Here is a 137,751-nt window from a genome sequence, read left to right on the forward strand (position 1 = left end):
AACTAATAGTTATGAGGACTGCAGGAATGAGGGATTTGGGTGGATTCATGAAGGAAGTTTTTGTTAGAGATCAGGTTCCTAACATCCCATAAGGCCTGTCATGTTCCAGCACCGAGAAAGTGAAAATATCCGTCAGCAGGAGATCAGTGTCCACTTGCTTCAACAGTTTTTCTCCAGCAACACACCCACATTAGCCTTTCTCAGACATTACCGTTTGCTGATTGTCACATTTAAAATATTCTGAAAAGTATTTGGACAAGGACAAATGCTTTCCTTAACTCTTGTTTTTTTCATTTGTAACCTACACTCTGAACTGCAACAAGCACCGACGTTAAAACAACAGAGTAAATCTAGACAATTGAATATCTTTTGACTCATTGGAAGAAAACCTCAAAAATCCAATGGGAGGGGTTTGACATGTGTTTTGAATTAATGGCTGCTTCGTTTCCCTCATGGGGCAACAATAGGACTCTGCTTTGTAAGTACAGTAGGAAACCGACAAGAACAAGTCTGTTAAAAAAAAAAAGCTTTATTGAAGTTCGATGCAAACCAGTCACATTTCACTACAAAACACAGGTTTACAAAAATTTTACATTTCCCTTTTTGTAAGTCGTTTTTGTTTCTGTGATATAAAAGGTTATTTGTATGTGTATCATAAGACCTAATCCCTCTTATAAGTCAATACTCTGTTATCTCAAGTGTTATAAACTGAGGAAAAATGTTTTTTTTATTATATTACTTGTCATGTTTACAACCATTTATTTGTTGTCATTATTAATTTATGTGTTGAATGAGTTTCATTAGCTTCCTAGCCTTCATACCTCTTAAAAGGAATAGTTCAACATTTTGTGAAATATGTATATTCATTTATTTTCTTTCCATGAGTTAGATGAGAGGATTGATACCACGATGGAAAGGGGCCACTAAATATTTACCAGGATGTATCTTGTTTTTGTAATTTGATATGGACAAAAATTTACAATATGTGCTGTTATGAACTCTGATAGATGATTTTAAATTTCTGTTTGTGTATTATACAAACAAAATTTGTGTTAATTAGTAAGCTAGCTGCAATATCGCTGGATCTGACGGAAATTTAGCTGCTGGCCAATATTTCTGGGGTTCCGTTGGAGCCGGTGGATATCTGGATAACAGATATCCGGGAAAGTCTTCCTCTTTCGAGGGCCTGTCATTGGTTGCAGTCAGATTAGTAATTTGAGACGTAAGAATGGAGTTGATAGATGACGTCGAAGATCGGAGTAGATCGAAGTAGTCAGTTTAGAAGCTATTTTTTAACTAATAAAAAGCTAAATTATCAACAGACAATAGCTGGTGAGGTCAGAGATTGCATTTGGCCAATGCATTCCACCTCTTTTGGTCTTCACACAGACTGTTTACCTGCATGCAACCGAAGTCAACCGAAAACAATCTGTTTTTAGAGATTAGGCTAGCTGTTTCCCCCCCGCTTACAGTCTTTATGCTAAGCTAGGCTAATCAACCCCCTGGCTCCAGCTCCAAGCATGAGAGTGGTATCAATCTTCTCATCAAACTCTCAGAGAGAAAGCAAATTAGTTATTTTTCCAAAATGTTTTCACAAACATGTCAACAAGAGTTACAGTACTTTCTTCATTTATACAGCAACAATAATAGCAAATCTTGCATACAATGTATAACAAAGGTCGTCAGAGCACAAATTCAGAGGCCTTGAATTCTGCAAATGTACTTCTTCAAACGCTGATCAAAAAAATGAAAGCTTTGCCCAGAAGAAGAAAGACATGTCTTCAGAGTACCTGCTCTGAAATGCTAAAAGATAAGCAAACTGACTTTAATGTTCACACTTAAAGAACCAATAAAGTGCCAACCATCAGAAAAGGATGTGTCAATGTGTACATGATGTGAAGAAAAAGACATGTTTTTTTCTGTGCCCACATAGAAGTGCATGGGAATGTAGTTTGAGTTTTCTGGATGGGAAAAACACCACTACTTTAGTCCAAATCCGTGGTTAAAAGACCCCCTTTTTATTACGCCCCCTGAGGTTTCGGTGGCTTGACAACAACCTCAAAAATGTCCTTTGCTTCCAGTACATTCAACAAGACTTTAATAATAGATGTCTTTTGTTTGTTTATTCCTGGTATCTCATCATCTAACGCCCATTTTTAATTCTGGTAAAATCTCATGCTATGTCATTTATATATGAACGGAGCTTGTTATCTTTGGGTTTTATTTGGCTATGATGTACAAGGAGAGAGCCATCAACAATAATAATGAGACTATGTTGTATGAGGGCAGTTTTCTCCAACATACCACAATATTCATATTTTGTACAAACATGGGCAATTTCACTTCTCGACAACAGTTCAGTTCTGTTTTCTATTTTCTAGATCTTCCTCTTGGTTCATTTCATGTGGCCATGTCATAAAAGCCCCATCTTGAATTAGAATTGTCACATTTGTTCATGAAGTTCTCAATTGTCTTGCATAATTCCATCAAAGTGGATTATTGCATCTCCAGTCACAATGGGTGACATTCCTTCATCTGTCAATTATTCTTCTTTGTACTGGACAAATCAACTCTTAGTTCACGTCTTCGTCCATCTTTCTACTGTCTCTTGGACCCAGTAGCAGGTGTCACGGTCCGCTGCTGGGTGTTGATTCGTGCATTGGGGTAAGGCAAGCACAGAGGTCCAGGGGTTCCTGGTGATCCAGGTGGCCCTGCTGGCCCTGGTATCCCCCCTGCTCCCGGTGGCCCAGTGAGGCCCGGTAGTCCTGCCACACCCCGGTGCCCTTGAGGCCCTGCAGGTCCTGCGGGGCCTTCTCTACCGGAGAGGCCAATGTCACCTTTCTGGCCCCTCTCACCAAGTGGTCCTAGCGGGCCAAGAGACCCTTTACCACCTTTGATTCCCACTGTCCCTCTATTGCCACTTGGTCCTGATTCACCTGGTCCTCCTTTGGGCCCAAGCGAACCCTTCTCTCCAGAAGTTCCACGGCCTCCTATAGGGCCTCGGTCACCTTTGCTCCCAGTCAGTCCCAAGGGTCCTTTTGAGCCAGTCTCACCACGGTTCCCTTTGGTTCCTGGTGGTCCAGGAGCACCTGTTGAGAGAAGACCGTGAGGTTAAGTTGAAAAATAAAGTGTACATTTCATATATGACAACATCTACTTTACCTTTTAGTATAGTAAAGTTCTTTATGAGATGGATATGGTGAAAATCCACAAGCTTCATCTCCTCCATCACCATGGACAGGTTCCTAATGTCCACATCCAGTTGGAGATTCAACAACATGTTTTGCTGTCTCAGTGTGTCGGTCAAGTGGAGGAGTAACAAGACTGAGTTGTTAAGGTTCTGCACAAAAGAGAGGATGTGAGGATAAATATATGCAGAAAAATGAGACCCGAGAGAGTAGAAGAATGACAAGGGGAGGAGAAATTTGATAAATTTAAGTACAAAAATCTCATCAACATTTATGTGATATGTCATCGCTGTCAATAATATCAAGAAAAACAGTTTTTAACAAACAATTCAAAGATTTAGCTAGCTATAGCTAACTTTTCATTATTTAGTCACGAAATATCAGTGTTCTAGCAGCACATGTGTCATCAGACAAAATAGGTAGGGTTAATTCTTATAAAGGAGGTCTGTTTTTTAAAAAAGGTGCTTTTCAAAGGTGGTATACTACAGAACTTTTGAAAATATAATCTTTCTCTGTGCAGAGCTTCAGCTCTCAATCTGCATTTTTTTGTGTGTGTTCATTGATAGAACCATTAGCAAGAAGACAGAAATCTTCTGTGTTTACTACCAGTAGATCTTCAGTGTGTCTGCCCATGCGACTCTGGCAGGTTGAGCTCTCGATGTTGATGTACTTGTACATGCTCTGGACGTGGCTGACGGTGGCGTTGATGCTGGAGGAGACTGTGTCGATCTCCATGGAGATGGAGTTCAGACGACCATCCAAAGCAGAGAAACGCTCACCTGTCCGGTTCTCATAGTACCTGAAGAGGGATGGTTACAGTGTGAGTTTTTGTTTTTCCTTAATGATAATACTCTTTCTTTCTGTGTCTGCGTGTTGACTGTGTGTGTGTTTGTATTATATATTCCCTGCATTGTGGGGACATATGTTTACAATGTCACATGTGGGGACTCACCTCCCATCTGAGACAAAAGCTGGTCGCCACAAGGTAAATAAACTTTAAAGAGTTGACTTTAGGGTTAAGGTTATAATTTGACTCAGGATAAGGTTTTTTTGTGGCTGTTGGTTTACGGGATTAAACCCTTTTGTGCACATGCCTACTGACTTTGCCAGCCATGGAGTAAAGGTTGAGATCAGGATCAGGAGTAAAGTTTTGGGGCAAAGATAGGGATAAGGCATTAAAGGTAACAGTTCTCCTCCAGGGGATTGATGTATGTCAATACAATGTCCTCTAATGTGTAGTAGTACATGTGTGTTACCTGGAATGGTAGTGAAGGTCATGCATGTTCTCTTCATGTTCATCCATGAAAGACGTCACATTGTCAAGTTGCATATGCAGGTTCATCACCTGGAAGAAATACAGACATGTCGTACTTCTTAACCTGTGAGGACCCTCATTAAAGGTATAATATGTTACATTTGTCGGTTTGTAACACACTGTATTCAAAGTTTGCCACTCAAGCCAGTCAACATGCAAGCGAGGGAGAGAGCGACAATTGTCGAGTGGGCTATAGAGTGAAAACCTTTGACATACCTGAGATTGTCATATACGGGTAAGAAAAATCATTGAGGGGATTGAAATTACCTTTGGCCTACGACAAGTGCAGTTACAACAATTACAACTCTTCTTTTTCTTAAATAAAAGTTTTCTTTAAATGCACATGGGGTGGGTGTTCAATGCAGCAAACACAAACACACACACCTGCTGGGTGAGGTCGTAGTACACCTCAGTGGACATGGCGATTCTCTGGTGATCTGCTACTATGTTGTTTTGGAGGAAGCGCATTGCTTGTGTGGTGCTGCTAGTGTTGGATTTGATGGCGCTCAGAACTCGGCTGTAGTTCTGCCATTCGGTGGTTAACTTCTGGAGGACCAGGGTCTCCTCATTCGCTTTTCTCTGCAGAGCATCGATCCAAATTGTACTGGAGAGCAGAGGAAAACGCAGAAGATATGTGAGATGCAGTGTTCACATTATTTTTCAAACTGTGTCTGCTGTATTTATCTTTTTACTGTACTAACTATAGAAGCAGCCAAAAGTGTATAAGTAGATATTTTTATTAAACCACTATTTTAACTATCTATCTAAATAACTGAATGAAGAAAACATAAGATTCCCTTAATAAATCATGTACACGTTCAAAAATATATCATCACCCTATCAAAATTGATAGTATTTCAATACAATAACAAAAACAATTGATGATTAAAGCACTCCTCTGGTCACGGTGGTCCCGCACGTTGCAGGTTGAGTGTTACTGTATATTTACCTGCAAAGCTTCCAATCACAATAAAGCTGAATAATTAATGTGTCACATAGTGGATATCTGTTTTTCAAGTATAAAATGCATCTTTTCATTTACCTGAGTGCCACTGTAGTGTTAACCTGCTGTGCCATAGCTTTGATGTCGTATTGATCATCCGCCAGCGTCTTCATTTTCTCTTCAGTTTCCTCGATCACCTCCTTCCAGCCTTCAACCCGCTCCAGGTATCTTTCCAGCGACTGGTTTAGAAGTTTGATTGACATGAGGTGGTTTTGCATGTCGCGTGTCAGCCGGTTGCTGGTGGTCTTAAGGGTGGCCTGTGTCTGGGAGGCCTGGTCCAGGACCTGGAGGTGGACAGGGATCAAAGAGGCAGAATTTGTGAATAGAAATTAATGAAGTCATAGGCTGTAAAAGCTCAAATGTGAGGATCTGTTTTATATCTTTACAAATTAAATATTTTTGGGTTTTGGACTATTTTTGAACAAAACAAGTTTGTTTTATGATTCACCACACAGTACCTGCTCCTGTCCCAGTATCATTCTCTGGATGTCTTCAAACTCCCTCTTCAGCCTGCTGATCTCCTCGCTGTACAGAGTCACATCCAGACAGCCTGAACAGTTAGAGGTGGAGCTCAAAGCTGAGAGATAAGAGTCAGAGAACGAAAAGGAGGGAAGATAAGAGACAGTGAGGAAGGATGAAAAGTTCAAGTTGTCTGTATATGACACGCTTCTGGTAACCATGTGTGTAAAAGAGAAAAAGATATTTTGAGCGCCTCTGACATCACACTTAATCATCCGTACAGCTTCACACTTCATGTGACATGTACACATATACAGGTACATATATATATATATATATATATAGGGTTTTTAGTTATTACTCCAAGAAACCTTCAAGACTATGTTTTCCGTGTGCATAAGTCTCTTTCCATTGCTTTTGTTTCCCCATGATTTAGGGTATACGAGGCCATGCAGACCATTTGTAAGTAATTTCAGCTACTTTACCCTCTATTCCTTGTTGAACCCTGTTAATCTTCTTGTGGTAGACGGACTCCTCCTCAGACAGGTTGCCAACCTTCCTGAACACTGGAAAAAAGTAAATAAAAGTAAATATGTTAAAGGGTTGTAAAATTACATTATTCTTTTTCTTGAGTTCTGGATTTACGTTTCAGTGAAAGAACACTGCTTTGTTCTTGTGTAAGTCAGTGTAAGTCAATAATACTTAAACCATTCATTTTAAAAATGCAAATAATCATGGGGGATGGTTCTGAAAGCAGAGGAGTGGATACAGAAATGATTATCATCATTTGTACTTCAGTGTTAACATGACATAGGAAGTATTTAAAGGGGTAAAAACAGGAAGTTGAAATTCAAGCCCAGGCAACAAAACACGTAAAGTTTTCATTAGCGAACAAAGAACCAAAACACTGATGAATGATGGTTTAGCCAGCTGGCCAGGTCCTACTCTCCCAACATATTTCCCAAGAGAGCAACAACAATTTAGTGAGTGTGCGTTTGAGAAGTGTGCAAGAGAGTGCATGAGTAATGTGTGTTTGCAGACCTTTTCAGCATCCTAAGCCCTGAGTCAGGGGGTTAATGAATGTCCGTTCCATGGTGTGTTTGCATATATAAATGCTTCCAGATGCACATATCACCTGCTCTACTGTATTAGCTGCTGTAACAGTGATGCTGAAAATGGCTTATGGATTTGCTAAATTCTAAGCATAAGTATAAATACATAAGGAATATTCTTATAGGCTGTGTATAAATCAACCACTAGATCTCTTCACGTGCATTATCAGCAGTATTTGATTTTTTTTTATGTTTTAGATGTGACGCCTTGGCAAAAACTATTTCATTCAAAACAATCCTCTTTTTCACATTCGTTACTTAAGATATATTTGCTGAATAATTGTTTTAATAAAATGGCTGTTCAGCAGGGAACAGAAAATCAAAAGTTATTGTTTTCTGTTTTTCCATGTGCACATGCACAGTTTGGGAATTGCAGCCAAGTGAAATATCTTTTCTGTTTATACTTCGGTTTCCAGGGCTTTGGTGTTGTACAGCTGTGCTGGAAGTTGACACAAACATAAACTAGAGGCTTTCTTGCGATGGGATCACACCAGCCATGATTAAAAATTGGGCCACGGGCGTACGGCAAACGTAAGCCTTCTTATTTTAACCAAACTATGATATTTTTTCTCCTCAAACAATCATCAAAATGGTCGATAAGTTTAAAATGACTGACATCTACCTGGCTGTCATCCACAGCTCTCCTCTTCTCTTCCCTGCGAAGGTCCCCCCCCCCCCCCCCCCCCATCCAAACAGCATGTCCACATGTTTCCAGCATGTACTAGGTGAATTCATATATATCATTCTTCATACTTCTGTACCTGAATACAAACTTGTTCATGTTATGTGGGATTTTACATCATTCTCACCCAACCCCGTTTCCTCTCTACTCCTGAGATCCCCGAACGGTAGTAAAAGATGAAGATTTACGACTTTCAAACCCAACAAAATGTGATGTTAATGTGAAAAGCATCTGTTGGTGCAGAGCAGGTAAAACATGGCACACGAGGCCCATTCATTTGATCTATGGGAGTTAAATAGGCTGTGTTTTATTAAGACACCCACATACATAGAAAAGTATGATTTTTTTCCCCATGACAAGCCTACTTCTTGCTCTTTTTAATGCATAGTTTAAGCATTAATCAGTAGGATAACCTAATTAATGTGTAAGGCTGTTGACTACTTCTGAACTTGGAGATTTGCGTCTCTGTGTGAGAGTCATAATATAAAGGGTGTTTTGGGATTTGAGACTTTTACCCACCAAGCGACGCCAGCACTGCCACAACAATGATGAGGACTGCAACAAATCCATAGAGGACTTTGATAGCCAGCTGGAGGGAGTGGCTCTGCTGGCACCTCATACAGCCACCTCTGCTCCGACCTGGAGGGACGTTCAAAGAACACACACATATAAATACAAACAAACAAATATGTACACACACATGGCCAATGTGTACACAGTATGTCATTGGTAAAATAAAAAACATCATGCAAATTACATTATTTGTAAGACTTGTGTGTGTGTGTGTGTGTGTGTGTGTGTGTGTGTGTGTGTGTGTGTGTGTGTGTGTGTGTGGCCTTCACCTCTAAATGAAGGCATTTCCTCCTCTCCAGTGAAATCCTCCTCTAAAAAACAAGACAAGAAGAACAAATGCAAACATGACCAGGGCTCAGCACAAACTTTTAAAAGTTGTTGCCAGGCTGGCAATGCTATGCCACGCAGTTATATGTCAGCTTAATGATGAAAATGCGACATGAATACATGTCATATGTATGTTGGATATGATTTGGAGTACAATTGTCTGTCTAGGTCAAACATGGTGGGATACTTTGCTTCCCAAGACTTTACTTTTCTCTAAAACCGATCGAGGTGAATCTTACAAGATCGAGTAAGGGCAGTAACAATTTACAGATTGTGGAAATCTGTACAACATCCCATTCATCATGTGGCTGACGACCACGTATCGTGCACTGGTTGACATTTATGTTTCTTAGACAATAGAAAACTTTGATCATTACCTTTGAAAAGCTGGTTCTCGTATCCATAGTTGTCTGCCAAAACAGAAAGAAAGACAGAAAAAAGGTATTTAATGGGCTGAAACCAATTCTGTTGGGGCCAACAACAGGTTTTATTAATCATGTTATAAATTATACAAACTGCTGCCTCACAATCCCCTGCAGCCTCCTCCTGAAGACTCTGTAATGTACTGAACATGTTAAGTACGATACTGCTTTCTTGGCAGAATAAAAAGAATGGTTTTTGTTCTGCTTGAATGTTTCCTCTGAGCTGAGCAGCTTACTCGGGAGAAAACAGTCCCTCGGTGGTTCAAAGTATGAGAACAGTTGTTGGTTTTGTGTGCTGATTCTGGTGGGAGTATTGTGTGCCTGAGGAAGTTGTCATCACACATTCTTTGGTGGAAAAGACTGAAATAAGGTACATGACGTCCATAGAATTAAACCAGAGGACCTAATAAACCACACAAGGCCTAGACAAATACATTTACTGTCATGTTTTAATAAGTGTATGTAACAGCAATGAACTTACAACACGTCATTAACTGTACACCACCCCAACTGGTACCCAACCTCACACCTTGTTGCAGGGGAGCCTGTTTCTGAATGAAAAGAGCTGGGTAACACATTCATATACACTCATAAACAGGAAAAAAAAAAAAGATTTGGCAGGGTGCTGAGTAGCTGAAGAAAAACAGTTGGACTCCAACTGCCATTGGGCCGTGTTGATACTGCCAAAAGAGCTGGCCTTCAAGCAAAATATTGCTGTATAATGTAATATACATTACACATGCTACTGCGAACTTACTTCAGAACTGCACTTGAAAATGAGCACAGCAAAATGACTTTGCAATGACGTTTCTGATTGTGGAAATGTGGAAAATGTGTGGACGGAGTCTAGACAGATGTGATGCAATTTTAAAGAATATTCCACCAAAGATGTATCTTGTGAGTCCAACTCTAAGCTTTAGGGTGGCCCTGAAAGGTTTTGAGAGTTCTCAAAGTCCTTGTAAATGGGGCTTAGCATTAGCTCAGGCTGAAGTCATGCTTGCAATAGCTGGTTGGCATCAGCTGCTCATTCATGACTAGTGCAATCCAATCATATTCACACAGGTAAACACAGCAGCCTTTATAGTCTTGTATTTCTTTTTAGTGAAAATGTAGCAATGGAACAAATAAGCATTTGATGGTTTGAGAAGAAACTGGGTCCTTAGTTTGGAGTTTATTGTAGTTGTTCCAAATCCAAGCTGAATAAATTAATGTATAAGGATCAAGCTAAAAATGGACTGTTTAGTGCTTGTAACATAGGCAGACGAAAGTTATTTCTTAAATACTACAATACATTTGTCGAGACTAAATCAGAAGTTGCAATACTCAATGTAAGGGATACAAAATGCTAATGAGCAGATCCATGAAGTGTGACTTTGGTTGTCTGTCAGGTGACTGCCCATTGTTCCGACAGACCATTATTCCGAAACCCCTCTATAGTCTGAAAAATGTTCAATTGGACCGAAGCCCATTTGTCCGACAGCCCGTTATTCCAAAAACAAATGCCCATTGCTCTGAAAATACAAACTCTCCATGCATCAAACAAAAGCTCATGGCTAATTATTATGCAGAATGACGTCATCGGATCTTCCCAATTTTTTCACTTACTGGCAAAGGCATGACCCACCACTCTGCCTCTTACTACTCTTTGCCTTCGATGGTTGGTTTAGTTAGGTTTAGGCATGAGGAGTACGATTTGTTAGGTTAAGGATAAGAATGCTAGAGAAGGCCAACCAGAGGCAGAGTAGAAATAAAATAGCAACTGGTGAGGTCCATTGATGTCATTTTGCATAATAATTAGCCATGTGCTTCTGTTTGTTGCAGGAAGAGTTTGTATTTTCAGAGCAATGGGCCTACGGAACAATGGGAGTTTGTTTTCAGGATAACAGGCTGTTGGACGAATGGGCCTCTGGTCCAATGGGACATTTGTCGAACTATTGAGGTTTCGGAACAATGGGCCATCAGAACAATGGCCTGGCACCATCCGTCACTCCACTGTGCAACCTTAACTTCTGTCCCTTTGTGTGTTTTTATGTTAATTAAAAATGGTAACTGTTGGCGTGGCTTTACTAATTTACAGACCATTTTTGGTTGTAAAAAGATCTTCTATTTTTGTGTTTTATTACATTTCTCAAGCCAATAAAGAATGTTGCAAAATCATTTCTGAAACCAAATGTTTGCTGTGGATCAATATCTGTGGTTGAACCCAATCGGCTCATCATGAAGAGAAGGCTGGCTTCTTACAGGGAGAGAACAAGAGAAAATGTCTGGGAGAATAAAACCAGGAGCAATTGCACACAATGTCTGATGAAGCTCTGAAGTGTCAAGTACATCATTTCTCATGAATAAAGTATATTTTAACAAATATACACCTTATTATTTCTTGTGTAATCAGCACTTCTATCCCAGACTGTTTTAGTGCAAATATGTGACCTACAACTGCTAATTCGTAATTAATTCAAAGAGAGAACATCATGCATAGCATTATGGGATAGGTGGTGACACAAACGGGGATTTTATTTGAGAATTCTAATGTTAAGTTTTGCACATATGAAATTATTGTCAAACCAAATAAAGAAAACGCATGACGGTAAAGTTTTGATAGCAAACGTAAACTTGGCCTGCAAACCCCACAATGAGGTGATTGTTTATGTCAATCAGGGGAGGATCAGCTGAGGTCAGGTCTGAGTCACAAAACACTGACGCAGACATAATGATGGAGGGAGAGAGGGAGGGGAAAACAGGAGGAGAGGTATAAAGGATGTTAAACATAGGAAGCGAGAAGGATGAAGAATTGCATGTCCACCCCGGATATTTTTTGGCAGAAAATTCAAACTCAACTGTCGCTCTGCAGTTGCTAAAACATATCATGGTGGTTCACGGGGACAAGAGGAAACTCTTCCAGGGTTACAATGACTGATACATGGGTTTGTTGATATAGTCAGCCAGTACTTGCCTTTTATTAGAAACATGAATGCATGAGCAACATCTATGTGGAGCCAGTTATTCAATTACATCTTTCCGTTATTTACTTTCTGATGAAGCCATGCTATCTGTGGTTACAAAAAGATCACAAAAAAATGGCCTGCAGATGAAGTATTAACAACCTTTTCTTTATGCAAAAAAAGGCAACAAAGTCTCCAAACTGAATGACAAAACAGGTTGTCTCTGATTGTCTGAACATTAAAGCTGCACTATTTTTTTATGTTGTGTGGGGTCAAGGGTGTTGAAGGGTTTGTAGTGACAAACCAAATGGCTACTGAAGGTATACTGAATGTATACACGTGCTGTTTTTGCTTTTTAATGATTGTAACAGTGAATAACGACCTACCCCGCTTTACAGGAATAGTGTTGTCTCTTAATTTCATTGTCCTCTGTCTCGATCACCAGGCGATGTGGTGGTTCACTTTCACCCTGTGATCTGTAGGCTTTTGCTTCTATCCTTATCTTTTTAACCTGTTGTCACTGCTGAATTAGTTTTGACATCTTGGATAAATCCTTCAAACACATATTGTAGACCCTTCTGTCTGCTTCTCCCAGAAAAACGCTTTTTACTTTTTTTTCCAATAATTAAATATTATTTCCGCAGGGAGTGCAGTCAGTGACATTGTGGGCTTCATGGTAGCTCTGGCAGCTTGATGGAGTAGCAGCAGGGGGCGGGACTTAGCAAAGGGTCAATCGGTGGCTGTGGCTAGAGAGCCAAATATTTATCTCAGGAGTTGGTGAAGACCAACACAGAGCGAAAAGAAGAGGGAACGTTGGACTTGAAAAACAACATGAATGATTACGTCTGTGTCTCCTGGATGTGTAAATATGCAACTGTTTGCTTACATGAGCATCAACTTTAATTTAAAGGCAGTAGTAGGAGAAAAAGTAGTTGAAATAGTAACATCACATAACATCATACTTCTGGGGTTCTGACTTTTTATGTCCCATGTGGTCTAAATGTCATTTCAGAGAATTTTCCCACCCTGATTAGAATACATTTTTGAGGGGAAAACTGAATTCCTCTCATTGTTTGGACTTCTGTGGCATAAAAATGGTCAGATTCAAATGTTTGATTGTCAGCACATTATTTCCTATTGGAAGCTAAAATTCCAAAATATGCCTTTCAGTGTCCACCCTCAAATATCTGCCTGCGTCTCGTTTCTCCTTCCTCGCCTCCCTCCCTAACTTTTTCTCTTTCCTCATGTTTTCCTTTCTCTCTGTGGAAAAAACGCTCATGTCTGTCTCGTTAGTGAGGAAGTCAACCTGTCCAACACTCACAGAGCAGAACTGAGCTGACCTGACAGCAGCACAACATGGCCTCTACCAGGTCACACCTACACAGTCAGGCAACGGCAAAACACTGTGAAACTACTGAACAAAACTGTTTGGTTCAGTCTTAATCAGTGGACACACTCTTTCTTTGTCAGATTTACACTTCAATTTGATAATGCTCCAAAGTGTCAAGTGAGTTGTTCTTCATCAATAACTTCATTGGTCAGAAATTTGCTGAAGCAAAGAAACATGGAGCATCTCCATAAACCTTTCATGATGTTTAAAAGATAAGGCACTTTGCTTAACTGTTTAATTTGACCTCCTCAAGAGTTTAACAATTACTCAAATATAGGGATGCATTGAGAAAATTATGAATATTTATTCAAATTTTAAATGTAATCATACAAAGACTTGTAATCGACCAATTGACCATGAAAATACACATCTGTGACAAAATTAAAATATGGAATTTATGGATTATCTGCAGTTAGGTGTTAAGACCAAACGAGACATGTTTTTTGGGCTGTTTATCCAGACGGTGAGGCAGACTCAGGATGGAAACATTTGGCTGCAGTGTGTATACAGTGTGTATACACACTGCAGCAAGTAGGCACTTGTGCTGTGACAAGACGTAAATATACTATTTGAAAGAGAAGCTTGACATGTAAAATGTATTAAACAAAATCTAACAAAACTAAACATTTCAAAGAGGCTTTGTTTCCAAAGGATGTAATGAACAGTGGATAATTCAACATAAGTACAACAAGGTCGGGAAAGACTATATTTCCAAATTTGTAATACTTTTTGTGACTAATTACTGGTGTAGGTTACTGGACTAAAAATAATACTGCTGCCAGCCACATAAATACTACAATACTATTCTATACATTTCTGATTGTTTCTAATCAGTTCCATAAGGTCACATGTACAGGTGAATGTGGGCAAGTACAAGTAGAAGACTAGAAGATTAATAAAGTACAAAAAACTAAAAATGAAAATATCGGATTTGTTCTTTCATCCACATGGAGACACTCGTAATTGAGAGTGCAGTTTAGTTGTATGGGAACATAATTTCGTAGGAGACAGGGTTGCCTCCCTCCATCCTGTTTTATCGGACCTTTGGTGTTTGTGAGCACAGTGCCAGGCCTGAGTCAGCTAACCCTCAGCACCACTTCATGTCTGTGGTGGTTTGTCTTTGGGGCTTTTTGGACTTTCAAAACCCCTTTCCCACCCTGTCCCTCCCTTCATTACCCCTGTGGACAAAACCTTTGCCAGGGGATTGAGCAAAATGTTGTCCTTGGTGGGTAACATGCCCTGAATTTCCTGTAATGTCACATCACTGAATGATACAATTTAACATGGAAATACCCACGAGCAGATGCATATATCAAACATGTCGTGCTGCTCTGTGTTCCTGTCTTTCATTAATTCATTTAAGTTATTTCGACCAGAAAATTCCCCTCAAGAACCTCAGTAAATCCTAGCTTTAAGTGAAACCAGGAGTCACGAGATGGGCCCTGCTCCAGATCAGAGTGGAGGTCTTGACCACAACTCATAAAGCCAAATGAGTCCTTCTCCAAACCTCTGTTGACATCCAAGCCATTTAGGTGCCCTCTGACTGGAATGTGTGGTCTTCTTGCAAAACTATAAACGCCCGGTATGTGTTTCTGAAGACGGCGAAGCTGAAGTTATAGACAAGTCATTACAAGAAAATGTTCTTTTATTGTGGTCAGGCAGTGAAATGGGAGAGTTTCAGAGTCACGATCCCACAAACGTATCATATTTTCTCACAACTAAAACCAATTTGGACAGCCACGCTAAGACAGAGACAAGCCCGGATCAGTTTACAGGGCTTCGAGGCCAAAGGGCGTGTGCAATACTCCCTAAGGCTTTGTTTGCAGGCCTCTCAGTATTTTTTTTTAACTTGCCCTCAAACTTCACATGCTCACCCTCTTGTAGGAACTTTCCAGAGAGACAAAATAATGATAAGAATAAGAAAAGCTTTCCAAAAGCAAGTTATAATCTATGGTTTAAAGTATGTGGACACCTGTCATATTTAGCCTATAGTTATACCATCAGTGTTTACTAAAGAGGATAGTTACACATCTGTAAACAGGTTGTATCACATAAACTAGTAGTAAGTTAGTTGTCATTGATTGTCACTAAAAACATAAACCCAGAAACCGCCAGGTGTAACCGTTAGCTAACAAAACCAACAAAAGTAACGTTAACTAGCTTGTTAATATATTACCTGTTCAGATTGACGAGATAATGGGTCAGAATATTGTCTAATAAAAATTTAATTTGTCTCTGATTTTGAAGATTGTGATGCTACTGTAACTTCCTATTTACATAGTTGTTGTTGTTTTTTTATTTTTCATGGTGCTACCTGAATATCTATGAAACTAGTAGTTGACATTTGGACAGACTTCACACACAGTCAGCCATGGATTTATGAATAACTACCAACCCAATAATTGATTTGTGTGCACGGGCATTGTTATGCTGAAACAGAAAAACTGTTGACCCAAAGTTAGAGGCAGAAAATTGTGTGGAAAATCCCTGTGTTCCAGTATTAACAAACCAAACCAAAATACACAGAAGTATGTGAGTAAAAATAAATGAAAAAGTACACACTGCGTACAGAAAGAACAAGTCAATATGACATCCTCCTTCTTCTCCTTTCAACCCAAATTCAAAATGCTTTGACTGTAAATGTATAACGCTGGCACAGCAAAAGTGGAATTGAAAACAACAAAATCTCTCTGTCTGTACCTCCCTTTCTCTACTCTTCTCCCCTTCCCTCACTCTTTCCTTCTCCTTTGCCAGCCGTACACCTGCCTCAGCTCCTCTGACTCCCACCCCCTCCCCTCCCCTCCAGCCCTGTTAGGAATGTATGAGGCAGCATGTTTAGATCTGGTCGGGCAGGGCTGGAAACCACATTAACAGACCTCCTGTACTGTTCGCTGACAACTGTATGTTCTTGGGAGTTAATTTGCTGTATCGGAAAAAAAAACACGGCAGTGAGCAGTGACAGCCACCGTACGTTTGTTAAGCCCTGCCTCCGTAGTTGCAGTTGCCTTTTTTTCCGTTCTTGTACAACACAAAATGCAGTCTCTGATAATGGTGGCAGATTTACTACACAAAATACATACTTGTTTTTTTTTAAGGTCCTTGATTTCGGACAGAGAAAGCCTCGAGCAATTTCTCATTTCAAACGTCAGTTTGTCCGGCTGGATTGACAAATGTTGCAAGCAGACTTTATCGGCTGTAGATAGCTAATGAAGCGAAGTCCTTGAGTGAAAAACTCTCCAGACTTTTCAATATTTCAAGCTGACTTATTTCAAAATGGGAACCCAGTAAAACAGATCTTAGATATGAACTTGCTGGCCACCTATATGATATCGTGCTAAAAGCTTGAAGCTAAAGCTACGCTCCGCGCTCTAAGTCAGCATTTTCCCAAGTTGAAGATCTATGTAGATCACAAACTAACACCAAACTAAGAAACCGCAGTGTTCTTGCATTGCAGTATCAAGCTAATGTGTTCAAGTGATTATTATGAGGAAAAATGTAATATTCTTTAATTTTAACAGATTCAGATTCATATATACACTCAACGTTGCAAGAGAATTGACTGTTAGGATGATGACTAAACAATCATAACGCTATCTCAACGCTGGCGGGGGTTGCTGGATTGTAGTTACAGTTGCTAAGCTATGATTGGATAATTGCTGTTTAGGTTCAGTGAGTAGTCTATTAGTAGCACCAAAGGGAAACACCATCAAAACAAAATCAGAGGATTACGTTTTTAAAACAGGAAAGAATTTAGTAAGATTTAAGTTAACAACAATAATAAATACAGGAATTAAGCCATCATATATGCCAATTACAGTTGGTAGTGATTATGTCAACACATCTTAACATCTTTTCAAGCTGCTACCTCACGTGTGGGATTTATTCCTGCTTCCTCTGATTCCCCTCTTTCCCACTGTATCCTCCATCTCTGTCAGCCTTTCACTTCTTATTCTATATGTCTGGGAGCCATGAACGAGCACCGGCCCTCTTGAAAGCCGGTGGCAGCTCTCCTTTCATGCCATGTTGTGAGAAAGCTCAAATTCAGATGTTATGTTTTCATTCACTCTCTTTTTTAAAGGGGGGGGATATTAAGTCAATCTTAATAGCCCTAGCCCTGCAGATTGGCAGGGCTAGGGAACATTTTATGTTCTATGAAACGGTGCTGTGGTGTGCACGCACACGCATAGAGATTTAAAGCTGACTGATCAAAGTCTCACATCCAAGAACAACAAACCGGCACTTTCTCATGGACGCACACTGCCAAGATTCACAGCAGATGAGAAGCATATGTGGTCGCTGGTACTCTGTGCAGGTGCCTGCCCGAATGCCACAATGACGGACACTGTTCATGTCTATGTTTTTAAGTATTTTTACCAGTGGAAAATGCACACAGGTATTGGTAAGATTTTATTTTTGCATGACTAGAGAGTAGGAAGATGGAATTTGTAGGTGCTCAGAATTAACACAATATATTAACCCTTAAGAAATCAGAGAAATTACTCTACCTTTCATGATTCTTCACTCAAGAATCCTTTACAAACAAGTTGTGGTCTAGTTTGCTGACGTTCAACTTGATAGCGGTATATGGCAGTCTTCTTCACCTTTTCTTCCACAAAGCAAGTGTCCAGGAACAACAAAGGCAGTCAGCAATGTAGCTTTGAGGTGCCAAAGGTCATCCGTGAAGCATTTTCCAGTTTTGCAAAGAAAGAAGAAAGCCCAAAAGTCCCAAAATGTCTTACTTCCACATATTCAAAATCGGTAAACAAAAAGCAAAGACGTCAGGTTTCAGCCACATTGAATGTTATTCCATATGGGCAAAATGCAAATGCACCTGTGCAACCCAAAAACTGTCTGATTTCTGGATTATTTCAAATATTCTTGCAAGTCTATCAGTGCTGAAGGACAAAGCCCCTCTTGAGTTTTGAACATGTGCTTTCTGGCATCATCCCTCTCCCATCCAGAGCCTGAGGAAACTAAACCTCTTCAGACAGAAACCATGTGCAACTTTTGAGAGGGAGGGAGGAAATGGAGCGAGAGGGGATGAAAACAAAGAAGAAGGTTGGTAAGAAAGAGAGAGAGAGAGAGAGAGAGAGAGAGAGAGAGAGAGAGAGAGAGAGAGAGAGAGAGAGAGAGATATGGGAGGGGAACAAAGAAACTGGAAAATGAGGGAGGGACTGGAAAAGGGACAGGCTGAAAAACAGAAAAGAGAGAGAGAGGGAGGGAGGGAGGGTCCATGTGTTTTCTTGAAAGTCAGTTTTGTGGCCGAGGCTAATTGCTAACAAATGTTTGAACATTGTGGTGCGAGCACCTTGAATATCTATGGCCTTGGCCTGCAAGACAGGAAAATAGTTTCAGTGAACACACACTTACTCTCACACAAAGCTATAGTCCCTGTCTGGCACCAGCTCGCAGTCTTCTCAGCTTGATCCCGCTAACCTCGACTACCAGTGTGTAAGACTAAACAGCAGGTGTAATATTCTCACCAACGCACACATCCGGCCGTCCAGCTGACGAGGCAATAACAGTGGCTGTCTGGCATTGTGGAGTTTCAGCTCCTTTATTTCCTTCTCCTGCACTCACTATGACACTTTAAAATATACATACACACACAGTAATATGAAGATGTGTGTATATTCTAGTTATTATAAAAGGTTTTTTGCAGAGACGCAGTGGTGGTAGAAGTACTCAGGTCATTTACTTAAGTAGCAACAGCACTGTGTAGAAATACTCTGTTACAAGTTAAATTCCTGCATTCAAATTTGAATGTACTTAAAGCTACTATAGGAACTTTAATTTTGTGTTGATTTTGGCGGTCCCTGTGGATAGAAGCGGTAGTGTAGGTGGTCAACAAATGGTCAGCGGATAAAGAAAAACAATTTAGAGAAACACTTTCCAGGCCCAAAAGGACATTGATTGCAATAGATTACTACAGCAGATCTCATCACGACGTTTCAGTGCTGCGAAATCTTTCTGCATTACAACTCAACCTTAATCTGAGTGAATAATGCCCTTTTGATGATTACTTCTACATCCCTGAATGGCTTTGAAGCCTCATCCTTCTCTCTCCCGTCTTCTCCTTTTCAAGTTAATTTGGCTTTGGATGCTACGGTGTGTAAAAATGAGGATCCCATGAGGTAATGTAACGACCAACATCAGTCAGCTGGACTTTATCACGAAGCCACTATAGCCTTTGATCATAACGTGACGTTTCTTAATCATTCGGTTCATGCACATTCCAACACACTCATGCTCAGAAACACGATTTCCCCTAAATCGATCCCAGAATCGTCCAAATGTTTGAAGTTCATCTGTGGCTCGTCAGACACGGGTCATTCAGTTCCACCAATGGGACCAATTAAGCTTGATGATAATCATGTTTTGTGTTTGAAGCCAGAGCAGCTCATTTAAAGCTCCCTGCATCAGTGTGTTTAATTGTTAAAACCCATGCCACTGGCTGAGGATTGGCTGCAGAGCTTCATGGTTTCAAATCACTAGATGGCCAATTAAACACTAAAGCAGCTTGGCACATGATGCCCCCACACACACACACACACACACACACACAGACAAAGTGGAGTAAAAACGTTTGCAAAGGGTCACGTAACGGATAATTAGTTTAGTCACACTGGATCTGCGGCTAGTAAACTGTCCACACAGAGCAACACAAACTGAACGAACCTCGAGGCCAGCAAGTTTTAACTCCACATGTGCACTGTTGGCCTGTGTGGTGTTAAGATCAAGCTTACGTAAGTTACTGGTAACTACGTAAACAAAGGAAGTAAGAGTCGATGGTTGGTTACCCTTTCCTCACTTCAGTAGTGCTGCTTTGGCCAGAGCTGTAGACTTGAAGAGATTTCAAGACTCTGGAATCTTCTTCATAGTGTTCCCGATGCTAAAGGAGATAATGAAGGAAGCATTGAAGCAACAAGAGACATAGTAAAAAAACAATAATAAGTGTTAGTAGGGAAGACAAAGAGGAGGCTTTGTTACACGTTCATCTTAAAAAAACAATCTTTTTTTTTGTTAGCGTCATCATCTAAATTTGTTGGACTAAAAAAAAAATCATCCATGAGTTGTTCAGAACTGTTTATCAGAAACTCTGTAGCTACATTCTGGTATTGCTAGTTGATATCAGTAACTCAGTACCATTGTTTCAAAATGCTAAAAATGCTACATATAGCATCTTTTAGTTTTTATTGTTTTGCATGTACATTATGGGATGAGGAGCATTTTGTAGGAACGCTGGGAGTGTGTGAGTGAGTTCAGTGTGGCTGTAAATCATCGTAAAGGATAAACACTGCAAGATCCCCCAAGAGTCCCATCTCCTGCACAGAAAATTGCTCTTTTACAACAACAAGCATCTTGGTTTGATGAAGCTCCATCCGGAGCACGTCGTGAAGCAAACAAGTCTCCAGAAAAAGAGACAGCGAGGTAGAAAAAGAGAAAAACAAATGACTAACACAAAGTGATAGAACAAATCTAAAATAGTTTGTGTCAGTGCTCACCACATGATCACTGATTTCAGTGTTGCCATTTCCATGTTTTCAATGGATAGAAACTTTGTTTAGTAGACGGAAATCAAATAAAGCTGCTGTCATGTCAACAGCTGAGTCGCTGTTAAATGAGATGGATGCTGTGTCATGGCTGGCTGGAATTTCACACGTGGGGGCCATATTGGACAGAGGACATTTTTTTCACGGGTGTCTCACTCTCATCTGTAAATCCAGTATTCTCTCTGTCCTCATTATCTTAACGCAGATGTTTTGGGTCGCTATTGTTGATTTATTTTGACCCAACGGGTTGCTGTTAACAGGCTCAGAGTGACTCAGTTTGGCGAATGAACAACACTGGATTGTTGTTAACAGCCAGAAATCAGACAGCAGCAAAATATGTATTTATATAATAATCAGAATTGGACTTAATTCTTAAGTACTGGGAAGGAAAATAAATATATCCAACACATAGTAAAGAATTGAAATACTGATTGTATACAGCGATGAGATCTCCAGGGAAAATAGTTTACTGAATAGGAATGGAGCTCCTGCCACCTAGTGTCACATTCGGCTTTTGCACTGAGGGTCAACACAGCTTGATCCCTCGTAAAACACACTGTAACAGACTCAGAACAATTAAAACATTCGTTTTTAGTGAAACTCTTTGATATTTGATGTGGACGTGCTTCAGCTGCAGGCAGCAAAGAACAAGACGGCAGACAAATTCACAGACTTGGTTCCTTTATTCTATTTTTTGTGAAGATATCATCATTAACAATACTTAAAATAGAATAATTTGGATGATCAGTTCCACTTTCATCTTGGAGAGCATATTTGGGATGCAGTATACTGTACGTATGTAAATAAATATTAAGTGTAATGTATAACAATCTAAGGTATATCGTATTTCTTATTTTGCAAGAGCTGAACAGTTTCAAAAGTGGGGAATTTAAATGTATTTATTTAATTAGATACCAGAACCATATGTCAAAACGTGACAAATATCACAGGTTTTGATATGGATGCCGCGCAAACATCTGCAAAACTCTGCACAGAGACCCCTGCTGCTGACACAGAACTAAGGAATCTGTGTATAAGTGTAGAATTGTGTGTCAGGAGAGAGAGAGAGAGAGAGAGAGAGAGAGAGAGAGAGAGAGAGATTTACTGGAACATCCATCCCCTTAGATGACACAGTCCTCACTTGTTGTTTATAAGGATTAAAGGAATACTGATTTCTTTAAACATATTTCAGTATTAATGAATTGAATTCTTAGTTTGACAGGTGCTTGATTCAGTTCTCCTCAATTATAATGAAACCCTGTTGTGTGTTTGTTTGTGCATGCATGTTTTAACCCCTTTTTGCTGTTTTAAAATCCCCAAAACGTCCTCACACTAACAGAAAGTGTCAACTCATGTTGACCCAGGCTGATTTTCATTCAGAACAGTGTCATTAAAAAGACACTGAGTCTAGCTTTGTTGTGTCTTTGTTTTTTATTAGATAGATTTAATATCAGTAATTATCAGTAACGTTTGATTTATAAGACAAGGTTACATATTTTGTGTGAAACTGCACATATAATCTGGTTTGGTTTGGTACAGACAGAGACACGTGAAAGTTAAGTCATTAAATGTTGAGTCACGGTCAGGATGAATCAACTGTTTGTCTCTCTGAGAGCTGCTGCCAATGCATTACAAAACGTGTGGAAAAGTCTTCCAGCTCAGGAGCATCAAGTCCAGTAGAGTTGAACACCATAACTACAGGAAAACGCATTCAGATTTCAAAGTAAATGTAAAAAAAATATTTTTCCTTCGAGTGGAGGAAATGGAGTAACTCTTCAGGATTGGTACACATAAAAAAACAATTAATCAAAGTGAAATTGCTAGTTTTATATATTACATATATAAAGGTACTACAATATATGTATTGACCTTATACATTCTCTGTCTTGAGGAGAAATCTTACATGACTTTCACTGACGCTATATCTTTTACATATAGATACAAACATATATATATATATATATATATACACTCAAGATATGTAACGCTAGCCTCAGTGAAAAGTCCAGAAAACCTAAGGCCAAGACATCGTTGTCGACCTAACCTTACCTATGCAGTAAGGATAATACAATATATCACATTTCCTACCTGTTCTCCTTAGTTTGCTGTTAAACTGCTGAAGTCAGTTGAAGACAAGGACAATTACTTGGCAAACAGCCAATCAAATTGCAGTGAAGCAACAGCCAATCAGGCGTTTTCCCCCACCTCTCTTGACATGTGAGGCAATCCCCTCTAGGGCCAAACACATGTAAAACACCGTTTAAAAGCTATCCACTGACTTTAAATAGAAGAAGTATGATGAATATCAACAACAACCAAGGATTTGTTTGCATTAATTATAACAATTTCTAAATTACTCAGTACCACTAAAACCACAAGTGTTGCTTCGCAGGTGGGCTGGCGTATGGAGGGCTTCTCCTCTTTTATCAAATGTGATCAATTGAACAACAAGTTAATTACAAACTGTCAAACCAGTACAAACTGGTTTCAGCTTCTCAAATGGGAGGATTTACTGCTCCTCCATTTAATTATTTCAATAATTTAATTTGAGGCTCTGATTTATTGTGATGGCAGATTAAAATAATGATTTACTTAAAAATGAGCTCCACATACCTCAACCAACTAAAAATGAAATGTAAGATCCTGCTTTTACATTAATACAATATACATTTGTCTGATACACTACTTAGGCATAACCTACATAACCTACTTTTAACCTACTTTTAGCCTACATAAGCAACATTTTCAGTGCAGGTATTTTATTAGTACTGGAGTATTTTTACCGTGTGGTATTAGTATTTCTAAAAAGATTTAAAGATGTAGGTTACTTCCTCTACAACTGTATTTTCACCTATAGTATGGTCGTTTTTGCCCAAACTTTATCCCTACAAGAAACGTTCATGGTAGAAATTTATTTTGAAGGGTTATACAGGAAATTGTTTTTTGTTTTGGTGTAGCTGCACGAGTCACATGTCTGCACCGTCCCCGTTATCCGCTGGTATAAAAACGAGCAGCAGAGAGACTGGATCAGCTTCAGACGGTTTGGCGTCTCAGGAAACAAACAGAGGTGAGTCAGAGGGCTTTTATTTTGTTGACAGTGTGCAGCTCGGTGATGCTCAGAGGAAAATGCTCTCTTTCTATTCCAGCTGTGGCAATAGTGTTATGATGAATGACAATAGAATAGAGTGCAACGCATTTCCCAGGTTCAGCTTATGAAATGTCTGCATAACTTTAATTTGTGTGTGTGTGTGTGTGTGTGTGTGTGTGTGTGTGTGTGTGTGTGTGTGTGTGTGTGTGTGTGTGTGTGTGTGTGTGTGTGTGTGCGTGTATTTATTTTTTCATTTTAAATCTTTGGTCTCCTCAGTTATTTTTCTTCGTGCAGACATCATGGCTGACAAGGTGACAGCTGTTGTTTTGTATTGCTTACTCATGGGTGTGACCTCCATCTTTGGATCAAAACAACTGGATTAGGATAGATGACATCATACGGTTGGTTCACTTTAATAGACTTTAGTCTAGGCACACCCAGCAGCAATACTAACTTAAAAATAGGAATATTAACTTGCTATTTTACACAGAACTGATGAGTGTTGAGTGCAGTAACAGAGGATTTTAAGAAAATTCTGTCAGTTATAATAATAATAATAGTCCTCCAACTGTATATATTGTAGAACAGCTATTTGCTGTATTAACAGTTCTAAAAATGGAGAATGTTGCACATCAGAACTGACCCTAATTTCTCTGCAACCACATGACAGGTAAATCCTTTGGGTGCAGAAATCTCCAAACATCTGAAATGAGGCCAGAATGAGGTCACATGTGACCGTGTCCCATTTGTAGCAAATAGAGCCCAAATGATCCAGATTAGTTCATTGTTCCATCTTCTGACATTGGGGAAGTCGTGTGTGTGTGTGTGTGTAGCTTTGAGACAGAAACAGAAGGGGAATTAATCGATAGTGAAAACAAGCACCAGCTGCAGTTATCAGCTGATGTATAAACGTTACAGATATTTAACACATGGCAGCTCAAAAAGATAAGATATCATGAAACTTTACTGAATCCATGTGTCACAGCAGCACAGTAAGTAAACACTGAAGTTAGGAATTACGTAAATGATAAATAGATTGAGCAAAATCCTTGCTTTTTAAGCAATTAATCCACAAAACCTTTCAGTTCATATTAAAGTTGTGTTTTATATAACTTCCATTTAATATTAATATAGTATTATTATAAAGTGATATATGTATTGCTATGCAATGTAGGATAAACTAGTTTTAGATATGGACTCTGACAAAGCGTCGGATGTTTTATTGACTTCATGAAGCTGGAACCGAACGTTCTAGACGGCCCCGGAGGCAACATCTGCAAGGTTGGTCAGCTGGCATTCTTTCAGTCGTGGAACCAGGATGTACAACAATCCAGCTAGACATCTGCAATGTCAATTATTTCTCCTTTGTTATTTGTTTCACTTTCTCTCTGTCAACCTTTCTCTGTTTGTTTGACTCTCTCTGGCTCTGTCTGTTGTTGTTTTTTATACGTTGCTCATTCTTTCCTCCATCTGCACCTCAAGTCTGACTCATTCTGTCTTTGAGGGTCTCACTGGTCACAGTCTGCCCCTGTTGTTTACAAACCTTCCAGTAACTGGCATGCTGTAATTAAAGTGAGAGGCTTATTGTCACATGAATAGTGACCTCATTGTGTCAGCGGCTGCAGTTTGCTGCACTGTTTGTGTTAAACTCGTGAACACATGAGCTAAAGAGGAGAAAGTGGGACAGGTTTTTTAGCTCCCAGGTGGGCATTCAGTCCTTTTTTTTCCTGTTTTTCACAGCAGATTAAAAGCACAGAGATTCAGAGAGGTTATACCATCAGCACATTGACTTAATCTTCCTTATAATACTTATAATAGTTGCAGAGAAATGTATCTGAAACGTCAGAAAATACTTTTTTTGAATCCACAATTTTAAAGGATTTTTAAGGGATCCAGACGTTTCCTAATATACCCAAAAGTGTCAGGGGCCCCCTGGCCTTTACCTACAAAATGTTGCTCAAAGAGACACGTGCCAACCAGGTGGAGACTCAAAAGGCCCTAAAAGAAACATAAAATGACTACAAAGAAATGCAAAACAGCTGCAAAGAAGCACAAAGAGAACACAAAGAGACTCAATACAACCAGAAAGTGACGCAAAACAACTATAAGGAGACTCAAAATGGCTGCAAAGAGACACAAAATGACCACAAAGAGATGCAAAATGATTACAGAACAAAACAAACACAGACAAAAGTATCTACAAAAAGACCAATCAATCACAGAGTGACACAAAACCAGAGAGAGATGCATAACGATTACAAAGAGACACGAAATGACCATAAAGAGACACAAACCACAGAGAAATGTGTGACTAAGATAAAGAAATCACTAAAAAAGAAGCTAAACAACTATAAAGTTGGTGTGTCTTGCTCCTATGTTGAAGAGGTCTTTTGCATGACCGTGACCAGAGGCCCATTGTCTCATAATCCGTCCATGTGCGCAGCCATAAAAACGCGTTTTAACATATTAGAGCGTCAATGGAAAGCTAGAAGAAGACGATCCTGAACATACTGTATGTGATACTGTCGGACAGTGTGGAATAAGATGAAAAGAGTGGGGGATATGTATGTCAAGAGGTTTTATTCCATATGGGTCAATATCTCTCTTAGTTTGGATAATATAATGACCTACCACAACTTAGCTTACACCTCAAACGTATGTGGACACTTGTGTCCACGTGTACTTAAAAGCTGCTATAATATATATATATATATTTTTTACATTAACAGCTGATTAACTGACTTACAGTGATGGAACCAAAGAGAATTATCACCTGACTACAGTTCCCCTTCAGCTCTACAGTGTTTTAGCATCGCTCAGCTCATTATTTTTAAGTTTTTTATAGTTTTGCCGTAAGTTTATTGGTTCAGTCTCAAAGCTCTGATAAACCCACTGTACACTATTTGTCCAGCAACAAACGACAGACATAGTTAGCGACTAGCTGGTGAACATAGTGGAGCATTTAGCAGCTAAAGAAACAGAGCTTTCTCTTAAGGGTTGATGGAGACCAAAAACCGAGCTAGAAGACATTCGGCCAGAAACACAACTCCAAATGAATGATAATGTTGCTCTGTGTCTGTCGGGTGTGTAAAGAAGCTACTGTTCACCATAACTTAATCTTGATACAATGACAGTGTTGCATTTAGAGCGTGTTTCTGCTGCGTCCCCAAGTGGCTAAATGAATCAGTTATGGTCACTTTGTGCGCCGCTAGAGAAAGCAAGTAAAGAAATGCTTTTTTGAGAAGACCTTGACTGACCTCAACACCATCTAACTGGAACGCCCGACAGCTCAGCTAACATCAGTGTTGGACCACTGAATGGGAAAACAACCCTTGCAGCCAGGTTTCATAAATATTGTGGAAAACCTGTAACCAGAAGAGTTACAGGTTACAGGTTTGCTGTTACAGCAGCATATTAGTGTTGTCCACAATGTACGCTAATCATTACTTATTCACTTTCCCCATTCTGCTCGTCATAGCTGGCAAACTTCCTCTGGCACTTTAAAATGATGTCATTAGATTGGTGCATTTAGATGGCTGCGCTGTGTATGTAGAGGGGAAAAGGAGGATTATGTTCGGCTGCAGAGATGATCAATAGGATGGAGGCTCACGGAAAGAGATGTATACTGCCTGGGAAAAGCTGCACAGACAGGAGAGAAGGCCAGTTCATCCGTCTGATGACTCTCTCTCTGTTTTGTGTGTGTGTGTGTGTGTGTGTGTGTGTGTGTGTGTGTGTGTGTGTGTGTGTGTGTGTGTGTGTGTGTGTGTGTGTGTGTGTGTATGGGAATTTGGAAAAAATCAGGAGCTACACTCAGTCTCTGTTGAATATACAGGCAGCTGACTGAGCACACGTCATAGAGAAAATGGGTAAACAGAGGAAGGGCCAGATGTTCGCTTTATATAATGCATAGTGAGTCAAAGTCACAGGAAACACTGATCTGAGGTCAGTTAGGTGACTATGTCCTTTTTAATTGTTTAAGCGCATGAAACAGGAGAGGAGGTAAATGAGTCAGCAGGCATGAGTCTGAATTATTAATCGGTATTGATCAGTGCTGTTATTTTTATGTTGTGCTGAGTAGGAGCGGAAAACTGCTGATCAATGACAGTTATTTTCTACTGCGTAGGTCACTGGTTTCTTTGCAGCTTGTGTCTCCCTCTAGAGGAGATGGAGGGACATTACAACAACATTACACCAAAGCCAGATGTTTAACCTGAACCTGGATGTTCATGTTTTATTCCCCAGGTTTTTTTTCTTCTCATCATTGCCTGCTGGCCCCGTGAGAGTCAGAGAGGATGTTAATGATGATGATGATGATGAAGAAGAAGGGATCCAAGTCTCTGGCTGTGGTGGCTCTTCTTCTGGCCTCAGTCAACTGTGTCCTTCCTCCATCAACAGATGATCTTAACCGTAAGTAGACATGATATTGTGGCTGCAGCAGAAATAACAGAAACAAATAACTGAAAGGCTGCACAGCTAAAACTAAAGTCACAGTATACGAATGGCTACATATCACAAGAGAAGGAACATGTATTAAGAAAATACATTTTAATTTCGGTGAACTGGTCTTTTTTAAACAAACTCAACCTTTTGAAAACGACTAAAGATTTTATGAAATGAAATAAAAATATTTATATTTGTGTGAAAATGCCTACAGTGAAAATAAGGGGATGTGGCTGTATTACCGGGTGCAGAAAGAAGAAAAAGGGCATTTTCTTATAAATAATATTACATATAAATAAATAAAATTTAAAAAAAGCATTAAACAAAAATATCCCGTGTATATTTTATCATTACATAATCAGTTTGTTCGTAGAGGGCAGACATTCAGGAGTCTGTGAATCGACACCTGCAGTAAATATGTCGTGTTTGCTTTTTACAGAGATCTCACTCCAGGGAGAAAAGTATCTGGATAAACAGATTGTCACCGCTGTTAACGGAGTGAAGGAGATGAAGAGCGTGATGCAGAAATCTTCAGAGGACCACCAGAAGTTTTTGGACGCTTTGGAGAAAACCAAGGAGCAGAAAGATGTAGAAACATATATATTTCATTATATTACAATCACTTTGTTCTAACTTACCAAACCTCAACTGACACCAGATGCTACGACAACAACTGGCAATGAGTTCTAAAGATCCTACCAAAATAAGAGCTTACCTCTTGAACGTTTTGTTTCTGTTTCACGACAGGAAGCAATACTTACGGCTCAGGAGATGGAGGCCAAGCTGGAGCAGGAGCAGGAGGTTTGTAACGAGACCATGAGGGCTCTGTGGGAGGAGTGTAAGCCCTGTCTGAAGAACACCTGCGTAAAATACTACTCCCGAACATGCAGCAGTGGATCTGGACTGGTGGGACGCCAGGTCAGACAATCGCATGTACACACACACGTGCTCATCCTAGATTATACATACAGGGCTTTGATTATAATCCAGATATTAGCTGGTCAATGCCTCCCTTTATAAGGGATGTAATGCAGTTTCATTGATTAATTAAATTGCTTTGAGAAAACATCAATACTGCTGATTGTTTATAGGAAGCCCTTAAACTAAAGTGACTGTAATGCAACCTTTCTTTTGGATCAAGTGTGCACAAACATGTTGCTTATGAGTGATATCTTTGGATTCAAATAATAATTTCAGTGGCTTTTCTTGTCAAGCAATAGCAAATATTTTGGATATAGATATTTAAGATTTTAGATTCAAAATCAAAAGTTCTCCTTTCCTTTGCAGCTGGAGGAGGTGCTAAACAGGACGTCTCCCTTCTCCATCTGGATCAACGGGGAGAACATCGACGTCCTGGAGCAGGAGGGGCAGCGTCAGAGCAAAGAGCTCAAGAACCTGGAAGAGAAATACACAGAGATGGCCGATGGTGTGGACAGCATATTCTCAGACAGTATGAAGGTACCGTTTACTTGTTAGACCGATGGATGTAAACACTGGACACGGATACATATGCAGGATTTAGCGTAATCTATTGGCAGAAATGGAATAAAGTACTCGTTACTATATTTCCTTTAGTGTATAATTACCTGAAACTAAGAATCAGGGCAAGTCCTCTTCACTGAGTCCGCCATGTTTCTACAGCAGCCGAGAACGAACCAAACACTGGCTCTAGAGAGGGATACCTGAAGGCCAACGCAGTTCTCCGTCACACTTGGTGAAGGAGGGGCGAGCAGAGGGGTATTCAGTTGGTTGCAATCTGCAACCTCACCCTCACAACTAGATGTCACTAAATCCTCCACGCTGGCCCTTTAAATGGAGACAACCAGCACATAATAAACGATGGCAGCAGTAAAAGAAATTCGGAAAGAATTAGTCATCTGATAATAAAACCAAACTTCATAGTTTATAGTAAAGGGAATTTTGTGTTCACAGCTCGTTCTGCTGCCTCCTGATTATGGATCTTGAATCATGCATCAACAAAAGTGATATGGATACAACAGCACACTAACGGCAGAACAAAGAGAGTTAACAGGCTTCTGTGTTGTTCTTGTGTCTCAGGTGGCTGATCATGTGCACTACAACCCTCCGGTCTTCTTTTTTCCCAATTTCCTGGGACCGAGAAGAAGCATCCGCTCTCTCTTCCAAGATCGGTTCCACGGCTTCCAGAATTTGTTCTCCCCCATGATGGGCATGGGCAGGAACTTCTTCAGCTCTATGGGCTCCATGATGGACATGGACTCAGACACAGCTCCTAACGAAGGTACATTTTCTGACATATTCTGACGCCCCGTTTACTGATTCAGAAAGCTTTCGTAGGATTTGAAGGTTTTATTTGTCTTTTGACACTCTGTGATACAACTGCACATTTTGAAAAACCAAACACACGTGTGTTCGGTCGCAGACGGCAGCGTGAACGAGGACGTGGTCGTCACCAAACCTTTTGGCAACGGCAGGATGACCTGCAGAGAGATTCGCCGCAACTCAGCCGGCTGCCTCAAGTTCCGCGACGAGTGTCAGAAATGCAAAGAGATCCAGCATATTGGTAACGCAACACTCCGATGAAGTGTTTTATTCTTTCTTCTATGTTCTATGATCAATATTAGTCCGACACCTTAACATTGATACAAGATCTGTAACATATGGGCTGCCAAACGAAACAAATAACGCGCAATACTGAGGACAAACATGTTGAATTAAAATAAGATATGAATAACATCCTCGATGAATGAACGAGTAGTGCAAAATGTATTAAAACTAATAATAACTAATAAAAGTGGGGGCAGTGAGGTCCAGCTGTGTCCTTTCATGCAGACTCCTCCTTCAGACCTGAATAATGATACAGAGATGCTTTTATTAGAGCAACACAATCAGGATTTATGATAATTTTTGGAAACAGGAAGGGCTTCAAAGGATTTTTAAAAATGTTTAAACAACAATAACCTTTTTGGCCACTGTTGTTTAAATATTTAAATACACCACAGTGAAAGTCCTTGGTCAGACGTGATTTAATCTGGGATCAAAATGCTAAACAATATAAAAAAATTACGCTATGAAACAAACGTGTCCTCTTCTAATTAATGTAATCCCAGTGTCGTAAGTAAAGTGATTTTTCTTGCTTTACTCGAGCTCATAATGATGATGTTTCATTCACAGACTGCTCCGGGACGAAACCTCTGGAGGGCCCTCTGAAGGAGGACCTGGAGGAGGCGTTGGCCATGGCCGAGCGCTTCACTCAGCAGTACAACAGCCTCCTGAAGACGTTCAAGGAGCAGATGTTCAACACCTCCTCAATCCTGGATCAACTCAACAGGGAGTTCGGCTGGGTGTCGTCTCTGGCGAAAAACACCAAGGACGACGTCTTCCGGGTTCAGATGGTATTGTCACATGTTAATTCATGTTAGTTGTGTAGTCACTGATGGCGCTTTTCCTAAATCAGAAAAGAACACTAATTCCTAACAATTTACATGTTTTTATGAATTATTTGGATATTTTAATTGTTTGAAAGTGTGTCATTTTGTGACACGCCTGTTTTTTTTTTGTCAGCAATACCTTTAATGCATGACAATTGTTTCTTTTGTGGGACAGTAAACCCTTACACTTACATACTCTTAGCATGACGACCACCTTGCAAGTTGGATTTAATACTATTAATAATGTACTTATTTATTGTTGTCGGCGTTACAACAATAATGCAACTTTAAAAAATACCAAATAAACAAAGTTGCAGCAGTAAAAGCCACTATATCAGCATACGAACAGTTTGCAGTATATCAGTATTGGAAATGCACGTCTGTTGAGGCTGTTTAAGATGTGCAGTGACACTAACAGATGAACTGAAACCGTCCCTGTACTGCAGGTGAACAGCACAGACACTGATGAGAAAAATCAGTCCGGAGAAACAGATGTGTTTGTGCAGCTCTTCGACTCTCCACCCGTGAAATTCAGCGTGCCGAGAGACATCCCCTGGACCGACCCCAAGTTCTCTGAGGTGGTGGCCCAGCAGGCTCTGGACCGCTACAAGGAAGCCAGCGTGTGAGTGTCGAGGAACAGCTAACCTGTGTTTATTTTTCCAAAAGCTCAAACTATTTCTCAAAGCATTCGTATCTTTTCTTGTTACTTGATTATGTTTCTCCGTATTGAACTGCCACATGTCCTCAAGTTCACCTACGATTGAGCTTCAGAGCTGCTAGAATTTCTCAATTTCTAGAGAACAGTAATGGCAGTGGACCAAAGTAACAGAGTAGAGCTGCTGTCATGTGGTTATTTAGTAACGCAACCTACAAATCCTACTCGAAGTCCTCTGTGACTTCAGTTTGTCTGAAAATCAACTTCCTAAAGGCGATAGGATATTAAGTAATCACGGACGATCTCTTTCTCTCTTTTTCCAGTTTGGTCAAATAAAGTCCCAACCTGTGCTGTGTGCTGACAAGTGAATGTTCTGGACTCATCAAAACACACTGGAGGCCCCCCCGACGATAAACACACCTGAGAAGACATAAAACCTGAAGACAACCCACTGGATCTGTTGTAAATCCTCTTCAAGTCCCGCTTTTGCAAACAACTCAGTTTAACCTCAAAGATTTGCATTGTTACATTAGAGCTCTTTGTCCTGCTGTAAGAGAAGATATCCAGTAGATGTAGATAGCATGCCTACTCATGTCTATAGTACCTTCAACATGAAGGCCTTAAAACCTTTGCAAAAAAAGGGGGCCATAGAACTTCAATGATTTCTGCTTGTTTCTGTATAAATTCAAAACGTATGTAATTGAGTGTGGAAGGTTGTTTTTCTCTGCATTCAGCCTTTCTAAAGCATAACAATTAAACTGAGATTTCCTTCACCACAGTTCAAAAAACAATTAATATTTGGTTTGTTGCAAAGATTTATAGAAAACTAAAGTTTAGAGTAAGAGAATTTAATCTGTTTCCGTGACTATAAAGACCTGATCTACCCTTCTATAGATCTCTATGTAGCTGTTATCTGAGTTGGGGGAAGTACTTGGTTTCCTGGAGTTAAATTCATTGATTGGAGAGATTTAAGTTGGGGAACAGGAGTTGATTATGTTTAGGATTGCTTTTTGCCCCTCTGTACAACAGTCTATAATGAAGGAATGGAAATCTAATAAAACCTGCTCAACCAGCTTCTTTTTGTTTCTATTTAAACTTGTTTTTTCGTCGCAACGTTGATTTATGCATTTAGGAATCAAAAGCTTTTCTCATGTATGGAACCAAAATATGTTAATACAGAGAGTGCATGGTGGCCAGGGACTTCAAAGTTCTTATGACTTAGAAAAACTTTCAAGATTAAGGGAGCCCAGGAGGTCTCTTAAGATGCTAAATGCAAAAATAAGAGCATGTCTATTGCCTCAGGGCTCTCATAGCGAACAGTGCTGACAGAGCTAACAGTGCTAACCTGTTAACCTGAGGGGGAACTGGACGGTGGGCGCTACGCTAGCGACGCCATTAGCTATAACTAACCACCTGAGAGCAGTGCAGAGATCTTTTTAAATATCCACGATGCACCACCCATGAGCCAGTGGGGCACGTTCACATGCACCAACATGCACCGAGCACGGTAAACAAAGCAGAGAGAAGCTCCATTAGAACACAGAGGGAGAGCGACTTCATTCTCTGCTCAGGTAGACATTACTCCACTCTATAGCAAAACATATTCTGTTTGCAAAGATGGCAAAAACTCATAAAACTGCACTCTCTTACCTCTCAGCTCAGCTGCTTCCTGTTTGGTTTGATTGTCCTTGAGATTTCTCTTGAAGATTAATTAGATAATGATTTGCAGGTGCTGCAGTGTTTTCACTTTCCTTGCATCTTCATTGTCTGCTCAATCCTTCCAGTACTAAATTATTCTCTTATACGGTGTTTAAATTTGAGCTATTTCACAATTATTTATTCTGTAATTATGTATTTTTATGTCCTATTAATTGCTACTGGAGCTATTAAAAGATTTCACATAAACCCAACTAAAAAAAGATTTAAACCACACAGATTTAAACTCAGCTCTGCTTCATCAGGACTGTGCAGCCGTCAGAAAATAACCAACTGTTGATTAAAATAGTTTGTTTTTTTACTTAGCCTGGTCCACTTTAAAAAAAACGCGAACAGCACACAAATAAATCTCATGTAAAATATCCCAAAGTGCTCTAACCGTGGCAGAAAGTTGTGTTGTCATGTGGTACCTTACTGCTCATAAAAGAAGCAGAGTTAAAAAAAAGACGGCAAAGAGAGCAGCGTTTAAAATATTGTGCCGTTTTTTATTTTTGTGTAAAAATCACACAGCTGCTAGTTGACTCTGCAGAGATACAGTACATCCATGCAGTTAAACATCTAGGATCCCACAGCCAAGAGAGAAGAAATTAAATAGAATATTCTTTCGCTGTTAGTCAGCAATTAATGCAAATGTACATATGAGTCCAAAAGTGTGTATCATATACAATATACAACACAGATCTGGGAGCATATAGCATTCAAAATCCCATCAAAGACTTTGTGATTGCTCCTGCCTGCCTGGATTACCGTTTGGGTTTAAGGTGAATGGGGAGCTATTGTGCTAGCAAACATAAAAGGGTTTTAAATGGTATTAAGTTCCAGGTCTGGAAACAACAGAACACACACACACACACACACACACACACACACACACACACACACACACACACACACACACACACACACACACACACACACACACACACACACACACACACACACACACACACACACACACACACACCAAGTAAATCATCATCCTCAACAGCAGAAAAAAAGAAAAAAAAAAGAAGGCGACCCTTGATACAACAAGGAAGAGAGGTCAGTCAGCCACCGTGGACACCTGAACACCAGTGGGGAAGTAAGGCTTTAGTAGAAGACAGATCCTTCACGAACACACAGGAAGCTCTGGGGCCAAAACTCAAATAATAACTAACCAACCAAACAAGACCGGATCTTTTACTTCTAAGGATGTACTGACGAAAACCAAACTTGAGTGGTTAATTATTATCTTTTTCTTCTTAAAGCTTTTAAAAAAAAAAAATACATGTGAAAGACAAGACCAACATGCAAACGGGGGGGTTCAAAGTGCAGTTGGGTCATTCAGGTCTCCCCATTCTGCTGACTGGTCTCCGACTGTAAACCTGTTAAGCTTCATCTACAACCAGCAAGAGTCACATCCTGCAGACTTGTCCTGATAAGACACTGATCTGGATTTCCCTCTTGGGCCGGGGGGGGGGGGGGGGGGACACTCCAGAATTAGAAAAGGGCTAAATGAATCACAAACATACAGTAGATGGTGTTCTGGAAGATCTGAGATACAGAGTACACTGTTCACACAGCTGCTACTATCAGAGTACAAACATAAGTATAGTTGGTGTGTGAGGACGCATCGCCCGTGCTTGCATAGTGCCGACTGCCCGATTTGGGAAAACAGATGAATCTTTAAACCAATATTAACTCTTATCTGCCCCTTCAGTTTTGGATCCGTGCACGCGTGTTTGCTGATCGGAAAATCACAAAGAAAGAAAAAAAAAAGAAGAAAAAAAACATCTCCCCGATCAGCAACACAATTCTTCATAAATGCCGCCTCCTGCAGTCGAGCAGCTGGAATATCTTTGAAACCCTTCAAGTGAATGTCTGTTTAACTAAATGGCTTCCCAGCCAGGTGAAGGTAAAGGACAGGAACTGACCGCAGCAACCACGTATAAGACGTTTAACAGAAAGCCGGGACGTTGATGCACCGTTATGTTTGAAAAATAAATCAAGTGAAACCTGGAGGAAGGGAAAAGAGGTTTAAACAGAGCCAACATAGAGGTGAGAGAGCAGAGGGATAGTTCAGTCATTTGGCATAAAGTTAAACCATTCAGTCACATCAAACCCCAGACACAGTTTAACATACAGAAAAATACATTCTTTCACCACATCATGCCATCAACACACACACACACACACACACACACACACACACACACATATATGTGGACTTCAAGGGGCAGTAACAAGTGAGAAGTGGGCTGAATTCATCACAGAAGAAAAAACAAACAAACAAAAAAGCCTTCACCATGATGATTTAGCCGTTTAAAGGCCTCACAAAAACACACGCATAAAATCCTGTCCAGAAGTAGCCCGTTATGTTTAGTGGAGAGACCGGCCACACCAAACCCCAGTCAAAAACAAAAGGTACGTTTTAGGTTCCTTGCTGACTGGCAGACTGCTTTCAAAGCCTCTAAAGTGTCTCTGTGATCTATTTGTTAGCAGATTATTTGACGATGGTGACGTTCGGGAGGCAAATGTTCAGAAGATAGACCATCTTTGAGGATATTTAAAATCACAAATGATTTTAGAGTTTTCCACAATTGTTGTCCAGTTTTGAAGGAAGTAGAATAAATGAGAAGACATTTAAAGGAATAGTTCTACTTTTTGAGAAATACAAATACGGTTTCCTCTCTAGAGTTAGTCGATGAAGCAAAAACAAACATGTTGAGTGAATTTTAGAGGTGCTGGAGGTTTGAACTCATGATGGAGCCAGGCCAGCCGTTTCCCCGCTTCCAGTCTTTATGCTAAGCTAAGCTGAGCTAATCACATACGTAACAAACATGAGATCGATATGGATCTTCCCATCAAACTCTATGAAAAAAAGCAAAGTGTATTTCACAAAAAGTACTAAACTGCTTCTTTAAATCTGCCTGATTTTAACAGGAGTTTGGTGCTGCAGAGTCTTCACCCCGAGAGAGAACAGTGGTGCTACATTCAAGCAAGTCAATAAACAGGAACACAAATACACACGATAAACACTCTCCGACTTTCTTCTTCAGTCATTCAGAGAGTACAGTAGTCAGACACCAGCAGTTCGAGCCTCTTCTCCGCTGCTCCTGACCTTTCATCAGTCCGATGTCGTCCCCACGTTCACCTCTCTTTAGAGAAAATCAAAAAAGTGCCAGTTTGTATAGTCTCCTCCCCCCCGCGCTCCCGTCCCCTCCTCCTCGTGGTGCGACTGTGCTCTCAGGTCCTTACGTTTTTTTTGATTAATTAAGGGTGTGATTGAGCCTAAGAGTTTTAACGGAGCACCCTGCAGCGTGATGGTGGAAGGAGGAGGGAGGGGAGGGGGGGGGGGGGGGGGGGGGGAGGGGGAGTCACACCGAGGGCGCACGGCCTTGCTTCACTACAGCAGAGTTTTACTCCTCCACGTTGGTTAAAGATGAGAGAAAGGTCTGAGCTGCTCCAGCTGGACTTCCAGGGATATCCTCTCTTCAAGCAGGTCCTGGAAAATGATAAGTTATCAGTGATCTTTTTTTTTTCCACCAGAGGGGGGGGAAAAAGAGTCAGAAAGGAAACTTCTTAATCCTACGTACCTTCAGCTGTTGCTGCAGTTCACTGTTAAGTCGCGCCAACACTGTGTTTGTCTCCTTGTTTCTTCTGATTGAAGCTTGAATGGCCTTTTTGTCTTTTCCTACCGACCTGAAAACACACACACACACGTTTGTTATTTTATTAAAATACATACAAAAACTAAATTAAACAATAACTTGCAAAGTCTTTTTACCTGGGGATGGAAGGCTGAGTGGCCAGGACGGCAGCTATGACGTTTGATTTCTGCGGACCATGTTGCTCGTCCTCCGGTCGAAGCTCGTCTTCAGATTTCAACCTTCGCCGCACAGGCTTTGGAGGAGGCGCTAGCGGACCAGACCCAGACCCAGAACCAGAACCAGAACTTTTGGCCTGATTTGGGGGGGGGGGGGGGGGCATGAGAAAGAAACAAAAAAAAGTTCTGTCTTTGTGTAGTTCTGTTTGCAAGGAGGGAGCTTTTCACTGTTAAGTAATTCATGTATTTGCAAATAAAACGATAAATTGATTCATTGATTAGTCTCAAAAGGAGAAATTTCTTAGAAACATTACGATGTGGGAAACTATGATCGGCATTTATATACGAAACAAATCAATTAGTTCATCAAGTAAATGATCGGCAGCTACATTTTCACTGAATATAATGTTTAGCTGCAGCCTCTACTTCTCTTAACCCTTCTCACATTAATACAAATGTTTCTATTCTGCAAATGTATTCACAATAATTACCTAAGACCAGACAAGACTTCATTATATTTTGTGAATACTGTTCAGTTGTTTAGTGAACTGTTGGAAGTATCAGATCGTGTATTTATGTTCATGTTGACTCACAGAGTTGACAGTAGCCGAGGCTCTCTCGTCTGCTTGCCCGTCACTCTTGACTGTTCTTAAAGGGCCGGCTCCCTCCGAGGACTTCTCCACCTGTCGACACAAAAAAAAACATGACAGCTTATCTTTAAAATGATGGCGCAATTTTTATTATTTTTTTACCATGCACAATAGATGCATACATCACATACATCCATCAAATTTACTGTATTATGATCAGAACTTTCATTTTCTTATTATAATGTTATTTTTGTTATGATAATGGAAAAGCGCTGACTCTCATGGCCATTATTCTTATTGGAAATAAGAAATATTCATCATGCGTGGATGTTGCTCAACGATAAATGGCAGAGCCCTCGCAATTTTATCGATATTGTTTTGGTAAATATAAAGTTAAAATTAAGTTATTTCAGTTAACAGCTGATTGTTTGCATCGCGACTCATTGCTGTGAAAGCTTTGAACACTGAATGGCATCGTCAATAAAAAGGATGGCAGACGCCTTCAGAGTGGAACGGTGTTCCTCACAGCATGGTCAGGTAACAAGAGTTAACTGTGAAGTGTTTTAAATTAACAGCTACCTCGTGATAGAGACACACAAACTCCAGGTAACGACATACCTGTCCCGGCTCACTGTGTACATCGACCTCCGGCAGGCTGGAAGGCTGCTCAGATGCAGCGAAGGCCTTAAACTGACTGAAGTCAGCGAAATTGGGCTGCTGGGGAATCTGTTGAGGAGAGGTGGTGGTAAGCGCTGCACCGCCTCCTGGTGCACCTTCAGCCTCCACACGATGCCCGGTGTGTGGTGCTGACGTCTAGAGAGAGAGAGAGAGTAGGGTGAAGGCCTTCATATTGTCGAGATAACCCTTGATGCAGGATTTAAGGCGAGGAGATGTCCGTCTTACCTGTGTGGGTAGCGGTCGAGGAGGCACAGCGGGCGGGTAAGCTATCGTGGAGGATTGCGGTTGTCCTGCAACGACCGCGGCAGCGAAGGTGCGGTTCATGTCGAGAGACGAGGAACGGGAGTGAGACGGGTGGGGGCGGGGCGGAGGTGGAGGCGGGGCTACCACCTTCAGAGCCTCTGGAGACGCTCCCGACTGAGACCTGAAGACAAACAGTTGTGTTTCTGGAGGTTAGAAAAATTCACTCGAACAGTACATCAAGGCTGCTCGGAGATCTGTCTCCGAGTCTCTGATATTTATACTGAGTAAACAACACGCAGTGGGCTGGCACAGGGTCATTTACGTCACAAAGGATAACACATGAATCGCATTTCACACGGGCGTCTACGTAGAGCATCTGGAACATCAAATTCGTTCAGAGTACAAAGGTCACTTTATCGTAATCAGGAAGTCATGGTTGCAAATCAGCCCTGCGTAAGTATTGACGTCTTCTACAAGTTTATTATCATTCTTATTTAGGACAAACAGCTGAAGCGTTCTTTCGGCAGTCAACCGCTTCCTAATAGACTAAACAGCTGTGACGCTTAGTGTCGGTGAAAGTTCACACAAAACCATTTGAGGACACAGCTTTAAACACTAACGGAGGACATGAGCTTATGTTAAATGTATAACATTCACTAATTATTAAATGCATAATAATTAGTCATTTAGATTTTCCCCCCCAACACTGGAGTTATGGAGAGGATATACATTTTTACTTTATCTATTTCCAATGCGGTGGAAAGATGGTCAAAAAACCAGACAAACAGATACAAAACTCAAAGACATGAACACAGTGATTGTCCAACAAAAGTAAGAAAACATAAACCTCAACAATAAAGAACATAAGCAAACTCAAATCACGTGATAGCCACTGACCTTTGTCTTGTGGTTGGCTCCTGGTCTGAGGTGAAGGAGTCTGAACTGCTGTAACCATCACCTTCAGCGCAGACGCACACAAAAAAAAACATCCCATAAACATCTGATCAACCGACTGATTATCATGTGTTTACAAGAGATACAAAAGAGATTTTATGCCACGGTTAGTTCCAACCTCACAGTGAGCGCCAGGTTTGGACAGGGAGGAAGAATGTGTGGATTAAATCTCTTCTGAATCCATTTTGATCCTTTTTTTTTTCCTTCGTAAATTCACAACAGTGAGTCTGTCAGTGCGTTTGGTGGAGTTCTGTTTCTCTGGCACGGCAGCCCATCCTTTACTCACCTACAGTGTTGGCAGCTACGAACATGGAGGCAGGTAAATTGGCTTCTTCGGACAGTTCCGGAGGTTTAGCCAGCAGCGGACTGGTCGGGTGGTTGTGGTCTGAAGGATTGAGCAATAACAGGGAGGCCACAAGTGTTCAGTCAACTGTTAGAGAATAACTTCAAACAGTTCACACAGTCACAGTCAGTAGCAGCTTTAGAAAGTAAACTAAAACAGATGTTTAATGACGTTAGTATACAACACTGATTTATGAAGTTGTAATCTCTGCTGTGGAGAGTCAGCCTTGAGGCCAGATGTTGTCTCACCACTGCCGGTCCTCTTCAGCTCCATCTCCTGCATGTGGATCTTACTGGGGGTCATCCGGATGGGGACTGGGTGGACGATGGCCGTGTCCTGAGGGACGGATATGTCGGGACAAGAGGTGAGAAAGACAGATTTATGACGTTTCACTGGAGATACGTTTGTAGTCCACATCACTGTATTATCCGTTTACTTTGTCAGGCTTTGCCTCCATCTATCAATCCACTTGGTTTGATACACAACAGCCTATCAAATGACAGAGTAAAGACCCTAACTAAGTAGCCTTACTCTGTACAAGTACTGTACTGGGTTAAAGCAATGTTTAGGTTCTGCTCAGTGATTTTACCCAAAAAACAATTAAAAGAAAGATGCACTCTCTTGCAATAAGGCAAATTGTTGTCGTCAATACTGCACTTTCCACCAGATTTATAGTGCAGAGCTATTCGTGAGCATATTAATGCTGTAAGAAAAATAAATTCCGCCACAGGAGCCAAAAAAAAAAAAAAAGGACTTGGACACTGCAAAGTTAAAAGACAAAGCACCGCAACATTTTAAGTACTTACAACATTTGACAATAAATGGAAAGTGTATCTGTCACAATCAGCAAACGCACAAGTGATTGGTGGATGTCACTGTAGGAAAAAAAAGGTGATGTCCAGTAGAGGCTAAGCCAGCCAAATCACAACACATACTGGCTGCAGACTGCACTTTGAAAGAACATCATGCACAGAGAGCGAGAGACAGAGAGAGACAGAGAGAGACAGAGAGAGACAGAGAGAGAGAGAGACAGAGAGAGAGAGAGACAGAGACAGAGAGAGAGAGAGACAGAGAGAGACAGAGAGAGAGAGAGACAGAGAGAGAGAGAGACAGAGACAGAGAGAGACAGAGAGAGAGAGCTCAGGGAGATCCAGAGAGGGTTAATGTCTGTGCATTAATGGTGAAACCATGCATACTAAGTGATTGACTTACAGGGTCAGCTGGTGCAATGTTAGAGTCAAATTGGGTCAGAGTTTGTGAGCTGGAGGAGCGCTCGCTAAACGTCTCCCACTGCTGCAGGAGACAGACAGACAGTGAGAAAAAACACGTCAGTCAGCCAGTGCAGTGACATCACACATTTACATCATCAGCCGGCGCCGCCACCGTCATGTGACATCATCGGCCGCCGCCCGGACGACGTGGCGATGAGACCTCGTCGGTGGGCGTGGAAAGGAAACAGACTTTCATACAGAACAGCAGGCTGAACGCCTCAGTCCAGGAGGTGAGAGAAGAGGTGCTGGATTATCAGTAATTATGTTTGATGATGAAGAGGATGAAGAGGCAGTCAAATCATGATCGATGGATAAAAGAAAAAGCACCTAATTTAACCCTGCGCAATTAATTATGATGAATCAAATGCAAACACAGCAAAAGCAAACAAACATGGAGCTCACAGTATGTGTGAAGATACAATAAGTAATCGTATGTGTGTGTGCGTGTGTGTGTGTGTGCTGTGTGCGTGTTGTGAACCTCGTTGCTCTGGTTCATCTCTGGCCAGGCCTGGTTGAGTGAAGGCATGGAGGGGGACTTGCTGGGGGTGACTTCCACTGGGGAGCCCGGGGAGCCCGAGTATCCGACGTCAGCAGTCTGCTCCGAGCCCTCTGAATCCCCCAAAAACACACACAGGTTAGCCAGGGTTCCCACCACACAACCAACGACACAACACAGTTTTCCCCTTTTAAAAATCTGAATTTGAATCAATAATAAATAAAAACACACCCTTGTTCAACTTAATTTACTCCCAATCCCTGGCTAAAAAGATTTACATGGAACTTGACACCAAAAAGAGATACATAACCGTCTAATGTGTTGCTATTCTCTTCAAATACAGAAAACAATGATCTCCATTGCAAAAAAAGTGTCAGTTTTTCTTTGCAAGGTAAATTGTTCTGGCAAGCTAATGAGAGGACGTGACGTTAAGAGGGCAGCAGAAACGTACAGTAGCTCCAGCATAGAAAGTTAATCTATAGATGAGATACCGCGATTCAGGTGGAGCACACTGCAGTGCTGTCACCTCTCAGGTTTTATGAGGCCTGAGCTTGGGGAATTAGGGGAGGCAGCAAAACAGAGAAAGAGCCAGAGAGAGAGAGAGAGACACGGTGTACCTGCTGAGTCATCCAGGTCAATCAGCTTTGGCATCAGGCTCTCGGGCAGCTTCTCGGGGAGGTCGTAGCCATTCTTTCTGGCCACAACCAGGTGGAAGGCAGCGCAGAACTCGTCCAGTGTCAGAGCTCCGTCTTTATCAAAGTCTGACAGCTCCCTTCAAAACACACGTTAGACATTACTGAGTCTGCCAGTATTTTTTTTTACCGTCATCCTGCCAGTATTAGCTGCCCTGGAGACATCTACACGGGACACTAAACATCTTCAGGACAGACAAACACAGCAGAGATGGCGATTTGCGGAAGAGTGAAGACTCACCAAATATGTGACAACTCTAAAATCGGTAGTTTTGATTTGGTGAAGAATTCTTTTGCGGCTGAACCTGAAACACACCGGAACAGATGATTAAAACAATCCTCTTGGTGTGTGTGTGTGTGTGTGTGTGTGTGTGTGTGTGTGTGTTCCTGCTATTCTCCTACCAGGTATGAAGCCGGTGAGGTCTGGCTGAATGGTTTTGAACTGGTTGATATAATACTGTCTTTGCTCGTCTGTGATCTTCCACGGGTCGTCGTAGCCGCTGGACTGTCGCTGGATCTCATTGGTCGTTGCCGCCGAGGCCACCGTTCGTATTGTTGTGCTGTCCTGCATGAAGCACATGGGACATTTCCACAAACATTTAAGAGAGTAACACTGGTTTAAAGGAATGTATAATCGTAATAACGTAAAATGTTTTTTTTTCTTTCTGCGTTTGTTTACTGTAGTGAAGTGAAAACCTCACTGGCAATAAACATTTGTCTAATTTAGATTGCGATTAAGCACATAATTAAGTAACGCGTGTTATGTATTCAACTGCAGTTTCTTCAGTGGCTGCATGTACTGTAGTCGACTCTCTGACCAGTTTTTGACTGTACAAACTGTTGAAAAGTCTAATAAATGTAGTCTGAATGTGGCACAGCAAAAGGAATGTGGACAGACAAGAGACCAAATATCAGATCACATCAATGACAATTTGACAAATTTAATTCCATCATCTAAGACGCTAAAAATCAGCATGTCGCCCGTCTAAAGTCAGGCACTGAGCAGAGAGGCTTCTACAGCTTTTCACTTTGCCTGAGCAATGTCACACAAGTTGCTTGCTGAGTTTTAGGCGACTAGCTCAGCAGATAAGGCACTGATATTAAAATGTTGGCTCATGTTGCCAACTGTGGTTAGTGAGATTACGTTCTATGTTTGCGATGTCTGACGGACATTTTCCATCTGATGAAAGAGGTTGATGGTGTTTGCCCTCCTGATGAAGTCACTCATAATATATACTGATGTCTTATTGTATTATCCTCTGCCTTGACTATGTGTACGCTTATTTTTCTGACTATTTTGTCACCACAAACCCCATTTCCACTGTGGGATCAGCTGATGGTGTTGCATGACCAGCAGTCTGTAGTTCAAGTTATTCCCAAACAGTTTTTTTAGCATCAGGGCCAGAATGAAAGAGTAGGGGTTTGCTTGTCAGCTGAAGAATTTAAAACTGAATTGCTTCAGCAACAAGTATGTCTGACCAGCGCTAGTACTGAGGGACAGACACGTGACACTGCCCTACCTGGGCTGACGAGGGATGCATTCCTGGGATGGATGGCGGGGTGTCTGCTGTGAAACTGACCCAACTTTCCTGACCTGGAGGCGGGGGCGAGTGGGACGGCCACATTCCATCAACGGGCACTGGACCTGGAGGGGAAGAGAGGAAAGCACACATTTACATCCCACGATACACAAATAAATACACAAATAAATACACTGCAAGAGTTATTAGGAAAAGAGAAGGGCTGCAACTATCGACTCTTCAGCTCCTGAGAGGATTATTTTCATGTTCTTTGTAATATCTCAATCACACTTTGTGCTGATGAAAGCATGGCACGGGTCATGTGATGTCTCCTTTGTTCCTCTAATGACTAACTGCCACTCTCAGCAAACACCAGGAAGTAACACAAACACAACCAGTATGTGCTCTGTGCCACAGCTGGCATCGCCTTTTCTGCCAAATCTGTCGTACTTTCATTGTTATCGACACTTCGGAAAACACACAACTCTCCAAAAAATATATATATATTAGCATTCACCTTGTGGCGTCTTCCCATTGACTTTAATTTAGTGCTGCAACTAACGATTATTTTCAGTATTAGTTAAACTGTTAAATAGAGAAAACCCAAAGATATTTAGTTCAACATGACAGAAACAAATATCGGAGAAAAGCAGGAAACACTCGAGGTATTTCTTTATCAATTCACTTTCTAATTCTTCATCACCATCTTCTCTCGAGCAGCAGTGGGTCGGTGGATGTTACCTGCTTGCGGTTCTCTGAAATGCGTCCACACAGCTCCAGCTGGAGCCACCGCCGTCTGTCTGTCTGCGTTTCCTCCGCTGGGCTGCCGCTTGTGTTTCCTCCACGAGTGAGGGGAGGTGGGGGGAGACTGGTGAGGGGAGACCACGGGGGACGTCGGTTCGGGCTGGTAACGCACGTAAAAACACAATCAATCTCGTGAAATATGTAAACAGATGAAGACGGTATTCAGTAAACACCTGAACAACTGCAGATTAAACGAGAATAAACATCTCTAAACATGTAATCTTCTTAAAATCTTAATTAGAAGCTCAGCGTGCAGAAGTGCAGCCACAACTGTCTTATCGTGGTTGCACGTGTTATGAGTATTAACTTTCAGATCCCATCTCATTATAATACAAGATTTACATCCGGAACATGCCACATCCATGCTAACAAATGCTGCTTGAAGGTTTTCTCCCTGCTCATCACAGATATGGATGTTCAAGCAGCCAGCGAGCGAAACAGATGCATAGCGATATGAGGTCTGTGTAACCGACCAGCAACACACTGTGGGTTTCAGCAAAGAAAATGTCAGCAGCGGAAAAAACTTCAGAGCGTAATTTGAACTAGAAATACTTAAAACATGCACAGGAAACAGTAGTCCAGTATAGATAGTGGGGTATCTGTAGTAACTGCTGGTTCATCCGGAGGAAAGAAAATGTGTTCCCCAAAATATAGATAAAAGTAAAAGTCCATTTTCTAATGCAGCTATTGCAGGACTACTTGTAGGGAAACAAAGTATACGTGTCTCTTAGCGTGACCCAATACCTTCATTTGTTGTGTGTGCACAAGAGTGTATTTCTATAAGAAAACCATAGGTAATTATAAGGAAAAGGGCGAATGCACATGGTGATCTAAAACATAAAAAAGTACAAAATGACAGTATTTAAGTGCTCCATGTACACGATAGGAGTGCAATGACTAACCTGTGGTTCTATGCTGGGTGCCAGGGGCTGGATGACCTCGTGGACAGGAAGTGAAGTGGACGACGGGGGTCCTTTCTTGCTCTGGAACCCCCTGCCTGGCGGTCTGGGCATCACTGCAGCGGCGGAGGCCGGGTACAACCCCTGACTGTCGGAGTCCTGGTACAGAGCCGCGTGCCTCGCCTCCGCCTCATTCTTCCCCACCACGAACCGGGGCAGCGGCAGGTCTTTGACTGGTGGGACAGGAATCCATGCACAGGATTAGAGGAAACGTTCAGATTGATTGGTTTTTTTTTTTTTTAGGTGCTTTGATGCACTAAACAGGAGGACTGAAATCTCTCTGCACGGGACTAAATTTGTCAGGTGTCATCAGCCTGTTACTCCTCGCTGATGACTTTTCTTTTTCTGGTGAAGCCGCTTTCCTTCATCCTGCCTCGTGTGCTTCTACTTCAGTTATTGACTCCAGAGATTACCCAGAATGCCTAGAGAAGGAGCATGACCTTTTTCCAATCGGCTGTGGTTTATATGTGTTTTTGAAGGGTACAACAGTATAGTAATGAAAACGACAGCGTGAAAACAGAAGTAAACAGACTTCTTCCTGCTTCCTCATAATAAAGCATGGACTGAGTGCTGGTCTATTGATGCTACTGTCGCTGCAGTAAACGGTGTGTTTGTCTCCACTTCAGTGGATTTGCGTGACATTGTGGGGGGGAAAAAGTCCTCGCTATTGGTTCGCCACACGAATGACGACAAAACTTGATATTTGCAACCATTGAAAAATAACTTGATAAACAACTATATACTGATGATATAGAATAACTTTCTATTCAATATGTCAGCATGACCAGGGTGACTTTTGGCTTTCTTTTTTAGCACAAAGCAAGTCAACATTTTAAACCATTGAATTCCCTGTAATGACTTCTGAGACAGCCCCATCTTTAAGAGCAAAAGGTTTCTTAAGTCCAAAAAACATCCCCAAACCCAATACGCATCACATTGTACATCACGACCATTTTTGCTTTGAGGAAGTGGCCACCCCCTGTGTTTCCTTATATTTATTCAAATTATGAAATCATTTCAGCAACTCCATGTTGCAATATTTCAGGTTAAAATGAGTAACTCAGAGGGTGACTGTGACATCTTCCCTTGTGTAGTTTTTGAGAGCGGTCAAAGACAAACAGAAAAATGCAATTTTGCAGTTAGACCCTCGAGCGCTTTGACTACAGACTGTTTAGTACAAAGATAAATAGAAAGCTCTTATTATCAAGCAGCTGATAACACAAATATTGGGCTACTACCAACTTATGTGCAGACTGGCTAAATGGCTCAAATCATTTCTGATTACATTTTTGTCTAAGTAAACAATATTTTTCCCCATATACACACACACACAAGCTTTTGTGTAATTGTTTTTTTTTACATGTTATTGATATTAAGCATATCATTTACAGTTAGTTAACACAGACTGCATTCTTTAAGACTTTTAATTTGAAGATTTCTATCCTGCCCCTTGCTCCCTGTCCCATGACCTCCTCAAATTCATTAAGCTAGCATTTCTGAAACAGGATTTTGACTGCCCTAGAGTAGACACACAAAACCCTTTTGAGTCCAGAGTCACTGGTATGTTTTACATGATGGTACTTTTAGTGGGAATCTGCCCCGGCTTGTGCGAGCAGGTTCTGAAGTAAAGATAAATGGTTCAATTCATCGCTGGACTCACCCGAGTTGAGGCTTTCCACCCTCAGGGGCAGACCGGACTGGGCGATGGCAATAAGCTTCAGAGCGATGTAGAACTGGCTCCGCCCGAAGTGACCCAGCCGAGTGGCTCCACAGAGCTCTGTGATCTAAACCCACACACACACGCAAAGGAACAAGGAGGAACAGTTAACAACACTGTATTCATCTGAAACTCTGATATTAACCATTACTGAGAGAAGAGCAGACACAGACTATTCATAACCTACAGAATTTTACATGGAAGAGTTAAACAAGCAAATAAACAATATATAACCATCATTCAGAGTTTGCTTTAACAAGATGCTGATTTTTTTTGCAAGACTTTCTGAGTTAATGTGATGTGGTTTACCTGCTTCAAGTCACAAAGAAACGACACAAGCAACAGGCTCATTTACTCAGCTTATTGGCAGCTGATCAGCGGAATAATAAGCCTTATTATCACATATTTGGCTGTACTTGACGTTATGCTGAGCAGGCTTTTTTTTATCCAGAATGGTAGACTGACACTACAAAGTGTGTAAAATGTGCACAGAAAGAAACACATAGGAGATAATGTAATTTGGGTGGGGCGGGGGGGTCCACATGATAAATACGTGGGCACCAGGAACCTGTGGACGATTGACTACCAGGGAGTCAAAAACTCATCACATTAAGATGAGTCCTTCAGTGCTGAGAGGCACAACATCGACTACTGCACAGCTGACTGATCCCGTTCTTGCTGACAAAGGATTTATTCTGGAGTACGTCCGGATACAAAGCACCAGTCACTTTTCTCCGCCTGTTACAACGCGACACTGTAGCTGTACGTGTCCGATTGGCCACCACAGTGTACATTTTGAAAGTAGATGATTACAACACTGCCCGATTCTTCCACCACACAGCTCCCCCCTTGTTGACCTTGAAACAGGGTTCTGACTCACAAACTGCAAATACCGGCCTGCTGCGAAAACCTGGAGTCACAACACACACAAGAAGAAGAAAAAAAAAATGGAGCTACTGCATTTGAGATGGCTGCTCATAACTCTTAGTTAACAGACGGAGCAGTGGCCGTGTGGATGGCATCAAGGTTGATGTGAACGTAACATGAATTTAATACGACGAGTATCAGTGGGTTAAGATCCGTGTATAGGCAGGTTGAATGAAAACACCATTCCTAAATCAGGTATTTTTGATCAGCTGGTGGTATGTTAGGCAACAGCTATTATAAATCACAGACATGTAGACACTGACATTGGGTCTGCTTTTCCATCAGGTCAGCTCAAGCCAGTGGCGAGCAACAATAACAGATTGTAATAGAGTGAGAAGACAGGAAAGAGTGGGCAGTAGTCTGAAGCAAAGGTCTGATGAGGAGATAATTTACTCTAACGTTATGTACATTGGACGCTGTTCAACACATGCCCATAAAGAGATGCATGGAGAGCAGACATACGAGCGTCTGGTATATGAATAAGATGTCAATTTGAGACTAAAATGTTCAGCTAAAGTTAATGATGTGACTTGGCTGCCCCACTCTCTTTGGCTAAGGCTAACATTAGCCAGAAGAAGGTGTGTCTCTTCTGCTGCGCAGCATTGCTAACCACCATGGCACAGCCATAGCTTAACCTGGAGGACAGGTCAGCTCTGACAGCCAGACAAGTTTGTAAAAATGTCCATTAACAGCCTCACAGTCTTGAGGATAACACTTTCAAAACTGGCACTGGCTAACGCTAGCTTACCTGCAGGACAACTTCGCTGGGTAGCTGGGCCGCCCGGAAAAGGTCAAGAACTCTCCCATTGGAAGCCACTTTTTTGGTGTTGTCCGTGTCGCAGTACGCGAACAAATCCGAGTAATATTTCTGCTCGACATCAGTAAGCGTTAGACTTTCCATTGTAGTGCCAACTGACCCTGAAAAACCAGACTACTTGGCCGTTGATTAACCCTTAGCCAATGGCTAGGGCAGGATCCAAAAAATGGGCGAGACTTCAGGATCCCAACTTAGCTAGCGTTGCTGCACTAGCTAGGTTAGCAGTAATAATGTTCTCAGCGCGCTGTGTCGACTTGTTGTCGCCTGGTCCTACTCTCTGTAAAAAAAAAAAACGCCAATACTATCTGTTGATAAAGGCAGCGGATCAACACTCAAGTATTCAAACAAGGAATGTTTTCATACAGTTAATTACTTAGTTAACTTGTTGGGCTCAGCCAAGCCAAGTAGCCAACAGCTGGCTAGCAGTACAGCGAGCTAACGGCTACCTTGAATCAAAGTCAGTGGCACTAACGTTAAGCTAACTAGCAAGTCGCAAAGTGCGTCCACTTCCTCAGCCTGGACGTCTACTGCGTTAATCTCACGTTATGGCACTTCTTCTCCCTCTGATCCGTTGTGGGCCGGCTTTACTGCGTTTCGCTGGAAACAAATTCCTCAGCGGGGCCGTTAGAAGTAAAGTTTCATGGTCTTTGGGTTCCTTCCTGTAGTAATCTTAGCCGCCATTCCTACCACCAGTGTCAAGCCTGGTAAAGTAACACTTCCGGTAGTATTTTTCAAAATAAAACACCGGTTGACGCGCATTTAACCCAGAGCCCTTTAAAGGGCTCTTATTTAACCCATTTAATCCCGAATTTCCCAGACATGAAAATCATGTGTCATTAGTAACTCTTTGAAATAAACAATCATTATTTTTTTAAATTTCCACGGAAAACTAGGTGGAAAAGACTGTTGGTGGGATATTGACACTTATTGACTGAATTAATTAACATATTTCTCCTTGTATCAACATTCTTATAAACCCCAGCCAGCAATCTTTGGGATGCGGTGCAAAGGTATACGCACTACATCCCAAAGGTGTGCTATTGGATTGAGCTCTGGTGACTGTGGAGGCCATTTGAGAACAGTGAAGTCATTGTCATGTTTCAGGAAAACAGTTTGAGATGATTTGAGTGTTGTGACATGGCGCGGGGCCAGCTCGCAGGGGCAACAGGCTCAGCAGGGTATTCCTGATGTCCCCTCAGCAACATTTTACAGCCCTTGATGGGGGCCCAGCGAGGGGCCAGATGAGATGTATAATCTCTCGTGTTCTGGGTCTTATGATCTAGTTACATTGATATGAGTATAGGTTTTTACTCATCCCTTGTCCTTCTTCATTGACATTCTCTTACAGACCACCACCGTCAACAAACACCAACACAGAGCCAAATAGGTGAGCTCGAACCATTCCCGAAATACTACAGGCACAAATGCAATCTAGATTTATTTATTTATTTTACCTTTATATAACCAGATAAGTCAATTGAGAACCAGTTCTCATTTTAAATGACGACTTGGCCAAAAAGGCAGCAACAGGAGGCAAGTCCTTACAAACAAATAAAACGTAGAAACATCTCAATCAATCTCGTACAAAAATGACAACATCATAATATGTACAATATATAAAAAAACAAACAGTGTTCCTGGAGAAGCAAACTCAGAAACGTTTGCAGTGATCACAGACTATTGTTTTTAATGAGTTATTGAAGGAGGGTAACGGAATGAGGGTGTGGAGTTTTAGCTTCTTTTGCAACTCGTTCCAGTCGCTTGGAGCAGCAAACTGGAACGAGAAACGGCCGAAGGCGGTGCAGACTCATGGAATGACTATGTTGATGAAGCGCAAATTGCGGTTACTGTTGAAGATGATGAGTAGAGAGCAGAGATATGTGGAGGTACCAATGACAGTTTTATAGATAAACTGTTAAAAAGTGGATTAATCTGCATGTATATAGAACAATCACGGCCACACATTGTTCTTTCCTGTCAATGGCACATATGATGTAATTTAATACTTTAAGTGTGGCAGAGATACACCCATGGCCGGCTCTAAAGCCAGACTGCATGGAGGTGAGAATACTGTGGTGGTCGGTGAGCTGTTTGTTGACCAGTTTCTTAAAAACTTTGGACAGGCAAGACAAGATGGAAATAGGTCTGTAACAGTTTAGGTCTAATATATCATCCGCCCCTTGAATAGAGGGGTGACAGCAGCCGATTTCAGATTATGCCATTTAGATAAGGTCCAAGTATTGGTACATCCTATTCCTTCCGGTTGCCACTAAAACACATAATTGCTTCTCCCTCATATCAGGTCCATGATGATTTGTTCACTGATAAAGCTGGAAGACCATCCCCAGCCAGACGTGGAAAGGTATGACTATACAATTGCACCACACAACAAGACATTACTAGTTCTTCAAGCTTGCCAATGTCTAAAATGTTCCTTAACGTCTAAGGATAAGCACGTTTGCAAATGTTTTTGATGCTATCCTAAATTGTCTTCATTTTTAATGAAGCTGCCAGGGCATCTCATAGAGGGGCTATCACTGCAGTCACCTATTAAAGGTATGAGGAGACAAACATCCTTTTCTCCAGTCTCCTGTAGGCCAACAACAGAAAACCAAGGCTTCAATTAGCACAAGATCTCCAATATTGGACAATAGAAGTTTGGAAAAACGTTGCCTGGTCTAATGAGTCTCGATTTCTGCTGTGACATTACGATGGTAGGGTCAGAATTTGTCAGAAGGATTCTGACCCTGAAATCGAGACTAAACAGATCAGGAAACATTTTTCCATCCATCCATTATCTTTCGCTCATCTGGGGGCCGGGTCGCAGGGACAACAAGCTCAGCAGGGTCAGCAAGTTATTCCAGACGTCAGTCTCCCCAGCAAACTTGTTCCAGCCCTTGATGGGGGCGAATGGCCAGACGACATATAATCTCTTGGTTCTGGGTCTACCTTGGGTCTCTTACCAGTTGGACGTATCCTGAACTCCCTCGCTTGTGGCAGTCGTCCATCATCTTATTAGAATCAAGACGAAATAAAAGGTAAATACATATATGTTAATGTTATATTCAAACTGGTTTTGTGTTTGCTGTGTTGACATCGTTTTCCCACCACTTATTACATTAGTTTAGCTGTCTGAAACTTCTTCGTCCTTTTCGCATATGTGATGAAAATTATGCAAAAAGCAATAGTCAATGTAGAGAGATGGGCTTATGATTGGGGGTTAAAAATGTCAGAAGAAAAATCTCGCTATATGCTGATTACCAAAAAGAAAATAGGTAATGGACAAGGGATAACACAAGGCAGTAGGCCCATGGATATCGTCAGCGTATTTAAATATATTGGTTTATTGTTTGATGAAAAATATACATGGAAAAATCATTGAGACCAACTGTACAAAGGTGTTAAATTGAATGAGGTGTGCGGTCGGATTTGAATAGAGAGCTGACAAAGAAGCATTATTATATTTATACAGGTCTGTGATGAGAATAGAGGGAAATGAGGTTGCAGATAAACTTGCCAAAAGCGCATTAAACAAAAATGATATTAACATTTTAGAAATTTGTTTTGGGAGCTCAGAAACAAAATCAGTAATATAGCACAGAATAATGACATTTTGGCAAGAAATTTGGAATAATGACACTGAGGGTAGAAATTATAACAGAATTCAGACGTCAGTCAGAGTGAGAAGTGATATGTAAATATGTAATGTAAATGTGGAAAAGAAGATGTGTACTTTTTGTAGATTAAGGTCAAGACATACAGAACTCAATGTAAATGTAAAGAAACTGTTGAACATGTGCTTATTGTGGAGCATCAAAAGACTGTTAGAGATAGGCGACAAACAAGTTCAGGTTAAAATGGCTTTAGGCGAGTTTAATATCCAGAGTAGAACTTTTTTATGAAGTCAGAATTCCTTTTTGTTTTTACTATTATTATTTTTAAAAACTGTCATAAAGTCATGGAGTTACACACTCCGGTACAGTCGGTTGCGTCATGCACCTTAAAGGTTGGTTTGTAGTCCGCCATTAAATTAAAGAAGAAGAAGCTGGATAAATCTCGGATTTTGTGCAGAGTGAGTGAGTGTAGTGGAAGTTTCCGCGCAGACACTGAACGCAGCAGCATTATCCACCCGGCAAGCAGATTCATCAGAAAGCAGTCCGTCATCTTATTAGATTCAAGACGAATTTAAAGGTAAACATATACATGTCAATGCAACAATTAGACAGGTTCAGTGTTTACTTTCATGGCATCGTTTTGCCACCACGTATTATCCGTTTAGCTGTCTGAAACTCCACCGTGCTCCCTCACTAGATCATTTGTTAGAAGCTAACATTACCGGCGAGCTCGTATCTGCTGCTTATTTCAATACTTTCTACTGCACCTGAAGTTATGCATGCCATGTTTGAATTGTGAACATTAACCCGCACTTAAGAGTGACTGCACATCACCACAGATGAATGAATTACACTGAGGATTCGTGCTCCGGGGTAGCTAGCTGTGAGTGCTAATTCACCCATTTCCGCATTCATGATCTTCCGCCCTGTTCACGTTGAGGCTCGTTCCGTTTGATCTCAATGCTGCTGTTACTTCTCTTATTAAAGGGTTGGCTCGTGCTAGTGTGTTGGGTATATTCGAGGACTATAAATGCTTTTGCATTGATTTTTAATGGTCATAACAACCGTTTTCCTGTAAGAAGATTCGTTTAGTTCCAAAGTCCTTTCACTAATCTGGCAAAAGTGGAATTGCCTTGAGGGGTAATAAAATATAACTAAGGGGGTAATAAAAATCAAAGATTTTTTTTTTCTTCTTCTCTCTTGTTGAAAACTCAGCTTACCAAGCAAAACATAATTTCAATTAAATTATTTTTAAAATCATTCACTTTATCAAGGTTAATTGCTCTCATCCTACACAGAGTATTTGATGCTTTTAAGAAAAATAAGCAGATTTGTCGAGTTGATATATTTGTCTCTTGATGTTGTTTTCCCTTTTTTTAGCAACAATGGATGTCGCTCATGAAGTGAAACTGCTGGTGCAGGAGATCCAGCGACTCGGCAGTAAAGGTGAGTCCGTGCTCTGATTCTGCGTTTCATCTTGAAGGACTCTGGCATAGCTGAACAGTTTTGAAGCGGTTCATGCCGTGAATTCGAATGAACCATAAACATGCAATCATGTGATGTTTGATCAGCGTAGTTCCAGCTCACTGCTCCTAATGCTGGAAACACAAACAGACCGGAGGACCAGCTCACCAGCCCTCAGTCTTCACTTGTTGTATTTAGTCTAAAAATAACTCTTCAATAATGTTTTCATGAGCTATCTTTTGGTGCTAATGCTGCGTTCTCTGTTTTTTTTTAAGTTTTAGATTAAATATTTAAGCGTGCAGCTGGTTCCAGCATCTCAAATGTCAAGATGTGCTGCTTTTCTGTTGTTTTTAATCGTAAATAAAATCTTTGGGTTCTGGACAGTTGGTCGTACAAAACTATACATTTGAAGAGATCCTCATGGGCTATTGGAGATTGTTCTGAGCCTTTTCAGCAGTTTTTGTGACATTTTGTTAATATATAATAATCAGCATATTATATATCAATAAGAAAAAGCCCTCAAACTAGGGGTTAAATCAAAATAAGATACAAGAATAACACTTATTCAATCTCTTAAACCAATTTAAAAAGAAGCCGTACACTTCATGCATTTGCTTTCACCTGTTAATGAATCAAATAGGTGACTTAAGTCCAATTTATCTGGTGTGACTGAGCGGCTTACCTGCGAAAACATTCTAGAATAATACACGAACGCTCAGGTCGTTACTACCTTTTTAGATTACGATCCGTCCCATTTGGAATTAACTTTATCAGTCTGTCTCTCATTTCAGATGCTGATGGTCAAACCAGAGTGAAGTTCGGGGTGTTGTTCAATGACGACCGGTGTGCCAACATCTTCGAGGCGTTGGTGGGCACCCTGCGGGCAGCCAAGAGGAAAAAGGTGGTCAGTTTCGAGGGCGAGTTGCTCCTGCAGGGCGTCCATGATAACGTCGATATCGTCCTGCTCGAGGAGTGAGGCCAAAGTTGGTATCGGACGGTCTTCTAGCAACTTACCGAATCCTCTCAAATGCCGAGCTTCTGCCGTCTCTCGGCTTGTCACTGAGCTTCTGTTTTCAGTTTTCTTGCTTCATGTGCAGGGCTCAGTATTTTGAATTTAAACATATTGGATCAAACGGTACGGACCCAGCTGGCATGTCTGCATTTGATTTTACTTTGCCAAACTATCACAAAAAGTAATTTGAGAATATTTTCGGTTTTCGGGGACTGAAAAACAGCCACATTCATGGTTTCAGATGACAAGGAAAATACGCGTTTCTCTCCTTCTCAGGCGCTGCTGTTATCAACCACGGGTCTGACATGTGATTTTGGTCCACTTTTAAGACTATAAACGCACAAATCAGGAATGTAATAATCCGTGTAACACATTCATTTTAGTTATTTTTTTGGAGAATTTACAGTTTAAGGTGGCTTTCACAACCAAATGCCTCTCTTGATGGTGTCAGGGTGAAGGACACAGAGCAAGATACTTTGACAGACTTCTTCACTTTTTTTAATTAGAGCACTCTGATCTTCACAAATTGTTTGTACAAATACTTAATTAATACTTTTTTTTTTTTTTAAAAGCTGCACTTTAATTGTTCCCTTTAACAGCCTCAAGTGGCAACGGGAGTTAAGACATCATTACCTGCAAATCATATAATGTGTTTTTTCACATTTAGTTCAGTGTATTATGTCTGTCAGCTTTAAGACAACGAGATGTATGTTTCCACCAACAGTGTCACCAAAACATTTATTGTTTACATGAGCCATCTCTACTACCTCTTGTGGACTTTGTAAAAAGACCTTATGAGACCAGTGCTTTTGGAAATACACGAACAATTCCTTCATAGAAGCTACAAAGACAAGTGCATTTCAAGAAAACTTTTCCACCTTTTTGTACTCGATGCGATCTACTAGAGTCGTTTTTATTCCATCATTTTACGGTCAAAGGTGAATTTTCTCTGCTACAAAAAACTCTAAAACTTGCCTTTTGTGAGAAACAGTTGATGAGCAAATGGCGAATGTATTTCTTGTGTAATTTGTATTAGTGTATAATAATTACAGGGTGATTGGTGCCGGATGCAAAAGATGAATTTGTGATGTTTCTCAGGACTGAATTGAAAGAACCAAAATATGTTTAGTTAATGTCCTGTAGCTGAAATTAGGTGTCTTACTTGTGACACAAGATGTGCATTTATAGTTTTATTAGTTTGTTTTTTTTAATTTAATTTTACCATTCTCTGTTCTGTACTGTAGGTCAAATGATACTTGCAGATCAGGCGTGATCACTTTGCTTCGTTTCGACAAGCTTTCCAAGCTTTGTATGGAGGCCTAAAGTGATCAAATTTAAATAAATATACCACATGAATAGATATAGATACAGACCAAATGTTATAAAACATGAATTTGTGAAATAATCCAATAGATATATATTTTTTTAACTCAGATCGTTATAATGAAATTCTGGCAATTGTAATTTATATATTTTTTTTAACTTCAAAATTAAATTGTTTCCAAGTAACCATTGTATTTCACCATGCCACTGTTAATCAGTGAGGATTATGCAGCTACGTGATTGGCTGTTTCTGTGGTCTGAATGAGTGAACAGCCAATCACATACCTGGCTCTGCCCCATCGTCTTGGATAACCACCTGAAGGACCAACAATCTCCAAATATGTTTGCCTGAATGTAACATGTCATACATATCACAACAACTCTGCCCTGTGAGACCAACGCCTCATCTGCAAGTTTTATCAGAACCAATTCACACTCACTGCTGTTGTGTCAACCTAGCACATTATTTTATGCTCAGGTGTTTGCTGTTTTGTTTCAGCTTGACTTGAATTATGTCTCTTTTTTTTTTTTTTTCTTCCTGAACCCAATGGGAGATTGTGCTCTAAACAGCGCTGGTGGATCAAAAATGTGTTTAAATCATGAAAACTGAATGAGCTTAATCTTAAAATGATTATGAATGAAGCTGAAATATAGCCTTAAATACAAAATGTAATCATCAGAATACAAAACGATATATATAGGCTAAGTAGAAGTCTGAAAAGTTATGGAAATATTGGAGAAAAAGCAAGAGTTGGGAAGAAACAAGCTGCTTGCATCACTGTCATTTTTAATTATCCTGCTGTGTGTTGCTCTGGATCGTAAATGCAGATTACAGCACAAGTTAGCACTTACCAAGTGGAGAAAGTTATGATCAGAGCAGGGCCAATACCTCAAGCCATTTCTGTGAACTTGTGGGCTGCCTGCATGATGTGTTCACGTGCGTCATTACTGTCTTTTTGTATCGGCAATAACGCATTCCTGAATGAATAAAGGTTTCTGTTACTGCGGAATAAACGCAGAGGAATAAAATCTTTACACTTGAAGCCTTGAACCTGCTTTGTGGTGTGTTTTGTGAGAAGACTCTTAGTCTAAAACTTGATACACTGTATTTTTATTTTAATGTGCCACTGACACTGGGGCACGCTACATTGTTTGTGCATTTTTGGTTGAAAACTTCTGCTATGAATGGGAGTGTACTTTTGGTCATCAACGTACTGTTGCTAGTACTCGGCTGCTGTGGAATCACACTTCATGTAAGTGATTTATTTACTTGTTTTTTAAGGGCTACTATGGTGTGTTTTGGTGCAAGAAGATCATGCATGGGTGGATTATGAGACAATGGACCCCTGGGCGCACACACACCTTACCACATATCTTACATAAGAGGAAGACACACACACACACACACTTTATTACCGTTTTGCCTCTTTTTGTGGTCGTTTTGTGTCTCTTTGTAGTTGCTTGGTGTCTCTCTTGTCATTTTGTGTGTCTTTGTGGTTATGTGTCAATTTGTAGCTTTTTTTTGTCGTTATTTTTTTTCTGTGGTTGTTTTGCCCCTTTTTGTAGTCGTTTTATGTCTCTTTGTGGTCGTTTTGTGTCTCTTTGTTGTCGTTTTGTGTTTTCTTGAGGTTGTTTTGGCCCTTTTCATAGTCATCAGTCTTGTAAGATTCATGAATGGTGTTTTCTTTTGTCTTGTCATACTTTCCATTCACTCTGGTGTTCAAACATTTGGTTACATTGAAATGCCATTGATTGTTACACAGGTACTTTGATGTACATACTCCATGTTTTAAGTACTGTTCTGCTGTAAAGCTCCTGTTACCTTGCAAGGTTTTTTTTGAGATAAGATGATGCCTCCCCACAGTTATGTGATGCATGCTACTTCTTCTCATCAACCTCTAGTCTCAAGGCTGAGTCTGCTGCTGCATTCAAGTACAGTGAGAATATCTTACTCATATATTATGGTAGGTCATTTGCATTGTTATAAGTGATGGAAAAGAGATGAAAAAGTACTGTGGTTAAATACAATTTTGGGGTACTTGTACTTGAGTATTTCCATGTAATACCACCTTACACATGTTCTCCACTGCATTAAAGGTTTGTTGCACCTTTTACTCCACTATATTGATCTGACAGCTGGAGTGATTGTTGCTAATTAATATTTCACATACAATATCTGAGATGACCTTTATAGAATATTAAGCACTGTTGAAGACGTACAAGGGTGCATATAAAGCAGCTTTAATTATCTCCACTTCACAATAGTAAACTGGTACTTACTTAACCATCCAATAATACAATGTTTCATAATAAAAGCGTACAGGGGCAATATTTCTACATAATGCCATTTTTTCAGCATGAAGCAGTCATTCTCAGCACTCAGGCTACCTCCAGCAATACTCATACAATATGTATGAAACGTAAATCACGCAAGTACAAATGTAAATGATAATCAAAGATGTAAACATAGACATACAATAGTGCAGGAGTTACAATATAGGAATATAATATAGTATATCTATGGAATTTAGGTTATAGGTTGTGCAGTAATGTTGTAATGAGAACCAGTTAGGGACTGGTAACAACAGGATGTAGATGTAGGTAATGCAGCAAATATATATACACATTTATATAATATATATATATATTTGTGATGTTTAACAGCTTGTTAGGTAGTAAAACATGTTTACTGTGATGTGTGCAGCTTTAAACAGGAAAAGGAAGGACATACCCTCGTGTCAATAAGAGATTATCTCGTCTTATTTACTTCCTTCCACCACTGGTTGTCATGTATACAAACAAAATAAAATGATTAATGGTTTGAGTTGTTAAGAATTAAGTTGTATTTTGAAACTATAAATTCAGAGCTTTCTAACAGGCCGTGAATGCATCATAAACCGTTGACGGCCAGCGAGGGGGGCGGGGTCCCGTGACGTCAGGGGTGGAAGAAAACAGCAGAGCAGGAATCAAAACAAGAGACGGACACGCCTTCGCTCTTTAAGGTTATAGCAGCTTATATTTTGTAACTGCTGCAGTCATAGCTGCATCAAACCCTGCCTGTCATCCACGAGGACACCAAAAACAACAACAACAGCACAAAGACAAAGCACTGCAACAACAACAACAACAACAAAAAAGCACCACTGCAGAAATGGAGTCCACAGAAATGTCAGACGTTGACAGCAGCCGTTGATAGAGGTCGAAAATAACACTGACATCCGAATCCTGCACAATGCCCAACCAGAAGAACAACAACAAGGGAAAGAAAAGCAAACGCACTAACAGTAGCGGAGATGAGCAGGAAAATGGAGCCTGTGCGGCCGCAACAGGAGGCGCGGCCGCGGCGGCGGCGGCTGCTGCTACTGCACCCAGGCACGAGCGCTCAAGTGGTAAGAGAGGAAACGGACACAGATGTAGAAGTTTAGTGATGCTGCCTTCCTGCCAAGTGGGGAAGCTCTGCCCTGTCTGTGCGACTCTGACATGCATGCACTGCGACGTTGCAAATGGCTCCACTCCTTTTCCAATCCGGAGAGAACACTGTGCCAAACTTCGGTTGAAAAATGTCTTAGTTTAATGGTGACTTGATTGTCTGCACGTATAGGCTATAATGGTCGATCACGACGTTAGGCCTTGTGTGCATTGAGTGGATCTGGTTTGTATGTGAACCAGCAAGTAGTTAGTATTCTCCTCTGCTGCATTGGCATCTCGGTTTGTGTGACTGAGTTACACTGATTGTTTGTTTTTGTCGCAAAACAACAAGAGCAGGGAAATAAGTTGAAATGTGACTGAAACAGGTGTTGCTTGATAGCAGAATTGGAGAGCAGTAGTTGTGTTTTTGTAGTCGTTAGTCTTGTTTTTACGAGTTTGAATAGCACCCGAAATGCAAGACATCTTAAAGTGTCAGATGTCAGATATCAGAATGGAATTTGGCGCCTCGAGCTCTCCCGGGAAATAAACAATTGCCACCTATGAAATGAGTACTCCTTGGTGATAAATATAGACTCGGTGAGTCTTAATGACACAATGCAGCGCTTCTTTGAATGACACTACTTCCACGTTAGTAAAAGCTGTTACAGTTGGTGTTAATCAGCAGGCCTCCGCTCTCTCTTCCTGAAGTGCACCTTGTCCACACAGTTTTCGGTCGTGGCCTTCCTCGAGGGTAATACTGACAACTCACCGCTTGTCTGCGCACTCAGTTCAACTTCCCAGAGACACTTAAAACAGCTTTAAAGACAAACTGACCGTGCGCTGCTTGTCTCCTCCAACTTTTCATTCAGATTTGGTTTAAAACAGACCTCAGGACATAAGCTGGTTCTTGCACTTTAGATATTAGTGGTCTTCAGAGTCACTTTATGCTGTTATTATTACACTTTCAATGTAGAATTGTTGCTGTAGAAAAACGTAAATGCACCACAGTTGTATGTATATTTGTTTTTCAGAGGAGTTAATTAGTTGTATAATTCTGAATTGTCTTTGGGTGTGGACTGGACAAAATAAGCAATTTTAATATCACACCTTGCATTTTTGTACTATTTTCTTATTCACTTAAGAACAAATGAATTGATTAACCAAGAACATAATGATCAGATAAGTCTGTATCTGCAGCCCAAAATATATAATTAGGGCAGTAAAGTAAGTAAAGTTTTGAAAACATCTTTAACCGCTCACAGGCTTGGATGGCCGAGTTGAAATTCATAAATCGATGGCGATGAGGCAGCAAGGACACTGACATCTAAAATTGAACGCGTTCACCTCATGTGGTGTTGTTGATATGCAACTCGTGATGGAGAGACTGCTTGAATGGTTCCGTTGTCTCGGACGAAACAAAAACACGCTTGAAAAACATTTAATGCTTCTTTGATGTAAGAATTTCTTTGTCTTATTTTATTGGACATTGATTATCTTTGGGTTTTGGATATTTGAAGAAGTCACCAGAGACATAAAAAAAAATCTATTTTCTGATGTTTACTAGACTAGAACAAATCCAGATTTTGTGGGAAATTGTGATGAGAACACAACTAACTAATCCCCTTCCTGTCTTTACTCATCCAGAGGGCCAGTGTGCGACCCCTCTCGGCTGCAGCTTTGCCCGTCCCATCGACCTGGAGAAGGACGACTACCAGCGGGTGGTCTGCAACAACGAGATCTGCCCTTACGGCAACTGGATGCACCTGCAGTGTTTCTACGAGTGGGAGAGCTCCATCCTCGTCCAGTTCAACTGCATCGGCCGCGCGCGGTCCTGGAACGAGAAGCAGTGCAGGCAGAACATGTGGACCAAGAAGGGCTACGACCTGGCGTTCAGGTTCTGCTCTTGCCGCTGCGGCCAGGGCCACCTGAAGAAAGACACCGACTGGTATCAGGTGAAACGTATGCCCGACGAGCGCAAGAAGAAGCCAACTGAGAGGAGCAGGAACGGGTCCAGTGGAGGGGCCGCAGGGCCCGGGGACGGGCTTTTTGATGAGCCCAAGAGAAGCAAGCCGCCAGGAGCAGCAGGTATAGGAGGAGGTAAACTACTCCACAGAGCTTCTAGTCAGGACTTACCTCGGAGACAATCAATGGACCGTCAGAACTCTTCAGAGAGAGGAGCAGTAGGAGGGCTCCCGACAGGGGGACCCTTTTCTCTGGGGCCTCCTCAGAAGTCACCATGTGACTCCCCGGGACAGTCTCCCCCAACTGGTTTCCCTTTCTCCCCCACTGCTGTCCTAGGAGCAGCAGCTGGAGGGGCAGGATTGCGAGGTTCCCGTCAGCTGGGAGAATTCTTCAAATCAGCCATCCACATGGACCCGCAGAGGAAACACCTGCTGGTCGCGGGAGCTCTCGGCCGGGGAGGCGGCTGCTCGATGGGAGCCTCCGGCGGCGGAGCCCACCTCGACTCCGGGTCTGTAATTCCCCTGCCGCTGTCCTTCGCCCTCCCGCTCCACCACCGGCTCTCCTCCGGCAGTGTGGGTGACGGCACGCACTCTCACCCAGTGCAGTTCCTGAGGAGGCTGGACCTCTCGGAGCTCCTCACCCACATCCCTCGACATAAACTCAACACCTACCACGTCCGCATGGAGGACGACGCCCAGGCAGGCCAGGGAGAAGAGCTGCGCAGGTACGCCGATAAAACATGTTTCCCTTCTGCCTTAAAATGTGAGTTAACCGAGCTTATGTTGAGTGGTTAGTTCAACGTTTGAAAATATGTAACTGGCTGAGTTAGGTTCACTGGATATGAAAAAACAAGTTTGACCAATTTAAGATATTAAGCCAACATTATTAAGCCATATTAAGCCATATTGAGCCAACAAGTGTTTCGTCAAACTGAAATAGTTACAATCAGACGTTACATTACATTTCTCAGTTTCTAAGTCAGTTATGATGGACAAGATCTACTGTTATGGCTGCTTCTGGACTTACTGCACTTACTGCAACTTTCAAAAGCTAAAAGAATGAGAAAGTGTAAGTGGGGAAACGTCTGAAATTGATACTGACCTTCATCACAGTTCAAATTGTTTTCATTATTATGAAAAGAAACAACCGTGACTAAACTCAACATGTAATAAAGACACACAGCAGGTTCCCCTCATATATCTTTTCTTCAAACTACACAACAATGGACTCTCTGGAGAGTTTTTAACACTCACAGCAGTGCATGCTGGGAGGTCTGCTAAAATGCTGATCACAATTTTCCACAACACAAGGTGTCATATTTAAAGGGCCTGTTTTGTCCAACCAACAGTCCAAAACGACTCATGATTATTTGTTTAAATCTAATTAACCTGAAAAGTAAAAGACGAAAGATGATGTTTTACACTGTAGAATAAGACACGGTTTGTAACGTTGCGTTTGTTAAGTGGTCTAACTGTAGCTTATAGTTTGTGTGTTATTATAAAACCAGTTTTGCTCAGTCAAATTAATTGTTAAATATCTGATAAACATACCTCGTAACATGCATTTTAATATTAGTGATTCAGTATATTACCTTATTGCAGGAAATGAATCTCAATCGTTGTTCAGATATTGTTTTAATACCATACCATGACACCGAGTAAAGTAGATAAAACAGCCAGAGTGCATTGCAAATTATAAATGATTAAATGCAGCTGTCTGATCTACTTATTAAAGAGATCTGTGAAGACACCATGATAATTGCTTCTTTAATTATTACCGCTTGAAACACAAATATTCATTAAAGAATACTTCATTTTATTCTGCTGTCTGTTGGGCTGTTACAGAATCTTAATCGCCTCTTATCGCGTTAGACGTGCCCACGTTATTACTCTAACCGTTACAATATCACTAGTTTCAGCCTGAAACGTTGGCACGCAAAACAAAACCTCTCACGGGATTGATTCTTTGTTTATAAAGACAACTCTGATAAAACCAGAAGGAATGTCACGGGAACCTGCCAGAGGCCCCATCCAGTGTGGAGGTCCTAATGTTTCTGTCCATGTTGTCCTGTAGGTTTATCCTCTCGGCCCTCAGTGCGAGCCAGAGAAACGTGGTCAACTGTGCGCTGTGCCACAGAGCGCTGCCTGTGTTTGAACAGTTTCCTTTGGTGGACGGGACTCTGTTTCTCAGCCCTTCACGCCACGACGAGATTGAGTATGACGTCCCCTGCCACCTTCAAGGTAAGGGCTGGTTTATGGCGTGAGATACAAATACTTCCAGCTACGGATCATGAAAAATAGCTTTTTTTCATATTTGCTCAAACTGTCACTGTATCCTGACGTTCATGGTGCCCAGAGGATGAATCCTACCGACTCTAGTGATCCTCTGACTTTTCCTCTTGCGCAACCATGAGGTTGACGTTAGTGTTTTTTTAGTTAAATTTCTCAAATGCTATTTGTATGGATTGCCTGAAAATTAGGTGCAGACATTTTTGGTTCCCAGAAGATGAAACTTTGATGATCCTTTAACCTTTTATCCAGCACCACCAACATTTAAATGTGTCCTATACGTTTCCATCAGCCTCATCTCTACCTTGTGTTCAGAACTAATCAGCAAATATAACATGCTAAACTAAGAAGATGAACACGGTAAATATTAGCGTGTTAGCATTGCCGTTGTGAGCATGTTAGGACGCTGACGTAAGCATGTATCCTGTATAATCTCACAGAAAACTAAAATTACCATCTGTGAATTATATAAAACATGTTAAAACTATTTACGCTATGTTCAGTTTCTATTGTAGGTACAGTGTTTAATCTGAAAACGAACAGAAACGCATTGATCAAGTGTTGTTATTAAGCTCTGGATTGGCTGAACATCAGCTTTCAGGATTGTTCTAATATGACAAAAACCAAACATTTAATGTCTACATGAATTGCAACCATTATTATGTTATGTTTGCTCAATTATAAATTCACATTCTATTTAAAATGTCAAGCTTTCTTTTCTACAAATAGAAACTACAACTGGTTAATCCATCAATAAGCTCAGTCCATGCTGTGAATATAGACACAGAAGGTTTTGTTGCTGGCACAGTCCGACATGAATGGGAATAAGCAGAGCGAAGCTCCTTTGATGTTTTGGCCCACAAGCGTTGATATGTATGGTGCTTGATATGCATCAGCATGAAAGGAATATTTATTCAGATTTTCATGCTTTTGTGTCAGGCAGAATATAAAAGTTGGCCAAAGAGAAATGAATCATGCTGCACAGTTAAACAGTGAGGTGTTTGTTTATTCAACGGTAGCCAACAGCTGAAGAGCTTGACTTTGTCCTGAGAAAATGTAAATGCACGTTTGTTTGTTTTATTAGCGAGCAAGTTTGCAGGGACGGATTTTTACAACACATCTTCATCAAAAACGTCATGACTCTCTATGTGAGTGGCTCTGAATGCATTCATGTTCATAATGGGATTTGAATGGTAAGCTGCATTGTATTTGCTCCATGTAGCTTCAGTTTGACGAGGTTTCAAAGCTCTTGTTGGGTAGCATAGATTTAAAAATAACACGCTAAATAAAAGGACTTGCAACTATATTCCAAGAATGGCTTGTTTGGCATCCACACAGAATTTGTACAGAGCTGGGAATGTTTCATTTTGGTACTTGCCAGGCTGATCTTTTAGGATGTGATCACTCCGGTAGCTTAGTCTCTGGTCTGTATACAACATGATAGGACATAGAAACTGTTATTTATCCTGCATGCACTGCAGAAGCATGATAATGAGCCATGGGCGCAATCAGGAGTTTGTTATTTTTAATTTTCCTGGCTGACTATCTGAGTGTCTTGTTATTCTGTAAACGTAATACTTAACTATGCTTCTTTATTTCTAACAGGCAGGTTAATGCACCTCTACGCCATCTGTGTGGACTGTCTAGAAGGCGTCCACAAGATTGTCTGCATCAAGTGCAAGTCACGCTGGGACGGGAGCTGGCACCAACTGGGCACAATGTACACCTACGATATACTGGCTGCTTCCCCGTGTTGCCAGGTAGAAACTGATTTTTCAGACTACTATCACACGTGTCCTCGAGGTAAATGGGCAGAGAAACAGTGGTACTCTCCAATGCTGCCGTCATCCGGTTGCTCACTGGAATTAAAGTTGTACTAATCTGTGTTTTTAGCTGCGACTCTGTTGCCGGTCAGTCGGTCCACAAACATTTCCTAACCCTTTGGCGGCCACAGCTTTTGCCCTAGGAGGCTGAAATTTGGCATGGAGATCGAGTGTTCTAACCTCCTATTGTGAATTTGAACCTGTATAACAACAATGGATTCAATTACTATGTGAAATGTGAGGCGTCATTCGTAGTGGCTGAACCATGAGAATTATCATCCAACTCAGTCCCCCTCAGATTTATGGAACATTTTAGTGTCTTTCGGCTCATTGTTTTTGGTCATCACCCCACAGCAGGCAGCCATTTTCAGCAAAAAGCTGTCCACTACCTGTCCAGCACCAAACAGCAGACAAACTCAGTTTACGACTGACTGGTGAACATAGTGGAGCATTGAGAGACCAACAAAAGAGCCAGAAGAGAGCAACTATTGGACCAGAAACAACTTCATAATGTTATTGTTGCTCTTTTGCTAAAAAGCCGTATGCCATATGAACTTAATGTTATGAATGCTAAAATAGTTGAGGAGGTGCTCAAATGTTACTATCCAGTACACGAGATACCAATTTAGCTTTGTGTTAAAGAATCGTAAAAGCTCTTGAAACATAGATCCAACTGAAACAGAAGAGAGTCGGATACAATTCTGTCTTGCTTTTAGTTTAGTTAGTTTTAGTAAGTGGAGCCTTGGGTTGAGATTTTTTCGACACACGTCCTGAGCTTCCTGGTCAAATCTTGTACAGCATTAATTCAACGTCCTCCCTGTGTGTCCTCAGGCTCGTCTCAACTGTAAGCACTGCGGGAAGCCGGTGGTGGACGTTCGAGTCGGGATGCAGTATTTCTCCGAGTACAGCAACGTCCAGCAGTGCCCTCACTGCGGCAACCTGGACTATCACTTTGTGAAACCTTTCTCCTCCTACAAAGTACTCGAGGCTTATTGACAAATGCTGTCCATGCAGGCTAGTTGAGCTGCTTTTGTTCTCAATTTTTTTTTTTAAACACAATCTAGGAAAGATTTTATTTTTGGGGCCTTAAGGTGATTTTATGTTTTTATGTTCACTCTCTTTTGTTGTTGTTTTATGTATAGGAAAAAGTATCACTCTAGTTTTAAAAAAAAAAAAGAAAAAAGAAAGAAAAAAAAAAAAAAAAAGTTCCAAGACAGTATATCTGCACAGTTACAGAAAGGTGTTGATAAGGTGAAGAACTGACACACCAGTCAAGCAAACACACTCATCTGTGAGAAATGAATGTATCAGTATGCCAAACTTTGCTTTTATTTAACTTTTTTCTTTTCTTTTTTTACCAAAAACATAAAGATGAATCTCAAATAAAGAAGAGAAAGATAAGCGTTTGTGTCGGTTTGATATCTTCATCCCATATTTTAAAAAACAATTTCACTTCCAAATGCTTCAACTTTTATTAGCGGATCATCATCATCCTCCTTTAGCTCGTCTGAATTGTCACAAGTAGGTGAACAAAAATCAATGGATTCCACTTATCCTGTGGTGTCAACCTGTTCATCGGTGTATGTTTGTGGGTAAAAAGCTAAAACATGTATTCATCACATTTTGGGTACAAAAGTCTGTTCTCAATGTCACATGTGAAGACTCAAGCCCCATCTAATAACAAACATCTGGTCCATTCAGGTTACATTTACAGACAGGACGAGTTAAAGGGCCAGTGTGTAGCATTTAGGGGGCTCTATTGGCAGAAATGAGAATATAATATTAAGTATGTTTCCTTTAGTGTATAATAACCTGAAATACAGAATCGTTACCTTAGAATGAACCGGCTGCCGTGTTTCTACAGTAGCCCAGAACGGACAAACCAAACACTGGCTCTAGACAGGGCTTCCGCAGGATTCGTGCTTTTGTGTCAGCCTCTGTCCTACACGCTCGGCACATGGGACGAGTTTCAGTTGGTTGCAATCTGCAACCTCACTGCTAGATGCCGCCAAATCCTACACGCTGCACCTTCAAAAAGGAAAAAGCTGAATGATTTGAGAAACCTACTGCTTCATCTTTTAGTGGAGAGGACCAACCCAGGAGTATGTTTTTAAGAATGAAACCTGCACTTATCAAATAAAGTTCAGTGTTTAGGTCACTATAGCCTGTAATGCAGTATTCAAACATGGGGCGCTATACATTAAAAACTTCACTCTGCTGTTGCACAACATGTTGGTACCATCGTAGCTCTGCCACCTGTGACACTTTCAGAGGGCCGATGGTTATTCCATTTCGCTGGATGCGTCATTATTACACACCAGGCTTTATTCAATTCTTAACACGATACACAACGAAATGAAGGAATTGGATTAGTTTTTATGAGAATGTTTTATTTCCATGTGTAGACCCCTCTGTTGTGTCTGTGTTGCTAACAGGAGGGACGGGTGTTTCGCTCTCAGTGGCTCTTGAAGTCGAGTCGTCAGACTGCGAAGCTGCGTCCTTATTCTTCTGCGACAGTTCCTTTGCTGAAGGTGGCCGGAGGATGCACATGGCTGCTTGACCGTCACGTACGGCTTTCGGCTTGGAAACGAATCCGACCATCACCTCCATTTGCTGCACTATCTGCTCCAGAGTTGTGTCCTGTGGAAAATAAAACAATGGGGTTTTTTGGGGAATAGATTTTTAACACAAACAAGTATTTTTAATCCCTTTGACTTGTTTTTTTAAGAATAGTGAAAAATAAACTTCTCAGTAATGTCTGGTGGACAAACTATTCACTGTGAACACATTTCCGTACTGTCATTTTTTGGCAGACATGTACGCAGATAACAGTTAAATCTGTGACTATTTCTGCCATGCAGATGTTTCATTTGGGAACGCACATCTCTAACGCACACAGCTGCGCTATTCTGAACCTGTCTCAGTTGCAGAGGACGGAGTAGACAACAGAAAGCGTTTCCCCTCACCAGGTCGACTGCCGATCCCCCGCGTCCTGATCGCAGAGTGAGTCTGACATGGTTCTTCTTCTCCAGCCAATTCTCCACTTGTTTCATCTTGGTGGACAGGTCGTGCGCTGCGATGCCGGATGAAAAGGTGAGCTCTTTCACCTGCACGGGGGCTGTGGAGAAGAGAACACGTGTGTTTCATCACGTTTGACTTTCGTACTGTGTGAACTACATCTTTTACTTCCTGTAGAGATCTGTTGAATACTGAGGGTACCTGCCGGGACACCACATACCTGCTTTTGCTTTCTGTTTCTCCCGCAGTTTCAGCTGCTCTTCGTGGATCTGTTTGCCGCTCATCAGCCGGTAGACGGGGGGATCTTTGCGTTCGTTGAGCAGCACCAATTTGAGACCCTGCTCGTCCAGGATTCGGATCACATCTGAACGGTGCATGGTGCCCAGGTTCTCGCCCGTCTCACTTATCACCTGTATCTCACGGTGTGGGATCTTACGGCCGACGGCGCCGATTGTGGCATGAGCTTTGGGATCGTGCTTGTTTTTCTTCTTCGGTGCGGGAGTCTGTTCTGTGTCGTCTGCAGCCGTGGAGAATGGAGACCATCTCCAGGAGGAAGCAACGAGGTCAGATCTTTCACCGGGTGGCGCGAATCTCGACGCTGGCGTCCAGTAGCCTCGGCTGCTACCGCACACAGCTCTCACTGTACGGCTCAGCATCCACCTCACACAACCTGCAGACATATCCTAGATACAAAAAAAAAAAAAAGAAAGAAAGAGAGGGAATTATGTGAAACAGCATACGTCATGAAAAGGCCATGACTGGGGGGAAAAGCATCTCTTTTACCACAAAGTTAGAGTTAAGCTTTTCCTGAAAATGACTGGCGGACATGACAGATTACAAGTACATATTTACATAGCTCATATTTTGCTAAATGCGTACTACGTGGGTTTTCAATTTATTAGGATTATGAAACAATGTGTTTGACACATATACTACCATTATTCGCTTGCTATCTCAGGGTTTTCTCTTGCCTCTGAAGGTATTTTAAGTAATGTCTTGTCGGTACATTTCACTTGAATTAAAAAATATAATTTCGTCATTTATTTCCTAAAGTACTCCACGGGTTAGTTAGCTCTGATATCACAAACATATCTAATGGGTGTTGAGTTCAATTTCGTCTCTGCATCATTAGCTGCACGTCGTTTGTATCAACAGCCAGTTCATACAGTTGTGACATCATTTCCTGTTGCACCCCGCCAGGCCCGCCCCCATTTACACATCGGCCAATTACAGTTTGCCCTTCTTAAATGTCACTGCACACGCCCCCCAAATAAGATGTGTATACAAACCCTCAGGGTCCGCTGTGATATTCGTGATATCCCACATTTACTTATTTTTACTTTAGGAAGTTTAACACTTATTTTCCCTTCTCTTTATATCGTTCACCTGGCATTCTGACAAGCGTGCGCGTGCAGGTAAAACACTCTGGCCGCAGTGACCACTGCAAACAAATTGTAAAAAGCTAACATTTAATTCAAAAGTTCATCAGCAAACGTTATGCCGAACTGGCCAGCAAGCCTTTTCAATTCATAAAAACGCCTTGCAGTAAATGCCTTGTGGTGCACTTGGTGTGGAATTAACATGTCAACATTAAACTACGGTTTAAAAACGGAGTCTGGAGTTGACCGAGAGAGCCGTTTACAGTCCTCTTGGCAGCGTTTAGCTTGGGCCTAAAAGTCGGTGTAATTGCCCCTTAAACAGTTGTAAAGTATTACCCTTTTCTCCAATTATCTCCTGTTGTTGTGCTGTTTACTCACTGTAGATCAATGTCGTGTATTCATATTGCAGGGTGACTGTTGCAGTCTTCTTCCGCCATGTGCTTCTTCGTGTCATTTGAGCGAGAACAGATGCAGCCAAACCCCGATGCTGCCCTCTTCTGCACAGAGCGGGACACGTCGTTACTCCGTTAAAAGGGTCAGTTCACCCAAAATACAAAAGGGCATACCATAAATTCTTATTTGAGCTTAGTCATCTTACCATCCAGGTGGTTCTAGTTGTATTTTGCCCAGGTTTTGAAATGTCTGTCTATCCATCCTGATGCAATGGAGGTGAAAAGAATGTAACTAATTGATTGATTAGTAGGCTACATGGAGCTACCACAGTAGGAAACACATGAGCGGTTTCAATTCGCCATCAATTTTACACAGTTGATTTCTTGCCTATAAAATTCTCAAAAATTAATTAAAAATAAAACTTGTTTTTTCCTTACAAACCCTTTCATTGTTATTTCATTTTTGTTGATCATTTGGCACAGTTTTTTCATGTTGAACATCTTGTTTCAGAGCCATGAAATCATTTGGATGTATTTGATTACTTAGGCTAATTACTTATTAATTGAATTACTTTTTGTGACCCAATTAGTACTTTAGTGTTTAGTTAATTCGTTCAATAACTTTAAGAACAATAAACAAAGAGTTCCTTTTTATGGATTGAAGATTTTTTTGAAAATCAATTTCAAAATGCAATTAAAACTGAAATATTCTCCATTGATTATACTTTGCCCTGGAATATTTACCATTTACTTTTCATAAAAAAAAACATTATAAAAGAGAAGGCCAAACATAACATTACATAACCCAAAGATGGCTGACACAAACCAACAAAGTCCTCCTCCTCCCCAGCTAGGACTTCTGTTTAATGTTATATGAGCAGACTCAATTCTTGAGGATGTTTTTAAAAGGACACGGTAAAGAGTTAATTGGTAGGCCTACTTATATATTTTTACTTCATGCTAACAATAACGATGTTCATACAAGCTACTGTGCGTCACAGCCACCATTCATTCCTTGAATTTGGTTACATTGTAACTGGACATTCATCCAAGCAAAATTATGTTTTGGTTATTTTGCAAAGGAGAGAGGCGCACGGACATTTCTTGGAACTGTGTATTTGCAAAACAAAATGCTTTCAGCGGGCAGCTATGCAAAGTCAGTTAGACAACATATTCATGAGTCCAAAAGGTTCAGTGTTTCTGTCTTCAGTGCTGCTCTTCAGTGCTACTCTTCAGTGCTTTGATGGTATTCAACCACAGAAAGGTAAGAAGTAAAATACTTTTGGCTGATAATCTGTATTGAAAAAGAACTTTGGAATTATACTTGTTATTCATCTTCTGTAGCCGGGAATCGATCGCACGTCCTGACAGAGAGTTAACGCCATCAAAACAACATGAGCTGGATGACCTGGGTTTTGTTCGTGGGGCTTCTGTGGATTTATTCTGTTTGTACGTAATCAAAATCTCCAAATGATAACGCCTAGTGGCCTCTACATATCATATTGCATTATTCTCACAAGGGACGATTATTATGGTTATAAGGTGACAACACCTTGTGTGAATATTTTTTTGTTTAACTTGTTGTCTCATTAGCTATAACAGGTGGAAACAAGAAGAACAAGATAAAAAACACCTGGGAGAAACTCAAAGGTTGTTTGGACCAGAACCCGACAGTACCTTATTTTGTGGTTCCTGATCACTTCAGTGCCTTCATCACTGCACATAAATATTGCAATCTGAGTGAGTTGAAACTATAATAAACATTTTAATTACAGTAGCTGTTGATTGATGTTTGGGGAACAAAACGAAGTCTGGGAGGAAAGGTGCACTTTTACAGCTGGTAGCTGTATTCATGTTTTTAAAACGATAAAATACAGTGACATATCTTAAGCATCTAATGTAGGGTCCATCTGCCGGGTGAAAACAACACATGTAGATCGATGACTTAGCTGTTGTTAAAGTACATACACATTAGACTGAGCCTTTTTGCTCTTACTTTGTCACTCTTACTACGTGACATAAAAAGACTGCATTCTGTACCTCTCTGCAGCTAACGCTTGCATACTATTTGTGGACAGAAACGTGACTAGACAAGGTTAGTACAACCAACTTATTACACTAAGAATATTGAATTAATTTTTGCATTTACATAAGCATTTCAACTAAATAAAGATCTAACTGTGTTTCTGTTTTTAATTAACAGGAAAGTTTGAGAAGAAATATCCTCAATTGGAAGGAGATAACGGTTCTTATGTCCTACGCTTCGAAAGATTGTACACCGCAAAGAAATGGCACCTGTATATCGTGGACGGGAGGGAGTGCAACACCACATTATCTGGCCTCACAGGTGATATTACATAACTGTTTTTACATTCTCCGATGTCAGTATCAAATGTTGTGAGCAACATTAAATGACATTCTATTCACCTTTACTGTATTTATTATTCAGTGCACAGGGCAGATGAGAAGAGAGGAAAGTTGGACATACGTCTGTTTGCTTGTGTGTGTGTGTGTGTGTGTGTGCGTGTGTGTGTGTGTGCTTGGCCCTTTAAAACTGTAAAACAATGGTTTTAATTTGCTGATTTGCTTTTGTCAATATAAATTTCTCTTATTATTCAGATTCACCGCCCATCATTAATGACACTCTCACAAGTAAACAACTTTGTTTTACAATTAAAACTGTAAAACAACGGTTCTAATTTGCTGATTTGCTTTTGTCAATATAAATTTCTCTTATTATTCAGATTCAACGCCCATCATTAATGACATTGTCACAGGTAAACAACTTTGTTTTACAATTCTGTCTGGAAAAAATACTAATAAAAACAGTCTCTATAAAGGTATTATTACGTTTACGCTCAATGTAAAAATTGGAATGATGACACAAGTCTCTTTTAATTAAGTCTTTAATTCAATTTAGAAGTTCTTTTTTTTACCATCCCTCATAGTGTTAGCTACAAATTTAATAAAATTAAAAATAGTAATTTCAAAGAGATTGTTAAATATTTTTATCAATGCACTTTCTGTAGCATTGTCCCACTTTTTTCTTTACTGTGTATGTGAAGATTCTGACAGTGTTTCTCTTTGTAGGACCTTGCTGGATTAGAGGTTTGGATACAATGACAGTATGTGATGGAGCTAGTTATGATGTAAACAAATGCAAAGCAGGTGAGTTCCTCTCAGAGAAGCAATGATTGCGTAACTATTTGTTAATTTCTTGCCTTTTGTGCTCTATAATGCACATCATGCTTGTAATGCTGCGGACACTGGCTATAAATGGCACCAACTGTGTATCTTACTTTACAGATTCAGGTTCACTGATCAAAAACAAGTTCATCATCAACATAACAACAACAACAAACAACAAATGTGTAAGGTGTGATAATCCAGAGAAATTGCCGGAGTGTAACTATGAGGTGCCTGTGAATTATACACCTGAAGAAGGAAAACCCTTCGACGCTGCCGAAGCTGCGTAAGACATTTTGGGAAACATGCTTTAATTTGCTTTCTTGCCGAGAGTGAGATGAGAAGATTATTACAACTGTACAGCCAGAACACAGGTTGTTGAGATTTGAAACAGCTAGACCGGTTCTTTTCAAAGCAGACGGACTTTTCACACTATGGAGCACTACTGAAAATTTCAGGAGCATCAGCGGAACAATTTAGGAGCACCACTAAATCGACATGCAACGCAACACATTCATATTTACCTTGTCTGTATTGCTGATAATGCTTTGATAATAGATAGACAATTTACAGAAATAAACAATGTGCTGTTTTATTTAGAAGGAAAATTCCCAAAGTGAATTAGTGCTTTAAGAGAGAAATTCATTCAGCGACATTGTCCTATTTTTTTAATGCACCAAATAACGAATCTAACGGTGGAGTCTTATGGGCCACTGCTAACTCCAAAACCACTACTGCTGACTGATTAACATGTCGTGTCGTGTTTGTTTGTTTGTTCGCAAATAGAAATGTGTCGACAAGACTCCGGGAAGTCACTGCTCCCAGAAATAGTTACAGCAGGAGGTTCCCTGTAATACCACAAAGCTTTACATTTCTCTTTCTGTAGGACTTAAGCTGATACAATATCTTAATTATTGAACTTTAGAGTTGCGATTAGGTGGATGCTTTTTAAACTTTGGACAGTGCCAGGCTATCTGTTTCCCCCTGCCTCCAGTCTTTGAGCTAAGCTAAGCTAACCTCCTGTACAACTCCTAACTAACTATTCCTTATAACATTGAAATTCAAAGGGAGAAAACATTTTTGGGCTGTTCATATATATTTACCACAATGTAATGTAATATATGTAAAAATGTATATGTATATGAAAGAATTGTCAATATATTGAATATTCTTCCTTCTGTCAACAGCGGAGTCATGAGCAAAATGGCCGACCTTGCCAGCTCCATCAACGTGTCTTCGGCTGCACTGACTGTGGCAGAAGGAGTTACGGGTATCTTAGTGAGAGAAACAGACCCTGCGGATGTAAGCGAGGTCTTCTTTGGTTATTCGGCCTCAAATGACAGCATAAGGGTGGGTGTATTATTTTGAATTTGACCTTCATATGCATGCTATGTGGTAAAATTCTTAGTACAGACTTCAATAACTGTATGGATTGGGTAACCAGTTCTCACTCCCAACTTAGCGTCTGTGTGAGACACACCAGGTATTAGACCGTCAACTGACTTGGTATAAAGAGTGAGGAAGATGACGAAGGGCAGGTCGGATGGCAGGATGGAAATAAACAAAGGACTTTCACCCAGGAGACCGCTGCTTGTGTCCTGTGTGAAACCAAGTCAACGTTGACTTATTCCATTGTCCGGGTGAATACTTGATTCTGATTGGCCGCAGGGTGTCCATTAATTCTTGATAATGGAGACATACCAAGTAGTTCCAGTTAAAGTGTCTGTTCATCGTTCGAAATTACTGCGTTGGCAACATTCAATTAAAAAAAAAATCATCTGAATTTCTTATTTAGCACACTGAGCCTCATCCTCTGAACAACACAGGGTGGCGACAGTAAGACACAAGCTGCAAGAAGTAAGTCAACTTATTGATACTTTGTATCACAGAAGAAGTACACGGCCCCTTCATGGAGGCCAGAACTGTAAGACACACCGCGTTAATTCCTAATAATGGACACTTCCTCAGGCAATACTTACCATTACTTATTTACCACTTCAGAGTCATGAAATAAGTAGTCCGTCTAAACTTTGAGGATATGCCATCCTGTCTCTCAATTAGAAATAATTTACTTTTGTTCAACATTTTTCTCTTTCTGACATTGAGGTGAAAGGATCAAAACGAATGCAGCAGAGCAGGCAGACTGCTGAGTCATTTCCTAGATACTAAGTCATTGCCTGGATTATAATTGGATTGACTTCAAACAAACTTAAATGTTTCTTTAATGTTTAAAACAGCACTGTACACGCTTTTGACAACACACTTGTGTTCTTCCCTGCAGATTGTAGACGGCAGTGATATTCTGGATCAATACTCAAGATCTGTCTCAGTGCCAAAAGAAGCGTTTGAGAAATCCCTGAGTTTGAACGTTAGCGTGCCATTTGTAGTCGTTTTACGATTCACCAATCTGGCTTTGGTAAGAAACAATATCAAAATGTCGCCTTCAATGATAAAGGAAATATAATCATGTTACTATTTTGCAGTTGTTTCATTTTTTTTCAGGATATGAACAACAGCACTATTTTAGGTGATGAGGTTTTAGCAGTTGAAATGGGAGCCACGATCAACAATCTCACAGATAAAATATGGATCAATTTCAAGAACATTATAGACGTAAGTTAAAAAAATATATATATTGTGCATTATCGAATGTGTATTATCTGTATTTGTTTGAGTTTGTTTACCATCCAAGAGCACGTTTTAATGCAGTTCTGTTGTTGTTTTTACAGGAAAGAATTCCATCTTGTCGTTCATGGAATGGTGATGGTAATTGCAAGATTTTCTTTAGGTCTACATTACCCACGAAAGAATAGAGCTTTTCCCACAGCACACATTTTGACACATCAAGTGTAATCAACAACATTAACGATGTTTTTTTATCTCTGCCATAATGTAGATTAGAAAAGGACATGAAATAACAGAGACTACAATAGTGAGCTGATGTAATAGGCGATGCAATTCTATTCCACTGGGACACTTCAATAGAACGGATACAGTGTCAAATTGATTGAGTGTCTCACACATTTTGATTTTGGTTGACCTTAATTTACATCTGGGTTTACTATTCCCGTATTTTCCATGCTTGAAATCTACTATTGGCATGGAGCGTTGATTCTTACTTGCTGTTTCTCACTCACTCAATGTGCTCGTGAACCCTCCAGCTTCAGCTCTGCGTTGTCTGCATGCTCTGATCCTGTCTTTTAGGAAGCCGACCAAACTGGACTGATGACGGATGTCGGACGATAAAAAACGGGACCAGCATTACGTGCGAGTATTCGCATTTGACCTTTTTTGCTATCTTATTGGTACGTCTTACGTCTTTTGTAATATTCTCATGGCATTCTAAGCTTCGTCCTTTCAATCGGCATTCCCAGTGGAATACACATATATGGGCATTCCTCTGTATGACCGTCTGTAGCTACTGATTTTTTTCATCCTCTGTAATGAAATTCATCATAAACCATCCTCATTAATGCCAGTCCATGTGATAAAGTGTTTAATTGTTGCTCTTCGCAGGCTCCTCTTAATGAAACCATACCTAGTGCTGACCTGAAAAACCTCACCATCATCACCCAAGTTGGCTGTGGCTTGTCCATGTTCTTCCTCGGCGTAGTCCTCTTCATGCACTTCCTTATGAGGTAATGATAACATGTCTCCATAATTAGTTTCAGATTAAATAGTTTCAGTATCAGGAAATTATGACCATGTAAAATAAAGTGTTGCCTTTATTTCAATATAGGGTTGTCACGGTCCGATTTCCACGAGCTAAATTCTGTTTTAAAGCCGTCTCAATGCAAATTACTAAATGATTACGTCATTTATTTTTGTTTAAATATGTCTAAAAATACTGGGCTTGGCCTGAGTAATAACAACTACTTTAAAGCTTTTAACTGCAGAATGAAACCCATCTTTTGTCCAGGTTTGTTGAGCCATGGCTGAATACTCCAATCTCATTATGTAGCCATACACCTCTTTTTAAATACAAAATTAAATAAAGTGTCATTATCATTAATGTCAGCCTTTTAGAAACAAAAGTCATAAAGATACTGGATTGATTTTAAAATAGTTCCGATTATTTAAAAAAAAGGCATTAATCGGAAAAAGTCATCGGCCGACCAATTGATCAGTTTTTCTTTGGTCTTTAGTCTTTATACAAGTAAACAAACACATCTCTTGTCAATAGCTGTGTTGTCCCACAGCCAGCTGATTTAGTGATAATTCATGGAAATAAGCATGCTCTTCAGAACAGCAGAACACTGTCATACATTTGCAATAGGGAAATGAGACCGCTGAATAGTAGTTTTGTTGTAGGAGTGCGATGGAAACAACCGTGTTATGTACCAAATGAATACTTCATGAAAATAAGCTAACATCCCATCTGTCCCTTTCCTCACACATTAATTTTTTCAAGCCACTATTGCACTTACCTTTGCATTTAAACACTGTTTATAGATAAATAAATATACATAGAATTATGGAATTTGGGATTAAATTAAAATACTTGTATAACTCAAGTTCACTTTCGGACTTATTAAATAACGAGACAACAATAAATGATAATGACAAATTTACAGAGGCGGAGGAAGAATTCTGTTTCTATATTCATACCACGCTGTAAAAAAGATCTCCTACAAATAAAAATGCTGTATTGGAAAGGTAGTATCAGGAAATGTACTTCAAAGTATCAAAAGTTAAAGTTCTCAATGGAAAGAAATAGCCCATGTGAGGGTTTATGATATCTAATGACATACTATGACACAGAATATGATTACATTATTATTACTCATGCATTAATGTGTATAAGCAACGTTATACTCTTGTGAGGTGGAGCTAAGTTTTAACCATTTAATATAAGGCTGCAACTAATGATTATTTTCTTTATTGATTGATCTGCTGTTTGTTTTATTGATTAATCCATTCATCATTTGCTTTGTAAAGTGTATGAAAATAGTGAGAAATACTGTCACAATTACCCAGAACTCAAAGAAACTCTTTCAAATGTCTTGTTTTGTCCGAACAACAATCCAAACCTCAAAGTTATTATTACCAGGACTGAGCGTGGCTGATTGTCAGACCCTGCTGCGGTAAAATAAGAAGTTTTCTAAAGGGACTCTGGTTCTCGGAAACACTACTGCTTTATAAACACAAAATAAAGTTCCTCATAGCATAGCATAGCCTCCTTCACCAGACGGGGTAATCATAAAAAAAACAATGATTTGTCTATGAGCAATATGTGTCTCTCTTACAGGAAGACCAAGGCCAGTATATCAACAAAGATTCTCATCCACATGGTGTCGGCCATATTCCTGCTTAACCTCACTTTCCTGCTCAACGACTTCGTGACAAAAATGAACAGCTCAGTGGGTTGTAAGATCTTGGCGGCTCTCATGCACTACTTTATGTTGGCCACTTTTACTTGGTTTGCTGTGCAGGCCTTCCACCTCGGCCTGCAGCTGTACGTGGTGGGCACAATTGTAATCCGTCACTACATACTCAAAGTCTCCGTTACCAGTTGGGGTGAGTACACATCAGGTATTTTCTGTTGTTTGATCTGAACATGGACATGACATTTGCAAGTCAGTAGTTATTTGGTAAATCTTCTTTGTCCATTTCCAGTCCTACCGAGTGTAGTTGTGATCGTCCTGCTCATCTTAGGAAAATATGACAAACAATTCGTCTATACTAGTGACACTGAAGAGAGCGCGGCCATGTGAGTGTGTGGAATATATATTTAATATACAGAATTCACACATTTGTTCACACGCTTCCCTTCCTTTACTGACATGTCTCTCTGTTCCAAGGTGCTGGATAACGGACAATGACGTGCAGTACATTGTCAACATAGGTTACTATGTGTTGGTCTTCCTCTTCACCTTCACTACCTTCATCACCATTCTGTCCAAGCTCTTTTGTCTCAAGAGAATGGGAAGTGGAGTAATAAGCACAAACAGAAAAAGCATCGCAATCATCCTGGGACTGTGTTGCATGATGGGTATCACTTGGGGTTTTGCCTTCTTCGCCTACGGTGTCCTCCGGATCCCCGCCTACTACATTTTCACAGTCTTGAATTCTTTCCAAGGTCCGTGTGATAATAATAAGCTTTCAATGTATTGATCTGTTGCATTTTAAATAATCCAATTGAATCCTAATTTAAACTCACTGCTCATATAGCTTGGTTTTTATTACTTAACTCACAGGATTAAGTAATAAAATGTTTTACTTTGTGTCAGTGATTATTACAATATTATTGTATTATTATAAAAGTAAGCTGTAAAAGGATAGATGACTGAAAGTAAAACCCACCTGCATGAGCAATGAGTGTAAAGTAGCAATAAACTAAAAATACGTTACATTTCAAAAGGCTCAACTTGTCCGTATGAGTGACCATCTTTCTTTGTCTGTGGCAGGTTTCTTCCTGTTCATCTACTACTATAACACCAGCCACTCAGAAGAGATAATCGATGGTCAGGAAGTCGAAGTGAGCACCGACACTATTCAAACTAGCGTGCAAAGCTGCGAGAACCCCTACGCCAACTTCAATAAAGAAATGCCCTGGTAGACAAATGGACTAAAGGGTGAAGATGGACAGCTTGAAGTAAGAGACTACAAGCAAGTGTAAAAAAGTTTACTGGTGTGTAACATTGTATAGGGCATCTTCTGACATTTATTGAAGGTTATTGGTGTATGGGAAAATTATTTTAATACTACATTGTTTATTTTCTTAGGGCCAGAATTTGGTTTGTACAATTTCATTCAATGGGGATCAGAAAAGGCTGTATGTTTTGTGGAGTTAATTAGTAATAGTATTTATTTTTTTTTTACAGATTTTTCTATAGAAAAACTGCCAAATATGAATTAGTATTTTATTAAAATTACATTTTCAAGACTCTTTGATCTTCAACCAATAAAATATCTTTAGTTGTGGATATTACAGTAAAAATAATGTTTCCTAAAGCATGTTTTGACTGTTTGGAATATGAAAATGAGATCAGGAGCACGAGGATAAAGAATATTTTATTCAGTTTAAGTTACACTAACATTAAAACATACATTATGCACATTTTTTATTTTAAACTCATTTTTAGTTGGGAAATTATTATAACTTTTACAGCAAGAGGGCTTCTGCTTCCTTGAGAGCTTTTTCAATTTCAGCCACCTCCAGGGAGAAGTTCTCCCGTTCCTGCATACACTCCCGCGCTTCCGTGAGTTCTGACATCATTGTGGCGATTTCCTATAAGTGTGTAAAATGAGGATCATTTAAAATACACTGCGATCATCACTTAAAAGCAATTACAACAAACAGCAAAGTGTGAGTTTAACTCACCTCTAACCGGGCACGTTGCTGTGATGCAGTGTCTCCAAACGCTTTTAATTCAGTCAGCAGGTCTGTGGACACACTCTGAAATGGAGACAATGAAAGTTGTGTTCAATAGATGGCACTGCCTATGATAGCAAACAGACTGTTACCCTTTATGTGTAGGATACAACTATATTGTAAATGTACTTTTTTTTTTCACTTTAATTGTGTGGAATACAACTAGTGCATGTTTGTAGTTATTTGTGTGAGTGTGATTAAAACATGACAGAACTTATAACATCAAGTGAACTGAAATAAAATATACATACCATAACCTCTTTTCTTTCATCTTCATTTTGTTGCGCAGCTGATCCAACCCTTTCTCCCAAAACTAAGAATCAAACGAGATATTACGTTATTTTCTATCAAGCAACAACTGAAATCAAGCAAAGAAAAACACATTTTGAAAAAAAGGGGATACGTATTCACCTGGGTCTATATTGGCTGCGACTAGGAGCATGTGACAGTCCTTCAGGTTTTTCCGAACCTCTACATTCTCCTTTTCAAGTTCACTGAACTGCAGCTGCAACTCGGACACTCTTTGCTGCAAAGTGACAAGGAAAGAAATGCTGGTCAATTGCAGCGGACAACAGACAAGTGAAATCTATAAATGCAAGTAGTTAGATATGTTACAATCATACAAGTACTTCATTAAAACTACTTCCTGCACCTGTGTCTCCGAGAGGTTTTTCTGCAGCTCCCCATTGGTAGCCATCAGATGCTGATTTTGCCCCTTAAGCTCTGCCTGTTGTCCATACCTGGTGGGCACCCTACAGACAGGTGCAATATAAAGTTGTGAGAAGAAGAAAAAAAAGGCTGATGCTCACGTAATCACGCGAGCATGAATCACGTGAATCACGTAATCACGTTCAGAATATGCAACGTAATGCAAGACTCACCCTTTGAGTGCTTTGGGAGCAACAGTTTTCCTGCAAGACAAAAGCGAAAAAAAAATGAATTCAATAGCTGTGAAGCAACATACATAGTATAGTGTTGATTAGCACATGTCTTACTTTGGCACGTTTTCTTTTTGATGTTTGAGGATACCATCTGACTTTTGGGCAGCGTTTTCTGTTGCAGACACAGGTGCCCTGTCTTTGGATTCAAACTTATCAACCGCTTTCTTCATTTCTGCAGGTAAATGCACACCTGGAAAACATAAGATTGTTAATCAGACATCGGCTTTGTTTGTCTTGAAATACAATTTAAATATACATAAATAGAATCACCAACACAGTCCAAAAACACCAAATTCTGCTCACCTCTTGGAATTTTGGATGCCATTCGCTTCATCTGTTGTGCAATGAATACAACGCCAGCAATGAAAAAGGCACCTGTAAGAAGAAACCATCTGATTAAGTAACTTACAATTTAGTAATTCCTGGAAATGTTTACTGAACCAGCTGTTGAACTGACATATTCAAACACGTTGTTTCTGCGTAATGTTTAACTCTAAAGCGTCGACAACGTAATCATATAATACTAGGACCTTTATATTCACTTTTACCAGTAAGATTAATACAAAAATACTGATTTTGAATAGAGTTTGGTGCGAGTTTCCAAATTCAACATTCGCTAGACGACTTCAAAAAAGTAACATATCAAGGGTCTAGTTAGCTTAGCTTAGCTTAGGTGCTAGTTAAACGTTCGCCATAACTGAAACATACCAATATGTGTGACAGGGTTCAGTAACGCAACATCAACGCCTACCTTTGTGGATGCGTTAAGTACAAGACTTGTCAACAGTCAATTCCCCAAAAACGAGCCGCACGAATTTAAAAACGTCCCGCCCTCTGTGATCATATCCGGTTTGAGTCCTTTACTTCCTGTATGTCGAAAACTACTTTTCTCTATTTCTTGTCGTCAGAAGGTTTGTATGTCTTGATTAATTCGAGCTAAGCGGCATGTGTATTATTCTGTTATTGTTGTTGAGTTAACAATACTGCACTTACCGAAATAAGCAGCGAAAGACTAGACAAAAACCCACTGAAATAGGTCACTGCGCATGCGTGGAGGCGGTTTAATTCAAAACTGAAGACGTTAGCATCAAGGCTCGTTGCTGTTAGCTGCAGCTCACAGCTTCGCACGTCGACCCAGCTAAAAATAAGCGACATGAAAGCTATTTCACGTTAGTTAAGAAGTAATAACACAACATTATCCGTTGTAAAACCGAGGAATTATCTCACAACAACTACAAGGTATGCGCTGTAATGTTTATTTTGGGTTCAGTTATTGTTCTTGTTTTGTTAATGCCAGACCAACACGAACGTTAGCGTAGGTACAATGTATGCTCGCTACCGAGGTCAGTAATCATTAAGCAACTTATTTAACCTGAAACACTGCACCGGGTCTACCTTTTTATCCCACAAAAAACTATATATCTGGTTGTTGATTTAACCCTTTAGCTAAAGATGAAGAAAGGTCAGGTAAATGTGACATAATGTCATGTTTTACCAACTTAAATGTAACAATGGACTGCAGAATCTGTGATTTCCTCATCGAGCTCTGTTTTCATTTGTTCACAGTTGAAAATGGAGCCTCTGGATCCTGCCAAGAATGAGTGAGTAGAAACTATGTTGAGAGAAAGCAACAGACTACACATAAACCTAAAGGCCATCTTTGTAGCTGGCATTACCATTGATTTGTGATATGACTGTATTCACATTTTATATAAGAACAAACACCCACCATAGCTGAATACTGTGTTTCATGTGCTGTTACAGTGAAGGCAGTGGATTCTCCAAGCGACGCATTTCCTCGGTCAGTGCTACAAATCATTCATGGACAAAGTACATGTAGTTTACATTTAACGTTAAATCATAAGCCTGAATCATAACCTGTGCAATTTCTCATTTTTAGATTTTAAAAGCACCACGGAGATCAGTCAGGTTCCCTGAACCACAGCAGCAGGAAAATGTGGTAACTGAATAGCTAGATTTAAAAATGTTAAGTGTTTATATGTAAAAATGGGGATATTTCTCGTAATGAAAGATGACCTCCAATCGTAATATTTTTTTATATAGTATCAATTGTCAACCTAACAAGGATAAATTTGAGAGGTAAAAACTTTATGGCTTTATATTTTACTTTATATGTTTTTATTTTCACTCAGGTGGAGTGTGCCAAACCGGTGGAAAAGAGAACTTCAAGAAGAGTCAGTTTTGCTGCGGCCAACGACGTCCTTTTGTTCTCAAAGTGAGACACTACAAAAAAAAGTCAGGCTCAGATTTACCGCAAGGACATTTCAACCTAATCTGTATTCTTTTCTTTACAGGGATGTAAAAAATGCCTCTCCTGCCCGAAGTCCTTTACAAGAGTTAATAACAGCAAGTATGTAATGTTAGTATGTATAAGTATCTGAGTCCTTATTAGTTTTTTTGGAGCAGCCTTGTAATATTTGTCCTTTTTTTGTTTTTCCACAGCAGCGACAGCCACACAAAATAGGTACGGTGATCTTCTCAAGCTGCACATATTAAGCTGCTGACCTGTTGAAAATGTTGGATTTTAATATGCTAATCTTTGACTTGCAGTCAAAACGTTGTGTAGTAGCAAAATTAATATTGTGTGTTTGCTTTCATAAGGGTCCAGGTGGCGGTCACTGAAGATGGGATTCAACAAATAATGGGTAGGGATATTCATTACAGCTATTACCACATACTCACATTATTTGTTACAGTGTAAGATGACTCTTACTAAATTCAAATCTCTCAAATTCAGGAATGGAAACCCTGTTGAATGCTCCTCTGCATGCCTCTCAACAAAGGGACAAGGTGAGCTTGAAGTCACTTTTGCTATTTTTGTCCGAGTTGTGTGTTCTTATAACTGTCGCAGCCACCAATGGTTAAATGTCTTTGTTGTGATCATATGTATTGTATTAATACAATGCTTCATTATAATGGTCATGAGAAGTTTTTATGTAGAACTTGATATTTAGTGACCATTCATTGACATAAAGCCACTTTTCTTCACCAGGCCGACGTTGATACTGGGCGGGGCTTCGGGGAGAAGACAGTGATGTTTCCTACTGACGATGCATTCCTGGACATGACCCACAGTCACACAATAAACATTGCAAATGAAGCAGGATTGGTTGCAGACATTTCCCTCCAAAACTATGACTCCTTACCTGTCAGAGGAGAGAACAGAGTGAAGCTCACTGCCAGTGATGGAGCCATGGATATGAGCCTGAGTCACAATCTGAGCACTGGGTCAGTATCAGTGCCCACCAGCAGAAATATGGATTTAAGAGTAGAGAAGAGAAACAAATCGTCTCCAGCACCTACTTTGGATGCTGGATTTGAAAACTTCCTCGCAAGTCTCTCCAAACCGAGTGACCCCGGCGTTAATCCTGTGATCACCACGTTGGCGCCTGCTGCATCGTCTGAAAGAGCAAACTGCTCCACGGCCCAGATTCAAACACAAAGGGCTGATGTGGATAAAGAAAATCAGGCTCCAACGTCTGTTTCAGCTGTGATGGAGAAGTCACTGAGTTCATCCAGGAAGGTCGCTGAATTCTCTTTTGGAAGGTCCCTCTGTCCTGAAGAGGATTTAAGCATGGATAGGACTGAAGCTCCGACCGGTCGCATTCTGGGACTCACTGATGACGATGATCCCTTCCAGTGTCTCTTCCCCACACAAGAAATGTACTCCCACCATGACAGCAGAGTGTCGCAGACAAAAGAGAAGACCAAGAAGGAGCAGATCAGTAAACCACAGGCACACACAGGCAACCCGAAAGGTATTTCATTTTCTATCAACCAGCTGACTGATTAATGGCCTAAATGTTCCTTGCTGATATTGTTTCACAACTTATGATACGATGACTAATTTACAGTTTAATAAGCATTTTCGTTCTATTTCCAAATTCAGATATGACGTCCTTGAAGAATCCATCTCAACATGATTTCAATCAAAGACACAAGGTAAGTTTTAAAATACGTTTACTTAAGTATCACGTAAGTTTTAAGTCTGAAAACAATCCGTCATGCCGTACTGACATTCAGTGAAGCTAAATTGCCAATTATGCACCTTATGTCTTTAATTATGTATACCTAACACATCTGCCTCGACTGGAGAGCACTTACAAACAAATGTTGTTTTTAAATGTGCTCTATCTATCTATCTATCTATATATATATATATATATATATATATAGATAGATATATCTCAATGATAAATATAGATGGTCATTGTATAGTTTTCTGAATGTTGTTTTAATGTTCTCCCGTGTCTTTCCTCTTCCAGGACAATCTTGATGCAGCAGACGAATGCAGAGAGAAAACCATAATGTTCACTGCAGGTGATGACTTTATGGATATGACTCAGAGTCACACGGTGAACACTGCCAGTAGTTCATTCACTCCTTCAAACCAAAACGTGGACATTTTCCTCACTCTTGAAAAAATGGACAGTGCCTCATCTCCGGAGGAGAGAAGACGTGAGACTTGTGGTACTGCTGGCTTGTCAGCTTTGGATCTAGGATTTAAAAACGTCCTTTCAAGTCCCTCTGAACCCAGTGCCTCCAGTGGTAGTCCCGTGATGGCAAGAATGGTACCTTCTACTGCAGCATCTTCTTGGGAAACTGTTGACACAAACAGCTCCCTGTCCCAGCTGAAACGTAGTGTTGGTAAAGAAAAGCAGTCACTAAATACAAGCAGGGCTTCTGGAGAATCATTTGATGGAGGTACAGTCAGTCCTGAAGAGGATGTGAGCATGGACATGACTGGAGCTCAGACGGGTCACATTAGAGGACTCACTGGCTCAGACGATCCTTTACAGTTTCTTTTCCCCACGCAAGACATGTACACCTCCTGTGGAAGTGTGAAGAAACAAGAAATGACTTCAGGACAGAAGAACAATGAAGTGCTGGGATCATCTAACCGCAAAGGTACGGAACTCAAATAATCAAGTGAGAGAAACCAAAAAGAGACGATGAGAGGACAAAAATTGTAACATCTGAACAAACATTTAATTTCATCTTCAGCACAAAGAACAACTTTACAGTGCCTTTTAATTTCATTTATTACTATTTTAAATGGGTCTGATTGCTTTTTCTCATTTGCATTTACTTTGATTCCCTTTCTCCTCTCGTCAGGTATGGAAACCTCTCTGAAGACAAGGGTGCAAAGAAATCCGGTGAGCTTAAACACTCACTTGCTATCATTTTTGAAGTGTGTAATTATTTTGCAGAATTAATTAATATACATCACCTGTGCTATTAAAACTAAGTTGTGTTTTAAGAGCTGTTTGTGGTCCGTGCAGCATTGCTACATATTGATTCAAGTTGTGCAGAATCTCAGTGATTACATTTATCTATTTCTTTGAGAAAATGGCAGCATACTTAATATTTATTGTCTCCAATATATAAAAAAATAATTAATTAACTAGTAATGCTAATTTGAATTGTCATTGATGTTTTCTAGGACTGTACTCTTACAGTGATTATTTTTTCTCTTCCAAAGGTCAAGTTTGCTACTGAAGGCGACTGTGGAGAGAAAACCGTGAGGTTCACTGCAGAGGATGCAGCGATGGATATGACCCAGGGCCTCAGTGTACATATTGCAAGTAATTTACTATCAGATGCATTTCTCCCTGTAAAGAAACAAGATGGTCAGCCTAGAAAGAGATCAGCACACAGTTTGAATCCAAGTTTTACTACAAGCCTCTCAAAAACCAGTGGCCCCAGTGGTGATCCTGTGATCACAAGAATGACGCCTACAGCTGCACAGTCCTCTGACATCGGAGACTCATCGACTGGAGGTACAGTCTGTCCAGAAGAAGATGTGAACATGGACATGACTGGAGCTCAGACGGGTCACATTAGAGGACTCACTGGCTCAGACGATCCTTCCCAGTTTCTTTTCCCCACGCAAGACATGTACACCTCCTGTGGAAGTGTGAAGAAACAAGAGATGACGTCAGGACAGCAGCACAATGAAGTGCTGGGATCATCTAACAGCAAAGGTACGGAACTCAAATAATCAAGTGAGAGAAACCAAAAAGAGACGATGAGAGGACAAAAATTGTAACATCTGAACAAACATTTAATTTCATCTTCAGCACAAAGAACAACTTTACAGTGCCTTTAATTTCATTTATTACTATTTTAAATGGGTCTGATTGCTTTTTCTCATTTGCATTTACTTTGATTCCCTTTCTCCTCTCGTCAGGTATGGAAACCTCTCTGAAGACAAGGGTGCAAAGAAATCCGGTGAGCTTAAACACTCACTTGCTATCATTTTTGAAGTGTGTAATTATTTTGCAGAATTAATTAATATACATCACCTGTGCTATTAAAACTAAATTGTGTTTTAAGAGCTGTTTGTGGTCCGTGCAGCATTGCTACCTATTGATTCAAGTTGTGCAGAATCTCAGTGATTACATTTATCTATTTCTTTTAGAAAATGGCAGCATACTTAATATTTATTGTCTCCAATATATAAAAAAATAATTAATTAACTAGTTATGCTAATTTGAATTGTCATTGATGTTTTCTAGGACTGTACTCTTACAGCGTTTATTTTTTCCCTTCCAAAGGTCAAGTTTGCTACTGAAGGCGACTGCGGAGAGAAAACCGTGAGGTTCACTGCAGATGATGCCTTTATGGACTTAACACGCAGTCACAATGTGAACATTGCCACTGATTTCAAACTGAAATCGTTCCAACATTCTGCCTTTGTACCCGCATGCGGAGAGAAAACCGTGAGGTTCACTGCAGAGGATGCAGCGATGGATATGACCCAGGGCCTCAGTGTACATATTGCAAGTAATTTACTATCAGATGCACTTCTCCCTGTAAAGAAACAAGATGGTCAGCCTAGAAAGAGATCAGCACACAGTTTGAATCCAAGTTTTACTACAAGCCTCTCAAAAACCAGTGGCGATCCTGTGATCACAAGAGTGACGCCTACAGCTGCACAGTTCTCTGACATCGGAGACTCATCGAATGGAGGGACAGTCTGTCCAGAAGAGGATGTGAACATGGACATGACTGGAGCTCAGACGGGTCACATTAGAGGACTCACTGGCTCAGACGATCCTTTCCAGTTTCTTTCCCCCACACAAGACATGTACCCCCAAAGTGGTAGTGTGAAGAAACAAGAGATGACTTCAGGACAGCAGCACTATGAAGTGCTGGGATCATCCAATCACACAGGTATGGAAAGTACAAACCCTCCAATGTTTTTGACAGTGACGAGGCAACAAGACCAGAGAAATTGTAATGATCCAAATAAGAAACTGTTTTTTCTTTCTTTGAATTGTTTCTGACTTATTTCCCATCTCCACATTTAGGTTTGGATACCTCATTGACTGCTTCTTTAAAGATGAAGGTGCAAAAACATCAGGTGAGCCTTAAACCGTCCCTTAATCTGATCTTTTACACAAATGTGTTTACCGAAGGAATCACTATGCTGCGCACTTGACCCAATACTGCATCTTTAAACTTCCATTAAAGCTGCACTAATCCATTCTTTTCATGTTTTAATTATGAAATGATAATGTTAACTTGCTGTCCTATAAAAGTTGACCCAGTTTCTATGACTTTCTCCTTCAGGTCAAGTTCGACGCTGAAGACGACTGCAGAGAGAAGACAGTGAGGTTTACTGCTGAAGAGGCCTGTATGGATGTGACGAGAAATCACATTGTAAACATTGCCACCAATTTGGCACCCCAGTCTCACCAACATGTGGACTCATGCATAGCTGCAACCGATGCAGCTATGGATGAGTCCCAGTGCCTCACTGTCAATATTGCCGACAAATCGGCATCGAATTCACATCTTCGGCGGAGTAACAGATCTTTACCAGCACACGCTTTGGATCCAGGATTTAGAAACTCCCTATCTAAGACAAGTGGCCCCTGGGCTGTGATCGCCGGAGCAGTGGCTCCTGCTGAAGTGTCCCCTCAAAAAGATGTAGACACAAATGGCTTCCTGGACCAAGTGAAGACACGGAAGCCTGATGTGGGTCCTGAAAAGGAAGCTCCAGCTGCCGTGAAGAAGCCAATGAATGAAACCACGATGGGGGACGATGTAAGTACGGATATGAGGGAAGTTCAAACGGGCTGTATTTTGGGACAGACGGATGAGCCACCTCAGTGCCCTTCGTCCACACAGGACGTGTGCCCCAATTCTGACCAGTCGAAGAAAACCGAAGTCACTTCACAGTCAGGCAGTGAAGCACTGGGATCACCCGACCCTGAAATCACAAACCTTCCCGATTCTCTTCCCTCGAATGAAACGGTCACCGGGTGCGAGCCGAGAAATCAGACTTTGCCGCAGAAGATGGAGAGCTCACCCACTGCTGTCGACCATGACGTTGATGCAGCGCCTTCACGGAAGTCCAGGCGAATGAGTTTGGCCGATCTTCAATCAAAAGTAAGACGTTTCAGCCACGTAACAACTACAGCACCTGTTGCTGTTGCCATGGATGCCTGCACAGCAGCTGTGCCTCGACTGGACCACGACACGGACAGAAACTCGCAAGACAAAACCGAATGCACACCTGTAACGGAGCCTGAACTTGAAGTGGGTTTGGTAAACACAGAGGAAAATACACAAGCCCAAAGTCTTGCGCAAGAAGAAGAAGAACCCTTTACGACTGCAACTCCTTTCAACCTGAAGACTAAGCAACTTATGTCGAGACTCTCAATGGGAAGCTTTAAGGCAAAACTCCCCCAAAGGGGCAAACCCAAAGACGCAAAGAAGCCGAATCCTGTGGGAGAACAAACGAGGACAGTCGCTGTCGATGTCACGAGTAAACTGAGCAACTTTGATATTTACGACGAAGAGCTTGTAAGCTACGAAGATATGTCTGAAACGCTGGACATGAGTCCTCAGAGAGCCACTGGAGAAGTGAGTGCTTCCCGCGGGTTCCACGCGCACGAGCTGTTAGAGGAAGACGTGTTTGAACCGGACTTTGTTAGTTCTATCCACGGGAAAAAGAGACCTCTGCCAGGAGACGAAAACACAGAGGATGAAAAGAGAATGAAAACCTCCACTGAGGCGACCACTGACGTTGAAACGGTAGGTCAAATAATGGATGATATCTTTTGTTTACTTTATTTACCTTGACGTGCTTTAAATTCTTCATTTGTTTCCCGATGTTCAGTCTTATGTTGTGGAGTGCGACGGTAACATTGCTAGAGCTCCAAGCACGACGTCACAGACCACAGATTACTCCAACAGCTCTCACACCGCCAGCACCAGATCTGAAGCTACATTTGAATCAAGTAAGTTGTTTTGGATTCACATCGAGTATCATCAAATTCCTATTGGAGGATGTTTTCCTGACATAATTGTGCTTTTTTTTCAGCTTTCAAACAAAGCCTGTTTGAATCCCAGCTTGAAGACTACACCAATGATGTGCAGGTATATTGTTGACATATGTTATGAATACATCTTTAAAAAGTCATTTTTTTTAAATTCATTTGTTTATTGCCCTCAATGTTTTGATTCCAGAAACTCAACGATGGCACCATTACAGTGTTGGAGTTCTTTAACCTCTTCAACATAGACTTCGTCATCCATAATCCTCGGCAAAGCATCCTTCCCGGCAGAGTACGTTCATCTTCATTAATATTAAAAAATATATATATATGGAAGAACAGCCAAATGTAGTAAAATTACTTTTTATTTTTTTGCAGCTTTTGTCAGACACAGACCGCACACCGATGGACTTATGGAGAGACAGACACATCTACCGTCCTAAACAGATGGTGTATGAGACCGACGTCCTCAGCCTCACAGAACGGGTGGAGGGGTATGCACGCTTACGTTTAACACATTTACGACTTTAGTTTGTCACATTACGCTGTTTAACCGGGTGGTTTTTTCTTCCTTGAAGGGGGTTCATGTCTCATTTTAGGTCAGCATGGCCCCTTAAAAAGGTGCAATGTGTGGTACTCGGCCATCTGCTGCCATCAGTTATTGTAAAATAGCAAGAATACACATAAACCAACCAAACAGCTGAAGCTCTGAGGCCAAAATACCACCGTTATCTCTGAATCGTCACGTGTGGCTTCAGCCTATAGCCCGTGTATGTTTTGATATTTAGTGGCAGAACGTGTAAACGACGCGCACCCTCGTATCGCCCCACCAGCCGCTCCGCTTTGCCAGGAGGAGAGCGCGTGGCCTGCTCCGGGAGACAGACGAACCAGTCAGCGGCACAAACCTCAGCGCTGGGAGTCACCGCTGTATGCGCAGCTGGGTCTAAACCTGTGTGTCGGCAGCAACAGGAAGTTTGCTGATCTGCCGGGATGTCGGGGCAAAACAAATTTTCTTGTTTCTGCCACATGTATCAAAACATACACGGACCCTGTACCTTTTAAGGCGATTGACAAGCCTTCGGGGCAGCGCTACGTCTCCGTCCTCTCATGTTGTACTGAGGGCAGAATGGACACTACAGTGACTCACTATCGCCCCTGGAAGAAACAAGTGGTATTACAAGACAGGACGGACCGGGGTTAGCTGCTTACCAAACTCCTAATAGGCACCATATCTTGTTTGACTGTGTCAGAAATTACAGAATCCAATTTGGAAAAGCCAAAGAAAGGAACTGTTTTAAGAGGTTAAAATAACACACAGGCCTGTTCTGTCCTCTTCCCAGGTTGAAGGAGCGAATGCAGGACCGAGACAAACCACTGAAGATTGTTAACAGACCTTTGTGGGAAGAAGTGAGACATTTTACAGAGAAAGAGGTATGAAAGGACAACCCAGTGTATTTCTATTTAACTGCAATTTACTTTCCTCTTTGTTGCCACGATGACTATGTCATGTGACATGTTTACAGTGTATGTAGCTGTTCATGTAGATGTAGCAGTAGAAAGAGTATCGGTTAGCTGTATGATTCCACTCCTGACCCTCACTGTGTTTCTTTGAATTCACAGCTCAAATCTTTTGGTGCAAAACTAAAAGAGAGAAATAACGTCTTCAGGAAGTTGAGCAAAGTTCAGTCCCATGAAATGAAGGAGGTGTTGTACTCCAACCTGGTGCAGGCTAATCTGGTAAGAGTCCTCCACACACAGAACCAAACTGAATTACAACCTCCTGGGTCTTTTGGGGGACGTGGAAGGTTCAAAGATATTCTCATCTTTTCAGGAGGAGCAGCAGAGGTTGAGAGGAAAGATTGAGGAAGCAGATGAGATGCTGAAAAGTTTGGACGATTGTATTCGGGAAACAGAAACCGGTATGCTACTGTGGGAAACTGACTCCTGGCTGTTCAGTTCACTGTGCCACCTTCTCTGTGTGACTGGTTAATGATTCTCACCCACAGAAACGGGCTGTGTTGGTGTGGATGTGATGATAAAGTGACTCTGTTTTTCCCGTCCTCTAGAACTTACTGCAGTTGAAGAAAAGGGCTTTGAAGGCAAACCAAGTCTGAACTCGCGTCAGGAAGGTAACTTGTAATACCTTTTCATTGTTATTATTATTTATTTTTATCTGCGTGAATTGAATGTTGAATTTTCTTTACAGAAATGCAGACAGTCGCTGAGGCTTTGGCGGATAATGACCGGTGAGTTGAGGATATTAATGAATATCTTTTTTAAATGTTTAGACACTTTAGATATTCATTCTTTTCTTTGCTTTTGCCACAAGACAAATATCCGAACTGGAGATGCAGAAGAAGCAGAACTCCAATAAACTGAACCGGCTGAAAGCTGAGACGAGGAACCTCGAGAGCCCCGTCAACGTGCTGCACATGTCAGTTTCTCATTTGAATGAACTTTCACATCTTAAGTGTCAAAACACGGAGGACCTAAAAAAAAAAGCTGCTCATGCTGCACCGTGAACCACTTTCATGTTACACAACGATGTTAAAGTTAAAAGCCTTTTTGTACATTTCTTACCTCAGGCTGAATGAATGGAGGTTTGCAGAGAAGACCGACGACTGCACCACCTACACGTTCCTCCATGAGACCTTGCAGCTAGAGCTGCTGTATGAACAGTCCAGCGGTGAGTCGTCAACAGACGGACGCTACAGAGGGAGTGAGCAGGGAGTTGATTTTTAAACTTTAGATAAGCTGGTACGGCTTATACACGGTGGACAGCGTTCCTACTGTTTCCACAAGAATTTGTGTTTTTAATTTAACATGTGCGTCCATAAATAAGTCGCTAAAGGCTGAACATTTTAACCATATTGCCCGTTTTAGTCATATTAATCCACTCTAACTTCAGGACCTGCTTTGCAGTTAAAGCTACTGTTTACCAGCCAAACTACACACAGACATGTAGTGTGTGTACTAGGCAGACATTGAGTGAAAGTATATTTGAAGACTTGTTTCTCAAAAGACTGATATGTGTTTACATTTACAGTCAAGCTTTTTTTTATATATATAAATGTTTTTTCCAATTAATACTATTGTCTTTTTTTATTGTTTTTGAAGGGACGGATGCTGGTGATCAGTCTGAGAGGAAAATATCACACGTCGCATTCAAACTTCAACTTGATGGTGAGAAAAAATGATACAAAAAGTCGTGTCATGTCAGAATATGTGTGATGAATATTATACGATATATATATATATACTGTATATGTTCGGATTTACATGAGCTCAAATCTTGATTCGTGTCTCTTTCTCATCTACTCACCCGTCTAAATACCTTCCATGTCAAATGATCTAATGCTTCTTAGAGTAGTCTGTGTGGGCTTTATAATGAGGATACATTTTGAGGATTGAGGACATTCTTGTAACCGGTAATTTGTTTATTATAAGAAAAAAAGCCGACTACTGTACATTTTGTTTTCTAACTAGATGAGAAGTCACAGGGCCACGCCTGCCTCGTTCACAAGCTGCTCTCCGAGTACGTGGAGGGAGAACGTGACTGGGTGGAGAAGTATCCAACGAGCAGACATGTTCCAAAGGTAGGTGTCAATGGAGGTGTGTTCCGTTTACTGCAAGAGGGCCACATGTGCAGCTGCAGGTTGTGGACCCGGAGTATTCTGTCTCATACTTGTGTTCTACCTTTCGTGGAAATAGGGCTTTACACAGTCAATGTGAAACTTTATTGTGTCTCCTGCTGTGCGTAGCTGCTCCATGATGTTGGCCTGGTGGTGAGTCGCTGTCGTCTGCTGGGAGAGGAGTTGCGTCTGCTGAAAATGTGGGGGGGTCTGAGGCTTGATATTCTCCACATCAGCTGTGTGGACACTCGGTAAGAACTCTTCCCGACCAAAATCTGAATATTAGAATATAATGGTTAATAACAAACTAATTCAACTAGTGTTAATAAACAGAAATGGAATAAAAGCCCACATTACATTGTTTAATATCCTTTCTTTTCTTCTTCTTCGTCTAGAGTGCACATTGTCTTCAGCTGTCTCAAGACAGTTTCCAAGTTTGAAGTGATGTTCTCTGTCGGTGTGATCGACCACCACTGTGTCCTTCAAGTGCAGAGCTTCAGAAACATGATCGGAAACACGACGTAAGTTTGACTCAAATATGAATTCAGTAGAAATAGATGATTTTATGGTTTCCTGCCTTCTGGTAAGCGCAGCGCTGACTTGGCGCTGTTTAGTTTGATATATATTTGATGTTTTCATTTATTTGCAGGATCCAGCAGATCGAGGAGATTGTGGCGTCGATCAGTCCAGCCAAGAACCTCCTGACCAAGATTGTCAAAACCATTCATGATAATCTGCTCTGTTGAGACCCATCATTTCTATTCAAACTCTTTTGTATAGTATGGATGTTGGAAAATGTAAACTTTAAAATGTGTTGTCTGGCTTTTTTTATATATGAAAAATGATTCAAAAAAAATATATATAAATGTTTTGCAAAAAGTAACATTTCAGTGCATTTTGTTCAAATTGACAGAATACAGGAAATCCGATCAGTTTCAGCCTCGGTCTTGTTCGTCACATATCTTTTAGGTTATTCAAGTAATTCGAAGTTCTGTTATGTCATCTTGCTAGATTTTGGTTCAATTTACATTTGTTTCGTGATTATGTGAACCTTGAACAGATTAAACACGGTTGTCGTTCTCTGGTCTGGTGTGCAGAGTCTCCTCCAGGTGGTGAACATGAACCCAGCTTACAGTACTTTGTGTTGCTTATAAATACGTCACATCCAGCTGTAGCTTTGTACAGTTCTGAACATATGTAAATATATTTCACTATATTTTGTCACGACAGTTCCTCTTTTCATTTTTCAAAGATGTGTTGTACTTTAGTCATTAGAGACCAAAACTTATTAAATAAATGTAAGTGCATTAAAAAAAATGATGTTCCAATTGATTTGTCTGTGCTATTGTTTGCTGAACTGTTTTATTCCCAGGATGCATCGTCTGTATGAAGATTAATTCACAGGTTACATTCTTTAGTCTCTTCTTAATCTGCTACATGTAGGTTGAACCGTTTCAGTAATGTATCATCAATAATATAAATCACTTTGCAGAATGTGAAATATATATCTTACAAACAGACAGACAATGTGTCATTGTTGAGACTAATGCGCTTTAAGACCGGTATTTACCCATTTGATAGACTTTGTGTTTGAACAGCTGAGGTGTCAACCATCAACATCTGTCACTGCACTTATTCTCTACTCCAAAATGTCTTTTTAACTCTTCTGTATGCTCTGTGTGCTGCTCTGTTCTACTTCATGACATTAACCGAGTTGACATTATTCCCTTAAAACGCGCCTTCAGTGTTAAACGCTATACTGTGGTTATGCTTTAGAGGGCGCCATGGCTCTGTAAAACATGTAACCTGTTCAACACACACTTTGGTTTGTGACCTCAGCAATGTCTACTGACGGGGTCACAGAAAATGGCCTTAGTGGGGATATCTGTGAGCAGTTGAACCAGTGGTGTTTTTTTCCTGCTCAGATTGTTTGTTTTGAAGGATTTTTTTTAAAAGACCAGAGATAGCCGGACGAAAATGTAAAACTTTTGAGTAGCACAGATATCGATGTTCTTTCCTAATTTGTTTAACCATCTTGTGACCCCTGAGATTTATCTTGGTACCATTTTGGGATCTTGACCTTGAGGTTAAGAACCGCTGGATAATCATAGAGCGAATGTAAGATATGTACGTTATGTATATAAACTGCAATTGACAAATACTTTTGTGCAGCACAACATCGTGCTGCTTTTCATCTATGAAATGTAAACAACTTAGTAACACAAAATTAGACTTGGTTTTATTTCCGTGTGTGTTTAACCATGTTTCACAGATCTTAGGGCTACTAGACACCTTGTAATCCTTCAGCAATGACCAGAGAGCAGCTGCACGTTGGCATCAAACAAAGACGACTCATCTGTGTAGGCTCTCTGTCTTTTATTGAACGAACATAAACATGGTAGTATCTAGCTGCAGATCTTGCTAATGCTCAAAGCTCATTGGCAACAGCCAAAACATGAGTGACATGGACAGTGTCCAGAGTTCATTTGATAGGTCAAACAGCCAGATACAAGCCTCTGAGAGGGAGCGGGGGGGGCGGACTGTCCATTCCTCAAGCCCCGACGTCAAAGGTCAAAGAGGACTTTCCAAACCGTCACCCTCTAGTGAGCCGTCAGGGGACACGAGTTCCTCCGTCCCTCCCCCAGAAACAACGGCTGCTGTCAAACCAGATCGAAGACACACAGGGTGTCCAGGCGGCCGTTAAGTTTGGCTGAACTAGCATTTGGGCCTCCTGACCTCAGCCTGGGGGTCAACTCAAATTCGTTTCAATCGATCCGCTGAAGGATTTGTCCTTATTTACAATAGGAAACTGAATCATTCATTAGACCAGAACACAATACAAATAGGTATTAGTTGGCTTTTACTCCAGTTAAGTAAATTCAAAATGATGGCAGGGTTGCAAATATAGACGGTGCAGACAGAGCGGTTGCACTGGAGCCTGGGTGGTGTGTGTGTGTGTGTGTGTGTGTGTGTGTGTGTGTGTGTGTGTGATTTGGGGGGATTGAATAGCGGGTAGTAATATATTGGGTTTGTGTAAGTTGCAGGGCACTCATAGTAAAAGGCACAAAAAATAACTTTTCGTAAGTGTTCAGTTTTATCACATTAGCATGCTAACATAATTAGCACTAAACACAAAGTACAGATGAGCCAGATGGGATCGGAATAAATTATATTTTATGACCAAATAGTTTAAAGTCAGTCAGTTATGACAAGAATAAATTTTGTGGCAATCTGCAATAGTTCACAAGAAATTTCACTCAAAACCACAAATGTCAATGTTATGTTGGCACTAGAGGAAAGTCAGGGGATCAGTCAGCAGGATTTATCCACTGGGAACCCCGAATGTATTTCAAAGGAATTAATAGACATGTTGCCATGCTTAAAGCCATGCTGCTACTGTAAACATCTGTAATTCATTATCTTTTAACGTAAAAGTGAAACCTGTAAAACAGCTATGATCTCAACCCAGTCACCATTGCATGGCGCTAAACAATTGAATCAGATAAACTGTAAAGGTGGATCCAAAATGGGATGAAACAAGAAATCAAATTGATCTAAGTTGATTAAATATACACTGCTGTGTTGCCCAATAATGTAAAGATCGTTTCCACTTGACATTAAATGCATCACCACATATGAGAGGTGCAATGAAACTCCTTTATGACCGACAAATGTAACAGTTTATTGGGATTTAGATGAAAAAAGATGACGACAGTCCAAATGTCTAATTCTGTAAAGTGGGAACATTTGGCCTCAAGCAACCTGGTCCCAATCTGTTTACCCACAGATCCAGGAGCAGTATTTCACCAGGGAGGGAGAGCTTTGAGGTGGCAGAATTGGTTTTGGAAGATGGAAACTGGTGCTTCACGCAATAAAGAAAAGAAAGGGAAATGGAGAATGCGCTTAAATCTAGTGAAGGACTGTTTTTCATTTTTATCTCTAGAAATAAGATTAGAAACAAAAGCAGCTGTCGCGGCAACCTTCAGCTCCAAGTCCTGCTTGGATAATGATTTAATATTTAGAGACATAAATAATGGTTTGGACGTTATACTTCCATGCAAATATAACTTGGAGTCACCCAAAGCTACCTTCTGGGATCAGTGTTGTTTGGCTTTACTGTGTCTGCAATGCTTAGCCAGACCTCTATCAGTATATATATATCTGTTTTTATTTTATAAAAATGACCATTTGGTAGAATGAGGTGCGATAGCCTCCCACTACAGAAAGAAACAAAAGACTATAGGCACCAATGCTCCATAGTCCAGTTAGTCAAGAATATTATATGGTTTTCAGTCGGGTTCATTTGCAGCAGATATTTGGGCTAGATATTAAGCATGTGGATGTGCAGAAGCTCATTAGCACGGTTTAATTCACGTGGATTTTTAAAGGTCAGAGTTCAAGCATACCAACAACCATTGCTTTAACTGTAAGGACAGCCTGCCAACACCTCCAGTCTGAAGTAATTCGCCTCCATTGTCCCTCCCTTCCTCTGGCCTTGGTGGCCATGTTTGTTCATAGAACAACTCCATGTCTTGTAATCATCTCACAGTGCTGCTGGAGTCCAGCTGTGACAGCTTCACTCATACAGTTAGGAAAAAAAGATAAAGCCAGCTCAATTTAAACAAAGTGTTGTGTTTCACAGCAGCACCCGAGCAAAGGGCCGTATCCAAGCCAAGACACGATGGATTCATTCTTAAGGCATCGGGTACATCCACAACTCATAACACGTTCACTACGAGGTCAGAGAATAGGAATGAAACTGTCAGGTCCCATTGTACACCGGAGTTAGTGGAGGCCTGTTGTTTATTTAAATCAGCCACTGCAGAATATAAAAAGTATGCTGTGATTGCTGTTACTGTTGATTTTGATTGAAAAGTAGTTTTTGATCAGATTTCTTGGCATTATTAAGCAGATAATGTTGCGACCCAACAGACCTTCAGTCATCTGTCACGAGAGAAAATAGTGTCATCCTGTTCAGCCTAAATATCACAGGTTGATAAATTGCTTGGTGTCAAAAACAATGAGGATATCTCCCACCTTTAAGTAACTGTATAGAATGATCTATTAGGCTATGTCTGAAGTAGACACTGTAGTATCCATAAAAACAATAGATGTATGCCGTATGGAACGTCTTCGTATCCAATTAAAAGCAAAGATGCAGTTTTTTTCCAGAGACAAGTGGTTTTAAACTCGCAGCTAATCTGTAATGGTTGCTCGCAAAATCCTTTAAAAAAAAAAAACAGTTTTAGATGACAGGAAACATGTTGTGTAAAGAAGACAAGGCAAAGTTAAGAATGTCTCCCTATGTCTCCTGAAACAGAGACATACGGAGCCGTGTCTCCACACACTTTACTTCAAATGCCACTTTTCATGCCTCTGTCCTGTTCATCTTTTTGGGGGCATTAGAGGGTGTCTTAATTGGTCCTTCCAGGCAGGTAATTAGCTCTGATGGCATGTGCTCCCATAGTGATGCGAATGAAAGCAACACAGCGACGTCCCACCACTCACCCCAATGACCAACGCACGCACACACACACACACACTCACACACACGCGCGCTAGTAAACACTGTGTGACCCGGGGAGTTGCCACATTCTCTGGTCATTCTTAGAAAAAGACAATAGGCCTGCCTTGTTAAAATGGGCTCCCTCTCAGCAGGGGGACACAGCAGCTGTCCCATAGTATCGAGCTTCAATGGTCCCAACAGCCTCACAAACCATGCAGTCCAGAGGTTGTTTTTAAACTTTTGTGAGGACATATTACATCTCATTAGAAGGGAAAATACAAAGAAGTATTCATTTAAATAATCCCTTAATATCTGTGCTGTTCTACGTGGAGAGAGAATGTTTCCCGGCATTCAAAACCTGTTGAAAATAATTTAAAAGATGAAGTATTCTTAACTAAAACGTATGTTAAGTGTCTAAAAAATATGAACATGTATTGACTGCAACCCATTAAATTACTGCAAAACAATACTTTTGCAAACCTGAATGTGCAGGTGTGTCAGAAGGCGGCACAGCTTGAATACATCTTAAGTAAACTCACTATCAATGAGGACATGCAGCCCACCAAGTAGGATACTGATGGCTGTGTGTTAATTCAAGTTACATCACAAAAGACTTTGAGTCCATAATAGTGTGATATGATGTTTTATGTTGTGTTTGCGATTGAAAAATGTGGTCTTTTCTCAGAAATCCGCCCAAGATGTGCAATTTGTCACTTATCGTCCATATAAAACTGCTGTGTCTAAAACCTACAGGCATCTAAATTATCACTAATTGTATTTTTAATTATGACGCATCATTGGGCCTTAAGAGACTGGAAGGGGAATTCCTTTTTTAAGGACTTTCTTTTTGTCCACTGGTCCATCAATAGCAAATGACTTCAGGGTAACTTCCAGCTGAGTTAAATTGATTCCAAACTATTCTCTGCCACAATAGCTTCACTTAGCTTCGGCCAAATTCCATTTCGGGTCTATTTGTATCCATGGAAGACAAACAAGTACCAGGAACCCCGACGAACAGAAAGCATTGTGGGCGTGTTGACTATTCTCTGGTAGAATAATGATGACAAAACAGGAATTCTGACCTTGTTCGCGGAAATGCATCCCAGGGCACGAAATACAAGGGAACAGAACAATAATAGCTTTTTCTAAAAATATAAGGGCCTGGCAGAGGAGGGCTTCCACTACAATGGCCTTGAGAGTTGGATCTTGCAGAGGAGGAGGAAGAGTCTTCACTTATTAAAAAATACTGATAAAGCTGACTAGTCCAGCCATGTGCCTCACACCTGACTGTGCTGTTTAACTGTATACACTATATGTTATGCAGCTCTCTTATTCCGAATTGTTGCAATGGTCCTTGCTAATAAACGTTTTCATGAAGTTAATATGCAGCACAGCAAGTAAAACCGCAGGCAGGGCTATTTAAAAACAATTGGGGCATTTCTTCACAAGCAAATTGTAAGTCTTTCAGGTTTCTGCATGCTGACCATTAAATGACTTGACATTGGCAAAGCAATAATATTGTTTTCACATAGCTGATATCAAGTAATTCAAATGCATTTAGCAGTTAGCACTGTCGGCTCACAGCAAGAGGGTTCTGGGTTTGAACTCCCTGGCCGGCTTGGGCCCTTCTGTTCTCCCTGTGTTTCTCCGGGGTCTCCCGCAGTCCAAAGACATGCAGGTTAGGTTAATAGTTGAGTGTAATATTGCCCATGTGAATGTGAATGGTGGTTTGTCTCTACGTGTCAGCCCTGTGATTGACCGGTGACATGTGTACCCACCTCTCAACCAAGCAGCTGGGATCGGATCCCGCCCCCCCGCGCTCCTGTAAAGGATAAGCGGTCACCAATAATGGATGGATGTATGGCTATTTAAGGTCAGCCAAAACTTGGGACATGAATGGTTTATCTTTCTAGGGAAGTTAATTCTTCAGGTCTCAGTTAGGTCAATGCAAAAGATAACTCAAGTCCTCGTTTTTTTTTTACTTAAGCTTGCATTAATAGATTTTTTTGTCCACTTGGGGAACAGTGCAACAAGCTTTAAACACAACATTCACATATCGTCACTTTATAAAGTTTACACATCAAGCAGACACGGGGAAACATTAGCATTCATTTGAAGTGGTGCCTTGGGTCATCTGATAAATGTAAGTCCAATATTAAACCAAAACCAAAACACTAAAGCCGAGGGCCATAAAACCAAAACAATGAGTTTAAAGTATCCAAAACACTACACATGTATATAGTGTAAAAATATTCATTCGTGCAGCTTTAAGTATGACTCGATTCCAAGTCTACAACTCTGAATATGTGTATAAAAACATTTATTGAATATGTTTTGATCCTTTTTAAAAAGTCGTATTCATACATATTTTTTAGATGTGCAACGATGTGAACACCAGTCCTGTCACCTTCATGTTTCACTGTCCTCACCTCGGATCCACCATCAACTCCTCGCACACCTACACCGAACAACAGCTGTCTGAGCTGCGTTGTCGAGTGCCCTTTTGACACAAGGCCCTATTTTGAAATCCAAGCTCACATGGGAGGATATAGGAGCGTCTCCTGGACAAGGCGAGTGGCGGCTGAACGTCCAGACTGCTGGACGGGTGGATACCGGCCATCTTGACCCACACCCTGAGCCCGCTAACAGAGGTACAGCAGCCACCTTGGTTAAGTGCATTCCCCAAGCCTCTGGCCCAAATCCCTGCTTGACCCTGGCTGATAAACTATGCTATGGATAGACCAGTGGAGAGCTTTTCCCTTTAAAATAAGGGTTAGTCCAAAGTTTCAGCAACTACTATGGTCCATGTTGTGGGCCATAAAATCCACATCCATATATGTTTTTTCCTCCAAGAGCATTATCTTATTTGATAAAAAGACAACATTCACACAGAGTAAGTATATTTCCACAACACAAAAAACACCAAACTTCACTGAAGTCAAGTTCCAAAATTAGAATAATCATCATCAAGCTGTTGAAGTAGAGTTTATCGACATCGATAATTTGATTTGCTTCATAAATAAGTATCAAACGGCTTCTCATTATTCAAGAGAACAGACTAAGTTTGATATTACTAAAAATCAAGAGTGTCACATATGATAACTAATAAATGAAAGTTGCTAAAGTAAAGGGAGTAAACAGTGTGTGACTGATTTTATACCAACAATTTGAAAGTATTGAACTGTGGGAAAATAACTGTAAAAAATTATTATTTAATGAAACAAAACAGACGAAAAATGAAAGTGAGATAGACACAGTAAGACATTAAGAGACAGAGCCGGCCAGACAGGAAGAGAAGGTTCGGTGGCTTCAGGAGGCTCCAGGTTTGGCGTTGAGCTAAGCTAGGAGAAGTCTGGCGTGCATCAGACGCATGCAAGCTGTAATTGGTCGCGACTGCAAGGAGTCCGCACCCGCATGTTCTCGGAAGGATGGGGTTAACACGTTATGGGTGCCTCCGGACCTGATAAGATTTTCGGAGGCCTTTTTGTGGGTGATGCTCAAATGAGGCCCAAGACAGGAATCAGTGTCAGGACGGTCCACTATGTAGGAATGAAGTCGAGTGTTTCTGCTGCTGACTCCGCTGAAAGAACTTTCCACGTATTTCCAAGTTCACAAAGAAGTGACCCGTAAAGTGTTGTTTTTACATTAAAGCATGTAAACTAGTAGAAACCCAAAATACAACGATGAACATGAAAAAAAGCATGATATGTCCCCTTTAACTCAAGTATTGTACTTAAGTACGATTTTAAGGTCCTTATGCCACTTTATACAACTACTACATTTTACTAACAGCTATAGTTACTGTCTGTTCAATTAAGATTGAACATAAAACGTGGATTAAGATTATTAAATTTAGTGTATTGTTAAAGTTCAAAGCAGTGACTCTCAAACATTTTTGTCTTCCGACTCCTTTCACAAAAATATCCCCCTAATATTTCCCGAAAATCAAAGAACAAAGTTGTTTATAAGAACTTTGTTTCGCTTCTTTCCTTTCCCAGTAATCATCTCAAGACCCCTCTGATTCATCTGGAGACCCTTTGAAGTTGGTTAAAACTACTTCGGTGCTACCAGTCATTGCTTTGTCAAGGTGACAGGGAAAAAGTCGGGATTCGATAGCCATTGTCCAAAAAGAACTTTCCCAAACCCTGAACACTAATAATGGTGTGAAATACTTGTTTTGACAACAGGGAATATTATTTTACTTCTTTATGCTTTAGTACATTTCAACCCCTCATTCTTCTGCCATAGTTTCTTTGTGTTCAGCAAACCAGAGCAGGTTGACTCCAGTACAATACTTCAACTCTGCAGTACCCCCCTCCACCCCTCCGTCTTATCGTGTCCTGCAGCTTGGCTTGATCGGGCAGTATAAATTGGACGTGCCCAGAGGAGAGACGCCGGTTCCTCTGTTGGGTCCGCACATTGTTTCGTCTAGGCATGTATTTATTTAGATGTAAATCAGCTCTCAAAAAGTGTTACGTCCTGTCCTTGTGTAGAGGGTGGTGGACGGGGCTCATTTGTTGGAGGAAGTCAGCCCCATGGAGATTGGAGCTCTGCAGATTGTTTCCCATTATAAGGCTGTTATTGATGTGAGGGGGGTGACATCATGCAGCCTCACCCTTCAAGGCAGGGTTGGTGAGAAAGAGCTCCCACACCCATCTCTTATTCATTGCTCAGCACAGTGAGGGTGCTGGACCTCGCATCATGTTTAATATGCAGCTGTATCGGGCATTACAAGGGGCTCTACAAACTCAACAAACATTGGATTGGAACAAGCTGTCAATCCAAACATATATTCATAATCAATAACAACCATAACAATCAATGTTAACTGATGATGTCTGAGTTGTTAAAGGAATAGAGCAATACAGTTGGCAGCCAGTTAGCTTAGCTTAGCATAAAGACTGGAAGCAGGGGGAAACAGCTAGCCTGGCTTTGTCCAAAAGTAAGAAAATCCACCTCCCAGGATCCCTAAAGTTTATTAATTTACACATTATATCTCGTTTGTTTAATATGTGCAAAAATCTAAGTCGAAAAATGACACATTGTGGTTTTACAGTGGGCTAAGTGCTGGACTATTTTGGTCAGAAACAGTAACTTCCTGGAGTCTTCACTGTCTGGGCCAGTAAAAAGTCTGGCACACGACTCCTTGTGAAACGACAAATATTCATCACATCTTTATATTTACTTTACAAATATGTGTGGTGTCAATCTTCTCTTATCTAAATATTGGAAAGGAAGTAAGTAAGCGGATTTCCCTAAATGTTGAACTATTCCTTTAATGTTTTCCGAACTTGATGACATTTTGAGGAAGATATTTCTGTCATGTAGTTTGACAAAACATCTGGATCTTTTTCTGGAGCTTTGAACACCATCGTACTTTTCTTAAATCTGCTGATGAAGACTGTATAGACCAGTTAAAAGCAAACACAAAAAGCTAGTAAGTGGACCTAAAGTTTTTTTTTCTGGCAACTAGAAACATAAATTATATTTGTAAAGCAGTATAGTAAATAAGGTTATATTTTAGTTATCAGTTGAGAAACGCAAACAATGCAGATTTTCCATCTGCAAAAAAGGCTTTTATCATATACAATGTGTGAAAATAGAGTTTAGATGGTCAAAAAACGTACACATTGAGTCTTTTAAGAAAATCTTGCATTGTTGCATTGACTAAAACGGTGTTGAGTAAACTAATGAAAGCATTTTTATGAAACAGAATAACACAAAAAAACACTAAACATGCTGCCCTTAATATAAAATGCTCTCCTCCTTTGGGCCAATTGGTAACTGTCACGTAACCTTCCCCTGAGCCAATCAATGTAATGTTTAAAACACCAAAACACAACGATGAGATGCATCCTTATTTCAGATTGTATTCCAGTAGTCTACCCTAAATTATTGTATGATGACACATTGTTAGCGAAATGTATGAAGAATATATATCCGCATCAAAATATACTTTAAGTACCAAATTTTAAAGTATTCATTATGCAGAATTGCCCATCTCAGAATAATATTTATAATGTTACTTGAAAATAATTGGTGATGCATTATTGTACATCTGTACATCAATTTAATATTGCAGCTAATGAAGGTGGGGCTGATACTGCTGGTTTGCTTAACTTATAAATATAAAACAGTGAATTTGTTGATTTTTTTGTATTAATAATCTAAATCTGCAGCTGTCAAATACATTCAATGGAGTAAAAGATACATTATTTGCCCCCAAAATGTAGAAGAGTAGAAGTATAAAGCAGGATGAAATTACGTTACTTAAGTAAAGTACAATACTTATAATAATAAAGGTAGCCCACTTAGTTACATGGTTGATTTGATTACACCACTGATACAATTGGTATAAACTGTACCAGTAAAAACTGGTGCAATTAAAAGTTTGTAGTATAATTCTTATTTGCAATAATACAAATACTTCTTCTAAGCAACACTTAGAGTCGTTATTCGAGCTATTGTTCCCTATAAAGTTTGAATCAGTATTTACTATTATCAGCTACAGTGCCTTCCATTCCTAATATCCTTTCACCTCTCGTGCCACCCTCGCGGTGCAGTCTCATGTCCTCTCCCGGCTTCCGTAGACATTCCTTTACTGTCAGTGAGTGTGCGGTGACAGATACCCATCGGTGAGCCAACAATCCAGCTCCAAGTGTAAACTATGGAAGAAATTAATAACGTTGAAGTCACTCCGTGCACAGAGTCCGATTATCTGAAACCGTTCAGGGTGCACTACAACCAGGTGAGTTATTTCTGTCTGATAGCGGTTAACAGAGGCTGCTGGATGCTGTAGGCTAGCCCAACCCCCCATTCATTTAGCTGCTAGCATGCTAGCATAACATGAAGGCTAAACTGACCTTAAACAGAGACGTTTACTACAATATTTGGCGTCACTTTAACCGCAATCACTAAACAACCGTATTCGCTTTGTTTTCACGTGCGGTGTGTTTCTGTGTTTGACCTGAGCCGAGGCAGCTAACAGACAGCTACAAGCTAGCAAGCTAACGGTAGCTTATAGCTGAAGAGGTTTTTTAGATGGAGCATCACGTTAACGTTAGCACATGCTTTACATTAGTACATTAAAGGAGGAGGGGGGGTAAGTTAACACTGTTTAGCGGTGTTACGTGACACGTGAACTTGTTTACTTGTTGATCCCAGCTGTCAAAACTGACTCCTGTGTGAATGCAGTCTGTGAGGGGTTTGGTGTCTGCAGGTCAGAGGTCTTCACAGTTCAGGTTTGCCTTGAGATAAATTCCCCATTTATACGTGGGACATTGTTGAGACTTGCCTGTTGAAATGCTGTGGGGTTTTATCGAGGTAAAACTACTCTAAACGTCTGTTTCGCCACATGGCAGTGAATGTACAGGTCAATGATATAACATGGAACATTCAGAGGCACATGGATGCAGCTAAGGTCAGCTGCAGTCTTTTACATTATTGTCCAAGTATTTTTATAGGTGTTTTCTGTGCCATAGTTCCCAATCAAACCTGCTTTTTTTTTTTTTTTTTTTACAGACTGCATCCTTTTGTTGTTCTTATTGATCACTTATGCTGTGTTTGGTCTTTCCACACCATTATACTGATGAAAGTGTGAATCTGTAAAAAGTGAGTTGCTTAAGTCATGGTATCAGATAGTTAGAAATATGAGTGGACAATAAGGATCATTACCCAACATACTGCATTTACCTGGCATTGAACCTGACCAGAAACGTTGATCGGTTCCTACATGATTTGTTGATCTCTTTACGATGGTATTATGTAGGGATGCAGATTGGCACGTGTTCAGCAGATAGGGTATTATTGACCATGAACCACAGTAAAAACGGTTTCTTTGTCATAATAAAATGTAGTATTTTTGCTATTAATTCACTTTTTACCTTACGTAATTAGAAATCAATCTGTGTTTCTTGTGTAGATTTAGAAGTTGTTACATTTATCCCAGCAAAAGCTGCATTCTGAAGGGCCTGTGGGTGGAAGTATAGTCGCTACCCATCCATCCATCCGTCTATCCATCCTTTCAACTATCCATTTTTAGCTGCCTATCCAGGTCATGGTGGCAATCAGGGCGGGCAGAGGGAATCGTCTGTGACCGAAATCTCGTTAACTGTACGTTTTTATCTCAGGAGATCAAAAGCTGTCAAATTTCATATTAGCCGCCTCAGTGGTTTGCAGTAAATGCTCAATATTTTTAACCGCATAATGGAAATTGAAAGGCATGATATTGTGATCCTGGAACATGACTCTGGATCAGTATTTCTATGCTTTATTTACATGTGTTTTATAGGTTTATGATAAAGTAAATATATATATCTATATATCTATATATCTATATAGATATATAGATATATCTATATATATATATAAGAAGTGCTAATGCTAAAATAAAAGTGATGACTGTGTCCTGACGGTCTCCAGCAAAGTGAGAAACGCTTCGTCACCCAAACATAGGCTGCAGTCCAGGAAGAATTTATTTTTAGGTTTCAAAATATTTGTGCAGTATCTGTGTTCCTGGGTTATAGACTTGGCTTCTGTTGTGTAAAACCAGGATATTGACGGTGGTGCAGAAGATGAATCATGGTAACACTCACTCTAAAGACACATGCCTTACCATGTAGGCGAAGTACAGTTAATGTGATATATATATACATGCAAGATAAAGGTTATTTTCTTCATTCAGGGCTGGAAAGTACCTTTTTAAACATAAAGAAACTGCATCTTTAACTGGAAAAGTGCTCTTTTGTAGTGTTCCTTTCAATTTAATCAGAAAAACTCAAGTTGCAAGGCACTCATGTTGAGGGGAGCTCATTGAGGAGTTTTTTTTTTGTTATTTGGGGTTTACACCTGTGACAGCAGTGGGGTGGGGGTTAAGCTTGTCAAGAGAATGGCGGAACGGCTAAGACAGCAGATGGACAACAAAAGAGATGACTCCCTCTCTCTCGTCCTGTCCTCTCTTTCATCCTCGTCATCTCTCCTCTGCAGCTCGGGAGGAGCTGTTCAGGGACTCCCCACAAAGGCCTTTCAGTCCTACCGAGGGAGCATCTCTTCCTCAAACCTTTTATGTCCGTGGGTACATCTGCAGCTTAGCCACTGGTCACACACACACACACACACACACAGAAACGTACTCTAAAAGTAGATAATATCATGCGTGAGAGGCTCTCTCCTTCATTAGTGTTTACTGGTGTTTTGTCTTCTCTCTCTACAAGGCAGGTGATTGGCCCTCGTTGACTCCGGGAAACCCCTCTTATCTCCGTCGCCTCGTGCTTACGTTGTATCACGGGCTGCTACTTGGAGCAGGATAATTACCTTCCATTTATTCATTCTAATGATTTGAATTATTCATCTGCAATTATTTAACCCCCCCACCCCCCACACTACTCCATCAGTGAGTAGGAGATCTATCATGATCTTAAAAACACTCTCGTGAATAGTTATTTATAGGCTCGAGCTGGATTCATGGCAGTGAAACGAGCCCAACACGTACGAGTGTGTCTGTAGGTGGAGAGATAATTGTCTGCTTGTTTTAAAACTTTCATTTAGGGCAGGTGTTTTAGTGTCACTTATCACCTGTGAGAGGAACTCTAACAAAAAAGGTTATTGAAGTTCTTGTTTTACCCGCTGACCAATTTTTGTCATTAAAATTCACGCTGTAAAACATCTTACGCTGGTTCAACTTCAAAACGTACATTTCCCTGCTGTCTCAAAAACATCAGTTACCTGAACTAAAGTTAAAAAGTTGGTTCAAAGTTGGTCGCATAAGTCGAAATATACATAACAAACTAAGTTAAGTTCACAGAGAAAAGGGATTTTAAACCTAATTAAGTTGAATAAGAAGCTATTTTTTAATACCATATTTCAGACACACATATATGTTTTCTTCAAACTACACAACACTCAAAAAAATGCATGCTGGGAAGTCTGCTAATATCATAATCATGTTTCTTTTAAACTTTTAAGTTGGTGAGTTGAGTGATCTCCCAGCAGTACATTCATTGAACTCATCATTTCAACTCAAAATTAAATCTAGAAAATTTAAGTTGACTTAACTTGAAATTCTGTATTTCCAATGATTCAATGACAACATATTAGTTGAATCCACTGAAGTCCTGTCTGATGTTTTACATATCAGTACAATCATCAGGTACATTCTTTTATTTTGTCCAATACTTTGATTTATGACCAAAATACCTGTAAAATAAGAACATTCCAATCAGCCTCAGCTGTACTTTGTGTTTATTGCTATTTAGAAAATGTTAGCATGCCTGAGCTAACACGGTGATCATACATTATACCTGCCGTACATCAGCGTGTTAGCACAAAGTATCGCTCTGTCTATAAACAGCCTGACCACGCTGCTAACGGTGCTGTAGACTCTCGGTCTTTGTTAAAACAGAAATATTCTGCGGTCAATTCCTCCCAAGTAGTCACTTTGCATTGCGTGCATTGCGTGTCAGCTGACTTGATGCGATTTGAGGTCTGCATGCTTTCTGTGGGTTGTACTCGAGGACACGGTCACATGGGCGTGAGCTCGAGGAGCGCGTCCTTGACACTAGATTCGGTGGATAGGAAACCATTAGCCAGGTTGTTTTAATGCTGCAGATCTGTAATATCGTCACGGCCGGTCGATCAGTTTTGTGCAGGTGCAGATGCTTTCGGTCATTGTCGTTTTCAAACTCTGTCGGTCATTAGTTCACTGGTCGTAATGTGTGTGTGATAGCCTTGCTGCCTTTTGTTCAGGCTGGTGAGAGGACAGAGACTGAAGCTAAAACCAGGAAGAAAAAAAAACTGGAGAGCACATGTTGAGATTCAAAGTGCTATTGTATTTGAGGACGGTAGTTGATTTTTTTTTTCTTTCTTTCTGCTGCAGCAGCTGCCTGCTTTATAGTGTATGGAGGTGTGTGTGTGTGATGGCTATTAGACTTTAAGCACCTAAAAGACCATACATCTCACCCTACAATAGCCATTCACACAGGAGTCTGTCATTTCTGATGCCCAAAGCCAGAGGGACCACATTCATTTCAAGGTCCTGTGTAGCAGCTCTCTCTCTCTCTCTCTCTCTCTCTCTCTCTCTCTCTCTCTCTCTCCCCCCCCCCCCCCCCCCCGGGCTAATCTCTCTGTAGTAATCCATGTCGGCCATGATTCTCTGCCTCCCCTGGGCCATTCAAGCCTTCCCCGCCCCCCTTCTCTCAGCAAGTGGCCCCAGTAATGAGGGGAACCCCGCCATCTGTGAGTTGTGACAGGATACAAGAGAGGTAGTATATGTGTGTGTGCGCGTGTTAGTGAGTAGTTTTAACTCGTACAGTATGTTGTTGTTGGGAAAAGAACTCCATCTTTTTAATGTTTGATCCTGAAAATGAATCATTGCTTAGTTTATTGTGATTTATTGATATGATTACTGTAAACAAACTAGACTATAATCAAGATGGTGGTTAGTCTGTCTCTTAGTCTCTAACTGACACGACTGGTATTGTTTGCTGCCGGTGTTTTTCAACTTTAATTTCGGCAACTTCCTGTTGGTAAAATACCGTTCTGACCTGTTTCCACTCTCTTGATGAGTTACTTTTCTCTTCTGCTTTTCTGAATGGACAGACCTTATTGGCATATATATATATTTTTTTATCATCATCTTTTTACACCTTCCATCATCCGCTGTTAGTAGAAATCTGTGAAAGCTGTAGCTCCCATTTACACGGGAAGGACAGCAATCTCACACGTCTACTTCGGGGTGGAAGTTTTGGCCTTCCACCCCGAATAAGCTTTGTTTTGCTTTTTCACTCTTAACAAATGGAGCTTTATGAAAAAAGTGGATGAATCCAAAAGCCCCCAATCTCATGTCATGTGTTGCTGGATCTTTTGACCACAGACTGTGTGGAAGTAAAAAGTCAAAACAACTTTTAGTGTTCAGCTGATTCAAGCTGAACACTCACTTTGACATGTCAACAAACAAAAATCACGTAGCAGGTTTTGTTCAGAGTAGCTTTGTTGTGACGGCCTCCGCCCACCAGAGCTAAACTAGCTTTCGATGACCAGTAAATACCCCCAAAACCACAGGCCGTCTGCGTCATTTACTGTGGTCAAGCAACGCTCAATGGGCTGTTGGATGACTTATGGGGATTGTCACCGGGTGCCTACCAATTTTCTGCAGTTGATTGCCTCTCGATGGCTCAGATTGTTTCAGAGCCACAAACCATATATTTCATTTCTAAATATTGGTGTTGTCTCGCGTGTGCTGTATCCTCCAGGACGTGCATTTTATTTATGAAAAACATTACTTAAAGAATGTCAACAAAATAGGAACGGAATGTCCCATTTAGTCACATGGCTGTATTATTATTATTAGTATATGATGCCACTTGTCATGGTTGCAAAGTATCCTAGTTATTCTAGCTTCGATGCAAAGTATAATGCAATATAGTAAGTGTGCGGTGTGCAGCGATATAATGTTGGTCCGCTTGACATCCCTAGTGTAGTGTACATGAAAGTACCCCACAATGTACCTGTAAGAGGTTCATAGACAGGATTTGTCTCGTACATCATACAATAATTACGCTTAACAAAGCAACAAGCCATGAAAAGAACATCCATCGCCTCAGTCACGACAAGTAATCCATCACCCCCACACACACACACACACACACACACACACACGCGCCTTCACACTAGTTTTGCTTTTACCGAGGGAAAGCGAGAGGGGTGCGGCTGGCTTGGCCTCAAGCAGGAATGATGCCGTGTAAAGACACTCGGCACACTTTGTTGACTTGAGAGGGATTTTTGTGAGAGTAATTACACCGCTAGACTGACCGCAGGGCACGCAGAACACTTTTTATGACACGGCACAAGCGAGGAGTTTTGATGACGTCGACGCCTTACTGTTGGCTGACAGCCAGAGAAGATCTATGCCTTCCATTACCCACACTACCATACCAGTTAGTACGCCACGAAACCATTTCAGTGCGTCCCAGTACATGGCGTGTCAAATGCAACCTAAATGTAAACCTGCAGCATGAGCCTGCAGTGTTGGTTTGTAGAAAATTCAAAGAAAATATAGACTAAATGCATCATTTATCTCTTATACATCATACTGTACAATTTATATATAAAATAAAAGACAAGTGATGACAATGATGACAAACTTTATTTTAGATTAAAGTCAGGAGTATCTGCTCAGTATTCAAACGTGCATACAGTAAGCATTTATCATAGGACTGACATAATTGCTATTACAGTAAATAGAGGCGATATACCATAACTTAGCCCACACAAACTTTTGGCTTCATGCTCTCGTTTCACGCCACAACATGACAGTTAATGATGCATGAACGGCGTTATAATAGCTTGGCTTCACTTTGAGGCCCCGTGGACGTGAGCCGTCAGGTCCTGCACCGGTCGTTTGAAAGTATGATTTATAACAGTTTTTAATGTCCGATGTATCGGAGGTTAACACAAGGCCTGAAGTAAACACTACATTTAGAAAGTTACACTCTGTGTGCTTATGTTCTCTCACTTTTTGTTTAGTCGTTTTAAGAGAGGAGTTCAGTCAAGTGTGTGTGTGTGTGTGTTTGAGAGAGTTTATTTCCTTTCAGATAGAAATCGTATAGTTGCTCTTTGGCACAGTGGCACTTTCAACTCAAACCCCGTGTTGCAACAACAGTAACTTTATTATTTCTGATTCTATCAGCGCAATTAGCGTGCCATTCCGCCTCCTCCCATTAGTTGGGTGGTACTGAAACTGCACCGGCACACATGGCGGCACATCTATTGTAGCTGAATACAAGCCTGTCCTAGTAAAGCTGTCATCTCTTCATCTGAAGGAGCTGGTGGGTGGAGAGGAGGTGTAGCCTAGATTTTGAATTAAGGCCATATTTCCTCCAGGCATCGGAAATGTAGGCCGACTTTACCGTATTTATCCAGCATGCAATCTGTGGATGAAGGAATATACGCTATGTTTTCAGTTTAATTCACATGTCTTTGATTTTATGTGAATGATAGAATGATTTCAAGGTTTACGGTCTTACTTACCTTGATGACTTTGCGTGTGACCTGCAGCCCTTCATCTGAGACTTCTGCTTGATTTACCGGTTTACAAAACTGAACCAACATCGGACGCAATAATATTTCTACGCGAATGATTTAAACAAAGTCTGTCCTTTGTGCCGACTGAAGCACAGCTGCAGGCACTTATACGTCAGTGGAGGAAAACAATTTGTTGACTTCACACTAACAGCAAAGTGCAATGAAGTGATGAATTCCGCATCATTTGGATCTTTTCCTTCACACAGTTTTGCACCCTGAACTGTAAACACCTTTCCTCTCTTCAGCTAGCATGAATGAAAATAACCTCAAAGTGAACTGGACGATCAGGATTGTTATCGCGTCGTCCCTTTACGCTTACTGCGAAGTGATGAGCCAACAATCCGACAGAGTGTGTGTGTGTGTGTGTGTGTGTGTGTGTGTGTGTGTGTGTGTCTGTCACTGGCCACATATTTAAGATCTTTGTGCTGATTGCGATTGCATCCCTTTCGTGCTGGTCACACACACTCACTCACACACACCTGCCTCGGTGGATTGGTTGTAATTGCGCTGCTGGAAATTTACTGGAGGAGTGTTCAGCTGCACGTCCTGCTGTTGTGGTGATGTGACCGCTGGGCTTTTAAACACTCGGACACAACAACTTCTCTCGCGTGCAGTTTGTAACTACAGGACATGTTTTAGTGTGTAGCGATCAGGAAGTCCAGCAGTGTGGACCGTGGATTCTTTTTTGACTGTGGATGCAAAAATCGTGATATACTCCCAAAAATCGCCCATTAACGAGGCATTTACGAGACAAGAAAATGCACAATAAGACACTTTTCAGAGTTGTAATGCACAGGATGTTCCTGACATTTAAGCTAGGGCTGCACAGTTAATCAAAATCTTCTCAAAATCCAGACATGGCCTTCTGCAATTTACAAATGTCTGGAGGCGCAATATTTGTTAAAGACACAATATGTGTCAAAATACTATTTATTTTATTATCTTTACTATTTACTGTCCCAGACATCATATTCTACAGTTAAGAAAACAACTTTGGTACAGATCAACAAAAATCACACCATAATCATTATGTTTTTCAATACGAATTATTATGAAAAAAAGGAGCAACAGACATTGCTGTGACTTAAGTTCAGAGTTTTGGCTCCTGTTTAAACTATGAATTATTACCACCATTAACGTTTGCATTTGTCTTAGTTGTTTGGTGCCGGCATTGTGCAATCTGCAGATGTTTTTGTTGGGTGTGGTTTGTGATATTACTCCAACGTGCCCATGCAGGCGTCAGTTGTTGGGCAGCTGATTGCTTCTGCAGTAATCATATTAAATAAATCAGCGCTGTTTTGACTTCCTACCACACGAGTCAAATAAAACGGTGGTAGTGAGGAGGTGTGCTACACTGAATACACACTGTGTTCACACTTTCTGTGTACTCTGTTGTCAAACCACAGTGCTGGACGATTAACATAATGCTCCGTTTGTTGTATTAATTTATGTTGTTTCTTTTTCTCTTATTTCTTCACAGAATGGCACAAAGAAATCCTGGGACTTCATGCGAACCCATGATAGGTAAAAACACTGTTTCTTCTCAACTGTTGGATGGAAGCAGTCCCCGTCTTATAGTGTGTGTGTGTGTGTGTGTGTGTGTGTGTGTGTGTGTGTGTGTGTGTGCATGAATAAACACACACGCTGTTAAAACCGTTGCCAATGAAATCGCTTTGAAATGTAAAGAAAAGGCTGCGTGTCCGTGTCAGGAGACATTTTGCGATCTGAAGAGCTAAAGTATCTGAATCTGATCGAGGATGAATTTGATGGTCTGAGTGACAAAGGGCCTCGATTTGCACCAATTACGCTATCTCTGTACCTCTAAATATTACATAAAATACGGCAAATACTGGAATGGCAGTCAAACCAAAACAGACCTTGTTTTTTCGGGGAACTGGTGCCCTGTTATTCTACTTGGCAATGGCTGTAAATGTCTTGGGCTTCACAGGCGGCACTTTAAGAGAAATATCACACATTTGTGTCAAAACCCCGGTCCCTACTCCCTGTTCTGCCCCCGGATACCTTAATGCCCTGCAGTAAGTCTCAGGTCATTTAAGCCCTCTTTCCTCCACTCCTGACCCCGGAGAGAGGTCCCTGTGAAAGACAGTTCCACCGAGGCCAAAAGCAGTAAACCTCAGACCTGTACTTCCTAAAGAAAATAGCCCATGGGAACATCCAGCTTCCCCCCCAGGTGGAACTTCTGCAAAGTGTTATCCCCCCTTTCGCCTGTATTGAAAGGATCCACGGTTGTTTTGCATTTGTGTGTAAGTGCGCGTAACATTTTCTTCTCGGCTGGACCCTTTTTGTGACATTTCAGCAGACTGTGAAATATCTGATTTAGTGATTGAAGCTTCCTGGCTTCACCACAGACGGTACAGTAATCCGCCCATTGATCTAATACCACATCTCGCCCTGAGATAGTGTTAACTCAAGAGGACTGGAAGTGGCTAAATCCATTGTTTTCAATCACACGTTCCAGGGTCTCCAACTTGGGAGTTGCTCTACATGTCCCACTGAAGTTCACAGCCTGATGAAGCCGACAGAATTGCATCACTGGCAAAAAAGCAGATATACAATGTTGATGTCCAAAGTCTCACCAACACCAACACCTTCCTTTACTAACTGCCACGAATGCAGAGCCTCCAAGACGTCTAGTGGGACGCAGTCATAAGCATAAAAAAACACATGCGGGCTGGACGGGCGAACTCCCGTCGCTTTGGTATTTCGACACCTATGTGTTAATGGGAGTATTTGCGTACAGTTGCTTGTTTATTACTGGAAATAACATTTAATGACGGACAGTATTTTCAGCCAGTGCAAGACATTTTAAAGAGACCATGGTACCTTGCATATGTAGATCTCTGGCTGTAGTCCTGCTCATGTATCTTTATTCGCTTCTATGCCTTTCACTCTCCAGAGTTTGATTATGTCTGATGTATCCCCAGCCAGCTGATACATGTATCATTTATAAACACAGTAACACAATCAGTTTAACCCCTACTGCTTTCAGAAAGTGTTCAGTTCATTGAGATTCACTGAAGATGGGTATCTACACTCAATTAAGTGTGTTTAGCAAGAGATGTTCTATAAAAAATATATATTCTACGACTATGTATCACTAAATTAAAAAAACACATTAAAACTAGTCAATAAAAACGAGGTGGAACCACTTTTGTATGTGGTGCATACAAATATATCTCAATTAGCAAAAGAAAATGTGTCTCCGGAGTTGTTGGTCTTGCGCAATGCCATCGCCTCAGTTCCGGGATGAGAAGATGGATTATTTAGCACGTAACCCATTTCTTTCCTGTGCAACAAAGACCTGATCATTGTGTCTTGACACCAGAAGCTTTGCAGTGCGACCCAGTCCTCAACTCAGTCCCGCTCCTCGCATGTCTGTCATAACCCAGTTATCCCGCCGTCCAGCCTGCAGAAGCCCCGCGGAGAAAGCTTAACGGTGCGTGAAAAGTCCTGAGCGTCCGTTTAGCCGGCTTCTCGGTTTAACCATTAGAGCATTTCTCTTCAGTGGGAGGATGTGGAACAGCTGTAATGGTGTGGAACAGCACTACAAGACCCAGGCCCGCCTCAGTGGACAGCCTCCATGCCTCAGGCCTGTGTTTCCCCACTTTAAGTCCAAATGTACCACTACACCATTATCCAATCCGTACTTATTCTCTACATTGATGAGTGCAAAGGAGGAAGTGATGGAGGAATGGAAGTGGCTGAGCCCAGATATGAAGCTTTTTTTTATTATTTTTTCCTGCTGATATTCATATATATTGTTGAAAATGGACATTAGACTTTATCTTGAAATATCTGTATTGCAGACGCATATGAAATCGGTATCGGGCCGGGTACTGTAGCAAAGTCCAATAATGTCCTCTCACCCTGGGAAAGACAGGGCAGGGCTTCCTGCTGCCTCAGACACATCCGCTTTCCCAACACCGACCCCAGGCCTCAAGTCTCCACTGGCAGCGACAGTCACGCTCACACACACACACACACACACACAGAGCAGTGAACCACCTGCGTGTGTACAATTCACTGAACCTCCACCTCTCGCTGAAAAACGACAGTCATGGGTGTTTTTGACACGTTTTGATTTCAGTTAGTTTACTCAAACTTTAACCACATTTTTAAGCCTAATTTTTCAGAACAAATCATCCGTCCATGAGGGTTTGTGTGGACGTCCACATTCAGCCCAAAATGTATGACCCTGCAGTCAGTTTACTTACTTTGTCAGGTTTTCAGACTCGCATACTTGTGGACCCACCATACCGAACTGCTGGTTTTAATCCAGTAAACCCTGCAATTTGGGGTTCAGCATCTTGCCAAATATATCATGTATGCATCGAGATTTACTGTTTTCGAAAAAGTTGTCTGATTTTATTTAAACTTGACCCTTTTTGTCTCTTTTTCTTTAGTGTGTCAGTGCTGATCTTCAACACCAGCTCACACTGTTTTGTCCTCGTCAAGCAGTTCCGCCCAGGTAAGTTTTCATCTCACAAAACAGGAGACTAACTTTAATCTGCATCCTAGTTCATTCATTTTCTTCTTGTCACCCAGAAAGATCTAGATTGTCGTACATCCTGTGGGCACTTTGACTAAGAAAAAAAGGCAGCACATTACAATCCCTGTTTATTCTACTGGATCTTAGTAACAATGCAGACTCATAAATACAGCGCACGAGGCCCCGTTACAAAGCAGCCTAACCTCCTTTGTTAGATGTCGCCAGGGACTGTTTCACAGCGCAGTGTGCTGGAAGTCAAGGAAGTCTGGGCATTGATATGTTTCTTTCCTCTCCTCTCTCTCTTTGTTGAAAAAATACCGTCCTTTATCTGAAATGAATCAATTTGTCTACAACCTAGAATGGCATTTGTTTTGTTTTTTAAAGGGAGTGGTCAATATGTTTTAAGAAAGCTTTCAAAGGTTAGCATGCATCCTGTCAATATCGATTCATTTGTCACTTATTTTTCCATTTAATCGCTGAATCATAGTCTGTAAAAGAAGAGACAAGTACGCAAACGTGTAACGGGAATGACGTCTTACTTCCACCCAGGCATAACAGTATTTTCTGTCTTCTCTGCCAACCAGCTGTATACATGTGCGAGTGGGAAAGGGCCAAGACGCAGCCGCCTCAGTCGGCGGAAAAAACTGAGGAGGGCGCCTCCGAAACCGCCGCCGCCGCCCCTGTCCCCGAGTCTCCGGAGGGCCAGTCGGCCTCAGAGGGGGAGAGCTCTTCTCAGTGGCCCCCGGCCTCAGCGGGGGTCACCTACGAGCTCTGCGCCGGGCTGGTGGACAAACCCGACCTATCTCTGGAGGAGATCGCCCGGCAGGAGGTGCTGGAGGAGTGTGGCTACGATGTGCCTGCCTCTAAACTGAAGAGGATTACTTCTTACAGGTAAGCTGATGGCACGTGTGTGTGTGTGTGTGTGTGTTCTGAAGCGGTAGGAAAATACCGGTGAAGTTTAAGTCTCTGTAAGTTTTGGGACAAGGCATTTCACTGTCTTTTTAAATATCTACTTTCGTGTCTCCCACTGGATTTCTTGTCCCTTAACAATTAATATCCTGTTGTCCTATTTAGTATAACTTTCTTTTATAATTTCTGAACCTCCTTGAGCTATGTTCACTCAGAAATAACCCACATTTGCAGCTTTTTGTTTCTTTAGTTGGACTGATTCCAGGTACCATTAAAGGGTAACTTCAGTATTTTTTTAACGGGAACCGCTCGGGGACTGCATCGACAACCTGGCATCGTCCATTTACCTCCACTAAAAGTGATAGTTTTTGCCGTCACCCTGCCATGCGTTGTGTGTGTGTACTGATGCCAGGTCAACACAATCATTGTAGCTTATCACGTTATTTCCACCTCGTCTGCAGCAGGTCATTTAAAAGAGTGATCGCTCGTTCAAAATCTCAACACTCACCCCTGTAGACTTTAAACGAAGTAGAAAAGCCCTTCATGGATGAGTACTGAACATTACCAGTTATTATGACTTTTTTTTTTTTTATGTCTACATAAACATATTCAGCCATTTCTGCAGCATAATCCACTTCTCCACTGTCAATAATTTGAGTTATTCAAATTCTGGGTTGAGTATCCTTTTAAATCTCGAAGCTTTCTTAAAGCCCACTTAATACGATGCACCCAAGAGGAGCGCATGCATTTTCATGAATACAGTTTGACTTTGGTGGAACTATATCTAGATAAAAAAAAAAAAATGCAACCTTAAGAGATGGGACTAAAAGTGCTGAGGTTATGTAAGTGAGCTGTAGAGATGCATCAGGGAAAGCAGCAGTCTTTGTCAACACATTATGAGCTCACACTGTGTCTTGACGCAGCAGTTTAAAGAGCCGCACCTGGACAGCTTTGACTGACAGCTCTCATAGCTGTGCTTTTGATTTGACTAGAACTCCTCCTCCAGCTTTGTTGGTGTCGTCTATGAGCGTTGTTATGTGTGGGCTTCTTCCATTAAACAGATGGGTATCGTTTTAACCCTCAGGACCCCTATGGGGGGGGGGGGTTTGACAGCAGTGCATGGTGTGGTGACGTTCTGTGCTAATAGTAGGCAACCCGAGGTCAGTTTGGCTGAAAATGGCATTGAAAATACTGGTGTGTCGCTTATTACCAGCATTCAAAGACGGAGTTTTACAGATTTCACGTGTAGTTGGAGACTGCAGATTTATAAGAGAATAAACTGGGGGCAAGGCATTAGAAAAACATGGGTGTTAAGCAGACAGCAACTAAAGAAAGACTCGATCAAGTCGGATTAATAATAGGGAATAAAAGTCCCCTTCTTTATGGAAGTGACAGCTTGAAACACTGATGCATTTGCGTTTTGTTAAATAATGAAAAAACAAGATTTTGCACCCTCAAACGATATCCAGCCCTGTGTCAAAACGTGAGTAATTGCAAACATACGTACACATCAATCATTTTTTTTTCTCTCTCCCTCCTCCTCCCCTACAGGTCAGGCGTAGGTGTAACAGGTGCCAAGCAGACTATGTTTTATGCCGAGGTGTCTGACGACAACTGCGTGAGTGCAGGTGGAGGTGAGCCCCAGGAGGGAGAGCTCATCGAGGTGGTCAAAGTCCCGCTGCACGAGGCCATGACGTTTGCCTATGACGAGCGTATACCCAAAACCATGGGCGTAGTTTTTAGTTTCATCTGGTTCCATAATAACATGTCTCCCAAGTACAAGATCTCCACCAACGTGTAACTAGTATTAACCAACCATTCTTTATACCGTTTATTCCAAATTAAATCAAACACTGGCCCAGCACATCCACTCTTCCCCTTCATGGCTCTTCATCCTGTATTGCCTTTTTGCTTATTGGTACATGACAGGTGGGCCCCTTGTCTTGTTGCCAACAGGTATCTTTAAGTTTTGTCCCGTTAACCTTTTTAAGTTTCATGTGGTCTTAATATTTTCCCTTAAAAACAAAATTTGCCATAGCTGGTTGTCACTGGCACATTTTTCTCTTCTTGATGATTTTTTGTTAATCGTTTCGTTTACTGTGCCATCTGTTCTAAATGGCTGCATATCACTGAATTCATTTGCCTGCCCTTGATTAAAGGAACACTCCACTGCTTTTAGTGTAGGTTTCTTGAATGTTACCTGCATTTATAACAGCAACAAAACAAAAAAAAAAGCATTTAAATACACCGGATATTGGCTAAGAAAAAAAAAAGCCATTTGCCATTCTGCTCACAGTCAAATAAACAAACTTGTCAAAACACGTTTCAAGCATTCCTACAACTCCCAGCATTCATTGCAAACTCTGTGATGCTAACCAGCCACGGTTTGCTAACATTTTAGCGTGCTACTGTTTTTATTGGGAGTTCATGCAAACGGTTCCACTGGCCTGACAAAGTGTGCAGGAGGAACTTTGCATATTAATATGAAAATACACATCATATGAACAACAGCTACTTGATGTGCTGGTCATCACATGAACCATTAAAGATTCAGATAAGGTAACACAGCTAAACCAAGCAGTGGAGTACTCCTTTAATCCATGATCCAGTAATGCAAAAACTATGCTAGTCGATGGTGGGGCCTTGTAACGGACTGAGGTGTGAGGTGCGTTTTAACCACCACTTGTTCAAGCATGCCTCAATAGTGTTCTCTGATCCACAGCCTTTAAGCAATACTTCTGATAGTACCCTGGGCTCAACAATCACTCGGTGTCACTGCAATCAACTCTGTTAGGAAATCTTCACTAAGTCAAACCAGTGGACATATTGGCAGACTTTTCTTTCCTCTGCAAGCCAAGTGGAAAATGTGATTTAGGTCTTTTTTTTTATTTTATTTTTTTCACTTCACAGACGAAGCTTACACCCACCTGCCGCTGCACCGAAGGCCTCGCCTCAGTTTTAAGTGTCATTGTTCTCGAGCACAATCCTGCAAAGGGTTACCGATATTTGGACTGTAACATGTCACTGAGTAGTTTTAGAGTTTTTGAAGGAGTTATTTTTTTGCTCTCCGGTGCATCATTTTTTTTATCATTTTCATTACAATCAAAGTCATTTCTAGAGAGTTCCTGTCATACCCGGCATGTCGAGGTGACATCTTGAACACATTAATAATGCAGGTGTAGGAGCATATTAAAAAAAAAAAAAGGGACTTAAACCCATCAATAAGATTGGTCATAATTCATTTCAGAGATCATGAACCGAGGTCATGAACACACAAACCTTATCTCACAAAGTGAATCTCAACAGCAGTTTGCCAAAATCTCAGGTCCAAATAGTCAAACTTTTGGTCATATTCAGGGTGGATCTCTGGATGTGACGATGACCAGCATGTTGTTCTATTCATATATTTCAAATTAATTTGCAGCTCAAAAGGCAACAGAGTTCGTACTATATGTCATTGTTTTCTCGTCATTCTAAAAGGGCTGGCACTTCATTTATTAATCAATATGTGAAAAGGAAGCAATTCCCCCACCTTGTAGTTTTCTTAAAAATATGCAAGTTCTGAATCAAAGACACCATTTTTAGAAAATTCCTGCTCACAACAGAAAACACACGTCATTATTTATACATCATTACTGTCGGACGTAAGAGAGCGACTCTTCTTGGTGCACCTGCAGAGTTTGGAAGTTGGAAAATATGTGTGACGAAAATATAGTGAGTGAAGTTTTAAGTTTATTTAGAAAAAAAGACAAAAAAGAAAAGCAGCCTGAATAACTTGGTTTGTTGACTACAAAATGAAAAGTGCTGTATTTTAGTTATCTGTTCAACTGTAGTTCAATGTTAACAACACCTTGAATAAATTGAAGGTGAAATCACAAGTTCAATCATAAACCTGCTGTTTCAAACAAAGACAACCAGAATACAACTTACTGTAGACGTGTTCTTCTGAACTCGGGTGAATGAAGAAGTTCTTCAGGTAAAGATGAGCGTCAATCCAGGATTCATTTTGTTCCTCGGGGCTTTTTTTTTTTTATCCTGAGGAACAACTGACAATCAAATGTGAACATTTGTCTTCTCTTACCCATAACACCTTGTGTTTTTTTGGTAATTCTTCTTCATTGGTGTGTTAGGTGTGTGTTTTGTCCTGACTGAATCTCTCAGTGGTTCTCTTAGAAGAGGACTGGGGCATCTCGACGCGGTAATCTGGTGCGGCTTGAGCTCTTAATTCATTGTTTTTATCCGCACAAACAAAGTCAAGAGAATTTGTATCAACCAAACTAAATATGTTTCACATACTTGAGTCATGTTTATCCACCCGGACTGTATAGGAACATATGCAGAACCCTTAAGCCATATTTATCTCCCCGTACGCCCCACTCATTGAGCTTCGGTATCCCTCCGTCCGTCAGAGACCATTCCTTGATGTAAGATTGTATAGTTTGCTGGAACTGCTTGAACAAATTTTATTTTGTTGATTTTCTTTGGAAAAAGAAAGATGACTCATTTGCTAAATTGATTCATATTCTCTTAAATTAGCACCCAAACCTGACGTCCGTCACTAAATCAGACTCTCTTTGTGTTTTTTGGTATCGATCGTAAAATTTCGAGCGCATACAAACTACAGGAAGTATCCACTGTAACACGTTTGTAAAAATGTGGATTGCACCTTTGGAAACCCATGAAATGACCAATGGACAACTTGTTAGTGTTATGTGTCGAGTTAATCAAAACAAGGACGTTCACACTAGCCGTGTTTCCATTCACATAGTTTTTGCGTGTTTTGAAGTATTGCGTACGGAAAAAACACGTCCTCAATTGCGGAAATAACGTTTTAACTGACTGCGTTTTCTGGAATATTCCCATAATGTGCGACTGCTTGTCTTGGTCTCCAAACAACATGAAACTTGGCCAGTAGTAGCTGACATGAAAGAATAATTCAAACTTGCCCAATTATAACAAATTCCTGAAGGCCTCTCTACTTCTTTTATTCAGTTTACTGGCGGATTGAATGCATGCGTAGCCTGTAGCGCCACCTTCTGACCAAACTACGCTGTAGCCAAGTTCATTTGCTACAAACCAGTTGATGGAAACACGTCTAATTCCCATTTTTGTTTTGTGACATTTCAAAAGTTTGTTTAAAATCGACTTGTGAGCTGAATGGAGACATGGCTGCTGTAAACACCAACAGGGTTTTTTGAACAATATTTTCGTAACCACACTTTATATCTTGATAACCATCATAATATCTTTAAATTGTCATTTTTTAGCTTTCAGAAAGTTATTTATTTGGCACCTTACCCGCGTTATATCCCTAACCTTCTAATTTCCTCCATCTTCTTCCATGTGACAAACCGTTCTTTGGTCTTCAGTTGAATGAGGTCCCGAGTGGATCTCAACACCTGTTGAGTTTAATGGAGAACCTTATTGAAAGATTCCCAATGGTGCTCACAGTTTTCCATCGTTTTGTTCTTGTCTGGTACGAGATGGACCTTTTGTGGCAAATGATGACGATGGTGGTCACTTTTTTTGTCGCCCACATTTTAAATGGGTTAGCCATAATCCTTGCAAAAGGAATATTCCTCTGTGTGTTTAGAAAATCTCTGTTTGCTGTAATTAGGCCAACTGCTTCTGATCTGGCTTGATGTAAAACAAAGCCATTTTAAACGTTTAAGGCCAGTCTGTAACTTTATGTGTCTGTCAAATGTGGAGAGCTGCCATGTGACTTCTCTTTTGGCCAAAATTATATTTATTTCTGAGGGAAGTTAAAGCAAAAACACGAAGGCTTTTCTTGGCCTTCTCCACGGGCTCGTCACTGCGGGCAGCATCAGCCAGCAGGCCAACGGCAGTCCACATTTCTCCACACCTTCCCTCCAGCTACTATCTGACAGTCGAGTGCATTTAGTGAACATCAGGACAGACGGCAGCCGTAATGATTGACGAAACTAACGTGGCATCCGCAAAAATAGTCAGCTGTTGCAAGTGGCAACCGGCGGGGCAGCACTTCAGTTTCAGCTGGTTCAGCCAGCTTCTCTATATACATACGGTGGGAATTTAAATTTATGTATTTTATTTTTGTTCAGCCTTTGGCGTCAAAACTCACAAGCTGGTCTGTTATCAGACCTGCAGTCTATTTTATACTCAACCATTTTTTGATATTAGTTTTTTAAGCTATTCGGATGTGACGGGCTATGTTTTTATAATCTTATTTAGTTTCACACTGATGTGTTTTTCTTTTTTACTAAAATGCAAACATTTTACTTTAACACCAAACTCTTTGTTCTGATGGAAGTCTTGTAAAGGTCGTTAACACTTGTGATTGGCAGAGTACTTGGAGGACTTGAAGGAAAAGTTTGACCATTTAGAAGATATGCTTATTTGCCATTTTTGCTGATAGTTTCGACGAGAGGATTGACTTCACTCTCATGTCTGTGTGATAAATATGAAGCTACGGCCAGCTGCTGGCTAACTTAGCTTAGCATAAGCTTAGCTAATGCTAAGCTATCCGACTGCTGGCTGTAACTTCCTATTTACTTTTACGCCCTGTGAGTGTGATATCGATCTTCTCGTCTAACTCTCGGGAAGAAAAGAGTATCCCCCAAAATGTTGAACTATTCCTTTAAGTCTCCCACCGCGACGATCCTAACCTCCCCCTCCACGACAAAAGCAAATGCACTTTTGACAGTCCAGAGTGAGGTTGCAGACTGTGCCACTGGTAAGCCATATGCTACTTCTATTGAATAAAACGCTTAATATATGAGGTAAGTCAAGGGTTGTTTAATTCATTCTTGCCTATGCTGGATATTAACCATTAGCCCGGCATTGGACAGTTCTACCTCCATCTCTCAGGCACACAACGAAAATATTTTGTGTCCGTTTGCTTGCTTCTAAGGCGCTGACATATCAAATTCTCAGCAACATGTCAGAAATGTCAAAGCTCAGTGGTTCTCTGTGACAGAACTCTTTAATTCATCGGTACCAGACTTTTATAGATGTACCCCCATGGCTATGCTGTAGTTGCTTCTTCAACTGTGATCGTGTTTTCCTTTTCTTCTGTTAATGGTTTGTTCACCGTTTGACGATTTCTTACTGTGTTTTTAGTGATCATGAGCTGAGCAACAGTCAACCGTGAACATGTTTTTAAAGGTGCTATGTGTAGTATTCTCTAATTACTGTTAAATTGGACCAATAGCTGAGATAGTTTAAACATTTACCTCCGGTGATCTACTCAACAATACTTCATTTGTTGGAAAAGTCACTTGATTTTGGATGAAGTCGGCCATGTTTGCTTCTTTATTGGCAGACTGGTAGATGAATATTCTGAAGCAACACGGGGCAGATAATCAGATGTGCTGCTATTAAGCCGTTCATAGTGATTATAAAGTGTAGCACATGTTATTCTGTTAGGTAGTGTAATATTCAGTGACAATCCTACACATAATACCTTTAAGTGAAAGAAGTATTATGATTTTTCTCATGGTAAAGACATAAAGAAATTTGTCCAATTGTGATTTTTATTTTCACTGAATTTACATTTAAAAAAAGTATTTTCTGAAAAAAAAAAAAGTACAAACTAACGAATATTGCAGTTTTAAGAATTTATCATGCTTTTTTTTTTGCTTTATTAAAAAGTGTATACTCATTGTGGGCAGTGTTTTAAGTAATGTTTCAATTTTGTTAATTTATTACCTAAATGTTAAAATATTAAAACTTTTAAAACATGACACTTGGTACAAACATACAGTATATATATTTAAATATGATACTTTGCATGTGCACTAATTGTGTTGGATTAAACTGCATTAAGTTGAAATAAAATGGGTTTGATGCCCAAAATGAAATTTTTTTCTTTTCCTGTAATTATTATATTATATACTTCAAGCTTATTTTCGGAGACTGTCACGAGCACGACACTACAGACCATACACTGGGTTGGAGCTAAGTACAACTGAACGCTGACATTTTTAGGCGACCAATATCTTATTTGTGACCTCTGAGTCATTTGTAAACTGTATGAACTTTAATAATTAAAATATGAAACACTATATTGTGGTTTTAAGCAGATATAAGTGTTTATAATGTATGTGTCAATAACTATAACTCCTGTAGATGCCGTAAGTGGAGGCTGCAGTATAAACAGATGAGGTGTCACAATACCAAAATATGTCTTCATGAGTCATAATCACTGACAAATAACCTACTTTACCAAGTAAACCAAGTCCTTGTATCTGCTCACAACAGCATTAGAGGGTCTTGGCTCATGGGGGACTTCAGGTAATGTTTGCATGAAGTGTAACAAGTGCTTTACTTCCACAGGAAACTGAAAGAACAGAGATAAGCAAGTATAATGGGATTTACTTGAAATCCACAGCGCTTTACCTGCTGCTGCTTACATGAATCTGTCAGCAGCTGCCCGTTGATACACATCATCTCTCTTGAACAAACGCATCCTGATTAAGAGACAAGCTGAAGCAAATGTAAATTCTGCAGACCTGATGCTGATCGGTTTCCCAGAAATGAAAAGCAGAGTTCTCCCATTCAGCCGGAGAGAGGAAGTAAAAGACTGTTGCACTGTGGAGATGATTTTATCGAGTGTAAGAAAAACAGGAAGAACATTTTCTTTCTCGTGGATTTATTGTTACAAAGACAAAAATGAAGAAACTCATCAAACTCTGCACATTGTGACAAGAAGTCTTTTTTAAATTTTATTTTATTAGTATTTGCTTCAACAACTTCATTGCTGAAACGTGTCTGTCATGTGTGACTTTCTATATCAGTCTCACTTTATATCCTTTATGAGGCCACACTTGTGCTGCCCTGCTTAAAAGCATGTTGCTAGGAGACAAATGGCAACAGGTCACGCTTATATGCTCCCTCCTACTTTAGTGTCAAAGCACTCTTCTCTGGTAAAGAAGCACTCTATAGACACATCTGACTAGATACCGAACACCTTTTTAAATTCCATTTTCATGTATATCTCTTGACATTAAGACTGAAAGAGAATCGTTTGACCCTCTGCTTCTTACGTGGGAGGTTCAAAAACACAAGTCAGCTTGCGGCTTATCGCTGAAATCAAGATGTTCAGTCAAGTTGCTCAAAACATGTTCAGTTGTACATCTACATGAATATTGGGGTCTGTTTTCATTGTTGTTACAAGATAAGGTGTTTTACAATCACTTCGCAACACCATGAAATACAGAGAGCTCTAGATGATTCAAGGTGATTGTTTTTAGTTTTTTTACTTTCAGGCCTTGAAGTAAGACTTCAACAATTTGGGAAATAGTCTTATTCGCTCACCTGACTCGAGCTCCATACTTAATACACAAAGAGTAGCCTGGTATCCACCTTCTCATCCGAAACAAAACAGATGAGGTTACTTCCCAAAATCAAGCTTATTCTTACTGAGACTTTGGCTGTGTTGGAAATCGCATACTAGAGTACTGCATACTACACGCTCATTAGTTTGTACTGCATACTGCCTTCTAAATTATCAATGAAGTGGGCCATTACCAGCAGACTGTTCACACTAAAGTAAACTCGAGCGAGACGTCTTCCCTGCATCACGTGACCGTATCGATCACGACTTTACCGGTCCTAGCTACCGGTGAATGAAAACTGTCTATATGCATCTGGAACGCACTACATACTCAATTTTACGTGATACTAATACGAATAATACATTACGATTTTGAACACAGCCTGTGTGTATGCGGAACATTTCTGTAAATACCTCTTCCCCTCGCCGTTTACTATAGAAGCGTGGTGCGGATGGGAGGATAGATGGATGCTTGAGTTGCGTCCCTCTTGCTTTCATGTTGTAACTGGACACACGGGACGGCCCCGTTCTCCAGAGACCATCTGGATGCGTGTTACCGCAGCAGATGGATTACCTCCCCTCTTTCTGAATGCAGTCCATTCACAGGTGGGAGCTAAAAAAACTGCTCTTTGAAGGAAAGACAAGATCCAGCACTGCAGTGAGGAGACACTGATGTGCACAATACCAGAGTGATTCCAGCACACTCTGACACACTCTCCATCTGTATGCAAATGAGATCCTACACATATGGGAAGGAGGTGTGCTTTTAAACCTTTGTCGACCTCTGCATCGTCACAAGTCTGCTGTAAGTCTTCTGTAGACATCAGTAGTGTTCATGTACTGTAACGTTATACTTTTCATACTCTTAATACACTTAACAGATACACTGAAGCAACTGAATGCCTTGCTTGAGGGCACAGTTGTAGCAGTATTCCCAGCTGAGGAGGCCACTAACGGTGGAAAATAACTAAGTACACCTACTCAAGTGCTGTGTTTAAGTACAATTCTGAAATACTTATACTTAACTTGAGTACTTCCATTTCTAACCCAGTATATTAAGTAATTGGAATTAGCTCTACCTTTACCAGCTGCAACGTTGAAGTGGTGTACACATGAATACATCACTAACTGTGTGATATAGTGAATTCATAGATAATATTCCGAAATTGGACCATTCTGCATGATGAGTACTTTTACTTTTGGTACTTTAGGTATATTTTGATGCCAATTCCGGTTCTTTCACTTATTTAAGATTTTGAATACAGTACATTTACATGGATCAGAGTATTTTTACAATTTAGTATTGCTACCTTTCCCTAAGTTAAAGTTCTGACTTCCTCTTTCACCTCTGCTGGTAACACTCTTGGAACTGCCTCCATAATGTTTAGAGTAGACTGTTCTAAATAGTACATACATTAATATAGTTGTAGTTTGGAACAAATGTCCTTTTAACCAGTGGGTCACCAACCTTTTTGGCTTGTTATGACCCTTTAAAGCCTCAAATCCTCCAAGTGAAAATGACCAAATACATCCTCAGTCCATTCCCTCCAAAACAGCACACATAAGAGTTCGTGAAACTTCATGGTTTGTGTAAAAACGATTTTTTTTGACCCGTTAATCGATCCTGTCCTTTGTGTTCGGACTTGTGTTCGCACTATGATGACGTCATACGGCTTCCTCCTTTGCTCCTGATTGAGAAACAACTCTAATTTTTCTTGGTCTGTCTCCTTTAAAGTGAAGATACGTCTACTTGCAACACCTTAGTCACAGGTTGCATAAAGTATGTCAATGAGTTATGACAAGTTCAACCAAAGAGTGATGTCTTGCATAATAAATAATCAAAGATTAGAAAAAAAATGCGGGCAGAGTTTGTTTTCTTTTTTCTAATCTTAGTGATCTCACAACCCTTCAGATTGATCCTGCAACCCCTTGAATAGTCACCAAACCTACATTTGAAATAACTACAAGATGTGCTGCTCCTCTGACCTCAACAGCAGTTAGGTCATAACCTTGGATTAACATGGCATTGTGCCTTGAGGAAGAGCAGAGGAGGCGACTGCTTCAAACTGATAAACGTGACAGGAGCCAGGTGAATACCGACAACCTGTTTCTGTTTTAAAGGGCTGACATCAGGCTGGCCATAAAGGTTTTGCTGCTCTTTTTTTTTTGCAGCGATGTGAGGCCTTATCAGTGACGTATATTTACGAGGTCCTGGCCTGTGCATGCTGGGATGGATTGGAGGGTTTAGAGCAAGTCTCCCCATAGGTACCTCCATATGTGAAAGTATTCTTATCTGCAATGTTTACACTGACAAGACCACATATCCTCTTTATTCAGTGATTCATAGTAGTAAGCATGGCAGATCGTTTAGGAGATCTGAGCATCATATATCTCTTAGGGTTTAGTGATACTGGAGGAGAGGAAGCAAAAAGAAGCAATAATTTGGGTTTAAAGGTCTTCAGGACGCTTCCCTTGGAGATGATGGCGGAGTGTTTAACAGCAAAATATAAACAGTAAAGTATTTAGTTGCTATGCCACCACAGAATATACACAAAATGAAAGGCTGTCCTGGGTGAGCAACCGTTCATTTTGTCGTCTTGTGTCGAATATGGAAAAGGTTAAATGAGGACTGCCACTACAAAAATCTGTTCCAAAGCACGAGCAGGAAAAGCGAGACATCCAGTACGGCGTGTCATTAACTGGCCCAACTGGTTAGCATTGTAACTTTGGTTTTTCCATTCACAAAGATGTGTGTGTGTGTTTGTGTGTGTTGACTGTTTCCGTGTTTGCCCAGTGTTATTGAAACCCAACTATGCATTTCCAGTTGGTTTGAAAAAGTCACTTTTCCTCTTCTCTCAACAGTAACGTGTCACACAGAGTGGCATGAAATCTGAGCTCTCCGCATGTGAAAACATGAACGCATACAGCACTATCAGCAGAGCAGAACATAAGGGTATAATAAAGGTACACTACGGTATCAGTGGTGACGAACACGTCTCATCTTGTCGAAGCGGAAATGCCCTTTCCACACACTGGATAGCTCAGTCAGCCATGGGAAGTTATTATCGTAAAGCTTTACACCAGTTCCAGCTGGTAAATCTGACGTATGTAATCAATAAATCACTATTATCAATCTGTGTTGCAGAGTATTGGTAAAATCATAACAACTGGTTAACTATGTGAAAAATGTCTTCATAAGGAACTTGTGAGGTTATACTTTTTATGTGGGATATCAAGTATGCGATATGCAGGTCGTGAGAAATTCTTGTCATTTTCACATCTATATGGTATTTTTAGATGTATCTGCTTGAATCAGGATATACTACCAAGACTACTACTACTACTACGACTACTATAGCAACTATTGCTGCTACCACGAACAATGGTAATGTATGCCGGTTAAAGGCTGCTGTGTTTCAAGGGGAAGGGTGGAGGCCAGCAAACAAGTTTGGTCAATCATGATGAACCATAGAGGTCACATGGGAGGTAATTAATTATTCAAAGCCCCTTTTAAAAGACATATGCATTTGAATTAATCCACAAGGGAAATAAACTGCTATTTAACAGTACTGTTTATGTACGGTCCACGTGGTATGACCTCCATGAGATAACTCATGAGATAATTCATCCATCAGCAGTGTAAAGAAAAACATACAGATACTCGTCGTCATTATACATACATATTTAGCATTTTGACTCAACCATTAGAGAAAGATACTGCTGTGATACCACAATTAAAACCGTGAACACGTCAGCAAACGAGCATCGTCTCAGCAGCCAGTTTGGTGCATGTCTCAACCTTGACCCCCCCCCCCCCCCCCCCCCCCGCACACACTGAGTCCCCAAAAGATGCTCAAAGATAAAAGAGAATCGACCCGTCAGCCGTATGTACAGAGACCGGAGATCTGAAAGGAGAAAAGCCATGAAAAATGGATGAGAGAAGAAATCCCCCCCCCCCCCCCCCCCCCCTGGAGGCTGGCAAACCCCCCACAGTGCTCCCACTCATAATCCCTTCTCCTCCTGCACACACACACTCCTCTCTCTGCGCCTCACACACATGTATGCAAACAGGAGGACAAGGTAGGCACACACCACCCGAGGCCCTTTGGGAAGGTGTTGGTATTCGGGAGGTGCTATAGCTTGGAGCCATATTAGACTAATGTGAGTGTAATATGACTGAATCGCATAAACATAAATCTAAAGTCTGGAGTTGTTATTTTGCATGTTTCCTTTTTGATTTTCAGTTTTTTTGGAGAGACATTTTTAATGTAAAGTGTGTGGAGGTTCCTCTGGTGAGTCACTCGGGCTTAGAGAGACGCTTGAAAATTAGTCTATGTTTCAATTTCGAGGCTCATATTAGTGGATCGTTAAGGTCTAAAGGATTTTACACATGCATCTCCACCTTGACTGTTCTGGGGTAAGCAGTGACTTTTGTTTTTCAAACAGGTTCAACACAAGATAGAGTAGCTGATATTCAAGTCTACAGCAATGCTAGCGTCTCTGTGAGGCTGTACTTTTAGTGCTAAATGCTAATGTCAGCATGCTAATATGCTCACAATGACAATGCTAGCATGCGGATGTTTAGCAGGTGTAACGTTAACATGTTCACCAGCTTATTTCATTGTGTTTGCAGGGTAACATTTGCCAATTAGCACAACGGATGGATAAAACGATACAGGATCACCAAATGTATTGCAATCCATCCTGAGGGAGGACATTCATGTCTGAACAAAATGTTGTTTTACTAAAAAACATAAAATCTGAACCTCTTGGTCAGAGCATCACCAAAGTTATTAGGATGCATCCTCAGGGGACCATAAATGTCTGTATGTAATGTCAAAGCTATCCATCCAATAGTAGTACAGACATTGCCATCCACACAGCTGCACCACTAGCATGGCTAAAAATACAGGTCACAACACTAAGACGCACACAAACACACACATATACACACTGTTCCTTCACCGCCCGAGGGCCCTTTACTAGGCGTGATCCAACTTAAGGCACTCACATGTACTTGTGACAGCGTGTGAAATGTTCCAGTCAAAGCGGCTGCAGTGGCTCAGGCTATCGGCGGCCTCCTTCAAGGCCTATCTGAATCCGACGGGCTGGCAGTTGCCTGATGAGAAGGAGACAGAGACACGGAGGGCGGGGGGGGGTGTCACATACCTTTTGATTGGCAGCTTCTCTCTCTGGTTTTCCTTGACAGAAACAGAGTGGTAGCATGATGCATGTCACTTACACCTGAGCCAGTTTTTGTTGTTGTCACCAGCCATAATTTGCATGTGTCCTATTCACCCGTTCATTATTGTATTAACTGCATCTGCAGTCGTTAAAACGTCCTGTTTATATAGATAATAAAAGCTCGTCATAGAGGCAAATAAGATAAACAACTTACCGAATCACATTGTTTCGTCAAAGTGATTAATAGAGGTTTTGGATGCGGCTTCTGTCTTTTCACTGTGATCGTCATCAAGCAAAATGCAGTCCACGAAAGACAAAATACTCTGGCACTCTAGAGAAGACATCAAATCGTAATGTCTGTAAATTAGCATTAAATATAAGAATAATGCACCGTCTAGTCTGAGTACACCTATTTACACCTATTTTTGTCATTACTTATGTACTTAACAGTCTATTCTTTACTTGTATCTGTCCAGCTTTGTTGTCCTTGTCCCTAGCTGTTATTTCTATTTCTATGTAAGTACATTGAGGGAGATGCAAGAAAACAGAGACAAAATCCTTATATGTGTGCGCACGTACTTGGCCAATAAAGCTGATTCTGAGGTACTGGTTCACCTATAAATTAAAGTATATCCCCCATAACTCATTTGACACTTTCATGTCTTTAAAGGGTGTAACATGTGAAGACTGTGAGTAACAGGCCAGCTATATGGCAGAAAATACCAACTCCAAATGCTTTCTTATAGCTATTTTTTAACAACATACCATTTTTTTCTTTTTATAGCTGATTTGTGTATTTTCTCTTCCCCTTCAGACAGCCATTGGTTTCCATTTATTATACTACAGACTATCATTCGTTTTTGTCACATTATTAAGTCTCATTATTCATATGCTGTTTTCACTTCAGTCTGAGTTACATTGCCACAAATGTTGCTGCACCTTTAATAACAAAAAGGACAAATGATGGCCACTGGGACGGATTGTTATTAAACTTAAACTGTCTGAACATTCATTCTTCTGACATATGGCAATGAAAGGAAAGCAGTTTATTTTTTTTGAAGGATGAAAAAAAAAGATATAAAGCCTGACAGCATGCTTTGGTAAATGTATCACTTACTTATAATATGATGCTCTATGAGACCTAACATGCAAACACACTAATATATTCCTCTGAATGGGTACAGCCACAGTAACCACTGGTCATCGGCCATCTGACCACGCTGCCAGGTGATGCAAATATCCTAAACTGAGACAAGCATGTGTGCAAATGTTTACATGTGTGTATGGCCAGTATAACACGAAGAGGCTCAGGCAACAGGAAGAAAGGCACTTGTTGCGGGCGTTTCCAATCCAAATGAGGTGGATGTCTTGAACTGAAGGCAAACCATGCTGCAAGTGTTTTAATATAAATATGCTATGTTCTGTATTATCTGTGAATCTGAGATATTAGGTTGATACAGCAGCAGATAGTAACAGGTTAAAATAAAATATTTAATTTGAATAAGAACAAAAAAGGCTCAAAATGAAATATTTTCCAACAAAATGCCTTTATTGACATTAGGGCACATGTAATGCTGTGTGTCCATTTCTTCATATTGCCTGGTTTTGTAGAAGCTGCTTAAATGGTGCCTGATGCGCAGACAGTAGAGGGCGCTCTGAACTGCTGCAACGTCTGGGGTTGAACTGAGGAGAGCTCCTTGGTAAGTCAAGTCTCTTTGCTGACTAGGTGATGTGCGTTAGGGGCAGTTTTACTTTCAGCAGCCATGAACAGGGTGTCGAATGAATTCATATGAATCACTCTCATCAAAGCCTAGCACAAATAAGTCGAAAGTAAACGTCATTTTTTTAAAGCATCATTTTAAATTAAAGCAACTAGCTTAAGAATAAAATGAATTTGGATGTGGGCTTTGAAATAAGAACACACAAAGAGGCATTCAGAAACAATGTCCCGTGTAAAGTATTGATCTAATGTTAACTATAATCACGTTATCATAATCTAATCACATGTCAGTCACTAGAAATGAGTACAATTTG

At 40.7% G+C, this 137,751-nt stretch overlaps 10 protein-coding genes and 2 long non-coding RNA genes across 21 annotated transcripts; 8 read left to right on the plus strand and 4 right to left on the minus strand.

The window, feature by feature from the left end:
- Positions 1-2,598: 2,598 nt before the first annotated feature.
- scara3 (scavenger receptor class A, member 3) lies at positions 2,599-10,698 on the minus strand. The gene is made up of 12 exons (XM_076084060.1): positions 10,687-10,698; positions 9,037-9,124; positions 8,602-8,643; positions 8,279-8,398; positions 6,451-6,531; positions 5,965-6,083; positions 5,546-5,790; positions 4,888-5,107; positions 4,445-4,533; positions 3,795-3,987; positions 3,163-3,340; positions 2,599-3,089 (listed from the first exon to the last, which is right to left on the minus strand). Exons 1-12 carry the CDS (start codon positions 10,696-10,698, stop codon positions 2,599-2,601), a joined length of 1,878 nt encoding a protein of 625 aa, XP_075940175.1.
- Positions 10,699-28,300: 17,602 nt separating this feature from the next.
- Positions 28,301-33,633, plus strand: clu (clusterin). The gene is made up of 9 exons (XM_076084235.1): positions 28,301-28,461; positions 28,934-29,082; positions 29,242-29,412; positions 29,782-29,952; positions 30,553-30,754; positions 30,896-31,036; positions 31,648-31,868; positions 32,351-32,526; positions 32,883-33,633. The coding sequence occupies exons 1-9, from the start codon at positions 28,347-28,349 to the stop codon at positions 32,893-32,895; spliced, it is 1,359 nt and encodes a 452-aa protein (XP_075940350.1). The 5' UTR covers positions 28,301-28,346; the 3' UTR covers positions 32,896-33,633.
- A 1,106-nt stretch (positions 33,634-34,739) lies between these two features.
- Positions 34,740-50,805, minus strand: reps1 (RALBP1 associated Eps domain containing 1). Of its 6 annotated transcripts, none has more exons than XM_076084754.1 (19): positions 50,023-50,805; positions 48,291-48,414; positions 46,574-46,803; positions 45,609-45,771; positions 44,928-44,992; positions 43,750-43,912; positions 43,589-43,652; positions 43,273-43,427; positions 42,638-42,768; positions 42,101-42,181; positions 41,137-41,224; positions 40,832-40,930; positions 40,489-40,552; positions 39,574-39,772; positions 39,289-39,483; positions 38,674-38,763; positions 38,042-38,217; positions 37,851-37,956; positions 34,740-37,759 (listed from the first exon to the last, which is right to left on the minus strand). In XM_076084754.1, exons 1-19 carry the CDS (start codon positions 50,173-50,175, stop codon positions 37,691-37,693), a joined length of 2,415 nt encoding a protein of 804 aa, XP_075940869.1. In that variant the 5' UTR covers positions 50,176-50,805; the 3' UTR covers positions 34,740-37,690. The 6 variants fall into 6 exon arrangements, with proteins under 6 accessions (XP_075940869.1, XP_075940872.1, XP_075940868.1 ...); XM_076084757.1 differs by having other exon boundaries at positions 44,868-44,992; positions 50,634-50,804; XM_076084753.1 differs by having other exon boundaries at positions 40,489-40,549; positions 44,868-44,992; positions 50,023-50,804.
- A 1,578-nt stretch (positions 50,806-52,383) lies between these two features.
- On the plus strand, positions 52,384-58,555 carry abracl (ABRA C-terminal like). Of its 2 annotated transcripts, XM_076084764.1 has the most exons (4): positions 52,384-52,453; positions 53,058-53,129; positions 55,086-55,151; positions 55,961-58,555. In XM_076084764.1, the coding sequence occupies exons 3-4, from the start codon at positions 55,091-55,093 to the stop codon at positions 56,143-56,145; spliced, it is 246 nt and encodes an 81-aa protein (XP_075940879.1). In that variant the 5' UTR covers positions 52,384-52,453; positions 53,058-53,129; positions 55,086-55,090; the 3' UTR covers positions 56,146-58,555. The 2 variants fall into 2 exon arrangements, with proteins under 2 accessions (XP_075940879.1, XP_075940878.1); XM_076084763.1 differs by lacking the exons at positions 52,384-52,453; positions 53,058-53,129 and adding an exon at positions 54,159-54,282.
- Positions 58,556-60,427: 1,872 nt separating this feature from the next.
- Positions 60,428-68,386, plus strand: heca (hdc homolog, cell cycle regulator). Of its 2 annotated transcripts, none has more exons than XM_076084760.1 (5): positions 60,428-60,893; positions 62,557-63,598; positions 64,948-65,114; positions 66,768-66,965; positions 67,817-67,965. In XM_076084760.1, exons 1-5 carry the CDS (start codon positions 60,737-60,739, stop codon positions 67,831-67,833), a joined length of 1,581 nt encoding a protein of 526 aa, XP_075940875.1. In that variant the 5' UTR covers positions 60,428-60,736; the 3' UTR covers positions 67,834-67,965. The 2 variants fall into 2 exon arrangements, with proteins under 2 accessions (XP_075940875.1, XP_075940874.1); XM_076084759.1 differs by having other exon boundaries at positions 60,430-60,893; positions 66,768-66,922; positions 67,817-68,386.
- Positions 68,291-71,843, minus strand: mtif3 (mitochondrial translational initiation factor 3). Of its 2 annotated transcripts, none has more exons than XM_076084761.1 (4): positions 71,761-71,843; positions 70,224-70,686; positions 69,952-70,103; positions 68,291-69,625 (listed from the first exon to the last, which is right to left on the minus strand). In XM_076084761.1, exons 2-4 carry the CDS (start codon positions 70,681-70,683, stop codon positions 69,362-69,364), a joined length of 876 nt encoding a protein of 291 aa, XP_075940876.1. In that variant the 5' UTR covers positions 70,684-70,686; positions 71,761-71,843; the 3' UTR covers positions 68,291-69,361. The 2 variants fall into 2 exon arrangements, with proteins under 2 accessions (XP_075940876.1, XP_075940877.1); XM_076084762.1 differs by having other exon boundaries at positions 71,719-71,830.
- LOC142942442 (uncharacterized) lies at positions 71,384-74,115 on the plus strand. 2 transcript variants are annotated; one of them, XR_012951603.1, is made up of 6 exons: positions 71,384-71,917; positions 72,985-73,038; positions 73,119-73,223; positions 73,368-73,514; positions 73,825-73,869; positions 73,978-74,115. It is a non-coding gene; the product is annotated as an uncharacterized LOC142942442 (long non-coding RNA). The 2 variants fall into 2 exon arrangements; XR_012951602.1 differs by having other exon boundaries at positions 71,384-73,223.
- A 533-nt stretch (positions 74,116-74,648) lies between these two features.
- On the plus strand, positions 74,649-82,591 carry LOC142941870 (adhesion G-protein coupled receptor G2-like). Its single transcript, XM_076083992.1, has 12 exons — positions 74,649-74,942; positions 75,081-75,246; positions 76,148-76,310; positions 77,242-77,376; positions 77,463-77,573; positions 77,690-77,726; positions 78,165-78,265; positions 78,477-78,598; positions 80,209-80,477; positions 80,577-80,670; positions 80,762-81,039; positions 81,368-82,591. The coding sequence occupies exons 1-12, from the start codon at positions 74,894-74,896 to the stop codon at positions 81,517-81,519; spliced, it is 1,677 nt and encodes a 558-aa protein (XP_075940107.1). The 5' UTR covers positions 74,649-74,893; the 3' UTR covers positions 81,520-82,591.
- Positions 81,406-84,075, minus strand: knstrn (kinetochore localized astrin (SPAG5) binding protein). The gene is made up of 9 exons (XM_076084776.1): positions 84,028-84,075; positions 83,580-83,651; positions 83,331-83,466; positions 83,217-83,246; positions 82,988-83,087; positions 82,747-82,861; positions 82,587-82,648; positions 82,285-82,359; positions 81,406-82,191 (listed from the first exon to the last, which is right to left on the minus strand). The coding sequence occupies exons 2-9, from the start codon at positions 83,608-83,610 to the stop codon at positions 82,066-82,068; spliced, it is 675 nt and encodes a 224-aa protein (XP_075940891.1). The 5' UTR covers positions 83,611-83,651; positions 84,028-84,075; the 3' UTR covers positions 81,406-82,065.
- Positions 84,076-87,875: 3,800 nt separating this feature from the next.
- LOC142941730 (uncharacterized) lies at positions 87,876-88,960 on the plus strand. The gene is made up of 3 exons (XR_012951533.1): positions 87,876-88,205; positions 88,413-88,453; positions 88,780-88,960. It is a non-coding gene; the product is annotated as an uncharacterized LOC142941730 (long non-coding RNA).
- Positions 88,961-94,918: 5,958 nt separating this feature from the next.
- knl1 (kinetochore scaffold 1) lies at positions 94,919-97,099 on the plus strand. The gene is made up of 7 exons (XM_076084709.1): positions 94,919-95,018; positions 95,170-95,270; positions 95,702-95,767; positions 96,071-96,180; positions 96,346-96,467; positions 96,612-96,737; positions 96,866-97,099. Exons 1-7 carry the CDS (start codon positions 94,933-94,935, stop codon positions 96,960-96,962), a joined length of 708 nt encoding a protein of 235 aa, XP_075940824.1. The 5' UTR covers positions 94,919-94,932; the 3' UTR covers positions 96,963-97,099.
- Positions 97,100-108,330: 11,231 nt separating this feature from the next.
- On the plus strand, positions 108,331-129,058 carry nudt14 (nudix (nucleoside diphosphate linked moiety X)-type motif 14). Its single transcript, XM_076084439.1, has 5 exons — positions 108,331-108,470; positions 117,282-117,325; positions 120,226-120,290; positions 120,896-121,202; positions 122,772-129,058. The coding sequence occupies exons 1-5, from the start codon at positions 108,390-108,392 to the stop codon at positions 123,019-123,021; spliced, it is 747 nt and encodes a 248-aa protein (XP_075940554.1). The 5' UTR covers positions 108,331-108,389; the 3' UTR covers positions 123,022-129,058.
- Positions 129,059-137,751: the final 8,693 nt, after the last annotated feature.

Source organism: Anarhichas minor, unplaced genomic scaffold (assembly GCF_050575085.1).
Source record: "Anarhichas minor isolate MPS153535 unplaced genomic scaffold, ASM5057508v1 ptg000136l, whole genome shotgun sequence".
NCBI classification, from domain to species: Eukaryota; Metazoa; Chordata; class Actinopteri; order Perciformes; family Anarhichadidae; genus Anarhichas; species Anarhichas minor.

Coding starts and splice junctions, on each gene's coding strand:
- nudt14 (XM_076084439.1), top strand. CDS start 108,390: ATGGAAGAAATTAATAACGTTGAAGTCACTCCGTGCACAGAGTCCGAT. Junction 120,291..120,895: donor CGTCAAGCAGTTCCGCCCAG/GTAAGTTTTCAT, acceptor TCTGCCAACCAG/CTGTATACATGTGCGAGTGG. Junction 121,203..122,771: donor AAGAGGATTACTTCTTACAG/GTAAGCTGATGG, acceptor CCTCCCCTACAG/GTCAGGCGTAGGTGTAACAG.
- clu (XM_076084235.1), top strand. CDS start 28,347: ATGTTAATGATGATGATGATGATGAAGAAGAAGGGATCCAAGTCTCTG. Junction 28,462..28,933: donor ATCAACAGATGATCTTAACC/GTAAGTAGACAT, acceptor TGCTTTTTACAG/AGATCTCACTCCAGGGAGAA. Junction 29,413..29,781: donor CTGGACTGGTGGGACGCCAG/GTCAGACAATCG, acceptor TTTCCTTTGCAG/CTGGAGGAGGTGCTAAACAG.
- mtif3 (XM_076084761.1), bottom strand. CDS start 70,683: ATGTCTGCAGGTTGTGTGAGGTGGATGCTGAGCCGTACAGTGAGAGCT. Junction 70,104..70,223: donor GAAACAGAAAGCAAAAGCAG/GTATGTGGTGTC, acceptor TCTTCTCCACAG/CCCCCGTGCAGGTGAAAGAG. Junction 69,626..69,951: donor GGGGATCGGCAGTCGACCTG/GTGAGGGGAAAC, acceptor TATTTTCCACAG/GACACAACTCTGGAGCAGAT.
- LOC142941870 (XM_076083992.1), top strand. CDS start 74,894: ATGACAGTATGTGATGGAGCTAGTTATGATGTAAACAAATGCAAAGCA. Junction 77,377..77,462: donor GATTCACCAATCTGGCTTTG/GTAAGAAACAAT, acceptor ATTTTTTTTCAG/GATATGAACAACAGCACTAT. Junction 81,040..81,367: donor AGTCTTGAATTCTTTCCAAG/GTCCGTGTGATA, acceptor TGTCTGTGGCAG/GTTTCTTCCTGTTCATCTAC.
- knstrn (XM_076084776.1), bottom strand. CDS start 83,610: ATGAAGCGAATGGCATCCAAAATTCCAAGAG. Junction 82,649..82,746: donor CGCAGCCAATATAGACCCAG/GTGAATACGTAT, acceptor TTTGATTCTTAG/TTTTGGGAGAAAGGGTTGGA. Junction 82,360..82,586: donor ATGAAAGAAAAGAGGTTATG/GTATGTATATTT, acceptor TCTCCATTTCAG/AGTGTGTCCACAGACCTGCT.
- scara3 (XM_076084060.1), bottom strand. Junction 8,644..9,036: donor CGAGAACCAGCTTTTCAAAG/GTAATGATCAAA, acceptor CTTGTTTTTTAG/AGGAGGATTTCACTGGAGAG. Junction 6,532..8,278: donor GGCAGTGCTGGCGTCGCTTG/GTGGGTAAAAGT, acceptor ACTTTTTTCCAG/TGTTCAGGAAGGTTGGCAAC.
- heca (XM_076084759.1), top strand. CDS start 60,737: ATGCCCAACCAGAAGAACAACAACAAGGGAAAGAAAAGCAAACGCACT. Junction 60,894..62,556: donor CAGGCACGAGCGCTCAAGTG/GTAAGAGAGGAA, acceptor TTACTCATCCAG/AGGGCCAGTGTGCGACCCCT. Junction 63,599..64,947: donor CAGGGAGAAGAGCTGCGCAG/GTACGCCGATAA, acceptor GTTGTCCTGTAG/GTTTATCCTCTCGGCCCTCA.
- knl1 (XM_076084709.1), top strand. CDS start 94,933: ATGCAGAAGAAGCAGAACTCCAATAAACTGAACCGGCTGAAAGCTGAG. Junction 95,768..96,070: donor ATTCAAACTTCAACTTGATG/GTGAGAAAAAAT, acceptor TTTTCTAACTAG/ATGAGAAGTCACAGGGCCAC. Junction 96,738..96,865: donor AACATGATCGGAAACACGAC/GTAAGTTTGACT, acceptor ATTTATTTGCAG/GATCCAGCAGATCGAGGAGA.
- abracl (XM_076084764.1), top strand. CDS start 55,091: ATGGATGTCGCTCATGAAGTGAAACTGCTGGTGCAGGAGATCCAGCGA. Junction 55,152..55,960: donor CCAGCGACTCGGCAGTAAAG/GTGAGTCCGTGC, acceptor CTCTCATTTCAG/ATGCTGATGGTCAAACCAGA.
- reps1 (XM_076084752.1), bottom strand. CDS start 50,175: ATGGAAAGTCTAACGCTTACTGATGTCGAGCAGAAATATTACTCGGAT. Junction 43,428..43,588: donor TTAGAGTTGTCACATATTTG/GTGAGTCTTCAC, acceptor TGTGTTTTGAAG/GGAGCTGTCAGACTTTGATA. Junction 40,553..40,831: donor CGTAGCTGCCAACACTGTAG/GTGAGTAAAGGA, acceptor GCGTCTGCGCTG/AAGGTGATGGTTACAGCAGT.